General features: G+C 37.7%; 1 protein-coding gene, 1 long non-coding RNA gene and 1 pseudogene across 17 annotated transcripts in view; 1 reads left to right on the top strand and 2 right to left on the bottom strand.

Moving 5' to 3' along the window:
* Positions 1-25,850: 25,850 nt before the first annotated feature.
* Positions 25,851-123,018, bottom strand: UGT8 (UDP glycosyltransferase 8). Of its 8 annotated transcripts, none has more exons than XM_082389647.1 (10): positions 122,681-122,700; positions 98,012-98,040; positions 95,995-96,818; positions 41,919-42,061; positions 40,388-40,464; positions 37,620-37,839; positions 33,387-33,532; positions 30,382-30,467; positions 29,072-29,157; positions 25,851-26,335 (listed from the first exon to the last, which is right to left on the bottom strand). In XM_082389647.1, the coding sequence occupies exons 3-10, from the start codon at positions 96,814-96,816 to the stop codon at positions 26,122-26,124; spliced, it is 1,794 nt and encodes a 597-aa protein (XP_082245773.1). In that variant the 5' UTR covers positions 96,817-96,818; positions 98,012-98,040; positions 122,681-122,700; the 3' UTR covers positions 25,851-26,121. The 8 variants fall into 8 exon arrangements, with proteins under 8 accessions (XP_082245773.1, XP_082245774.1, XP_082245772.1 ...); XM_082389648.1 differs by lacking the exon at positions 122,681-122,700 and adding an exon at positions 121,955-122,420; XM_082389646.1 differs by lacking the exon at positions 122,681-122,700 and adding an exon at positions 122,763-122,898 and having other exon boundaries at positions 25,852-26,335.
* Positions 122,719-132,010, top strand: LOC309627601. Of its 8 annotated transcripts, XR_014243842.1 has the most exons (4): positions 123,189-123,352; positions 123,797-123,986; positions 126,625-130,903; positions 131,096-132,010. It is a non-coding gene; the product is annotated as an uncharacterized lncRNA (long non-coding RNA). The 8 variants fall into 8 exon arrangements; XR_014243838.1 differs by lacking the exon at positions 123,189-123,352 and adding an exon at positions 122,719-122,783 and having other exon boundaries at positions 123,800-123,986; positions 126,625-132,010; XR_014243839.1 differs by lacking the exon at positions 123,189-123,352 and adding an exon at positions 122,719-122,783 and having other exon boundaries at positions 126,625-132,010.
* A 9,599-nt stretch (positions 132,011-141,609) lies between these two features.
* The window catches only part of LOC309627576 (lysosome-associated membrane glycoprotein 1 pseudogene), a 15,863-nt pseudogene continuing 13,293 nt past the window's right edge, over positions 141,610-144,179 (bottom strand). Inside the window, exon 1 of the transcript in view lies at positions 141,610-144,179. This exon is cut by the window's right edge and continues 13,293 nt beyond it. The product of the transcript in view is annotated as a lysosome-associated membrane glycoprotein 1 pseudogene (transcript).

Here is a 144,179-nt window from a genome sequence, read left to right as displayed (position 1 = left end):
ATTTTGGACCTGTCACATCCAAGATGGGATTGTATAACACAATAAATTTGTACTGTTTTAAACTGCTAAGTCTGTGGTGATTTGCTACAGCAGGAGAAGGAAACTAATATGTACGCCAATGGCAACAATCCTTTAACCCCAGAAAAAAAGTCATACTTTGATCGTATTACATTTCCACTGCCTCCCACTTTCCTCTCACTTCACTTTATTCAGTCAATTCACCAGCCTAAAATCACTGGCCAATGATTTTAATCATCCCTCTCTCTTCCTTTGTGATATTCACTTAGCAAAACCCACACACTAGCTCTCTCTACCCACTCTAGACCTGCACTTCGATGACAGAACGTGGTGATGACAGCACACACAGATCACAACCACTTTAAACTTCATCATGTCTTCCAGCAGGTGGCTCCACTGCCCCGCTAAAATACTATAGTGCTCTAGCCCATTTGCTAAGCCGCTCTCCTGATAACTAGGCTATACGTATTTCTTTCCTCAAAACCTCACATCAATTCCGCCATTACTTTGGGTCAATGACCTTATTTCATTAAATGCAAGGAAACAATCTGAAGTTTACATCTGCATGCTTGCACCGTTCTATCTCCCCACCTTCCCGCATCTGTGCCTTATGATTTCTATTACTGTAACTGATGTGCTTGTGCTTTTAGCTAAAGTCAAACCTTTCACTTGTGTACTAAGTCTTGTCTCCTCTTATCTACTCAATCCAAAATTTCTCCTGTGTCTCTCAAGCTTCAATTTTCCCTCTCTACTGGACTATTTCACTCTATATATGAACATGCTGTTATTTCTCCTACCTTATAAATTGAATATATTCTCTTGGTTCTCCCAACCCTCTCCACAGCTGTCCCATTTTCTTCTTTTAGCTAAACTTCTCAAAAGAGTTGTCTACACTCATTGTCTCCACACCTCTCATGCCCTCTTGAACCCACTCCAGGTAGGTAGGTTTTTCCTCACACACTACAAAAGAACAGCTTTAGTTAAGTTGCCAATTACCCTGTATTCCAAAACCCAAAGGTAAATATCAGCCATCATTTTACTTGACCTATCAATAGCATTTGATCCTGTATATTACGTTGTCTTTCTCAAAATATTTTTTCACTTGCTTCCTAGGTCACCATCATTTCCTGGTTTTCCTCTTATCTCAGTGATGTTTCCTTCTTCATCTTCTTTGTTGTTTTCATAGCATATTTCCAATCTTTAAAGAGTGAAGTGTCTCAGAACTCACCCATTGGACCTCTCTCACTCACTTAGTGATCTCATTCAATCTCATGGCTCGAGATACTCTGCTGACAACTCCTAAATTGATATCTCTACTTATGAACTCACCCCTGAACCTCAGCCTGTTATATTCAAGACTTTCTACACAGCATCACCATTTGTATGTTTAACAGGCATTGCAAACAAAATGTCCCACTTGACTCTTCCTCTCTCTCTCTCTCTCTCTCTCTCTCTCTCTCTCACACACACACACACACACACACACACACACACACAACTTGCTCCTTTGGAACTCTTTACATCTCAGTTTTCAATAGTAACTCCACTTGCATATTTTCTCAGGTCAAAAACTTCAGATGACAATTTGAAACTTTCCTTTCCCTAATATCCATATTCTGTTGGTTCTACATTCAAAACATTTTCAGAACCTGACCATGTCCCCCTTACACCTACTGCAATATCCCTGCTCAGAGCTTGCTTACATATGGCAGTAACTTCCTAACTGGCTTCAACTCAGCCACCTTCAACTGGCTTCTCATCCCAGTTGATGAAAGTCAAAACCAAGTCTAGCCCATTTGAGCCTTTGTAGAAAACATTATAAACCATCCAGGATAACCAACACAATATTGAAGGAGAAGAATAAAGTTGGAGGACTGATGCTACCCGATTTCAAGACTTACTATAAAGCTGCAGTAATCGTGACAGTGTGGTATTGGTGAAAGAATGGATAAATAGATCAATAGAACATAATAGAGAGCCCAGAAATAGATCTTCATAAATATAGTCAACTGATCTTTGACAAAAGTGTAAAGGCAGTACATTGGAGCAAAGACAGACTCTTTAACAAATGGTGCTGGAAAAACTGGATATCCACATGTGAAAAGTTAATTTAGACACAGACTTTACATCCCTCAAAAAAATTAATTCAAAATAAATCATAGACCTAAATGTAAAACTCAAAACTATAAAACTCCTAGAAGATAACATAAAATAAAGCTTAGATGACCCTGGGTATGGTGATGACTTTTTAGATACGACACCAAAGACATGATTTATGAAAAAAATAATTGATAGGCTGGATTTTATTAAAATTAATAACTTCTACTCTGCAAAACACAATATCAAGAGAATAAGAAGACAAGACATGAACTGAGAGAAAATACTTGCAAAAGATTCATTTGATAAAAGATTATCCAAAATATACAAATAACTCTTCAAACAACAATGAGAAAGCAAAAAATTGGATTAAAAATGGGCCAAAGACCTTAATAGACATCTCACCAAAGAAGACATACAGATGGAAAATAAGCATATAAGCAAACACACAAATAAGCCTAAAATGTTCCATATTATATGTCATCAAGGAAATGCAAATTAAAACAATGAGATACCACTACACATGTATTGGAATGGCCAACATCTGGAACACTGACGACACCAAACACTGTCAAGGATGTGAAGCAACAGGAGCTCTCATGTATTGCTTCTGGAAATGCAAAGTGGTAGAGCTACTTTGGAAGACAGTTTTGTGGTTTCTTACAAAACTAAACGTACTCTTACCATATGATCCTGCAATTATACTCCTTGGTATTTACCCAAAGGAGTTGAAAATTTACGTTCATACAAAAATCTGCACACAGATGTTTATAGCAGCTTTGTTCATAATTACCAAAACTTGGAAGCTATCAAAATGTCCTCCATTATGTGACTGGATAAACTGTAGTACATCCAGATAATTGAATATTATTCACTGCTAAAAATAAATGAACTATCAAGCCACGAAAAGACAAGGAGGAAACTTAAGTGCATGTTACCAAGTGAAAGAAATCAATCCAAAAAGGCTACATACAGTATGATTCCAACTGTATGACATTCTGGAACAGGTAAAACTATGGAGTCAGTAGAAAGATCAGTGGTTGCCAGGAGTTTTGAGGAGGGATGAATAGGCAAAGCACGGAGATTTTTTAGGGAAGTGAAACTATGTATGACACTGTAGTGGTAGACACAGGTTATTATATAGTTCTCCAAACCCATAGAGTGTACAACACCAAAACTCAACCCCAACTATGGACTTTAGGTAACAGTGATGTGTCAATGTAGGTTCATACTTGGTAAAAAAAAAAAAAAGTGTCATCCTGGTGAGTGATGTTGATAATGGGGGATGTTATGGATGTACTGGCTGGGGAGGTGTGTGGGAAATTTCTGTGCCTTCCTCTCAATTTTGTTGTAAATCTAAAACTGCTCTTAAAAAAAGTAAATATACAGGGCTTCCCTGGTGGCGCAGTGGTTGAGAATCTGCCTGCCAATGCAGGGGACACGGGTTCGAGCCCTGGTCTGGGAAGATCCCACATGCCGCGGAGCAACTGGGCCCGTGAGCCACAACTACTGAGCCTGCGCGTCTAGAGCCTGTGCTCCGCAACACGAGGCCGCGATAGTGAGAGGCCCGCGCACCGCGATGAAGAGTGGCCCCCGCTTGCCGCAACTGGAGAAAGCCCTCGCACAGAAACGAAGACCCAACACAGCCATAAATAAATAAATTAAATAAAGGAGTTCCTTTAAAAAAAAAAAAAAAAGTAAATATACATATAATTCTCCCCCTTGCTCTAGTAAATAGAGTCCCCAAACAGGGCATCCAGCATAATCAAAGGCTTCCCCATCTACCCTATTTATAACTGTGACTCCTCTTCCCACTCCCACTTCACCAGAACTCCCTTTCTTCCTTCTTGACTTTATTTTTCTCCATTGCATATTATATTTCTCACTTGTTGATTTTGGTTATTTTCTCTCTCCCTGCTCTATAATGCAAGATCCATGAGGATAGATATGTTTGTCTGTCCTGTTTACTATTGGATCCTTAGTGCCTATAAAAGTGCCTGATATATAATAGGTGCTCCATTATTTCTCGAATTAATCATATTTTTGAATAAGAAAACCTAACATACTTGAAACATAATGAATGCGATCACTCAGAAAGAATGTTTAGAGTGAGAAAACATGGAGCAGAGGAAACGAGGAAGGACACTAAGAGGGAATGGTTGAAACATCTGACTTGATTTCAGCTCCCCAAACCCATAATAAGTCAATTGCTTCCTATGATAGAGTAAATCATACTGATGATTCTTGAAGTTGTCAAATTATTTCTAACAAGGACTGTGTGAGTGTGAGTGTGTGTGTGAGTGTGTGTGATGGGGAATTAGGAGAGGGGAAGAGATGACTAACAATTTTAGTCTTACCTTCAAAGATCAGAAATCTTTGGGAATTCACTCCAATTAATGGCTAGCTTGGAAAACCTCAGGCTAAAGTAAATTAGACAACCAATGCTCAGTTGTATTCTTGTTTATCTTTTCTCTGATTGCTGTCAGTCTCTCGCAAAATACAAAACCACAAGTGGTGGAAATAGCTCAAAATAGGTGTCAACAGCTCAAAAATCAAAGCAAACAGCACTCACATATGAAAATCAAAAAATAACACTTTGCCTTATCATTTTCTAATAGAAGATCTAAATTTTAAACTGCATTGATTTTACTAAAATTTTATTCCTTTGCATCAGTGTATCTTCCTGGTACTGAGTCTTTTCAGTTAGATTGTAATTCAGTCAATTACACAGAAAATATTAGAAACTTTTAAAAAAGTAACTTCTTTGCTTTCTATGCTCCTCTGTTTCTCACCTCATAGGACGTCTCCTCTCTATTTGAATGTGTTCACAAACTGCATATGTCCACTACACTGGAACTTCCTGAGATGAAAGACAAAATCACCCAGCTGCACCATTACATGCATAATTTATCAGACCAGTTTCTTTCTATGGAAACAGTTGTGAATTCTCTGTTCTATGATGTCAGTTCTCAGGTTCGTATTATTGTTCATTGTCATATTACTTGCTGAAATCAGTTCTAAAAGTATGATTCCTGATCCTGTGACACTGGATTCCAACTGCTAAAATACCAATTGCAATGAACAGCATGCTCTGACTGTCAACTCACACTAACAGGCTGCTCTAGCCAGGTCGCTTCCTCGCCCTTTCCATTTGCCTAACATTTGTCCTGTTCTACTAGCCAGCTTGTATGAAATTCATTGCTTCAAATGGCCAAATGATGTTTAGACTATATAGAAAGCAACTCTAAAAAATGGTGTTTTTCCATTTAAAGTTGCTTATTGGACAAACACTGTGAAAGACCTTTTGGGGACAAATGGCAAAGTTTGACAGTGAACTGGGGAGTGGATGGCATTTAGAAATTTTTATTTTCAGATGTGTTAATGTTATTGTAGGTGTTTGTGTGCTCTTATTTTTGTAAAGATGCACATTGGAGGTGGTTAGAGATGAAATGTAATGATGTATGTAATTTATTTCACAATAGCTCAGTGAATAAAAAATGGAATTATAAGGTAAAAAATAAAGCTATCAATTCCCAAAACATAATTGATGATCTTCATTAGCTCTCATATTGGCATGTATTCTTCCAGTTATAAAATAAGTATTACTACAACATAGTTATGGAATGCTTATTTGGTGCCAAGCACTCTAATAAGTATTTCATATGCATGATATCAATTAATTATCCAACAAATTGTTTGCTATGTAATAATATTTCCATTTTAAAAATGGGAGAGATTAAATAATGTTCCTACATTATATAGTTTTGTCAGTTATCCTCCAAGATGTATACACTCACACACGCACACACACACACACACACACACACATACACACACACATATACTATAACAAGAAGACACATACCTCCCCAAAGGCTTTCACTCAGATATGATCTTTGTTTCTTATATGTATCCCTCACTACTCCCAAAGTTTCTTAGACACACATCTCATTCAAAAGAGACTCCCTTTGGGTAGCCTCCTTTTTCAATCCACTTTATTTATCAGGCTGCACATAAAATCCCACTTGATAAAAGTATCCTGCTACTAAAAAATGTTTGAAAAATACATATCTAGATGAATGGATGGATAATACCATCTCCATGCAGTCCTTTATGACTATTGCTTATCTTAACCAAGCTTTTGAAAGCTATTGAAAGACAGGTCAAGATTATACTCCTGGAAAGGACCCTGAGTACAGTCGCTTTCACTGTGGGAGGTCAGTGCAGTGCTGTCTGCTTCAATAGGCAGGTGCGCTGGGAGTGGGATGACATCTTCTTATAAAAATTTTAAAAGGGCATGTACCTGACTAGGGCTGATCACCTCTGCTCCCAGGTGAGCCAGGTAATACCCACGGGTAAGACTAAGATGCTCATCAGACAGCAATTCTGGGTGTTTTCTTATACAGCAACAACTGGGCAAGCTAGCCTTCACAATTCCAAGCCATAGTGCATGCCTGAATAATTTTAGCTTGGAACATGTTTACAGGGTTCTACCCATTGCCCCTTAAACTATATGAAGATGCCCAATAAACCATGTAGAACACCTGATGAGCCTCTGTATATTAATTTGCAATGAATTGTAAATAAGCCAAACGTTTTCCCTATGTTAACTTTCACTTTAGAATATTTTATATGTAATTCTTTATTCTGCCAAGAAATAGATAGTTGGAGCTAGTTTCTATTGAGGCCACTATTAGATCCTGGTAATAAAATGAATTCATTTTCATACAAGAGAATGCTTATCATTCAATTGTCTGTAGCAGGGGACTATTCATCTAGAGACATAAAATATTTATAGAGTATGTTAAAATGGTGGGGGGAGGAAGAGTGACCAGAACACATCTGTTTCCTTCCTCTTGAAGGCATTATCTGATGCATCAATAGCCCATCCCTAGTGACTTGATTCTCTTAGTAGTATTACTACATAAATCTTTAGATGTTAACTAGTTGATGTTAATTAGTGCAGTATAATCCTTAATAATCTCTGTCTACAAATTTAAAGACAGAACACTTCAGTGAAAGCCAGTTTTAGTTTCCCATGGAAATTTTGGGCAACAAAGTGGTACAAAGTGTAACAGTGGTTAGTCCTGGAATAGCAGTGCCTAAATGCAGCTTACATTTCCTATGGAATATTGGTCTGAGTTATTTGTACTTGTATTAAGCAAGAAAATAGCCACATTTGCTATTGAAATCTTAATGGGTTCATAGTTTGGGTGAAATAAAGAGCTGCCTTTTATAAAATAGGATGGACCATGTTCAGATTTATACCAAATAGGAAAATAGTGACAAAAGGACCTACTGTGTAACACAGGGAACTCTACTCAATACTTTGTAATAACCTATATGGGGAAAAAATCTAAAAAAGAGTGGATATATGTATATGTATAACTGATTCACTTTACTGTACACCTGAAACTAACACAACATTATAAATCAACTATACTCCAATAATTTTTTTAAAGCAAAACATGAAAAATCTTTATACAGTCATAAAAGAACCAACTTCCCCACCCCCAATACACTATTTAGCCAGACTTTATCATTTCAGCTCAATTACTATACATGGCCCAATCACAGAGTAGCCAAGAATCTGGCAGTTGGGATTGGTATGTTATACTGAGAAAATTAAGTCACTCCTGTGTGAATTTGTATCTGAGCTTCAACAGCTTACTTACCAAGTTCATATATGAATGATATGTCTGCTTATCTATCTATCCTCCTTCCTGGATATATCCACCAGCATTGGTTCCCCCCACAGAAACACGTGTAACTAAGTTGCAAAGTAAACTTATGCATTTTTACGTTTAATCAGATTCTGAGTGATCACTTCCAATTTTCATCTTTCTCATTATCTCGCTAAGATGGTTAGAAAATTTTCCATTGTCTAATCTTTAGCAAGAGCAGATACTAAACCAGAAATTTCTAGTTTCCTGGGACATTGTACAGATAAAATAAATGTAGGTTATTTATCCTCTATGGTGAGGAAAGGAGAAGCTCTCCCTCAAACACCAAGAGAGTTTTCAGTGGTCTTCAAGTAGCAGCAAATCTCAAATACAACCTGAAAAGACTCTGTTCCTCTTAGCATTTTCTCTGTTCCACCCATCTTGCTCAATTCAAATTTGTGTACAGAGAGACCCAATATTCTGGGAGAAATGTGCTAATTAAAATTATGCTAAAAACCACCCATTATCAACTGTACCTCAAAGGAAAAAAAAATGTAAAGAAAAAAAACACCCAACCCCCTTCATCTGTTCCTATCTCAAATAATAGAGCATTGATATCTTTTATTTTTCTCAAAATAAAAGAAAAATACTCTTGCAAAGTGCCTAGAGCGTAGTAGGCATTCTATAAGTACATGTTGAATGGAATCATTGAATAAATGAATGAAAAAATGCTGTTAATTTGAATTTCCACATCATGTCCATCATGGTTCCCTTTTCAATTTTTTTTCAATGTGGCTCTTGAGCTCTCAGTCTAGGCTATTGAATTTATCTGAGTTGTGAATAAGAATCCATTCATTCCTGTTGGGAAGGATCCACATTGCTTTCTGCTGACAAGAATGCTACAGGCCTAAGGTTCTGATTTCCACTGACATCAGTGGTATTTTAGAAAGACTCATTTACACAGACTATGATTTAGTACACCAGCACTAATGGCTCGTTCACGTTTTTTAATTGTTAAAGCACATCTAATTATTTAATATTAGAAAATCAGCCAAACGTTGACTCAGCCCAACCATACCAAATTATGAGGGGAAAAGTCCACAGTAACTCGTTCCCTTTAGGATGAAAAACATATCTTTTATAGGTTTATTTTAACGTCACAAATATAATTATTTGTAAGCAAATGATAGATATTTACTTAGTGATGAGAGTCTGATGACCTAAGAAACAAGTATTTGCCTACAGCTAGTTTCCAATAATCAACCACAACAAAAAGAGATTACAACAGAAAACTTTTAACATATTTATACAACTATGTTGATAATTTCTGTTTTAGATGGACAATATAGAGATATGAATTTATGAGTTACAATTGAATGAATTCTTCAATGTGGACAATTTCTTAGAATAAGCAACCCCTTCCTATCTCTTCAAAGGAGATGAACAAGGTTTTATTTGTCTCTCCTTTGGACATCAGTATTTTACCGCTAAAATACCACTGGCACCTTACTGAAAAAAAATTAAGCCTTTATGGAGAAACTCAAGAATCAAGCAGCTTCAAGTAATTTTACCTGCAAACCAACTAATAATCTCACTGTTTTTGCCTGGTATACTGTCTTTGTGATGCTTCTTTTTAGCAGCTACAGAATCCTGTTGGTTCAAAAACGAATGCCTTTGAAACACGACTTGAAAATGTCACCACCACTTTGAACAACCTTCAAAAACGCTTAGAGGAGGTCAGTACTCTGTCGAGGTTGGTGCACAAGTGAGGATGATTAACTTTTTAAAAGGCTAATAATTCAATTTTAAAAGATACACAGTTACTCACCTTGAGTGCAAGAGCCTATTTGTTCATTTTGGAGGTGGTTGGCAGGAAGCTACACAATGATTTCTGAAACTGCAAATGGAGGTATATAGCATATCATAATATATTTATTAAGGACTAATGCAAACCACGTTGAGTTATAGGAAGGAAAGTGTATTCCCCAGTGCTTAGAATTTACTGAACATGAAGAACTCAAATGAGATTGTTTAGTGAGAAGGAGGAGGAATTTCCATACATACCTCCCCAAACAAATAAATCACCACTTATATCCTGGGAGTGTTTTCAAATAGACTGTGTTTAATGATACGAGTAGTATTAATAACTGAGTTTACATTCACATGTCTTTTCTGCTTTACTTTTCAAGTGTATACTTCAGACCAGGACTGCGAATATTTTATGCTTAGGATATAATACAGGATATCAAGTCAGTTATCCTTGAATTGTTCTTTTGGGTTTAAGACAGTGGCAGAGTTTCTTCACTGAACGGCTAGCTTGTATTCATCCATAAACAGCACAGAATAATTTCATACAATAGCATAAGAGCACCTTTGAAATCATCCCTATTCCAGCCCAGAAAAAAGGGTCAGTAGGCTAAATAGAAAAAAGGAGGCTTTCTTTCCCAGATTTGTCATCTGTTCATGCCATTTTGTTAAAACTTTTTCTTTGTTTCTGAGTCAGTGTCTTGTTGCTAATTGATCGAATGTTAAGTGATTCACAAATAGGCAGACATGGAGCTTTTCTTGGAAAAAATGCTGTATCAAAAGAATGAAGCTGTGTTTTCAGAAGTCCTCACATGACACATCTGAGATCAAACATATTTAGGAGACATTTGAACAAAATTGCATTGAAATGAGCAAAGGAACAAAATGTAAAAGATAGACATCTAGACTTGATGTCAGAAGATCCGAGTGCCAATTAGCTTATCAGCAGACATCATAGGAAAAATGATAAACATCATTTTGGAACAAATTTGGAACATTTTGAATCAATGAATATTCGTCAAGGTCAGTGATGGGCAAAGCATGTAACAGGATGAAACCTGAACAAAGAAGGAAAATAGACACCTTAAACAAGACACAGACATTGGCGCTGATAAAAACTTTTATGTGACAAAGAAAATGTGGCCAAATCAGAGTGAAGAAAGCATATAGTAATGAAGGCTGGAATTATTGTTTATCAACTGGGGAGAGAATCAGTTTAGGCAAATATCTCACATTAAACACTAAAGCTAATTTATATTGATTAAAAATTAAAATACTCAAAATGAAACAATGTACAACTAATAGAAATTAGAGCTAAATATCTTTCAACACTCTAGAGGGGACAGAGGTGACTTTGTAAGTCTGAAAACTCGTAAAGGAAAAGAGATTAGAGAAAAATTAAGCTGTTATCTACAAACATTAAAGGCAAATAATACAGTAGGAGATATTTTTTGCCAAAAAATATGAAAAGTTACAGGAAACCTGAAGAAAAAATTTAAATACTAACAGATAGACAAGAAACCATACACAAACATCTTTTTTAGTGAAGAAATGAAAATTAAAATCAAACGGAGACAAAAATTTTCACTCAGCAAACTAGCAAAAGAAGGAAAAACAAGTTTAACCCATAATAATGATGCGTTGTAGGAAAATAGGCACTAATGATACTGTAAACTGTTGAAGGTTTTTTTGAAAAGCAGTTTGACAATGCCTACCAAGAGCCATCAAATATTCCTATCCACTGATCAATTGAATTTCAGTTTCTGGGCTCTATTGTAATAAAAGAATGCAAATATATGGGAGTAACAAACTCAAAGATATTCCTGAAATCATTTTTCTTAATAGTAAACAATAGAAAGATATAAAACAGAAAATTATATTTATACACACATGCACACAATGATTAAGCCATGACGTATCTTCTGATGGACTATTATACAGGACAACAAATGTAAATATAATCCTTAGCAATGTGGAAAAATGCATATTCTTCAATGCCGGGCAAAAAAAGAAACAGAAAAATTATATATATATTACCATGATTACGCTGAAGAAAAAAGTTACAAATACTTTAATGAAGATAAAAAAGAATACTCTAAAACAAGGACATTCTCATTTGGAGGGTTATGCACGCTTTTGTTTTGCTTTGTCTGTATTTTTCCAATGTTGTTAGCTCTATGTCACTCAGCCTCTCACAGCGTCCATTTCTTTTTTTTTTTTTATGTATAATGGACATTTAACTTTGTATTAGTTTCAGGTATACAACATAATGATTCAATATCTGTGTATATTGCAAAATGAATATCAGGATAAGTCTGGTTAACATCCATCACCATGCATTACAGATTTTTTTTTTCTTGTGATGAGAACTTTTAAGATCGACTTTCTTAGCAACTTTAAAATAAGCAATACAGTATTATTAACTACAGTTACCATGCTGTACATTACATCCTCATGATTACTATTTTATAACTCAAAGTTTGTGACCCCCTTCACCCATTTTTGTCCCCACCCCCTACCCTCTTCTCTGGCAATCACCAGTCTGTTCTCTGTATCTACGAGCTAGTTTTGTTGTTGCTTTTAGATCCCACATATAAGTGAGAACATACACTGTCTTTTTCTGTCTAACTTATCTCACTTAGCATAATGCCCTCAAGGTCCATCCATGTTGTTACAATGGGAATATTTCATTCTTTTTATGGCTGAATAATATTTCATTGCATATATACACCACATCTTCTTTATCCATTCATTCATTCACCCATCAATGGACATTTAGATTATTTCCATGTCTTGGGTGTTGTAAATAGCGCTGCAATGAACATGAGGGTGCATATATCTTTTCGAACTATTGCTTATCAGCTTCCATTTCTTTACATTTAAAATCATGTTGTGGGAATCACATAACTTGGGCAGGGGTGGGTGTTTATTAGGGTCTCAATTAGAGTTGTGGGATCTGAATCCTAGAGCCAAAGATGCCAGGTGCAGCTTTAAAATCTGTAGATTTCTTGCAAGAAGACAAAAATTGCCCCCTTTTCTGGAACACACAAGAACCCAAGAATCATATGACACCAAATCAGAGGAAAATCAAATATTACAAAAGATACTCCAAAGCAAAGGTAATGGCTTTGGTTTCTTCAACCTTCATGTTTAGGACAGACAGCGTTAACAAGCCCCTCTCACAAGCCTGTAAAAGTCCTGATGCACCAGGTATAGACAACTTCTCCCACTCACCAAAACATCAGAACAAACTTGAGTGAGAATAGCATTATTGCAGAGTGACTTTGAATTGCCTCTATTGTTAGAAAAGTAAGCCATTACTTGTGACACACATAGCAACTGATCATACCCCCCAAAGTCTTTCAATTCTGTATTTTAGTAATGCTCTCATTTTTAGTTCTAGCAAGAAGACAGACTAAAATAGCTGGAGAATCTTTGTTTTAGAGGCATCTAGAAGTAGTGGATACAATATACCTTTTTAATGTGCATCTTAAATTTCCTGACAAAATTAAGGCCTCATTATTATAAAGGCCCATAGGATCTCACACCACTCCATTTAGTTCTAATGCTGTCGATGCTAATTCTCCCAGCTAGGCTGGCTGGCCACTCTGTGAAGACCTGGGTCCGCTGTTCTCCACTGTCTCCTTAAACACAATGCCCTTGGCATGTAGTAGGCATTCAGTAAATATTTTTTAATGAATTAATAAAACCAATAACTGGTCCTAAAATTTTGACCATGTATTTCAAATATTTCCTTGTTCATTTAGAGTATGATTAATGCATTGGAACTTATCTAGTGTAAAGAAAACACGTATTTCCCCTGAGAAACTCTAGTAGTTTAGATTATTATATACTGTCTCATTATCTCCCTTTCATTTCATGGGGCTAAATCAACATAGCAAAGTGCAGACTAAACATTTAATTTAATCAATATAGACACATTAATGTAGGTAAATGAGGCTATGAAAAATTGAGTTTGGACTTAAATGCCTAAAGTAATTAAATTAACTGGATAATTAATGAAAATTCCAGTTCCGCTTGTAATATGTAGACACAGCCTCCAGAAGAATAATTGTGAATTTTTTTCCTACTCTTTGATAGAATTTTGTTCCAAAGAGTAAATAAAGCATATGGATAGTCATATAAAAATCAAATGAGATTGGGATTCAGAGGGAGCTTGGAGTTTATCTAGTCCAATATGTTCATTCTAAAAATAAGGTTGAAGCTTAAAGACATTAACTAATTTGCCCCGATTTCTGTTAGTAGATACACATCTGAATACAGGCTCTGTCTCCAGCACTGTGTTTCTGCCACTGAAACGTGCTGACTCAAGCTCTAAGTTCATTTGTTAAAAATATAGATCATTTTGTACCTTATAGTCAAATAAATATCTAACAACACTTCATTGTTTGGCAAGTTATTTTGCTTAAATAACATATAAATTAGAAACCTAGGTCAACAAAATTTGCTGCCACCAATTATAAGGACATCTTTACCCCATCATCCTAAAAATATAATGGTTATAAAATATAATGAATAATTGCAGGTTATGGAAAACAGAAAATATATACACAGGTTCTGTCTGAATTCTCTTAGAATTCCACATTTCTGGAATTTGCTCAGTCAGAGTAAGTGAGTGTGGTACTTCTACTCAGAAGTGGAGCATATCTACATCAGGGAAACATAACTTCAGAAAAAAATATATTTATAATATAAGCTGGTGAACAAATTGTTTTAAATTTTATTCTCCACATAAATTTCTCACAATAAAATGTAAAAATCTTTAGTAAAAGTTGCTTTTTCTCTTTCATGATTTTCCCTTTGTTCTTAAGCAGTTTTATGATATTTTTTTCTAAAGAAAATAAGTTTACTAAATTTCTCCATTTTATTCCAATCTCCACATCTCAGCATCTCTGAAGATTGTATTCAATACTGACATCTTAGGTTAGAAAAAAGTGAATAGATAAATCTACATTTTACCACTAGATGTCACTAAAGGATTGTTTATCATAACACTACCTATCCAGCATTTAGCCATTGGATCCCCAGCTCCTGTCAGAAAAGTATTTGTTCTATTTCTCAACACAACCAGGAAACTAATTTTAGTAAAATGTTCTTCACTATATTTAATACCTCAACACTTAAATAATGTGTTTCTACATGCAACACAAAATAACTCAAGTACATATTAATAGAGAGGTCACTGTTTACCATTTTTTAATTTTGAATAGACCCAGCTGGCAGGCATTGCCAACTGGACAGTTGTTTTGTAGTGAATACTTATATATTAACATAGTCATAATAAATATATACAAATATACATATTCATGTATATTTTCTCTCCAGTTTTCTTTAGAAAATAAGCTTAAGTTGGCCTCTTTCACCCATGAGAGACCTCACTGATGTGGGGAATTATAAGACTATTTGTAATTTAAACTGTTCATATCATTATGAGCATTACTATGAGCCCCAGATGGAAATCTGACAATTAATTTTACATGTGTAATTGCCTTAAGTATTTGAATATATATTTTTCATTTATGGGGTTTATTTCCTCAAGAAATAATAATGGAATTGTTTGCTTCATAAGGTTTTATGGTAGAATTCCTTCACAAAGCAAGCTTCCATGCTACATGTGCAATTTTATTGGAAAAATCCAACCTAACCATCTCTTTTCTTTGTTTCAGGTGAGTAAGGTAAGATTTACCTGATGGGCAAACTTTTAAACCTAAATGGATCAAGAAGGAAAAATTGATAATAATATAATTTAAATAATGAATAAGTTATCTTAAATATGGTTTTTCTTTATAATATACTATCAGAAACCACCTTTGGGTATTAAATATTTTCCCTAGATGTGCTTTTTACAATAGCATCTCTTTTTTTTCCGGACATAATGCAATGTAATTGAAACTATTTTGATTGAGCATTTTTTAATCTTCCTTTAAACACTCACTAATTATAATTTGCTTTCTAGGACATGGATGGTGTTTTTTTTGCAGCTTTCCCAACTTAAAGACAATCTCTGTGTTATGGAGAATACATTGAATATCACCAGGATGGAATATTTAAATTTATATACATTACCAGCTCAACCCTTCCAAGAAAAAGAAAAGAAATTTTATACTACAGGACTCTCATATGTAATGTCTAGTTAAAATTATTATATTTCTGATATGTTGGTCATTGGTTATATTGATAATTTGCTTTAGTATGATATTGAGAAAAGGGTGGGCATAGTACAAGTTTAGTAACTCATTGTCTATCCTCAGACCTATTTCCTGGCACATATTTGGCATTCGGTATGTATTCATTGAAGGAATGAATAAACACATGAATGATACACGGCAATAATCGTGAGAAGAGAGACTTTGGATTTTTCCACACCAATCCCTGTTTCTGTAGATAATCCAAATGCCACATGTAATATTAATGGCAGCAACATACTGACAAAGCATTTTACATGGGAAATATTTTATTTGCGCAACTTACACTTGAAAAAAGGCAGAGATTATTACCAATAATGCATGAATGGAGAAAACTAGGAGATTGTCCAACTTGTCACAGCAGCCTGAGATAAATTAATTGAGAAATCGAGTCACTGTATTTAACAGACCTTTCTTTGAAACTTTAGTATGGGTATTCCATATTCTTTGCAACTCAACATTTGTGGTATTCAAGTCCATGCTGACCAGGGGTAGAGTTTGGAGGGGGTTGTTATGCTCTAAGGAATGTATTGTTTACTTATATTTAAGGAAAGGACATCTATAAGATACAGTGCTACCAACAGAGAGAATATATGGCCTGTCCTTGATTATTCCCACATTTTATTAGAAACATCCCCTCTTGAACCTGCACTTATTCAACACTATTTCCTTAACAAGTACCAGGTGCCAGGCATAGCTCTGCTCACTGAGGACTGAGCATTGGAGAAGATCCCTGCTCTTGTAGAGACTGCATTCTTATTGAGAGAAATAAACGTAAACAAGGAAGAAAGAAATGCATAAATAAGGTGATCTTAGATAATGATAAGTGCTATGAAGATATTAAGAAAGAGTGATTAGATAAGAAACCACCAGAGAAGGGTAGTTTAAATTGAGTGATCAGGAAAGTCCTCTCTGAGTAGAATGCATTTGGACAGAGGCCTGCATGAAAAGAAAGAGCATCAGATAAAGATCTGAAGGAGGGGCCTTCTAGGGGCGGAACAGCAGTGCAAAGCCCTTAGGGAAGACATGAGAAACACAGAAAGTCTAGTAAGGCTGAAGCTCACTGAGAAAGCGGAAAGTGTAGTATAGCTGGTTGAAAGCACAGGTCATGGTGAGAACAGTAGGATCGGGGGGCCACAGTAAGATGTTTAGGAAGCCAGAAGCTTTCAATAGGGTAGTGACACGGCAGGATAGATAGATAAAGAGGACTGTGGTTGTGGAGTAGAAACTAGATATTAGAAATCCAAGCATGGAAGATGAGAGACCTTTTAGGAGCCTTGTGCAATAAGCTGGAGGTCATCATGGCTGAGGCGGAGAGAAGTGAAAGGTTTCAGGAAAACTCCCAGTGGTAGAGCAACAGGACCTCACTGTTTGATTGGCGAATGAGAAAAATATAGCCATCGAGGTGTTTAAGTAACTGGACAAGTATTAGTACTGTATACAAAATGGGAAAATTGCAGGGGAAACTAAAAATTCTGTTTCTGACGTTTTAAATTCGAAGTGCTATCAGGCTGAAAAGTGAAGACGCCAAGTAGACAGTTAAGTTGGGAATTGTAGGGACAGGTAAGATCTGAAGATATACATTTTGGACATCAACATATGTATGATAATCAAAGGCATGATGTTCTGTGGGATCATATAGGGAGAGAGTTCTGATAGAGAAAAGGGCCCAGGACTCCAGTTCTGGGGAGCTCCCACATCTGGAGGTCTAACAGCAGAGGAGTAGCCAGAAATCAAACCTAGAAAGGGTCACTGAGATAGGAGGGGAAAGAGGATAGCACATCTTAGGAAACAATAGTAGCTTTCACTTATTGAGAAATACTGTATGCCAGGCACCATTCTAAATTCGGTTCCTGTATTAACTCATTTAACTTCCACAACAACCATGACACAGGTTAAACATAGTACTATGTTCTCCTTTATAGAAAATGAGATGGAGACAGAAAAATTAAGAAAATTAATTATTTCAAGGCAGAGGGAATTATGTCAAATATTCTGAGAGATTGAGTTTGAATAAGATAAAGACAAAAAGTGATCCTTGAGTCTGACGAGATGGAGGTCATTGGAGGTCTTGGAAAAAACAGTTTAATAGAATAATGAGGGAGGAAGTCCAGCAAAAGTGGGTTACATAAAGAATAGGGGGACCTTTTTGAGAAGTTTTGCATTGAAAGAGAAAGCAAAAAACAAATTAATTGGAGGGAAACACAGTATTAAGAATTTTTTTTAAAAGACAGGAGATGCCAAGAAATATTGTTATTCTGCTGGGGATATATATGGAGAGAAATCAATGCACAGGAAATATAATGGGTAACTGCAGTAGTAAAATCCTGAAAAATCAGACTGGGATCCAAACTGCAAGTAGAGAGAAACTGACTTCTGATGGGAACCGACACATGATGCGTTTTAACAATCACTAAGGCAAAAAGAATGCAGATACAGAGGCAGGGAAGACTGGTAGATTTGATGTACAGTACGTGAGGAAGTTCATGACTATTTCTATTTCCTAAAAGAAGTATGATGTAAAATCATCATCTGAACCTGAGGGAGAAGGGAGACTGTAGAAGGATTAATAAAAGAGAAAGTAAAAATAGCAAATCTACCAAGAAAGCATAGAGGGAAGGCTGGGCAGTGTTGCCAGCCCCGTTAAGATTGGGGTCGGGAGTATAATGAGGCTGACCAGCCCTGTGGTTTCTCCAGCAATATTCAGCTGTTCTGGAGCAGGTGTGGGGCTGGGAAATGAGTTTTCCCAGGTGAGTAAGTAGACGGGGTTGGTTTTTCCCAGGAGAGTTTGATGAAGATCCACATCTGGAAGTTAGTGCAGTGTAATATCCATCAATGCGCCTTTGCTGGACTAAAGTGAGAATTTCTGCTGTCTTCACTCCCTGCCTCCCTCTCTGAGTAGGAGAACTTCCACTTCGTTTGTAAGATGCTTTTGGAGCTATCACTCTCACGAAGTCCAGTGTTGAAGTAGTACCGTGTTTGAAAAATTGGGGATGTTAACTCATATCATGAGAATTTATATGGGTTCATATACATTCATTCACAAAGTGAATCTCAGCAAGTTGTCCTTTCCTATTCTCTAGGACCCGCAAAACCCCTGGGGATCTTCCATTCTTGCAGCAGAGTGAAGTCTTTCAAATCATGCCATCTGATGTTTTATCAATATACTTAGTCAAAATTTCTCTTTACAGTTCTCGAATGGGTAGATGTTGCTTGGTTTCTTGAACTACTTGGAGTCATTCTTTTTATGTCTGTCATTGTCACCATGGCTATTCGTTAAGAGAGTTGGTTGAAACTACATTTAAGAATACTAATTATACTAGAATTCTCAACCTGGGCACCTTCTACAACATCACACTTCGAAAAAAACCTCTTGCCGTCAAACTTACCGTTAGACAGTAGAGTCTTTGTGCGAAAGACAATGTCTTATTCAACCTGGTATCCACACACACATTACTGTGCCTAGCACAGAGTGGGAGCTCAATTAATGTGTCTTTGAAAAAACAAAGAAGTGGATTATCCTGCTGAGGAGTCTGAATAACACACACAGGAAAGCACGAAGCCAAGAGGGGAGAAGGAAATGAAACATTAACTTGTGAGAACACGTATAACTGAAAAGAGCATGGAATTAAACATTCTGTTCCAGATCACTTGGTGAGATGATTATAGCGTGATAATTTAGACCCACATTTTGTTTGCCTAGATATCCTACACCAAGTATGTGACTATTCAGTTTCCCACTTCTCTTAGACCAAGGTCACTGACTGTTTTTCTCTCTTTAAAAAGCTGTTCCAGAACCAGCATCACGAGATCCTAAAGATGTAGTAGATTCTGAAATATTGGAAGAGAAACCCAAGACAGTCATTTCATTCATAAAGAATCTTAACAGGTAAGTCTTACAATTTGATGTAAGGCTGAGTGCCCATGCATATCACCTGGAAAAGATTCAACAAGTAAGAAGTAGTTTGTCTCCAAATCACCTGCCTTATTTTTAGTAGTATCTATCTTATAAATATTAAATGTCCAAATTTTAATTATATGTACATATACTTTTTCTTTTGCCGAAACATTCAATATATTTTTGTATATTTAACTCTAAAATAACTCTAAGGCTAGGGATGACTGAAAAGTGTAATTTCTTCATTTTGTCCTGCATCACTACTCTATATAGTTTATTCTATAAAATGAAAGCAAAAATTATGTGAACTTAAATGATTAGTATCCAAGTTTTAGAAGCATAAAATGAAGTCACACTAAGACTACGAGTGAAACTTGTCCAAATATAAAAACTTTTGATTAATTTATATTATCTGGATATTCATGAGTAACCTAATATTAGTTCATAAAAAGATAACAAAGCCTTCCAACATGGGGGAAATAGTGATTAAAGAACTTAAGAAAATGACTGTAGGTTGCCTGCCTTTGACATGGCTAAAATTGTTATTATTTTAAGCTTTCCATTTGCATTAAAATATGTTTGCATGGGTTTATTTTTTAATAATATCTTTATTGAGATATAATATATATGCCACATATTATAACACATAATTATATATACAGTGTATAAAATCGTGGTAAATACAATATATTTGATTCATGTTTTCCACTAAACATGGAAAGCCAGTGTGTTTATACCTTAATTTGTAACATCTATAAGTTAATCAGGGCAACGAGGGAGAATGGTAACTACTACACAAACAGATAGTGTCAAAAAAAAAAAGTTTATCTTTAGAGAATCAAGAACAATGTGGACTCTTTTCTCTGCCAGTGGGTGAAGATAGTTAGGCTATAAAGTTAAGAAATGGGTACTGGAATAACAGGAAGCTAAGCCAGAGAGTGAGATACTGGCGTAGAATATTTCAGAAATGGAGAGTCTCCATGATAAAAAGCCCAGATTTGGCTGGAGGTGATGACTGAAGAGGAGGGAAGAAAAGGTCAGTGGCTTTGACAACACCAGGCAAATATGATACTCATTTGTCAGGTGGTCCACCCAATACTTGGAAAACCCTTAAAGGGCACTAATCCAACTTCCTTAAACAGAAACTTATATTGAGGCATAACCTTCAATAAATCTTGGCCAAGTAGCTGTCATCCTAATCATAAAGTAGTGACCCAAAATAGAACATTCTCTAGGAATGATTTTACTCACGTTCTTTAAAGCAAGTGTAAAATACAATCAGTGATACTTTTTGTTTGTTTGAAATTAATGATGATTTGCATACAGTGGTTTGTATTTTTTACTTTATTTTCAGAAGAAATCGTTGACATAATGTGGAGAGAGGGAAATTTTGATTCACTCTGGGTCAAAACCACTTGAACAAAACTTCTAGTGGGAGAAGCAGTCAAGGATGTAACTAAGGTTCTCTTCGAGTGGACATTTAAATTACTTTTCATGCACAGGCACGAAGCCAATCTCCATTTTCCCAGCCCAGCTACTCTTGTTCAGCCAGCTCTATTACCTTAAATACCCAGGTTTGGCAACATATCAGACAGCTAAATTCTATTTTTTTAATCTTTATATAAATGCATCCTGGACTTCATATGGAACCAAACATGATTCAAGACATCAATACCTAACCTTGGAGTTTCGAATCTATCAGAAGATTCTACCATTATCGGCCTCTATCGAAAGAAAACTTAAAGCTGCTTGCTTCCCCAGTCTCTTTTTCTTTCTCTCCAAAAATGAGTCAAGATCAAGGAAAAAAGGTTAATTTCCCCTCCTCCCTGAAAAGGAGTGTCACTTATTGCCAGCTGCAAGGCAAGAATAGGCCTGTTGAGCAAGAACAAGCTAATTGAACCCTAGTAAAAAGCATTAGAAGATACACGCACACGCTTCTTAAAATTTTCCTGAAACATTTCTTAACTTTATAGCCTAACTATCTTCACCCACTGGCAGAGAAAAGTGAATCTGAGAAGAGAGCTAACTATTGAATTAAGAGTCAGATGCCATGATTGCTTCATTTACCACACGCAGTTCCTTCAACAGTCCTGCAGTTGAGTTTGCCTATCCTTTCCTTCTGCACTTTCGGGAAGCTTTAGGAGCCACAGCTGATCTGATTCTGGGACCTGGGTTTGGTGTTTGGAATACACGCTTTTGTGACATGGAGATTAATAAAAATAGTAATAACTGCTAAAACAAAGCCCCAAACAAAATTCCAAAACACCAAGTGTTAATTGGATAATATGCATGGTAGATTTAAAAGCTCTAAAAATTGTAATATAGAACATTTAGTTATATTTCTTGTATATTGCTGTTGTTGCTATAGTAATTTCTCTTTCGCTGTCAAGGACAACATTAGCTCATAACTGCTGTACTCACATTTAACCCATGACTGCCTAGATAATCGTAATGCTTACTCTGTCACTGTCTTTCTCGAGCACTCTGTCAGTCAATATTCCTAGACATTTATTTTTCTTTACCATGTTAAGCAAAACATAAATTATAAACATAATTTATAAATTCATTTGTAAATGTAATTTCAGAATTTGGCTGAATCCTTTCATTACCAGAAAAGAACTCATTTTCCTTCAAACTAGCTAAGAAGTTGGACTTATTACAACTATTTTGCAGATTTCCTAAGTCAAGCACAAGTAAACTTAAGAGTGTTAGAATCCGGTCTTTTTCTACAATTTAGCAGGATAGAAGGGCCTTTACATTATGTCAAATAATGTGTAACACAAGAAGCTTGACACCAACAGTGGTGAAAACTGTGCCATAAGACCAGGTGTTTGGCACTCAGGCACAGACACAGGCTCGGGGGGGGGGGCAGTTACTGCCTAGCTAATGCAATGCAGGTTACATTTGAGAGTAATTAACTGAAGATCCAAAGGGAAGACAGTTGTCAGAAAATGTTTTTCCTTAGTATGGTGGCCATCCCGTCTTGAACACATACCGTCTTGTCAGAACAAACTACTTGCAGTTTCTGATTGTGCCGCCCTGCTCCGTAACCCACGATCCACCATAGGATCATGCCTTCCCAAAATTACCTCTACTCACTTCTCTGCCTGGTGAACTTCTCTTCATTCTTTATAATTCAACTAAAACAAGCCCCAGGTGGAACATTCCCTCATTCTTCTCTATGCCTCAACAGCAGATTGTCTATACCTAATTACAATATATATTCCACTGTTGACTGCAGCTGCTTACTTGCGGGTTTTGTCTCCAAGTCAGGGACTGTGGCTTCTTCATCCTTGTATTCCCAGTGGCACATACAGTGAGTGCCTGGCACTTTAGAAACACAGAAAACAATGTTTGATTGTGTTTTAATAAAGGCAGTACTGAGATCAGTGAGATGGAGAGGATAATAAGAATACTGACAAAGGAATGTTATTTAGTGGTGTTATAAATGAAGAAACAACCTTTGATTATGTGTAAATTAAATGTTATAGATGACATCCAACTTAGCATAGGAGACGTCGGTAGGTTCAGAATTGGTAGCAAAAAGAGTAGGCTACTTTTGATGTAACATTAAGAAGCGTTAGAAAAATAGGAGGGAGAAAGTGAATATAAGCAAATGATTCAAGGGCTTGGGATAAAAAGATCATTACAATGTAGTCAGATGGATATTTTTGGTAACAGTTTGGTAACAGTTTTAGTAGAGAATAAAGATCCAATAGATACATAAAAAACTGTAGTATACATGAAAAAGAATCATTTCATTAAAATGCTTAATGAATGCAGCAAATAGAAAGCAATAAAAACACTGAGTTTATGGTTCAACTATAAAAACACCTTGAGAACACAGATAACAGAAGGATAAGTATTAAAGTAAATGATCAGATAATTCAGAGTAGAATAAAGAGAAGTGATAAGCTGGTGTTAAAAGGAAGGTAAGGAACAATTGACTTGTTAAAGAAATGTACAGCAAAAGCCCAGGTGGGGAGTAAAAATGACCTAGGTATATCTGAAGAACAGAAGCACCAACCCAATGAGGACAAAGCACTGTTCTGATGGGTGGTAGATGTTTGAGTTGACACCAAAAATCAAGTCTTTCATTTCCATAGATCTTCAAATCTTTTTCTATGGTGCTGACAACGATACCAATGGATGTTTGACTTACAATGAAATAGTCTACTAGGAGAAGAGACACCAGAACAAGAGTTACTGGAGCTATTTGATGCTGATAACAATAAGATGTTCTCCTATGTTGAACTAATAAGAGCATTTGGACTGACTGGTAAAGGGCTTCAGGGGCTGGGACATGGGTGAAGGCCAGGGGACAGGTAGCCTTGAACAGCATTCTGTATTACAGCCCCAAACTAAGTAACCCACAACTTATAATTTTTAGTTTAAAATTAAATCCAAAAGCAAAGGTGATAAGAAAACCTCAAAAGTAACAAATAAACATGGCATCCCATGCCAAATGCAATGATAAATAGGGTAACAAATCAGTGTAACTGCATGAGTAGAGGGTTTATGTCTTCTGGAGGTTAAGGAAAGACATAGTAATGAGTGTTCCTCTGTACTTGCTTAAAGGATTTTAGGATGACACTCTTGTAAGACTGAAACTTTAAAGCTTGACTAGTAGAAAGCAATGAGGTAAAAACAAAACTAGAAGGCTACTTACTATTCATTGATAGAATAAAAAGTTAAAGAAATATAAGTGACATGAAATCATACAGAATCTAAAGCACCTTTTAAAATCATACTATTTCCCTCATCTGCTTCTTTTCTATTTAGTTTTCATAGACTCCATGGTGTAAGGAATTTGAAAACATTTACATTAAACAGCTAGGTGTAGTTTCTTAACCAGTGATGTGAAGAACAGCAGAAGGAAATATGGGTGGCTATGGAAAGGAAGTGTTCAATCAATTAAATGAGAAAATTCTGATGTGAAAAAAAAGGAGATGTTTTTAGGTCTAAATTTTTTGAAGACATTAGAGCTGACATCTGAAGCTGGGAGATTAATAGAACACACTTGGCCATAAAACAAAATTCCATGTAATCAAATGCTAAATTCAATCTATTTACTTTTAAAACTGGAGAATAATAAATTATTAAATTGCAGTCATTTCCCTCTCATTTGAGAAAATATACAATAGCCAGCAGAGAGTTGCTCTGAACCGTTCCGTCTTGGCATGGAAACACATGAGCTGACTCTACCTGCCCCTCCAGTGCTGTAGCTACATTCTCAGGGATCACATCTGCTGCACGGTGAAAACATCTATGACATAAGAGGACCCACATGGCTGTAGATGCCTGGATACTGCCAAGGTCTTGCATTTGCCAAATCCCATTGACTTCCCTGGGTCCTGTATTCAAGACTTTAAAGATCTTTGCTTGATTTTGTCCCGTCCCACCTTCATTTCGGTGAAGAAGAAAAAAAAAAAAAAAATGATGGGCTAGCATTCCAAAATACAAATTGCATGGTTGGAGGAACCATTCATCCAAAGCATCCATTCTGAGGTAGTCATGGATCTGAAACTTCCGCCTCCTTCCCAGGACATCCTTGCTTTGTTCCCCACACCTGTTTACTGCTACAGGGAAGATAAACATGCCGCCATCCTAGGCTAAGTTCTTGAATGGCTGCCACCTATCAGGCCTGGGCCTATCTCTGGCTCTACCTGACAGCTGGCTGCATTCCAGCATCTTCTTTTAATATCAGGGACGATGAGTGATGCTAAATAAATGAGAGTTAGAGAATCAGAGATAAAATGCATCCTGGTGCAGAAGATCCTTTTAGAAGCTCCAATAAAGAATATGAGGCAGGCTCCCACGGGAGAAAGGTCAGGTCTCTATTTGTACAGACCAGTTATATAAAAATTTTGATTGGGGCTTCCCTGGTGGCGCAGTGGTTGAGAATCTGCCTGCTAATGCAGGGGACACGGGTTCGCGCCCTGGTCTGGGAAGATCCCACATGCCACGGAGCAACTAGGCCCGTGAGCCACAACTACTGAGCCTGCGCGTCTGGAGCCTGTGCTCCGCAACAAAAAGAGGCCACAATAGTGAGTGGCCCCCACTTGCCGCAACAACAGGAAGCCCTAGCACAGAAACGAAGACCCAACATAGTAATCAATCAATCAATAAATAAATCTTTAAAAAAAAAAAAAAAATTTTGATTGACCAAGTGGGAGGTAAGAAGGGGTATACATGGCTTGACAGTTTAAAGATCCCTAAGCTACACCCCAAACCAGTTCACAGGGTCCCCCAGCCAGAGGTCTACACAGTGCCCTAGTCAGTGCAGCATTCTTCCCAAACCTATGAGGAAGCACCACCTGTGTATTCATTGTTTTTAAGGGAACTTCCATCCAAAATGACATTCAGCTAGTTCAGACAAAATATTTTTTTTGAATTTTATTTATTTTTTATACAGCAGGTTCTTATTAGTTATCTATTTTATACATATTAGTGTATACATGTCAATCCCAATCTCCCAGTTCATCCCACCACCACCACCACCCCCCGCTACCTTCCCCCCCTTGGTGTCCATACATTTGTTCTCTACATCTGTGACAGACAAAATATTTTTTAACACAGTTGAACATTTTCTCAATTTGGCCTTTGGTAATTTGGAATGCTTGAACTGGCAATTGGGTTTCCATACTCTGTTAAAAAACAAAGGCATCATTATATACATAAGCACAATCTATGCACCATAAACCTGGAAATGCTAGGGCAACTTATAAAACATCGAACAGTAGACAACCCAAGAGAGGAAACTGAAAGCTTGGAAGCAAGAAGATGGTAAGCAAGGAAGGGAAGAAGGCAGTTTATGCAATAAGTAGTATGAAATCTGGAACCGGAAGCCAACACACTCAACTCAAAAGTTAATTGCGGGGCTTCCCTGGTGGCGCAGTGGTTGAGAATCTGCCTGCCAATGCAGGGGACACGGGTTCGAGCCCTGGTCTGGGAAGATCCCACATGCCGCAGAGCAACTAGGCCCCTGAGCCACAATTACTGAGCCTGTGCGTCTGGAGCCTGTGCTCCGCAACAAGAGAGGCTGCGATAGTGAGAAGCCCGCGCACCGCGATGAAGAGTGGCCTCCACTTGCCACAACTAGAGAAAGCCCTCGCACAGAAACAAAGACCCAACACAGCCATAAAATAAATAAATAAATAAATAAATAATTAAAAAAAAAAAAAGTTAATTGCGCTTTCACAAACAGCAAAGCTGGCTTATCCATTCTCTTGGATCTGTGAAATAGATTCAGAGGTACATAAGTAAATTTCTTCCTGTTCTCATCTCCTTGAGACCCTAAATGAAAAATTGTGTGTCAGTTGAATTCACTGTAAGAGAAAATATTATTCATAACTAGGATCTAGTTTAAACTTCTAAATCTCAAAATATTTTTTACTCTAGAATAAATAAGAAGATGGAAGTTCCAGAAAGAAGACTATATATTCAGAGCAGTAGCTTGATTTTATTTTATAACAATTTCATCCTGTTTTCCACAATACTTTAGCAAGAAGTGTTACAGAGGTCCACCTGAATTAGATGCTAAAACTGGCTAGTTCTTTTGAATATCATTCAGTTTCAAAGAAGTTTTTGTCTTTTGAAACAAACTTTTAAGTTTGTAATACCACCATTATTTAAAAAATAGGTGAAGAATTTTTGGTTTGAGTTAATTTTTATAATCTAATTCTAAAGAATTGTTTAGTATAATTTAAATGTTAACTACACATATGCATACAGAGACTTAGTATTAACATTATATATTTATATAATGCATATATATATACACACATTTGTATTTGCTTTTTTTCTATTGGCCAAGGCTTTAACCAGTTGTTCACAGTGGCATATTTAAGCACCTAGAAGCACCTTCTTATTCATAAGGTGAACTTGTTATATACAGAGGGCAGAATCAGGATTGGAAGCAGAATTGACGATTTTTATATGTTAGCCTTGGGCTTTTCTAAATGCCTGATCTCTAACTACCAGTTCCTTCGATTTGAGAACAAAATGCCTAGACGTCACTCAGAAATATAACACCACACATCATCGTTAACTTGAAATTTAATGTTACATGCTATTTACCTAATATGTTTATACTCGAAGTTACCATTTTCTGCTAAAAGTAAGGAATACTCATGGACTTCAGCTACAGTTTCATGAGGGTAGCTAAAGCAGAATTAGCATATATATATAAAATTCTTCCTAACATATTAGTTTTTGACATTCTAATGCAGTGCTGTGCTAAGAGTAATAGATCCTTCAACAGCAAAATTATTTGTTTGCATCTAGGCTCTCAATAAGAAACTATTTTTTGTTACATTGTCTTTTACTTATTTCTGACCTGGATGGAAAATTGACCTTAATATTAGGACTAAGGACTTAGGGCTTAGTAGAAATTACCTTTTAAAAGTGTAGATGTTATATTAAATTCAAGCTAATTCTGCCTTTGTAATAAGAAACAATCGCTTACTGCATAAAATACGTTACTGAAAGAGTCAAAACTAACTGTAGATAGAAACTAACACAGCAATGAAATATTTTTAGTTATATAAAATTCAGTGAGGACTTCAGGTTTTATTATTTAATAAATGAAAATGATTTGTAATACCTGAGATACTTAATGTTGGTGTTAGACTTGAGTAGATTTACACTATAATTGTTTTATTTGAATAACAGTATAATTTTACACGTAGTTTTTCAATGTTTTGAAAAACAGTTTTTTTACAATAGATTTTTCAATGTGACCTTGGATTATATCAATATTTTGCTTTCTGGAAAAAATCTGCTGGTTTTATCACACTAACTAGGCATATTATCAGTAATCTTGTGGATTATATGAATTAATTCTTTCTTAAATTATGTCTTGTTTACCCAAAAGTAAAGAGTGCGAATTACATAATTATAGTGGGCCTTTTGGTTTCCATATCTTGAAAAATAAGACCATTCATGCCATTCCCCACCCTGGCCCCAAGTCAGAAACCCAAATACCCAAGTGATTAGGAACTTGTAACATTTTGCAGAATTTGTAGAAAAATGACAATATGTCATTTTGACATATGTCTTAATTGTATAGATTTCTAAGACACCACTAGCTAAAATTTGTTAGAAAAATGTTTTTGCTCTCTGCAAAAAATTTCACTGTCTCAGAAGTAAGAAGGATAAGAAGCTCTTTAATGGAATTCACATAATTCTTAAACTTTGTCATATAAGATTTAAAAGTTTTCTATTTCAAATTGTTTTTGATAATACCAATTGCAAATAAGCATTCTCTAATGTGATTTTATATTTATAAACCACCTGCATTACTTAGAAACAAGAATGAAAATAATTATACTTCCAATAATAAAACAGATCACTGTATTATCCCTTGAAGTCGTTTTTGTCACCTTATACTGGTTCTCTCATTTTTAAACCTTTTCAAAGCGGAGTCATTCCATTTTAGCAGCATTTTGGGATCTGGTGAATAGCTGAGCTATGAAGACAGAGGACAAGATATAACTGTGAGAGCCAAGTGCACCACTGACACCTAAAATACCACCAGGTGAATAGAAGCCTTAATAAATAGTTGAATAAATGAATGAAATGAATAAAACACATTTTCCTAAACAACTTTCAAAAACTGAGAGCACGATGATGTGAAAGAAGTTAGTCTATTCAGTATATCCATGTCTAATACCACAGATCTGAGGGCTCATCCTGTGCGGGCCATTATGCTAAATGCTTTAAACACACGCACGCACGCACACACACAGTGTATTAAACATTCAGTATAATGGCCAGCACAGTGTGTGCGTGTGTGTGTGTGTGTGTGTGTGTGTGTGTGGTGTGTATATGTATTCAAGATAAGCCCATGAGGTAACCATCATCATACAAATAAGAAATTCAAAAGTTAAAGATTAGTAAATGTTGGGGTAAGCCTTCAAAGTCAGGACCCTCAGACAATCAGAGCTTGAATTCAATACATGATTCAAAAAATAAATTCATGAGGATGTTCCTGATGAAGCAATTGACGGCATGGACATTGTGTTACAAGACAAGCCAGTAGTGAGTGTGGATTCTCTGGTGCACACAGAGAGGCTTCTTTGACATGTATTCTTGCCTCCCAAGTGTTCCCACAGTACCCTGCACATACATCTGCTATGGGCCCCAGCACTTTATAGTTACTTCTGTGTCCATGTCTCCCACTAGATCACAAGCTCCTTGAAGGAGAGACTGTCCTTATCATCTGTAAATTCCCCTAGTATCCAGCATACTGTCTGCAATGGGACAGGCATCCACTGAACGTCAAGTCACTTCCACTCCCCACCCCTCCATGGCAGTTCCTGAGTTCTTGCTTATAAATAAATATTCTCTCTTCAATTCACTACAGTTGTGTATTTCAAAGAAGGTTCTTACCGTTTATAAATAACAATGGTCCACGAAATGTTTCACAACAACAAACTGAACTTCTTTCATGTTAATTTCATCACAAGTTTTATGCCCCACAATGTCGAATTATCATGTCTAATCTACCTAATTACAAGGCAAAGCTGGGAGCACGGCACTGAGACAGGTCATCTGAGCATAAATATTCTTGTAGTTTTGGTGGAAACAGGAAACGGGTGGGAAAAAAACAGGATGCTACATCTTGTCTCAGCAGTGCCTCACCACTACTGGCTCCTAGAAGGGAAGGAGGGCGGGGCAGATAGCAGATCACCTGAATAGGTTTTTCGGAATTGGAGTCCGCTGAGGATCTAGTGTGGTGGATTCCAGCAGTTGGAGAGGGGTGTTGGGTATCACAATCTACGGGGAGAGGTGGTCAATAAGTTGTTGGATAGGTAAGGTTCAGAGGTGATTCATTAAGGACAGTACTCCCAAACCTAAGTTGATAAACACCACCGGAGACTTTGCCAGAAGATATCAATGTTGTATTTGGGAGTCTGAGAATGTCCCCAGATTGTTATACAAAGTGTCTACATCCTCAAGAGAGAATCGCTAGCTTTCTCCAACTTCAATCATAAACCACCGCTTTAACCCAAACATCACTCCCCTCCAATCCCGGACATTCAAATTCTGCCTCTACGTCTATGTGGAGGGATATTAAAAGTTATGGCTCTAGAGGAAAAACGATTGATGTCTTAATTCTCATTTGCATTTGATATGATGACCAGCGATAGAAATACTTGCAGAGGTTCTTTTTAAAAAAATAAATGAATAAATACCTTCTTGAAAACTTTACTTTATTAGAGAATCTAGCCCAAGCGTGGAAAATTTAAAATCACTCTATTTACCAAAACTGGCTAACAATAAGCTTACTAAAAAAACAAAAAACAAAAAAAACAACAATGATCAGTAAATGCCTACACTTAACATTCTTAATTATGGGACAATTTTAAGATCCATGTTGATGCACTTGTAAGGTAAATTCCTCTGTTTAATAATAATAAAAAAAATTCTCACATGTAACACTGTTTTCACACTCATATACACATATAAAGGTTGGGAGACCTGTCTCAGAAACATGTTTATAATGGATTTACATAATATTGTGAAATAAAATCTGAATAAAAATTTTATTCCAACAACATTTCTCTATTTTTAAATAATGTTTATTGTTTAAGTTTTTATCACAGTGGAGATTAATTTATGCTTAATCATCCAGTGAATGCCTACTGTCACCTTTATCCAATTCCAAAAAAGCAAAATCAACTCATTCATACACTCTAAGTCCTGTTGCCATCCCACCATTCATTGCCTGTGTCTTTTTTCCCTTTTAACGGCAATATTATAAGATTGTGAAAAGGTATAACTAATAGGCTTATATGTGTAATACCATTTCTTCAAGTATTCAGACAGCAATATATTTGCCTGCATTGTACATTAGAAAACTACTTGTGACATTATTTCTAAGTACAGGAGAGTGGCTCCTGGTGGGAGTGTGATGAAGTTGTATGTCATAGTGTACGATAAGGATTTAAGCATTCTAGAATTTTCACAACTCTTTCCATGTTAGCGAATGTCATTAGGTAAATGTTGTATTTTTCTACTCTCAGCTGTCAGACATAAGATTTCAAACTACAAATAAATAAAGCATACACTCAACATGTGTAGTGCAAATGCTAAGTAAACAGAATGGCAGGGAATAAACTCATAGTTGCCAGCAAGTGAATGGTTCAGTTGGGAGGTCCCGACTTTGTGATATCTGTGACTTGCACCCCTATCCTCAAATGAATACTATTCCTGTCCCATGTCAGCCACAGTGGATTGAAGTGGGGGTGAAGGCAGTGAGGAGGGGAGTGGGAACTCATTTTCACAAACAAGTAGTACAATTTCTCTGTCACTTCTGTATATCATGTAAAGTTTGACTTGGTAACCAGATCTCAAACCTCTCAGACAAAGCAGGTACCAATATGGAGAAAAGCAAATGTTCCAATGAAAAGAATTAAATGTTGGCACCTATGTAACAGACTGTGTGGCCCAGACAACAAAATAGGATGAAGGAGGTGGGTTTTTAAAGTTAAAACTTTGGAAACACCACACCTGAACATTCAAAAATTACATTACAGAAAAGCCATCAAACAGTTACAAAACATTCAAATAACAACCCTGTTTAAAGATGCCATATAAGCAGTTATCTTCAGTACTCTGAACAAAAGTCAGAGCTTTGTTGCTTTGTTTTAATTATACATTTAAAATACTGTTATTCATTAAAATGAAATAGAAAAAAACTATAAAATTCTCCCAGAGGCAAATTATTGGTAGGGAGAACATATAAGTAAAACGTGACAACCAATTTATACATTTACTTAATTGTATGTTTTTTCCCCCAGAAGTATCCACAGTCTGTAAGAAAAGTAAAACTAAAACAAAACAAAAAACCTAAAATGAATAAACAAAAAACCCCTAAAAGTACAAAAACCAGTGTCACCTATCTTTTCATTTTCTTCCTCTGCATTCAGTTTTGAGGGAAAAGTGTTCTTTCATTTTAGTGTTCTGAGCTCCCATATATTAAATTTTAGAAGAGAAACACTTGTATCCTAACCGGCTTTCTACTTCATTCTTGAATGTGTTGTACCATCAACAAATATAACAAGCAGCTGGCTGAAATAATCTTAATTAGGAAACATACACACACACACACACACATACATACACAAACAAATCTTTTTAAGAGAAAAGAAACCATTCCTTAACCGGGACACACATATATCAAGGCTTAAAACTAAAGTCTGACATGGTCACTTAACTGATTTGAATAATTAAGGCTTCTAAAAGGTTCAGTGCCAAAACTCTCTGCATCAGTATTCGAATAAAATACATTTTTGCATTTTAGGTTTGTGCTTTTTACAGCCATCTTAATTCCACAGAATTTCATTAGTAAGATCAGATAAGGGAGTGTTAGAATTGTTTACTGATGTTTTCCTTTTAGTAGTTGTTAGACTAAATTATAGCAATAAAAATTCAATGACTGAAGAGATTTGTTACTATCAGGTGGGCTGTTGGCTCATTTCACCTTCTTTTCATGTTTAATGTGGCCATTTCTTTTATACTTGCCATTGGGGATTCCATTATGGTAATGTCCATTAACTGTGCTATGCTTATTTCTAGACCACAAATTTTTGATTTTTCTGTAGATAAATTTTGTGACCCAGGACAAGAGGAAGTAAAACAAGGCAGCACCAAGCAAAAGCACAAAGGCAACATCCAGTAAAAAATACTGACAGAAAGAGATTTGATGGACAGCGGCACGTAGGTGATGGGCTCCATTGTGACGGAGAATGTAATCGATCCAATAGACAGTCCGATTGACAGGGTGACCCGGTTGATCCTTGTGGATTTCTGAAAGCTTCTGAGCCCTCTGACGGTAGCTATGAGGTGGAGGTAAGACACAGAATGATCATGTAGCTACAAGGCTCAGGATCATAACTCCTTAAAGTTAAAAATAGGGAAAATAATAAAAATAGCTATCCTGTATTAAGTACCTAGTATGTGCCAGGCACTGTGATAAGTGCTTTCAACACATTACCTTATACTAACACAGTAAAATAAGTTTTACACAGATAAGGAAAATGAAAATCAGAGAGACCAAGTGACCTAACCATGATTACAAATTTGAGATTCAAATTCAAGTTTTTCTGACTCCAAATCCCATGCTCCTTCTACACTAGACCATGCCTCTTATATACACGTAATCCTTCTCTTCATATGCTTTTAAATACTATTAATCAATGAGTCTCAACCAGGAAGAGGAGCGAATTTATTAGATTCTGAAACAGAGGGATGGCGGAAAAAAATGCAGAATTTTGTCCCAACACCTTTTCTTTTTAGCAGTGACATTTAATTTTGTTCTGATTTAAAACAGCACTAGGTGACAGAGTGAGATTATTATATTTAGTAAATAGATGAAAAGGAGTTGACAAACACTATGAAGCCATATGTGACATTATATGCAGTAGAGATACATATATGTATATGTATATACATACGTATAAAGAAAACACTCTTAAATGATTGATAAAAATCAGCTAAAGAGGATCATCACAAAAAGTGATCTAATATAATGTAAACATTTTAATTTAAAATATTTAACTGTACATTTATATGCCAATCTTTGGCACAAAGCCCCTTTGAGCATGGATCTCTGATTAGAGTTTGCATTGTTCAAACGTAAGAAATAATTTCCACATGGAAGGATTACAAAACACATCATGGAGGGTGTGGCCCTCGAGCTGTGCCTTATACAGGAACAAGTTTGGACATGTGAAAGCTTGCTAGGCCAAGAGAAGTGTGAACTAAGTAATAAAGGTGGGAGAGCAAGAGTATGCCCAGAACAAATTTATCTGGAAAGAGTATGTAGCACAGGGGTGTTTGGCTGGAAGTTAGATTGGAACGTGAGGCTCCTTTCGCGTGTATTCAGAATGACAAGATATGCAGCCCTGTTCTTAGAATCAAAGACCATTAAATCAGAGAGACTGGCTTTAAACCAGAGCTTTGGGGAGAGGATTAAAAAAAGGAAGAGACTGATGGTGGGAAGATCATCCAAAAGACTGCCCTCATGGCCATAATTTCCTGCCTCCCAGGGTCCATGATCTTTCTCCTAAGCCGTACTGTCTACCATGTGTTGAAAAGTTTGTGAAAAAACTATAGAACACTGTAAAATGTTGTTACCTATTGTTATTTTTAATTGTTTTCTTGTATTCTGAATACTTATATAAGTAAATTTTTTAAAAGAAAAAGCACATTTTCTAGCCTTACAACAAAATTACTGTTATATAATAAACCCAGTTGCTTTAAAAGTGTAAAACCTCACCCAAATATTAAGAGGCCATCCTTGTAATATTCCTTGTACTATTAAGAGGGCTTGCTTTGTAATCTATCATTATTTCTTATCAATGGCAAAAGGTAAATTAGAAACGTTTGATTACTCTGTTTTGTGAGAAAATTCTTACAGGATAAAAGGGCATCTTTAAAATACAGAAGTGAAACATGGTATCTTAGAAAATGAAATTCAACCTTCTATTTTAACATAGAAGAAGGAGGATGAAAAACAATCTTGGTCCTCAGGTACCTTAATGTCATGAGAATATGGCCCATTCTCTAGAGATGATTAAACAGACTGCATGTGACAAAGATCCTTCTGCAGGGAATCTGGCTTCATTGCCACCTATGAAATTCCAATAGGTTCACTGGTCCAGAACCAGTCCTTACCTGCCTCAGCTTACGTGAGTATGGAGTAAGGACTCATCACTCAGACCTTTACTTCTCCCCAAGAGCAGACTCATAAAGCTGTCTGCTCACTAACCAGCCCAATTTTCCAAGATTCTCCCTTTCAGAGGTAGCAAGTGGCATTGTCCTTTCAGCATAGTTTGCTTTACAACTCAAAATTTCTTCCAGTAGGAATATAAAGTTTGTGGGGAAAAAAAAGAACAGTGTGATTAAAATGGTCACTTAAGGCCACTTCTAAACTCTTTCGAATGTCTTGGATAAAATTACTTTTAATAAAACAAATTACCTTGTAAGGGGCTCATGTGACTTGCACATTTTATTTTACAAAAGGGGAAGTGTCTCCTATCAAAAGTAATAACCACGGGCTGGATATGTGTTAAGTTCATAAGGATTAACTACCCATCTTTCTCTACAACTTGCTTTAATAAAATCTCCAGATTCAAAAGAATTCCTTCCAAAGAACAAAAGCAATAGCTTTCATTAAATAAATCCAAACAACTAGTATGGGAAGAAGGAAGACATGGTTTAAGTTGAGTAAAAAAGAAAGAAGTAATACTTCTTTAGCACTATTGGTTTAAACTAGAATATCTTGGACACAATATTAGTGAATCAAATCAGCCTTTTCAATAATTATGGCATGTTAAATATGGAACATTATCATGTATTTGAAACAAATAAAGATAAATGCCTTAAGTTTACATATAATTACTTTTAGCAAAGAACATACTACCTGAATCATTGTCATTTTTACAATGAATAAAGACATCTTCCTACCCTGAATGTGCAAAAGGCTTTAGTTAAATATTTAAACTTTTCAAGGGTTATATGCAAATAACTATTTATCTTATATGGATACTTTGTGGAAGAATGTAAATTCATTCACTGAACAAAATAAAACCTATTTTGAAATCAAGCACACATGTATACTTGAAGATGGCATAGCTGGGATTTAATCGCAGTGTGACCTAAGACTATAGTCTGGTCTCTGATTTGGCCCCTTTTACACCTCACAGAACACAGCCAGACTGATTTTGTGTGGATAATCCAGACTTTTGCTTTTTCTGCATAACCGACCCAATCTCGGCAGCTCTGCCACTATCTCTCTGCAAACTCTCCTTGAGGGCTGCATTTTACAAATCTTCCTTTAAAAGCCTGTATGATACATATCATCTTCCCCAAGAACATCACATTTTGAAAAACACTAGACTTTTAAAAGAAAGGCTACAGAACACAGACGAAGGGATCTCATATTCAGGTACCTCAGATCAGCAAACATACTGATCCAAGTGCCAAGAGCTGCGACCAAGACACTGGATCCTCTAAGGGGTCAGCACATGAAGGCCGCCTCTAAGCCCACATAAGACAGCATGATGAACTGCAGTGCCTTTTACATAAAAGCTACATCGCTTTATATGAAAGAATTGTTCTTATTGTTGGTTGTTTCTTAGAATACGGCAGCGTTTCTCAGTCTAGTGTTATGCCATCTACCCTGGGTATAAACAGAAAAAGCTCACACTCTTCAGACATTAATGCCATTTGAAAGGCAAGATCAATGAAATGTCACATAAAAATGGGAAATATTGTTGCTTTGTTTTAAAACTACACAGGCCAACTCTCTACTCTTTCAGGCTCAGTTGTGAACTGGGTTAACTCAAGACACATCAAGAATTTAAGAAAAAAAATAAAATAAAGATTCTGACTAGTCATTCACCTGAGTAAAAAAATCTCGGCATTTCATTGACGCCCCGCACTAGGGAAACCCAGCACCAGGCAGTATCAAGAGCACCAGCTTTGGAATCAGACAGGCCTGGTTCAAATTCCTACTCTAATAGCTTTGTAACTATGGGCAAATTACGTAAGCTCTCTGAGTTTCAAGTGCCTCATCTCTATAATATGAATAAGGAGAACGGTGATGTATAGTTTTATGAGCATCAAAATGAGATAAAGGACACAAAAATGGACACACAGTAGGGACCCACCGGTTCCCATGGTAGTTTTTCCTTAGTTTGTCAAACCTTGGTAGAATATTATTCAAGGTCATACAAGGCTGGCCAAATGACTGCTATTTCTATTTTTCAAATGACAGAAACATGCACAAGGCATTATACCCAGGAATCTAAAGGATATTTCTATAATTGGTTTATTAACAACCTACTGGCAATAATCAGCTATTGACAATGTGCTGTGGTATATATATTTCATCTGCTTTAATATTAATTGAAACCTTACCTGGGATTATTGATAACCTTCACTAGGGCTTCATACAGCTCTCCTTCAGTAACTGTCTTCCATTCTAGCAGTATCCCCATACCTTTTGCCTGTACCCGGGTCATGGTATCATAATGGTCTCCAAAGAGTGGGATTCCCACTACTGGAACACCATGATACATAGTTTCAAAAATACTATTCAAACCACCATGGCTCAGGAAGGCTTTAATATTTGAATGCCCTAAAGAAGGATTAAAAAAAGAAAACAACTTAGAATATTGTGTATTATTCTAGGAAGAGATTTTCCAGAAATTTCTTAAAAGCTGATATTATAATAAACATGCATTTCAGATACAGGATTTTTAAAGGCACAGTTTCACAGATTCTTGCTCTATACCAATTACAATGCTTGTTATATACATAATTATCTGATTTATATATATCAGTTAAAAGCCATTTTTAAGCTAACATTTATAACTTTAAGAATTTTATCACAATATCTTCTCCCAAAACACAAATATCAACTGCATTCAAATGGCCAATAATTAACAGGATATCAATGAAAGCAAGAAATGACAAAAAGTACCAGGGGGCAACCACATTCTACTAAACACAGACACCCACTTTCTGGCTACTCAAGCATTTATCTATATTAAAGTCAAACACACTTTGCAAAAAAAACATATGTAAAAATGTGGGGCTGGATTCCAGATGTCCATGAAGAGTTTCTGTGCTTATCCAAAGAGGAACATTGTATGGTGCTTAGCATTTACAACATTCAAGTCATATCAGCATCTGTGCTACACAATCTTAGGGTCTGATTTTACATTTTAGGTATAAAAACACGTAGGGACAGACAGTTACAAAAGTTAGTTGTAAGAGATGGGACATCACATAATATCTAGCTGTCATGGAGATAAAAGAGATAATTCATCAAAATTAATGAGATATTTAAAAATCCAGATCTCCTTCTGAGCAGAAAGTTTTGCATAAAAAGTGTAAGACAAAGAAACACTGCACTCAGGATAGGTGCTATACGGCCAGAAAGGAATTATAGCTTGCAAAAACACAAACATTTAAAATAAACATACATCAAGTAAAAAAACGAACTGTGTGTGAACCTGGGTCTCAGTGGGGCTCCAGGACTCTCCCACCTCAACATCTAGCGGGCTGGTCACTCAGTGTCTCTTGCTCTGACCCACAAGCGGCTTCTCAACTCAGCCCAACTAAGGGATCGACCCTCGCAGTGGATTTCAAACTTTCTTTTCAGTAGTAGAACCGACCCTTTTTCTTTGAACAAAACTTTATTATCACCAAGCCCAGCAGTGAAAAATAATGCAGAGCTGGTGTATGGAGAGCAGGGGGGAGTGTCGTGAGAGGAGGGGAGGGGAGACACACTGATTTGGTTCCTGCTTCTCATCCTGGAGGAATATTCTGAGCATAGTTAGAAACCAACAGAGGACCCACAAAGGTCATGGCTAGAGTTAAAAAGGATGCTAATCTCAGAAAAGGCAGAGAGCTGAGATTCTGAGGAACCCAGAAGAGATGTGAACTTGAGGAGGGCCTCTGGGTGTAGCTACACCTCGCTGTAGAGCCTCGCAGGAAAAAAGCCATGAGACCAATTTAGATGCTCCCAGACAGCAGTGTCCCCTGCTGAACTGAGATGGCTGACGGTCAAGATATCTTATTTAAATTTAGTGCTTCCTTCCTACCTTCTATGGAATCTGAAGTCATAATAGTAAAGACATAAAAAAGAAAAAGAAAAAAAATACAAACATCAAAAAAGGTAAACTGTCTTATGATTTTTTTCTCAGTTTTACCATTTATAGAATAACATTTATAATAAACTAAACAAAAGGAATTATTTATATATATACTTACTGTTTTTCTTACTGTTTTTTAGTTACAAAATTCAATTTGCAGGTTTTTAGGGGGTCAATTTAGCTTCTAAAAGATATTCTTTAAAAGTCTATTTTTAAGAATATAACTTAAAGCTACTTTTACATAATCTGTTAGATTAGTATTATTGAACAAATGATGGTTGATATTGCCAAAATCAGTAACATTTTTATAATTTCCTTAATAAGTGTTATCTTAAAGGATAATATGGCCTTATATTTTCCTAGAGATTTAATGAATGAAACAATTTACATTTTACTATCTGTGCTTATTAAAGAGAATTAGATTTAGATTCAGATATCTTAAAAGATATGCATATAATTGGTATTTTAATTTTGAGTTGAGGATCAGAACCCCAAGAAATAAATAAATCAAAAGAAATAAAGTGTTCCAAAGTGCCCAGTGATTTAGGGTAAAATCTAGGCAGATAATCCAAGTAAAGTTAAAATAAACTGACTGTGTTTTTGGCTTCCTGCTTCTCTGTGGCTTCAAACAAATGAATAATTTCAAATTTCTCTGGGTTCTCGGATACATCTGTAGTAAAACTATGACATACATCTAAATTTTCACTGTTTTAATTTTACTACTTTTAGCTGATCGGCATAACTAGGTATAACTTTACTCACCACTAGCTTATATAGTATTAAGTATATTTTTCAGAAAATTAAAATTTGTGACTGGTCTAAAAATTTTAATTTATAGGCCTAAATGATTATACTTTAAAATTATTTGCCAATAACTAAAGGTTTGACTTGTTGGTCTGAAATCTAGGACTTAACGCACTAGATAACATAATGATTCTATCATACACCATACATGTATTGTATAAACTCACATTTACACAATTAAAATCTAAAAGCCAAGTAAGCACCCACATGTCACTGACTTACCAAGCAGGTCATTTTGTGGTAACCATTCTATGAGCTTGGTGTTGTTTCCCAGATTCTTTGGTTTGGTTCCAGAAAACCTGAAATTTACACCAGACTATGAATCTTCCAAAAAATCACACTTCACTCCTGGTATGAACTCTCTGGTTAAATTTTTGGATTTAAAATAAATGTTACATGATCTTTCATTGATATTCTTAAGAGGGAAGCCATGTTTTAGTAACAACAAAAATTTCAGTTTCTTTTTCACATTTTCACTGATTGAGGGGTAAATAAGAAACACTCTGATTATACTGAGATCTATTTTCCTTCAGCTCTCCTCACCTATCCACAGAGATGCGGAAAATAGCAACCAAATGACCCTATGCTAGAAAGTCATTTTCTACCAGCACCTAGAAGGTGAAACAGGAAGGACCAGCAAGGGCCACCACTGGGCAGTCAATAGCTCCCATCTGGACACCCAGAAACTGAGGGAAGGCTCGAGAATTGGAAGAAAGCAGGAAGTACTCTTCTCTAGCTGGGCCCCAAAGACAGTTCTGTGGGGCAAAGGACATAATTAGGCTGTTTCCTGCCTTGCTCTTTGAAAGATAAACCATAAAGTGCTTATCAACTGAGAGAATGGCAAGAGTTTGAAATGAGCAGATACAAACTCTTCCAAATAAAGTAGAAGGGGCACTTTCTCGGTTAAGCCTAACAGAAGAAATCCAATAGGGCTGGAATCCAAAGGGAGAGATCTTAAACCACTGCAATAAAATATGTATCCATTTCATAGCTTAGCCAGGAGAAGTAGGAGCTAATCCTCCCACAGGTGTTACAAAGGAAAAACCCCTATTAATCAGAGCCTACTTGTAATGGCTTGACACTGGGGCCGACCTTGATCACTGCTGTATCCCTAGAGCCCAATGGTGGGGACAGGTACTAAGTAAATACACACTAAATAAGTGTTCAGATCCAAGTTTAGACACTGGGTTAGAAACTCCAGAGACAGAAACATGTTGGCAGTGCCTCCCAAAAGAAGTGGGGTCTGTTTTGACTAGCATTAACTGGCAAGTTACTGTATTTTTATAGGCCTGGTCTCTTGGATAAAGGAAATTGAAAGCATTTATAGACAAAGTGGGAGCCCAAAAGGTTCCATGAAATATTTTACCTATTTAATCATTCATCCATCATTTTTTCCTCATTCCAACACTGACTTGAAGGAGTATATAGAAATGCATGCAATTACACATTTTTAAGTGACAATAAATAATAGAAGGATAAATGAAGGTAACATAAAAATGCACCCATCACAAAAATACATCATTGTGCATCAGATCTTCTTTTTATGCTATGGGCTAGATGTCTTTTTATCCATCACAGAGTATTATATAAGTTAATCCTTTGATTTCGATACACTAAGAAACAAAATGAAAAGTCAAAGGCATCCTGGTAATATTGCCAGGGAATCAATGGGCTGTGCTTACTCAGACCTGCGGGCCAAGTAAGAGGATATGGAAAATCAAGAGTGAAGAAACAATCTATATTATTACCTTACCTCCAAATCACTTTTTGGGGCAATCTCCCCAGAGCTCCTGCCAGTTTGTTAGCAATGTCTTCTGACAGATACTTGACACCAGCTCCGAAAGACACCAGGACAAAGCCATGTTGATTAGCACCATTTACCCACCTTTGGAGATCCTGCAAATCAAAATGTGGCAGTTAATTTTATGAAGGAGTAATACAGTTCATAACCAGTGTCATCACAGCCCAGTTTTTAAAAAGCCTTCAGACAATTTTCTTAAACAATTAAATAGTGAAGATAATATAATATCTTCCTTTAGATAACTGCTTTTTAAAAAAAAAATTTCACTGAACGATGTTAACTAAAATAAGGAGGGCAGATAGTTCATTTGGTTAAGATCAATAAACAACAACAAAAAATCAGTAATTAATGACCTAAGAACTCAGACAGAAGTAAAAAACAAAAAATTGAAACTCATGTTTAAAACATGGTCAGATAAATTTGTATGAGGACATAAGTGAAAGATTAGACACATGACAAAGACATTAACTACCACCCCCCCATACCCACCCAGGGAGACTTTTATTTTAGGAGTGGGCTGGTTTTATCTTGGTCTAAGTTTGATAATTTTCATTTCTGAAGAGCATACTGTATTAATGACTGAGAAAGAGAAGGAAGTAGCTAATAGTTCCAAACATCCATAGGCCTAACAAGTTTTACTATTTCTCTAATTATTTCTTCAACTCACACAGAATAGAAATCATGCATACTGTATAGTGAGGCATCCAGGGGTTCTGGAAATCTCTGAGCAGAAGCTTTCTCTCATTGAGTGGGAAAATGCTAAATTCTCAAACATGTCCATCTACAGCTAATAGATAAGGGGCCATGGCATATCTGATGTTAAATAGGGACAACTGTCAAATTTCAGGAATACTCATTTCATAGGAAGACACATTGACACATTTCTACCAGTATTATTGATTTAACTGAAGATGAAAGAAGTTCGTTTTAAGGGATGCCACCCTTGCTTGATTTTATTCTGTAGGCACCAGCTTGTTTTTATGGTAAGTTATCCCTTTGAATAAGTCTTTGTCAAAGACACGGAGCTTCAGTTTCCCATATAAAAATGAATAAAGCCACAGCACTCTGAAGAACACATAATTCCGTTGTAAGGAAAACAAACATGCTGTCTACTGGCAACACCTATGCCATAATATAGTCATGGAAACAGGACAAACCCACTGTGTATTCATAATGTGCAGAGCAAGCTGTCACTGCTATTATCTCGCAGACCCGGTAGGTCTCTCGTTCAGGATGAAGAAGTTACCAAGACGACTGTGTCGCCCGTGCTCTTTGCATTTCACACCACTGTCTGGCATAACCTGATTTGCAGCTGGGAGGTAAGAAGTACAGTAAGAAGTATCATCGCAATGGCATCACCACATAGCTCAATACTAAGTATTTATATGGAATGTTAGCCCTCTTTATGTCTTTATTTTCTTTGCTTTCTTTCCTTTTCTTTTCCTTTTCTCACTTAATGAGCTCTGTGTTAACTGGCTCTATCCCACTTATATTCTTAGCAGGGAAGAGAGGACCACATTTTATGCCTCAAATCAATTAGTGAATAGTGTCATTATATGACCAAGAGTGATGATGGAAAGGAGGTACATCCTTCCAGCTACTGAGTGAGTAAAATAGGCTATAATTATTCGGGAGGGAAGAAAACCTTATCAAAACACCTCATTTTCTAGGAAACTCTATTTGTTTATGAACATATAAAAGAAATCGAGAATATATCAACTGTGGATTAAAGCTTTTAACTTATATTCTACCACATTTACCAAGACTATCACGTGCTGAAAATTTAACAGCGTAACTTGTAGATTCAAAGTAGGAAACAAAACAAACCGATTTAGAATTTTCAATTTATATATAGTCTTAAGCCAGATATACTTAGAACAATAGAATAATCTGCACAGTAGAATAATCTGAATTCATATGGTGTTTTCTGCCTATGGTTTGTCTTCAAATAATTTATCACCTACTATCCAATTCTCTAAAGACAAAAATTTCAGGGTCAATGCCATTTACAAAATGTTTACATTCAGAAATACTAAGCGTTATGGGAATAACATTATTTAAATTTCGTTTCCCGAGGACTTAAAAGGTCTTTGAGTTTCAACTGACTCTTTGTATACATGTTTGTTCTTTGTTTTGCATGATACAAAATGAAATTCATAAACCTATTTTTCCAGCTTTTTTCCTACCATAGTCATTAGCCGTAACAAGAATATATTCAAGTATATAATCTTTATTTGTATGGAAGGGAATAGAGAAAATTTTATTCATTATGGTTCCCTCCAGGGAAAGTACTCAGCATTTTTAGAAGATAATACTGCACTTGGCTTAGAGGGGAGAGTGAGGCCCCGAGGTGATATCCCAACTGCTAGGTCCTGAGCTGGAGACGGAACAGGGGAGTGAGAGGTGGGAGTACAGAGAGTGAGGGGCAGGGCCACTGGGCCGCTTGGGGATGTAACCCCTCCCCGTGATCTGTGATCACCAATCTGCAGCCTCAATTCAGAAAATGTCTGGGGGGACTGATGTTTTATGGGAACATAGAAGGGGCTGGGTTTGGGGTTTGGCTGATACAGTGACCTTCTGGTAGCATGACTAGATGCACGAGCCAGAGGCCGAAGGGATCTAGAATTTGCTCAACTTGTGGTGAAGGCTTTGGAACCAGAACTTCACAAAAAGTGTGCTTAGGTCTCCAAAGGGCTGGAAGGCCAGGAGGCATCTCAACTCTAGATATACATACCGTATTTTCTGGAATTTAAGACCCCATCAGTTATAAAATATAAACTGATTTAATAACAACTCTTCATTAAACCCCCCCCTTCATAATACATGTAATTAATGTTAAAAAAAATTCCCAATTCTAGAAACTTACCACTGTTAAAAATATAGATACTTTAGAAACCCCCTGTCCTGGGGCAAATACCAACTTAAAAAATTGGACTGAAAAAAAAAACCCTCACAATATCAACAAAAATAATACATATTTAAGACTAGAGTAAACCTAAGGATGCACATAAAGAAAATAAGAAAATTTTACCGAAGGACAAAAAAGAAAATCTATTCAAATGGAGAGATGTAACATGGGCTGGGAAGGAAACATCAAAGTTATGAAGATGCTGATTTTTTATAAAATTAAGTTCAGTGCATCCTCAGCCTACATTCCGAAAGGATTGTTATGGAACCTGAAAAGCTGAGCCTAAAATTCATTTAGAAAAGAAAATGTACAAGAGAGGCCAAGAAATTTTTGAAAAAGAACAGAGAGAGTTTACCCTTCAAGATATTAAAATGTACTCTAGAATCTAGAACCATCACAATGCATGTCTTCATTATTAGGAGAAGGAAGATAGGAAGTCAGCGTTTTCATCAGCGGAGAAAGGAGGCCTCCAGCTACTGATTCAGAAAAAATAGTGAGTTAGATCCCTCCACTAACACAAATTACAGAAGGATTAAAAAGTTAAATTGAATTAAAATATATGAAGTACTTGAAGAAAACCCCCAAAGATAATTTTAGTGTATTGGGGTGGGGAAGGCCTTCCTGAGCCAGTCACAGACTCCAGAAGTCATAAAGAAAAGACTGACAGATCTGACTGTAGAACAACAAAAATCTTCTAGAGTATGAAAGACATTTTAAAAAGCAAAAGAATAATAAGTAGTTGCAGAAGTATTTGTAACACACAAAACAAAGAATTAATACCTAAAACAAAATAATGAGGAAAAAAAACCCTGCAAACAACACGAGAAAACACCTCTTTCACAGAAGGAGAGCAAATGGCATAAAACATGGAAAGATGCTTAGCCTCAGATGGATAATCAGAGAAACGTAAATTCAAATTGTTTTCATCTCTTGTTCTCTCGGTCGTCTGTATAGTACTCTGTTAGATGCTGTCAATATACTATTACTTAATTGATTTTAACTTAAGAATTGACTGTAGTATTTCCCTTTAAGTATTATTGCTTTATAATTTTCTGTCAACTATTTTGTTTTGCTAGAAGGATAAAATGCCTTTTCCTAAGTGGACTCTGGGTTTATTTTCCAATTATTTAGCAAACTTTTCCCACTTTAAGATTATCTTTTAAATAGCTCTACCTTTTTTTTTTAGTAATTTTACATAGTTTCATGTCTTTAATTTTTAACCTTTCCTCACCAGACTTTTTTTGGAGGAAAGAATGAGACTGCAATACATCTTTATTTTTAAGCAAACAGCCAGCCTTCTCAACACTACAGAGTATTTCATCTTGTCCTCATTTATTTGAAATGCCACCCTCTCAGTCAATTTCTAAATTCTATTCTTTTCCACTGATCTATCCATCCATTCCTGTGTCCTGTCAAAGGGTTTTACTTACTGCTATTTTATAATACATTTTAATATTTGCAGGGATAGATTTCTCAATACTTTTCATTTAAGGACTTTGTTTTTTAAACACATCAACTGCCACGTGTTAGCAGTACCACTTTTTCTTATGTATGTTATGGATATTTGTGCATATATGTACAGAATACACACCTCACATCATGTACCATACGAGTTTGGTAATTGCATTCAGTCCTTTATACTTAATTGGCCAGCACTGCACGCTCGCTGGTCCACTAGATGGCAGGGCAGGAACAGAGCATGGATGTCCGGGCTCTGCTGAGTTTCCCAGGCTCTCAGCCATCATCACAGACCCAAACCCAGAGCCTGTCTCTATGGTTTCTCCTGCTTATTGTCCAGGGGAAAAACTCTGCCATTTCCACAATGTAAGTAAAAGCAAAATCGTCACAGGAATAGAACAAATACTGAGCAGGAAAGCAGCAATAGTCATAGATGCCTCTCTCACTTTATGACCATGAATACTTCCATTTCTATGCAATTAAAGTAACCAATTTAGATACTTACCTATATATACTTTGCTATAATTTTATATACATAGCTTTTGAAAAGACAACCTTGCAATAATAATAATCATTTTATCTTCTTGTAGAGTTAAATAGGGAAGGCGTCTTATGCCCTTTGTGGAAAAAAGTAGCATAATAAGGAAATATGGCTAACATATTTATCATAATCAAATGCTATATACTAACATATTTGCTTTTTTTTTTTTTTTTTTTAACAATTGTGACCTGGTCCACATGATGTGTTTCCTGGTATGGCCAGATTCCTTTCCCTAGAGTAATTATACACCAAATGCCTTGACTTGGTTGTTGGAAGAATAAGGCAATGAAAAGTATATCATCTTCCCCCTCCCCACTTCCCTCCCTGGAGCGCCGTTCAGGATGAGTGGGTAATGTAACCTGGCCCTGTGAGACAGCAGATGGGGGTGGAACAGGAGCCAAGAGATATACCAGAGTCAGACTGGGGCAGCAAACGCCCCCAAAGTTTAAAACTTCCAATAACTTCAGGTAATATTTTGACATGGTCAATGTCGAGAAATGGAGGATAGTGAAAAAATATTCTAAGAAGGAGCAGAGAGCAGATTCTGAGACTTTTAGAGAAGACAGTCATTGGGTGACTCCTTTCTCCTTTGTTATACACTTAGCCTCCTATCCAAAAACAAAACTTCCTCTGAATTGTACAAATGTAAAACACATCCCAATTCCAGAAATGTAAAAGTAGGCTTTTAAAAGATCATCACTTCAAAGTCAGAAAGAGAAAAACAAATACAGTATGCTAACACATATATACGGAATCTAAGGGAAAAAAAAAAAAAAAAGGCCATGAAGAACCTAGTGGCAAGACGGGAATAAAGACACAGACCTACTAGAGAATGGACTTGAGGATATGGGGAGGGGGTGGGGTGAGATGTGACAGGGTAAGAGAGTGTCATGGACATATATACACTACCAAATGTAAAATAGATAGCTAGTGGGAAGCAGCCGCATAGCACAGGGGGATCAGCTCGGTGCTTTGTGACCACCTAGAGGGGTGGGATGGGGAGGGTGGGAGGGAGGGAGATGCAAGAGGGAAGAGAAATGGGAACATATTGTATATGTATAACTGATTCGCTTTGTTATAGAGCAGAAGCTAACACACTATTGTAGGGCAATTATACTTCAATAAAGATGTTTAAAAAAAAAAAAAAAAAAAAAAAAAGATCATCACTTCAGAATCAAGGAAAGAATATCTAATGAAAAGGTGGATGGTACAGGCCCACCTCTATCCAGTCTAGGCTTAATTTTGAGGACATCAGCATCTGGATAGACCCCTAAGGAAATCTTTAACAGCTCCGAGCCTGGGGACAGACTGGGCTGTGGAGGTTAGCACCAGATCTGTCCTGACGGCAGCCTATGACCCAAACCTACTCCTTTCTCCCCACAAAATAGAGCCTTGAGAGGGGGCCAGTGCAGTGGAGACACCAATAACACTGCATCCTTTGTCAGCCCCATCCACTCTGAGGCAAAGAATGCCTGGACTGTGAGAGAATCCTACACAGAGATGGTGACGGGAGAAGGGGGGTGGGTGCTGGGACCTCTGTTCTTGTTCCCAACACCAATATCAATGGGCCTCTTTTCCCATTTTAAAGGGCCTGATACAAAGAATGCTCCAATTTGGTCAGGTGGGCTGCACAGAACTGAAATATTCATTCTGCAAAATCTAGTAGATAAGAGAATAATGAACATTTTTGATATAAAATGTTTTAAAAACACCGCGGGACATCAAACGTGATCTTTGACGACTGCTAAGATAGTTAGCCAAGACTTAGTAAACAAACAATAATTAAAAATACCATTGAAACTATAAAAGTTACCATTCAAAACAAAAATGGACTAACCATTGTTTTTACTGAGTTAACTGGCAAAGAATTTGGTTTAAACCCCAATTCCACAGTTTGCTGTGCAATCTCCATCAAGTGCCTATTTTCTCTGAGGCCCAGTTTTCTCTTCTTAAAAAATGCTGATAATACTTCACAGGGACATTGTGAAGATTAAATGGGATCAAATATATAAAAGTGCTTTGAAACATAAAAATTATGGTGTTATTTTCCCAGGGCAGGAAGTCTGAGAAGCAACACACAGATGATGGACTGAAATGATAGCCACATTGAGAAAAGGAAAAAAATAAAGTTATTCTGCACCAAGACATTTTCTCTGAATTATACATACTCTCTTCGCCATGTTTTTGATTCTTCAGAATAAAGCCAGTTAAAACAAATACATAAATGAGAAAAAGTACAAAAAATGTTTTATATGCAGTATCAAATCTAGTTGTCAGTTTTTCAGAACAGTCAAGTAATTTCTAAGATTATCCAAAGGGGTTAAGCCACAACTAACCTGAAGAAGCAATACAGTGACCAATGTCAAGGAGATGGTTCTATTAAAAAAAAAAAAACTCAGAAGATGCCTTCATTAACACAGTGAACATTTTCAGGAGGATGTAATAAGTACCTAGAAGGGTGTATTCATTTCCACTGAGATTCTGCAGTATCTTTTTTCTTTCTCATAAGGCTTTTAATTGTTGCCAATACAGTTACAATTAAAAGAAGTAAGCAAAATTTGAAACCCTGATTTGACTTTGAAGACAGTTAAATTTTCAAGGTTCTTAAGACCTTCAAGAAACTGCACACAGTCAGGATGTCCCAAGGATATGATCATGGCAAGGTACCCAGGCACTATGGAAAGTAACCACTGGGTGTAAAAAGATGAAAATCTCACCAGGAAAAAAAAAAAAAAAATCAATGCAAAAAATGACAGCTAAATCTTTCTTATGTTACAAAAGGAAATGAAGAATCCAGAGGTTTGGGGAGGATGAGAGAGATTTGAGCATGATGATTTGTAACAGACAAGGAGGACAGGGGTATGAAAGGGAGGGATAAAGATGCAGAAAGAGTAGGTGTATGATGTCTTTGCACATGTGAGTGTAGTGTACAGATCTGTGATCCTGGAACATTCCAAAACAATCTTCTGTCAACTCTAAACATTCACATTCCTGCAGGGAAAAAAAAGGACCATGGCTAACAAATACTTGTTTATCAAATAGTGTCTCGGCAAGTGAGGAGTCCATTCATTAATTCAGCAAATACTACTGACTACGTGCTGTGTACCATACCTGGCATTCTTCTAGGCACTTGATACACCAAAGAATACATTTATCACCAAAAATTCCTGTCCCCGGAAAGTTTACATTCTCAATAACGTGGCTACAACCTAACTTTCTACCCTCACCTCCCATCAGGTTTCCACCCCTCATCTACTCTTTCTTCTTCAAATATAGCCTGCCCCTCGGTGCCTGGCATATCCTCCTCACCTCGTAGTTATTTATCAAAGTTCTCACAAAGGATACTAACTCTCTGTGAGATGTGCTCTCTCAGAGGACACACATCACATACCTTGTAGTGTGTGAGTTTAGGCACAAGATTTTCTCTTTTCCTGGGTTGTGAGACATCGTAGGTGCTCACTACTTATTTCTTTTCATAAATCAAGAAAGGCAGTAGTAATCTACATCCTTAAAAGATAAACAATAAATGCATTGCTTTATTTTTTCATTCAGTTCCTTAGATAAGTGACACCATCTCTTCCCTAGAATTTGAGCTAACGAAGAGAATGCTGGGCATTTTAAAATTCGAGTTTAACTACATGGCCTGCCTGGAGAAAATAAAGGTAGGTTCGTCAGCCGGTCCACCTGTCTGCCCTCTTTCCTTCCACGAAAGGCAAAGTGAAAGCTTCTTTGTGATAATCACAATATTATGCCAGAAAGACACGATGAGGGAGGCAAAATTCATGTCTAGTGTGAAGGCGGACAAGGGAAATGGCTGTAGCAGAGTGAGATGGGTGCAGGAGGAGACCGTCACAGGACAAGATGAGGAGACCGGGGGAGATAAGGTGAGGCTCTAAGGCTGAGAAGAGGAAGCAGTGGGTGCAGGTGCGTGTTTGTTAGAACCAAAGACAGTGAGGGGTTGGGAGAGGATGGGGCTAGCATGATTTTCAGGTTTCTGGCTTGGAATAATTCTGTAATTAACCAAGAGAAGAACCCTATAAGGAGAAGCAGGTCTGAAGGGGGGAAGAAGAAGAAGAGTTTATATTTGAACGTAATGAATTGAGATTTCTGTGTAATATCCAAGTGGAACTACTTAGAAAGCAGTGGGAAACAGAAAACTTGGGAGGGAAAATTGGGCTGCAGATACAGTTTTTTAGAGCTCTCAAATACATCAAGAGGAAACACATGAGTGTTATGGACAACCGGCGGCGACACAGTGGCCTCTTTAAGGAGAAGCGAGAAAAAGAGATTCTGGGTCTAGAATACCGAACAGAATAAATCAGTTACATTTCTGCTCAGAGCGCTAGCTAGAACGTGGTCCCCTAGTTCAGCAAGTAGGAGTGCAAGGGACCCATGGCACCCGCCTGCAGTTCTAGCCCAGGGAACCCCGCAAAGGGTCGAGTGGGCCCTATACTCAATCCAGTGCCTTCAGGGAGGATCCCAAAGCAGATCAAAACCACGAAATGACCATCAGTTACTCTGATTCCACAAAGAGTCCTACTTAATCTGATGGCTTTAATTCCGTGGAGTCCCCTGCTGGGCTCTCCAGACGCCCTTCAGGCTGAGAGAAGCTGAGCTTTTCTCTGGAGTCTCACTCACTGAATTCAGTGCTATTCAGGCAGAAAAGACAATGACTTCCTGACTAGCAAAGCTAGCACCTGGCCTAAAAGAAGGTGATATAAAACACAACAAGCAAGTTTGAGAAAGGGAGTCCATACCAGTTTTTATTTTTCTTAGAACTATTTTCCATTGAGAAATTCCTGTATAAGATATCTGTATAACTCCCTGTCCTATCACAAAATATAGCTTAGTAACATAAAGAAATGGACATGGTAGTTCACTGACAAGTACATCTTTGCTATATGTCTGAATTAAGATGCCTTTGATTAAAATTAAAGGCAAGAGAAGAGTGAAATAGCATATAGCAAAAAGAAACTGGAAAAAATTACCTAGAAGGTGAGTATTCATTATTGTGCAAGAGAAGGATGAAATCATTTTATTCCTTTTACAATCTAATTTGATTATAAATCCTAACTATTTGCTCTCCAAAGTATTAACAAACCTATAATTGCCTCACTGGGAAATACAAATAAAAAATTCTAGATAATCTATTAATTTTTATTTTTTAATTTAAACTTCCCTTCGTCAATTTCAGCATGTGATCAACACATTTAACAGCAAGTTATTAAAAAAACAAACAAACAAACAACTAGATACAGGGAATAAGTAGGCTATTTGGTAAAAACAACCTAGAAAGATATAAATTATTAATCATATGTGAAAATTACAGCAAAAGACATGGGAAGTATATGGTGTGGCAGACTGTATTTTCCCCGCAATAATTCAAGCACTAGTTCCAGTCTTGCACGTACTTTCAGAACCGTGCTGCTCCCTCTCACGATGGGGCTGTGTCCACACCCCTTGAACCTGGGAAGGCTTGTGACTTTCCTGATCAATTGATATAGTAGAAGTAATGTTATGTGACATTCAAGGCTAGGTCATAAAAAACGCTACAGATGCCAACTGCTTCTCTCTCTTGGAACATGCACCGTTGATGCCCAATCACCATACTATGAGCAAATCCAAACCACATGGAGAGGCCACAAGTAGGTGTTCTAACTAACAGCCAAAACCAAAGCCTCAGCCACCAGCCAATATCAACAGCCAAACATGTGACTGAATGATCCTACAGATGATTCCAGCTTCTAGTTCTCAAGTTGTCCAGCTAAGGCTGCAGACAATGGGAAACACTAGAAAGCCCTTCCCACTGAGTCCTGCCTGAATTCCTCATCTACAGATTCTGTGGGCCAAATAAATGGTTGTTTAAATGTCACTAAAGTTGTCCTTACAGCTCTAGTAACTGGGATATCTCAATACATCTGCATTTGGTTAGTTTCTCAAGAGTCACAGATGGACTCTAAAAACAGGGCTAAGAGATCCACATGAAGTCCCTAGCAGAGCATTTTGTTCTCAGAAAAGACTGGGAGAATAGGAAGTAACTGTCACTGAATACCTATTCTGTGACTTTCAACCCATCTAAATTACTTCTTCTAAGAAAATAAGATAATGAATAAAGGTGAGGCCCAATAATACAAAAGAACCTAATTCTGAGCCATGGACCTGTGGTCCTCATCAATACTTCAATAGAGAAAAATGTAATATTTACCTGGTATTTTTCCAAAATAATTCTTATAGCCACATTCCCTTTTGATGTGTACTGATATTAGCAACAGGGACTGAGTACAGTGCCCTTAATCAATCTGCAGTCATATTCATGTCATCAATAATTCAGCCACAGTTCAACTGTTGCTGGTCACTTGCTTTGCTCCAGGTAACAGGGGCCAGGAATACAAAAGAGCAAGACATGGTTCCCTGCCCAGAATGTCACTGTCCAGGTCAGACGCACAAGCTTCACTATCAGCATCGCATGAACACTGTCTTTGCCCCATTTCTTCCCTCCATGCTGGGGAAACGGAGACTCTAGGAATAAATAATTTCAGAATATGCATTTACATTAAATTTCTGTAAATTCATTCTTGATTTCAGAGTGGAATTTCCAATGGAAGAGTGTGGCAACAAGCAATGAAAACTTGTATGCTAACAGTTCCAAAACCAATTGGAAACACATTGATAGTTCAATTAAATAAAATGTCAAAAAAAATTTCCTTGGCAACGAAAGAATCCCTTCATAAATCAAAGAAAATCTCCCTTTTTCTGATATTATAATACTGATACTGGTGTTTCTAGATTCTAAACCTATAAGAGAAGAATAGTAAATGCAGAAACTGGCTAAAACTAGTCTAGTTCATATCACTTCCAGGGTAAATCATTCAATTAGGTCCTTGCAGGTCAATGACAGCATCAGAGTGCACCTGAGTCAGCTTCTCCCAAATGTCTAAAGAAATACATAAGAAGCTAGACAAATAGCAAAATATGCAATGAGACTGAATCCTAGGACCTAATGGATATTTCCATTAAGTCTTGTGTCTTTCCATGTTGAACGTGAGTGGTGCACATGGCTGTGAAGAAGGCAGGAGAAGTCTTTGGTTTCCTTTGGCTGTCAGCTTAGGGTAAGAGGCTATACAGACTAGAAAACTAGGAACTGACCCACCTCTTCCCCTCCATCTCACTCCCCCTTTAGATAATCTATTTTTACAACTCTTCAGGAAGTACGACTCCCCCTATGCAACAAAGCCAATGACCCAGAAGGGTCTGGGCAATGGCGCATTGATCCTGGGATGAGTAGGTGAGTCATCTCAGGGAAAGCATTTCTCCCCTGGGGCAGAAACATGCAGAGCACGGTAACAGTGCCAGCTAGACTGTGTAACCTTCCATGCACTACCCTACGTAAAGACAATTTACGAAACAAATCTCACTCTCTGCTTGGATAGAGAAAGGGAAGGTCAGAATAAGATGAAAATCCTAGCTGGGCCCCGCAAAGGCTATACCAATGGAGGAAAATCATCAAAAGGCTGTGTGGGTTGTTATGCCTCCCGGTCTCCCTCCAGGCATGAGGGAGGCATGCTCCCTCCAGAAGCACTCCCTCAGCATCTTCATACTCTCAAGTCAATTCTGTGGAACTACAACTTGGATTGATCTGTTCTTCTACTTCACCATTATCATGACTTCCTTCCATCAACACAATTAACCACTGTGCTCCTAGAGAAGCTTGCAGTAGAAGTCTATCTTTGAACAAGAAACCCCAAATTTCCTTTCTCACCGATCTGCTTTTTGTCCTAAATGCCTGGGCCCTCTCAAAAGTTTACTGCCCAACCTGAACCAGTGTATTTTAAAAGTCTTATTCAAGTACTCTCCACTCGGTGCTTGAGTACTCAATTTCTCTTAACTTTATCCATGAGAAAAATCTTAAAATTGTCATTGACAATGCAAGGTCAGTCTGTTTCTCACTTCTGACCCTGAACCACACCAGATCATTCCACATTCTCTTAGCCTATCCCATCCTGCCCTCACTGGTAACTGGGTTCTCTGTTTCCCCTGCATCATGGTACTCCTAGCTATCCAAATTCAACAGGCCCTTCAAGGTCAGAACAAACACCACCTACTACATCAATCTTTGCTCTTGCCAAGTTTAAGAATTTATTCTTTATTTCTCTTGATAGTACTTTACATCTCCATTATGGTACTGTCCACATTTGAACTTGTTATAAAATTATTTGCATACATATATCATCTCCTTTAGCAGACTATAAATTCCTTGAATACCAAAGCACCCAAAGTAGTGTATGGCCCATGACTCATCTACACTCAATAAATATTCATTGGATATATATCTATCCGATGGGTTACATTAAGTTTTCATTATTGTTTTGCTAAACCAAACCCATGCAAACATCCATCAACTTATAAACGGGTTTATTCTTAAGGTTCATTTGTAAATCTTTTTCTGAAATCTATGTGCATTTTCACAAAATGTTATTGTTATACATGGTAATTTAGGATAATTGAAGTTGACTTCAGTACTTCAAAGATATTATGGATAAATAATTAACTTAAAGGTCATGTGGGAGATGCCGTAAGAACCTAGCTGTGATGGATAACATTGTTCCAGTGGGAACTTTGGGACAACAAATTCACCTTCTCTGCTCCTATTCCTGGGCATCAGTGACTGATGGACTTGCTGCATCTGTTAAAAAAAAATCATCTCTCTGCATATCTTTAAATGTAAGCAACTTAAAGAGTTTATGAATCTGAAATATGTTTGTAAAAGAGGAGACATGAAGGAAACCCGTAACAGAGCATTACAGCAAGACAGCAGAAGTGATGTATATATGGAAAACCAGCCAGTATTTGTTTTTAATCTTGAAATTGTCTTAAATTTCACATAAAATTAAAAGATGTGAGACTTTTATCTTACAAAAGAGAAACATGGCTAAAGAAAAGGGCTTAAGTAATACTTCTCTTAGGAGTCTTCAAGTATTCTCAATTGAGGAAAAATGGAAAGAATAAAGACTTGCCAAATCTTTTTAAGTCAAATTGTTCACATATTTTCCTGATATATGTGATTTATTTCACTATGTGGCTCCAAAGGAAAATCTGTGTGATGATCATCCACTAGAATGAAAATAGGAAAAATGGGTAAACCAATTTTCCCTCTAAATTAACAGCTACAAGGAAGTTTGCTGGCAAAAATCTCAACTATCTCACCTAGTTCTGAAAATATGTCTGAGACTAGGCAAACTGAGAACAAAAGTACAGAAGAAATACTGCGAAGAACAGAGATCAGATGTTTCAAGGATCGATCAAGTAAAGAGTTTTTGACGAGAGGTGAGTTTGCACATCTACAGGAGAAAAAGCCTTTCTATGGAAAAGCAAGAAATGAACATGGTCAGTTAAACAGCACGGTGCCAGAGGGCTCAAAGGTTAAAAAAACAAACAAACCACCCCCCTACCCCAATTTTGTGAGTTCATCTTGGATTCCTGTTACCTGACAGTTGATTCTGACAAACTGAATAATCCTCAAAATAGATGAAAAACCAACAACCAAAAGTCAAAAACAACACCAAGAAAGAAATTATTTTCATGGAATTAGAAATCATAGTCACAATATCAGACTAAGTATTGCAAAAAAATGTAAGAATGTACATATATGAATTTAAAGTAAAAATGGACAAATTAGCTTTCATATATTTGTAAGTAGTAGCTGTACACAGATGGCTTCTAAGCATACAATCCTTAAAAAAATAGCTCAAACATAAGAGAAATGTGAATGTGGGAAAATTACCCCACAAGTGCTATTTGTAATACTGTAATCTGCTCCAGGAGGAGAACATGCAGATAAAGTGATAAGAAAAAGTATTCCAAGGCTGGTCAATTGCCAGTCATTTTGAAATAATGCAACTCAAAAGGCAACGAATGTGACCACACAGCTGGAATCACAGTAAAGAATTTAGCACCTGTGAAAAGAGGAACCAGTGATCCCTACACACAACAGGTCCTCAGGGCAAATGCAGAATCTCCAGCTCAGCTTGGGAAAAATCTCTGCATACCAATCCAGTGTGGTAAAAAAAAAAAAAAAACCCAAAACTCAAAACCCACTGGTCCAAAACACTGATGCTTTTAATTAACAGTTCATATACCATTTTAAGTCAGTGTTTACTGAATTTAAACAATCACATATAAATCTGTACTTCTCAAAGTGAGGAAACACCCAGGTGTAGGAGGGAATGCACACACCACAAAGCCATAAAATAAATACAACATCCTGGAATGTTAATTTTAATCTACAAATAATGTTAACATCCTTTTTTTTAAAATAATAAAACAAATGAAGGTATAAGATTGTAGGAGAGAGTGCTAGTTGCCTAGCAATATCTATTTTCTCTACTTCCTTAGTAACAATTCCCAGCTTTTAGCTAGGCATATTGCAGCCCAAGTAAAGAGGACATTTTCCAGCCCTAGCTGAAGCTGAGCATGAAAGGGTGAGCAGCCAATGTTCTGGACAATGAGATGTAAGAGGAAGTAATTGGGCCTAGCAATGGCTGGAACACAGCAGCCATCTTGGCTATGAGGACCAGAGCTGCACTCCAGGATGGCAGAACAGAGAGCTGGGTCCCTGTTGACGTCTCAAAGTTGCCATACCACCCTGAACTGCCAACCTTAGAAATTACTTTCTGTGACACAAAAATACACTTCCATCGTGCACGACTATTTATTTGTTTTCTGTTTTTTGTGTTAAAACATAATTCCTAAGTAATGCAATTATGAAGAAGAATGCAAAATAGGAGACTTCAAATAAATGTCCATGTTTATGGCTGACTGCATACGGTTTTCCCAGTATCACCCAGGTGAACAAATTCATTACTCTGTGGTGTAGGTTTAAGAAGTACTGCATTGCAAATTATTAATAAGAATGCTAATTTCTGGATCATTTGGGTTGCTTTAAAGCTAGAATACTCTACCCATACTATATCATCAATCTCTAGTACCCTGGTGACTAGGAGTTGCACCTGAAAATCCAACCTTATGCCAGCATCACAAAGTCTGAAGAGCTAAAACTCATGATAGTCCTACTAATTTATTTTACAATTGAAGAAACTGAAGAAAGACATAAACTGAAACCAGGAAATCAGAAGTGGAGCTAGAACTGAGTTCCAGTCCTAAGTTCTAGTGCCCTCTATTATAAAATGGTGGGACGGCCATATAGTCTACGAGACAATTCAGACTATTTTAAATTCCTCAGAAGAATAATGTTATGTAAATTGAAGATATTAATCCAAGTAATCCACAAAGAATTTTTTTTACTTGATCAATGAAAAGATACTATGTTGCATTATATCCACCAAGACTACATTTTACCTTCCCCTTTGCAGTGCACTGGAAGGTAGTGAAAAACAGTGATATTCATGAAAAACAAACTTAACTAATTTTGCTACTGGTGAACACTGTGTGTCTTATTTTCTCTTTTATTTTCTTTCCTTTAGTTTTTTTTTTTTTTTTTTGCTTTAGTGCATATGTATTAATCCACCTGAAGCAAAGCCAATGGAGTTTTTAAAAATGTGCCAACTGCTTCTTCTTCATAAATGTATTTTTATTTAATTATGATACATGACAAAATTGGACTAAAAGTACACCTGTGTCAAATCTCATTCTTGTGTCATAATGGAAAGATTTTTTTAAAAAGGCCTTTCTCCAAAACCATTACATACAGCCTAAATAGTACCCTGGATTTGATTTGACTGAAAAAATATAAAGAATACAAAATAGGTTATCTGTGTGTCTGAAGACACATGTAAGTGATGTTACTGAGCATACGTGTTCATGACACAGTCTTCCTTCCTCAGCACAGGTAAGAAGTGCATACTCTTCATATGCTTCTGAATGTTCGTAAAGCACATAAACGTCACCACATACTGATCTGCTGAGAGTGAGCTCAGTATGCTGGAATGACATTCCATCTTACCTAATGAAGATAAGTAAAGGGAATCAAACCAAGAAATGTTCTGTTCTATATGCCCAGGTACTGAATAGGCAAAGGACTTTGGAAGAAAAGCTAAATTCATTACACTTTAGATTCTTCATGGTAGAAAACTTCCCTAGTTGGCAAACAAATGACACTGAATTGACATAACATAACTATAATAATAAGCAAGAATACTATGCTATACATGAGCTGGGATATCTGCTTGTGTTCACAGGTCTTCCACAGTTTTGTCCTGTAATAAGCATGAGGATGAGATGAAATGGTGCCTGTAAATCACTCAACGCCATGCCTCTTCATGGTAAGCCCACACCAAAGGACATCCACCAGTATTATTTTCAAGGACCCTTGGTAGTGAAATTCTTAATGCTTATTCCCATTCAAGGAATTCTACAATGGCTTTCCTAACAATTTTGACCAATTCTTAGACTTGTTCATTTAATTGCTCATTAAATTTTTTTCTTCTATAAATACAGTCTGAATTCCTTCCACAAAGCATCCTTATTTACTTTCAGTTCTTGACGATGGTTAGGAAGTCTGTATCTCTGAGCCTTGTATGTAGTAGGTGTTTTATGAATATTTAATTATAGTAGAAGCTGACGTGACTTTAATGAGCTAAGAGCACGTTAGCAATATTAATATGTAAAGACCCAAATAAATAACTAGCGATGTGATGAGCCCCAGTAAAGGGGCACATCAAATTGTTAATGGAAGAGGCAAGCACACTGCTTTCAGCTATAGAGGGACCAGGCAGAGAAGCATGTTCACCACTGCATACTCAGTACCCAGTAGAGTATCTTGCAGATACTTAACACTCAGTAAGCTTTAACTGAACAAAGGAAAGCAGGAGATATGGGATTTAAATAGGCATAAAGCAAGGATAGGACATCTTAGGCAGGAAAAGATTTAAAAATGCATAGACCACAAATTATAAGTTGCATTAACTCGTTCTTTTGGTGCACATTTATGAAACGCCTATAATATTCCAACTCCAAGGACACCAAAATGATGAAACAAGATGCCTACCTCAGCACGCTCGTAGCCTAGTGAGGGAAAGATGAGTAAATAAATCCTTGCAATTCAATATGATGTGCTAACACAGACTATGGAATTCTGATAAAAGTATCTAAGGGTTCAGGAAGTCTTTCAAGTGAAGTGATGTTAAAAATGGGGACCAGATCAGTTGTGAGTGAATTGTGAGAAATAAAATTAGAAAGGTAAGCAGGTAGTCCTGACTGCAAGTATCAGGTTTTTGAACTTAATCATTTATGTATGGGAACCACACAGAATTTATCAAGAGAGAAATACCAGTGCTGTACTGTTTGAAGATTAATTAGTCATTGTTTTTAGGGTAGATTAGGTTCAGGGAAGAAGGACACTGTGACTGAAGGGTGAAGTCTGGGAAAAAGGTGAGCAGCCTTTGTAATTGTCACACATGAGGTCATTACAATTTGCAAAAAATGGGAATGGAAAAATAAAATGGAACAGAAAGGGACAGAAAACATATCCAAGGAAGAACCACCAGTATTTGCTGAAACCAGAAAGAAAGATGCATTGAAGTAGTTTAAGAAATATGTTATTTCATTTTTGATGTGTCATGGCTTTCAAGAGCTTTCAATAGAATATTAAAAAGGAATGCATGTGGTTGGTTGGCTATTGTGCAAGATTTAGAGTTTGGTGTATATTTCTAATACAACATCTGGTTGAAAACCAAACAAAAAAAAGAAACAAAAAAAAAAAAGAATGCCTAAGTTAGCCAAAGTGATTCCCTTTCTATAACTCCGTAGGTACTATACTTAAAGTCTTTGTTTCCATCTAAGCAACTAACATAAAAGTTACAAGTGTGTTCATGCATCCAACAGAGATCCACTGAGGACCTACTGTGTATATGCCAAATACCGAGCTCAGCACTGTCAGAAGGAAATAAATTTGAATGATTTATCTGTGAAATAGTACCTTACTCTACAATAATGGCAGGAAGAAGCTATTTAAAAGTCAAGTAATACTAACCTCACTCAGGAATAGGTGATAACGTTTATTCTAAGCCCCACAAGGGCCTTTTTATCAGTACCGAATGGAATACCACAAAACACATAACTACTTCTACATGTTATTTTATGGCTCAGGACTTTTTTTGCCCCCAAGGATTTTCCCAACTAATTGTCTCAACTGTAGTTAGGTGTCATGCACCTTACTTAGGTGCTTTATCATTCACCAATACTGTGTAACTATTAAAATTTAAACTTAACGGTTATAGTATTTCTTTCCATCCTTCTGAACATAAGTGCCTAATGGCCTAGAAGCTGCTTTCAATGCCACTGCCATCATCTTGCATCCAGAATTGGTTTCATAACTTAATGTTTAAACAAAAAAGTCAGAGAGAATGTGACTGTGCATCTTAAGTACTGGGTCCTGCCATTTCACAGTTTTTACCTTGGACCTTAAGCCACAATTTTACAAACTAAAACACCATTAAAATAACAAGAACAAAAAGCAAGCTTGTTTTTCTTTTAGGCACCCCCGCAAAATGATTTCCCATTTTGGAGAAAAACAATCTTTTAAAGGGTCAGCTGTTTCTAATTTTGTTCTGATTAAAGTGTGATACATATCAGAGATCACATCTTATCTCAGAGGGCCACCGGTAATATACACAAAAGAAAACACCATATTCTGCATTAAAAAGAGTTTCTTGGACTTCCCTGGTGGCGCAGTGGTTAAGAATCCGCCTGCCAATGCAGGGGGCACGGGTTTGATCCCCGGTCCGGGAAGATCCCACATGCCATGGAGCAACCAAGCCCATGCACCACAACTACTGAGCCTGCGCTCTAGAGCCCGTGTGCCACAACTACTGAAGCCCGTGCGCCACAACTACTGAAGCCCACGTGCCTAGAGCCTGTGCTCCACAACAAGAGAAGCCACCACAATGAGAAACCCACGCACCACAATGAAGAATAGCCCCCGCTCGCCACAACTAGAGAAAGCCCGCGCGCAGCAACAACAACCCAATGCAGCCAAAAATAAATAAACTTAAAAAAAAATTTTTAAGAAAAGGAATTTCTCTAAATGCAAGAGGAAAATAGTGTCTTTAGACAATTCCACCCTATTAATTTTTCTATAAGTTATCTTTTTACGGGACTTTAAAACAACATATTTTTTTAAAAATAAATACATTTTTCTCTTATACCAACAGAAAGTCAAACAGCAAACTTAAATCCTGTTGCTTACAAACTAAAGCAGATGAGAGAGAAAAAAGAAATAAAATGATGTTTTATTTACTGAATTGTTGAGTGCTAGTTTATTCAGCTGTCCATACTGGGTGATTCATTACAGCTGCTCATTCAAGTGAAAATGGAGAAGTGAATTCAGGAAGCAAAATATTCATAGCCCAATAAGTTGGTAAAAAGAACAGGTTTAGCTAAAGAATCTCATATTGAAAAGTATACATCAATAAAATTTGAACTAAAATATTATAACAGTATGTTTTTCTTGCTTTAAGCTAATTGCTATTGATTATTGCATGCCTAGTATATGCTGGGCATGGCATGAAATAATGTGCTTTACTTACTCTACTATCCTATTTAAACTGCAAAATACCACTATAAGGTAGCTAGTTTCCCCTTAATACAGATGAAAAACCTGCAGGCTCAAAGTGCCAGTATTTCAAAGATATAAATGGCTTAAAAAAGTTCCACCAAGGTTAATGTAAGTTGGAAAAGCTCATGATCTTTCTGCCAGCCATTAGTGCATCTGACCTCACAATTCTGTTAAATACCTGGGGGTCAAGTTACCAAGTTTAACAAGAGAAGGCTGTTACTCAGCTTGATGGTAGCACTAACTCCCCTATACTCCCTTACAAAACATAATGAGCCGATTTCCTCCTCTTATTGATGTTTATTTCTTTCCCTTTAATAGAAATTTCCACATGCTTAAAAACTATTAAATTTCATCTTGTAACATTTCAAATTCACTTTTTAAACTATCCTTCATGTTGTAATATGCACAGATGGATGGAAAAATAATGACTACCAATTTTTCCTTTTTCTGTCAAATTGCAAATGAAGATGAGAAGACTAATTCAGGCAATGGAGAAATCTAGATCTTGTCATTTCTTCAAACTTAATTGCATCTAGTTTAGGTTCTAAAAATCTAATAAAATCCCAGCCATGCCAGGCTGGTTTAACATTCAAAAATAAATTAATCTATCACATCAACAGGCTAAAACAGCAAAAAATCACATGATCATATCAATATATACAGTAAAAGCATCTGACAAAATCTAACACCCATTCATGATAAGAACTGCTAGTAAATTAGAAATAGAGAAGTACCTTCTCAACTGGATAAAGAATATCTACAAAAAACTGTAGAGCTAACACCATACTTAAATGAAATAAACCAGAAGCTTTCCAACTAAGATCAGGAACAAAGGAAGGATGTCCCCTCTCACCACTCCTTTTTGACACTGTATGGGGATGCAATACATTAAGATAAGAAAAGGAAATAAAAATTATATCGATTGGGAAGGAAGAAATAAAACTGTCTTTGTTCACAGATGACATGATGATTAGAAAGGCCAAAAGAATCTCCTGGAACTAATAAGTGACTATATCAAGGTTTCAGGATACAAGGTTAATATACAAAAGTCAATCACTTTCCCATACACATACCAGCAATGAACAAATGGAATTTGAAATTAAACAATATTATTTAAATTAGCATCTCCAAAAATGAAATGTTTTGGTATAAATTTAACAAAATATGTACGAAGTCTATATGAGAAAAAGTATACAACTCTGATGAATGAAATCAAAGAACTAAATAAATAGAAGATATTGCATGTTCACAGACAGGAAGACTCAATATTGTCAAGATGTTAGCTCTTCCCAACTTAATCTATAGATTCAATGCAATTCCATCAAAATTCCAGCAAGTTATCTTGTGGATATCAACTGATTCTAAAGTTTATATAAAGAGGTAAAAGACCCAGAATAGCCAACATAATATTAAGAAGAGGAACAAAATTGGAAACCTGATGCTTCCCAACTTCAAGACTTACTTTACAGCTATAGTAATCAAGACAGTATGGCATTATCAAAAGAATAGACTAATAGGTCAATGTGACAGAACAGACAACCCAGAAATAGACACACAAACTGCTCTTTGACAAAGCAGCAAAGGCATACAATGGAGCAAAGATAGTCTCTTCAACAAATGGTGCTGGAGCAGCTGGATATCCACATGCAAAAAAAAAATGAATCTAGACACAGACCTCACACCATTCACAAAAATTAATTCAAAATGGATCACAAATGTAAATGTAAAAGACAAAAATATAAAACCCCTAGAAAATTACATAGGAGAAAACCTAGATGACCTTGGGTGTATCAATGACTGTTTAGATAAAACGATAAAGGTATGATCCATGAAAGAAAGAACTGATAAGCTGGACTTCATTAAAATTAATATCTTACTGCTCTATAAAAAATAATTTCAAGAGAATGAGAAGACAAGCTGCAAACTAAGAGAAAATGCAAAAGACACATCTGATAAAGGACTGTTATCCAAAATATACAAAGAACTCTTAAAACTCAATAATAAAATGAACCACCTGATTTTAAAATGGGACAAAGACCTGAACAGATACCTCACTAAAGAAGATATATAGATGGCAAAGAAGCATATGAAAAGATGCTCCACATTCTATATTGTCAAGGAAACACAAATTAAAACAATGAGATACCACCACACACCTATCAGAATGGCCAAAATCCAGACACTTGACAATACCAAGTACTGACGAGGATGTGGAACAATAGGAACTCTCATTCATTGCTGGTGAGAATGCAAATATAATACAGCCACTTTGGAAGACAGTTTGGCAGTTTCTTACAAAACTAAAAATATTCTTACTATCTGATCCAGCAATTACTCTTGGTATTTACTCAAAAGAGTCGAAAACTTATAACCATACAAAAATCTGCATATAAGTATTTATAGCTTAATCATAATTCCCAAACTTGGAAGCAGCCAAGTTGTCCTTCAGTAGGTAAGTGGATAAACAAACTGTGGTCCATCCAGACAATGGAACATTATTCAGTACTAAAAAGAAACGAGCTGTCAAGCCATGAAAAGACATAAAGGAACCTTAAATGCATATTCTCAAGTGAAAGAAGCCAATCTGAAAAGGCTACATACTACATGATTCCAACTATATGCCATTCTGGAAAAGGCAAAATTATAGAGACAGTAAAAAAAAAATCAGTGGTGGCTAGGAGTTGGTGTGGGGGGATGAAAAGGTGGAGTGCACAGAACTTTCGGGCAGTGAAACTATACTGTATGACACTATAACGATGAATACACGTCGCTATACATTTGTCAAAACCCACAGAATGTGCAACACCAAGAGTAAACCCTAATGTAGACTATGAACTTTGTGGGGTTATGATGTAATGATGTGACACAAGGTTCATCAATTGTTATAAACGTACTACTCTGGCGGGGGGTGTTGATAATGGGAGAGCAAGGGTATATGGGAAATCTCAATTTTGCTGTGAACCTAAAACTGCTCTTAAAAATTAAGTCTTTGAAAAATTTAATAATTTTTTTTCTCCATCCTCCTCTCTCATTTTCCTATCAATTTACTTCAATGGTTAATTTCTCATTTAATGAATCAGTAAATATTGTCAAAACACTCGGGGTCTTAATCTCGTAACACCAGTCATATAAATGTATATGAATAAAGCTGTAGCTAACATCCACTGAGGTTTACAGACATCAAATATTCTTTTTTTCTTTTCTTCTTTTTAATTAACATTATGAAAAATTTCCAGACCAAATATTTTACGTAAGACATAGCTTTCTCATCACTCATATGAATTGGAATCTATGACTGGGTCATTGAGAACAGTCACCAGACAAAAATTTAATATGATCCAAAGTCAAGTACTGCTTTGTTTATAGTAATGGAAACAAAATGAGGTTGAGCAAAGAGGGACAGATTTCTTACTTGGTTGGAAGAAAAGGAAGGAATAAACTAAAAATGATGCTGTATTTTAAAGTAACATTATTACCTATGAAGACAACAATGCCACCAACAGTAGGGCTTTTGTGATCCCTTTTTTAGCAACTGATTATTAGTTGACAAAGATTCACTGCAAATTTTTAGTTCAAACTTCATCCTTAGACCTCCTAAAGGCTATTAATTTAGTTTTTAAATTTAGATTTTGCCTGTCATGTTTGAACACAGTGACAGTCAAAAGTTTACCAGAATTTATCCACAGAAATTACTCTAAGATTAACAATAATGATTAAAGTGCCAGAAAAATTAGGGCTTCACTTTTAAGGTGAGACTATCCTGTCTTTTTGGTGGTATTTTCTAGGCTACATCTTCAAATTAAATATAATCCAGCAATATATGGCTCTAGGACATTATATATATATATATATATATTTTTTTTTTTTTTATTTTAACACTATGTTTTTAAACACTTTCTTATTTATTTTAGATGGCAGTGAGCAGCTACTGGAGTCAACAGCTATAAATGCATTCATCCTAAAGAATATTATAGATGTAGGAACCTAAGGAACGTTTCTCTTCTAAGGAAAATTCTTAAAAACTTTTCTAATGTTTCTATACATGAAAATGATCCATCTATGAGATCAAAACAGGGAAAACCAAAGTGCAGTAAGTGCCACACGAAAGTAAAGTCAACAATGAATCCAATAAAACATCTGTCATCTCTGTTCCAGTTCAGTGCTTACCTGTGATCCCCTTTGCCTCCTATCAGCTCTATTTCTGGGAGACAACGTTAGGCAACCAAGGAAAAATAAGTCTACATGTGCCAGGCACTTACAACTTATCACGTTTATTTTTACAATGGAATTATTTTTCTTATTTCATGGATTAAAAAAGTTGAGGTTCAGAGAAATTAAATAACTTGCCCAATAACCTAAGACTAGTAACAGGGAAACCATGATTAAAACATAGTGCCTGGCCTTAAAGCCTGAGTCCATTCTAGTAGCAGGAGGCCTCCTTCCATCAGTTCCAACAAAGACGGTTTCCAAATGGAATGGTACTTGGATCTTATGGGAAAAGTCAAGGGACAATAAAAGAAAAAAAGGCAAAGCAAACACATGGTAAAGATTACAGGGCAAAGATTCTTCATTCCGTATTAACAGGAGGCTGCCTTTCCTGGCACCACTTTCTGAGTGCATAATCCCAATCCTACTCTTTGCCTTAACTGTGTGCCTAGGCATAATGGGGATATGAAAATCCTTATTCAGCAAGAGAGCTGGGACATCAGAATGTCCATAAGGTCAGGTTTGGGGATGGCAGCCTCTTCCAGTTCCTTTAATGGAGGGCATGGTTCATATACTACTTGGCCATGGCATTTAGAATAACGTCTAACCCTCAATAAATATTTGTTGACAGAACTGATGAACGAATGATATAAGTGAATGGAGTCTATAAAGAAGGTGACAGAGAGCTAGAGATTGCTGTCCTTTACTTCCACTCGGGGTTTTCTTTCACAAGTGGAACCAGCATGGAAATCCCAATGGGCTATAAAACTGACAGACTACATGTAAGACCCTTTGGAGGTTTAGGGCCTATGACGTTTTACTCTGAATCCTCAGCATCTAACGGACTGTCCTGCACAAGGCAGGAGCTCAACAAATACTGCTCCATCAGTGAGGGAGTGAATAAACAAAGGCTATAGGTATGAAGGAACTGGGCATTTTCTTTTATAAGGATGAATAATGTCCTCAGCTGAGACCCCCATCAGAGTAGGAAAGTCTATGAGCCTTAGAGATCCTCAGTGAGCTTGGGATGGAAGCTCAGGAAGACCTTCTGCAGTAAGAGAAGTCTAAAAATGACGCTGGACTTAAGCATGGATGTGCTGGTGACAGCCAACCTGTTAAACTTAGTGAAATTGAAAAATGACAAACAAGCAGCTAGTGGGAAGGAGTAACTTTGCAATAAGTAGAGAACATTCAGCATGAATCAAAGGTCAGAATGACCTAAAGGGGGCTTCCCTGGTGGCGCAGTGGTTGAGAATCTGCCTGCCAATGCAGGGGACATGGGTTCAAGCCCTGGTCTGGGAGGATCCCACGTGCCACGGAGCGGCTGGGCCCGTGAGCCACAGTTGCTGAGCCTGCGCGTCTGGAGCCTGTGCTCCGCAACAAGAGAGGCCACAACAGTGAGAGGCCCGTGCACCGCGATGAAGAGTGGCCCCCGCTCGCCACAACTAGAGAAAGCCCTCGCACAGAAATGAAGACCCAACACAGCCATAAATAAATAAATAAATACATAAAAATTAAAAAAAAAAAAAAAGACCTAAAATGTCAGCCACAGTGGTGGCAGAAGGAGGTCCTTGCTCCTGTCAAAGGAGATGAGTTTTAAAATGTGCCTCACACATGGTGACCTTCAATAAATTATTATGGAAAGAATGGCAAGAGAAGGAAAAGAGTGACAGAAGGAAGGAGGGAGGGAGGGAAGGAGAAATGAATGCCCCCAAATCTGCTCAGCCTGACGTTTTCCTTATTACTCCTTTGAAGGAGCTTTAGTTCTGCGTTCCCCAGAGGGTCTTATTATAAGGCAGTGGTCTTATCCTGCAAGCATTTCATAGCACAGATCCAGAACCCAGGGATAGAAAACCTGCAGTGGACTATCCTTGGGACTCCCAGGTAAAAAGCTCCTAATGGACACTATTTGTTATTCCTAGGTTCTAATGCCACATTCTTTAGGTACCTATGTTTTCCTTCATAGCATTTCCAAGTATTTCTTAATGTGATTAGAAGTTTAATATCTGTCTCTTCCACCACACTTAAGTTTTCTTTTATTCCCAGGAGCTAACACAGTCTCTGGATTTAAGAAAGTGCTTCATGTATATTTGTTAAATAAATGAATAAACAACTTAAAAATTTTTAAGTGTTATTTTATGGTCTGATCTTAAAGATAAAAGGATTTTTTGGTGTTTTTAAGTGAATAAAGCAAGTACTGCATGCTATTCCGTCTTTATCATATATATATATATATATATATATATATATATATAGTTTATGTAAGAATTGATTTCAAGAAATGTGGCTGAGTTTTAAAGTATACAATATTATTCTGGTAGAAGAGATAGATGAGGTTACATATTTAGCTTGTAATTCTAAAGGTTAGTTTAGCCCAAGCTCTTCATTTTGCAAATGAATACATTGGGCCTATCTTGATGAAGTAGTTCTGGATCCCTTAACCTAAGTACAAATACAAGCTATCTGAATGAAGCCTGTTGTGAATTTGCATCTTTCTGGGTACTTTAGTTTACATGATAGCTAGAGCCTATTATTGATGGATGGACTTACAAAGGTGCTATGCACACTTCATTCTTTGATTATGCAGAGAATATATAACATATGAACTTAATTTTGTTTTTGTGTCACTGTAACAGAGTGATGTCCTTAGCGTCTGTAACACTAAATGGCCCAAGAGGGTTACGTTCTTTGAGTTACTTATATTCTTCTTCTAGTTGTTTCGGAAGGGGTCTCCTTTTTCTGCCAGATTATTCGATTGTTATTTTTCACTATTTTCAGCATGTCAACATGAAAAATTTTTTTGCTTTTTTAATCTTCCATAGTCTTAGAAATAAAATAATCCAGCTGTTTTACAGGTATATAATTAGAGTGAATTAACTCTGGGGGAAGAAGGTCTAAGGGTATCTACTGTGAGTCAAGTGTATGAATTTTAGTTCCCGGACATTTTGGCAGACATTTTGGCTTCCCAAATGTCTTTTTGATTTAGATTTTAGCTCTTGGTTTTCATCCAGATAAGCAAAACTGCCAGAAAAAGCCTGTTTGTTATTGAAGTTAGTGGGGGACATGGCACTAAAACTCAGATCTTTGGTTCTCCACTAAATGTTCTCTTAAAAATGCAGCTCATCTTAATATATATCTTTTAAAATCCATAATGTATAGTTCCCATAAAATGGCTCAATAATCCTTTACTTTTATATAATGCTCTGTAATTTATAGATACAAATACCATTTCAACAGATCTTCAATGAACATTTTTGACATAGACAAAAATATTATTATCCCCCTCCTTTTACAAATAACTGCAAGTGGAAAGCTCAGGTGACAAAGCTAGTAAGTGGCAGTCATGGGACACTTCAGTCTCTCGAATTCCAGAACTCTTCAGCTACTTACAAGGACATAGGTTTAATAATATGAATTAGTGGAGCAGAGCTAGTCTACAAAGGCTAAAAACAAACAACAGAAAAAACTAAGAAGTATGTATTTGTTGAATTTCAGACAATCATAATAACTTCAGTACTTCCCCGAATGCATCCTTCTAAACCAGGAAATGTTTTCAACAAAATCTGTGCCATTTAAACATTTTCGATGCATTTAAATATTTTCTGCACATCTTTGCTTCTCAACATAGTATTTGTCTGGCTTATTTAATCTGTGAAATCTACAAGAGTGTTAAGCACCCATTGTATTAGCACCACATCAGGCCCCGTAACGCTCCTATTACCACTTAACTCACGAGGACTGTGAGATCCAGTGCCGTAAAGAGCTAAAATGGCTGCATTCCCAGAATAAGTTAGAACTTTTAAGAGTATAATCACCCACGTGAGTGGGTAAAACACCCAGCAAGTGCCCCTCATTCTCTGGAACCATTATCTTTCCCTTTTCCTAACCAGACTAGTTATGCTGCTGGTATTGATTCATCTGACTTGATGTCTTACTGACACGAGACCTCCGATTTCAGTATAAAATATTCACTACTCCTAGAAAGGTAATACGTTAAATTGCTATCAGCCATTAACACAGCACTGAATAAACTTCTTAGTTCTCATCTACACTACAGCTAACTAATTGCATCTAAGTTTTGGAAACAAGGTGTTTTTTAATAAAAAGAAAAGGAGAAGGGGATTGATTTGGGAACATTGGGCAGCCTGAGACACAGTAAGGCTGACTAAAGGGGCTACAGCGGGGTTCAAATCAGAGGTAAAACACAGCAGAGGAGAGGAGAGCAGTAGAAAGTCGGTGTGTGTTTAGTGGGGGGTGGCTGTCAGGTTGGGGGGTGTTACTGAAAGGGAACAGAATAAGGAAAGCGAAGAATAGAAAGAGAAGTCGAAAAGCCACATGTAAACTTGACAGTTCTGACTAAAGCTGGCCACATTTTAGAGGGATTATAGATTTCTGTGAAAGGATGATATTGATAAAGTATTCCCAGCGGGTTAAAACATTTTGCTAAAGATTGCCTACTTTCCATACTCGGCACAAAAGCTTATTAATGAAACCACTACTGCGTAAAGATTATTTATTTATGTTTCTCAAACAAAAATGGCATTGTCTCGACTCCACTGGGTATGCTTTGTCCAGTTTGATGTTCTAATTAGCAATTCTTAGCATGATTAAATGCTAAATACACAGCTGTGTGAGGCTTCAGCTGGTAGTAACCAGTAGTGCCTAATACTGACTTTTTAAAGAGAAAAACAAAAGTACTCAAATACTGGATATAAAATTTTTGAGGCCCTATTCAGCTGAAAGAAGTAAAGTTATCAATATAAGCACTGATTATGTACAATGTGTGCATAAAGCTAATAGCTATGTACTATTTTTCATCTCTCGAAAAGTTATTTGGACTAGGAACAAAAGTAGCCTAAGCTAAGTAGCTGGTTTAGTTTAACTCACATAAATAACATATTATATATGATTGCCATTAAATCATCAGTTTTAAAAAGACTTAATTACTAAGCAAGTCTAGAGGGATAACCTATAAATATTCAAACATTATTATAGGAAACCTATATACTTTTTTGAATAAAACGAATTTTTCTACGTTCAACTGAAAATAAGTTGTACATAATAAACTAGTAGATAAATAACTCCACTTTTTATCTTTACCTAACTTTAGTCCTTATAACATCTACCTATCTAAATAGTTTAAAACAATGGAGACTTTTCTATCTTCATAATAGAAAAGTGATCCAAATTACACGTCAGCATAAATTTCTACCCTTTCAATCTGTAAAGATCCAGTAAATAAACCTCGTTTGAAGTTTTATTTATGAAGCAAGTTACTTAAAACTCTATTGAAATAAGTTGTAAAGAGAAAAAAAACACCTTATTTGGTAAAGGCATTGTTAACAGAAAACAGGTTTCTGTTTCGTACCTCTGATGACGGACAGTTCTCAATCTTACACGTATTTCTATTTATAACTAACCCAAGTTTTCATGCATCTAAGCTTTGGCAACATAGTGGGCAAATTCCTTCCTTTTTTTTACTGCTCTCCATGATATTCAACTAAGTATGAACTCTACCAAAATGAAATCAAATTTGCAAAGGCTTTAAGCATTTTCCTATCATTTCAATTTTTGCCTTTGAGAAGGATATTTTACAAAATCTGTTCACAAATTTTCATAAAAAACTAAAAGATATAATCTTTAAGGTGAGAAGAAACCACATTATGTGTATGACTTGATGTGTTTTAAAATTCTCTTTAAGATTACACTTCAGGAAAATATCCTTCAATAAAAGTGGTAATTCAATTATATTCCCTGAAAAAAATGCATTTTGTGTATTGTGCAAAATAAAACCAAACGATGATTTGAATTTTAATCAGCTTTTTAAAAAGCAAAAATTATTTCTCTTAATACTATTTCTAATTATTCTTTATGATTTACCAGACAATCAAAGCTTCACCATATGTAAACTGCAAAATCAATCCTCTTTCATACCTATCCCTTGTCCACTCTCTGCAAGCCTCCACTTCCATGAACTAGGACTTAAAACACACCTACAGAGAGGTCTGCTTGACTTTGATTCTGTCAACATTAATTGCACCAAAAGTAAAAATGTTTTAATTTAAGAATGTAAGTCTGGGGCTTCCCTGGTGGCGCAGCGGTTGAGAGTCTGCCTGCCGATGCAGGGGACACGGGTTCGAGCCCTGGTCTGGGAAGATCCCACATGCCGCGGAGCAACTAGGCCCGTGAGCCACAACTACTGAGCCTGCGCGCCTGGAGCCTGTGCTCCGCAACAAGAGAGGCCGCGATAGTGAGAGGCCCGCGCACCGCGATGAAGAGTGGCCCCCGCTTGCCACAACTAGAAGAAAGCCCTCGCACAGAAACGAAGACCCAACACAGCCATAAATAAATAAATAAATAAATAAATAAAGGCGCAGTTATAAAAAAAAAAAAAAAAAAAGAATGTAAGTCTGGATTTTAATGTATGTATGGTGCTCAAAATGTTCAATTTCACACCATCACTGAAGTGGAAAAACCTTTAAAAACCAGTTCAATCCCCATCCACTCACCCACCCACGGCTTAGTGATAAAGAAACAGGAGCCCACAAAGAGAAATCGATCTCTCCAGGACCTAGCCAGAGACTTTGAATACGCAGCTGACCCCTGAACAACTTGGGGGATAGGGGTGCCAACCCTCCCCGTGGTCAATAAGCCCAGTATAATTTACAGTCGGCCCCCTGTATCTACGGTTCCTCCGTATCAGCGCATAAGTGGACCCATGCAGTTCAAACCCCGGTTGTTCAAGGGTCAACTGTACATATTCGTCCGGTTCCCAGTGGGTGCTCTTTCAACGTTACCAATGGACTGATGCAGCAGATGCAAGCCTGATTATTAAAGGGGAGCATGAATTTAAAGTCTTTTGTTGCTATTATCTACTTAGCAACAATTAAAGTTGTCCAGTGACATACGACCACATGTAAATGTCCCCAACTAACACATGGAAACATCTGATTTGGTGGCAATGATAACTGATGGACCTTCCCTTCCTGAAACACCCACTCCTTGGATTCTAAAACACCACTTGATTTCTCAGAGTTCTTGGAGGCTCCTCTGAGTTTACCCAGCTGCTACATGATAGAGTGTCAGGGGCTCAAACCTAAGTCCTCCTCTTTCTCTACACTTCTCCGTAAGTAATTTCATTTATTCCCACCACTTTAGTACTGTCTTCTGGAAGATCACCCCCACCTTTGAATACCCAGCCCTGGCCTTTCCTATCAACTACATGCTCACATGTTCAAAGGTCAGCTGAACATCTGCACTTAAGACATCCACAGGTTTCTCAAATTCAGTATGTCCCGACCTGAACAATGCATTTTCCCTCAAAAATCTGTTCATCCCCCACTCTTTCCCATCCAGGAAATGACACCTACTGGTTATTTAAGCAAGAAATCTGCCTGTTTTCGAAGTATCCCCACTCCCCAAATTCGACCCCGGTTAATTCTTCCTCCCAGTATACTTGGAATCATTCCTCTGCTCACCACCTCCACATCCATCAACCCACCTCTTTCCTGAGCTACAGCAACATGCACTCTTTTGGTCCTCCTGTCTTCTCTCTTCCTCTCCTATAATACTTTCTCCACAAAGCATCCAGAGGGAGTCTTTCTAGACACAAATCCAATCACATTTAAACTCATTTAGTGAAATCCAAGCCCCTTTTAGTGGCAGGATCTTTGCTCACCTCTCCAAACCCAGCTGAGCCACTGCCCTAGCCTCACGCCTTCAGTTCTTCAGCCTCACTGATTTTTCTGGGGTCTTCAAAGTGCAAGTGCCTTCCACCCTGAGGACGGGTGTGTCCTTTGCCTGGAAAGCTTCCCTCCCCTTGGCTCCACCTTCTCCTAAGGCCCTACCCCGTCTCCTTGTTCTCTGTCATTGCACCCTGTTGGTTTCCTTCCCAGCACTTCAGCATCGAAATTATACATCTTATTAATCTGTCTACATCTTTACTAGTCATTTCTCCCATTAGACTATAAGCAGCACAAAGAAACTAACTTGCACTTATCATTACTAGCCCGGTGCCAGGCACATACTAGGAACTCAATAAACATGCACTGAATATATAACTAAATAGCTATCTATCCTTTTTATGAGTGGCCATCCCTTTGTGTTTTGCAAAACCTTTTCCCTTCCACACGCAGGGAAAAGTTCTCAAAGGACTTTGCAGTGAAAAAGAAAACATCAAGCTGGTTTAGCTGTTCCTCACACCGGGCTGACAGTGGTAGGCAGGGAATTTAGTTATTAGCCTCAAGGTTTTAATAATATTTATCAAGCCATTTGAGCTGCTTTTCACTGATAAAAACTCTGGCAATTTACAATGTAAAAACAATTTTATCCCACTTTTGCAAAATAAATTGGGCAAATGCATCAGCTTTTACAACTTGAAATTATATTAATTCAAAATGTATGTATGAGGGCCTATACTTCGCAAAGTGCTGCAATACTAGGTGTGAAAGTGGGTGGGATATAAAAGATGACTGAGCCAAGAGCACTGCTGTCAAAGAGTTTCTTGCATTACTCTTTCTGAAAGGTCTTCAGTTTTTCAGAGCCTAGTGACTTTCTTAAAGATCTACGCAGATGAAATCTTTTCAGTTACTATCAAAAGGACTTTTCTCGAGATCTAATTGAGCATAAAACAATTCAATGCAACAGACAATTATTAAGTAGTTGCTATATTCAAAGATGTATAAAATGAGGTCAGCTTACTTTGACAGGTTTATTTTTACTATATCATATATCTAGGGGAAAAGAAGAGAAGTAAATCGAGGAGAAATAAATAATATCATGAACATGGCATTAAGTTTTCCCTTCTTGCATTTGAACACCAATTTTCCCAAAGGCCACCCTGACAAAAAGCCACCCATGTGAAATAATCTAAGTATTAACTTTAACAGGCACTCTTCTCAGAAGCAAACTTTTTTAGGAAAAAAGAAGACATGCCTCTCTCTCACAGCACTTTCTAGAATGAATGCTCTGTTAAGAGACTAATTAACTGACTACATTTATACTGATAGAATCAGAATTCTTAAATCTCCTATTAAAAGTGATTCCTACAACAGCAATAAATGTTGCTTTACACAAATATACCTTGATAGAAAGCCAAAAGAAAATGGTGGAGGTATGTATATCCCACTCTGGTCCATTCAGTGCCCATCTAGCAGCACAACTGCTTTTAATTGTACAGAAGGTCTCTTGGGCTGCAATTGCTTCGTGATCAGGGTTTAAGGAACAGGCCTTCCACCACAAATACTCAGAGTTCTGGTCTGCATACTTTTATCATTTTTATTTTGGTGTCAATTTCTATTACTGAGTACAGGCATTGTGAGTGTCCTGCCACCCTCTACACTGTGTGAGGAGGAATTTTCTATACTCCATGATTTCAGATGGAATTAGAATACATTCTGCATTAAGAAGTACCTGATTAACAAGGACGTAGAAGAACTAAAGAGAAACCAAGCAACGATGAAAAACACAATAAATGAAATTAAAAATACTCTAGATGGGATCAATAGCAGAATAACTGAGGCAGAAGAACGGATAAGTGACGTGGAAGATAAAATGGTGGAAATAACTACTGCAGAGCAGGATAAAGAAAAAAGAATGAAAAGAACTGAGGACAGTCTCAGAGACCTCTGGGACAACATTAAATGCACCAACATTCGAATTATAGGGGTCCCAGAAGAAGAAGAGAAAAAGAAAGGGACTGAGAAAATATTTGAAGAGATTATAGTTGAAAACTTCCCTAATATGGGAAAGGAAATAGTTAATCAAGTCCTGGAAGCACAGAGAGTCCCATACAGGATAAACCCAAGGAGAAACACGCCAAGACACATATTAATCAAACTGTCAAAAATTAAATATAAAGAAAACATATTAAAAGCAGCAAGGGAAAAACAACAAATAACACACAAGGGAATCCCCATAAGGTTAACAGCTGATCTTTCAGCAGAAACTCTGCAAGCCAGAAGGGAGTGGCAGGATATACTTAAAGTGATGAAGGAGAAAAACCTACAACCAAGATTACTCTACCCAGCAAGGATCTCATTCAGATTTGATGGAGAAATTAAAACCTTTACAGACAAGCAAAAGCTGAGAGAGTTCAGCACCACCAAACCAGCTTTACCACAAATGCTAAAGGAACTTCTATAGGCAAGAAACACAAGAGAAGGAAAACACCTACAATAACAAACACAAAACATTTAAGAAAATGGGAATAGGAACATACATATCGATAATTACCTTAAATGTAAATGGATTAAATGCTCCCACCAAAAGACACAGAATGGCTGAATGGATACAAAAACAAGACCTATATATATGCTGTCTACAAGATACCCACGTCAGACCTAGAGACACATACAGACTGAAAGTGAGGGGATGGAAAAAGATATTCCATGCAAATGGAAATCAAAAGAAAGCTGGAGTAGCAATTCTCGTATCAGAAAAAATAGACTTTAAAATAAAGACTATTACAAGAGACAAAGAAGGACACTATATAATGATCAAGGGATCGATCCAAGAGGAAGGTATAACAATTGTAAATATTTATGCACCCAACATAGGAGCACCTCAATACATAAGGCAAATACTAACAGCCATAAAAGGGGAAATCGACAGCAACACAATCATAGTAGGGGACTTTAACACCCCACTTTCACCAATGGACAGATCAACCAAAATGAAAATAAATAAGGAAACACAAGCTTTAAATGATACATTAAACAAGATGGACTTAATTGATATTTATAGGACATTCCACCCAAAAACAACAGAATACACATTTTTCTCAAGTGCTCATGGAACATTCTCCAGGATAGATCATATCTTGGGTCACAAATCAAGCCTTGGTAAATTTAAGAAAATTGAAATCGTATCAAGTATCTTTTCCGACCACAAAGCTACGAGACTAGATATCAATTACAGGAAAAGATCTGTAAAAAATACAAACACATGGAGGCTACACAATACACTACTTAATAACGAAGTGATCACTGAAGAAATCAAAGGGGAAATCAAAAAATACCTAGAAACAAATGACAATGGAGACACGACAACCCAAAACCTATGGGACGCAGCAAAAGCAGTGCTAAGAGGGAAGTTTATAGCAATACAAGCCTACCTCAAGAAACAGGAAACATCTCGAATAAACAACCTAACCTTACACCTGAAGCAATTAGAGAAAGAAGAACAAAAAAACCCCAAAGCTAGCAGAAGGAAAGAAATCATAAAGATCAGATCAGAAATAAATGAAAAAGAAATGAAGGAAACAATAGCAAAAAATCAATGAAACTAAAAGCTGGTTCTTTGAGAAGATAAACAAAATTGATAAACCATTAGCCAGACTCATCAAGAGAAAAAGGGAGAAAACTCAAATCTGTAGAATTAGAAATGAAGAAGGAGAAGTAACCACTGACACTGCAGAAATACAAACGATCATGAGAGATTACTACAAGCAACTCTATGCCAATAAAATTGACAACCTGGAAGACATGGACAGATTCTTAGAAATGCACAACCTGCTGAGACTGAACCAGGAAGAAATAGAAAATATGAACAGACCAATCACAAGCACTGAAATTGAAACCGTGATTAAAAATCTTCCAACAAACAAAAGCCCAGGACCAGATGGCTTCACAGGCGAATTCTATCAAACATTTAGAGAAGAGCTAACACCTATCCTTCTCAAACTCTTCCAAAATATTGCAGAGGGAGGAACACTCCCAAATTCATTCTACGAGGCCACCATCACCCTGATACCAAAACCAGACAAAGATTTCACAAAGAAAGAAAACTACAGGCCAATATCACTGATGAACATGGATGCAAAAATCCTCAACAAAATACTAGCAAACAGAATCCAACAGCACATTAAAAGGATCATACACCATGATCAAGTGGGGTTTATCCCAGGAATGCAAGGATTCTTCAATATACGCAAATCAATCAACGTGATACACCATATTAACAAATTGAAGGAGAAAAACCATATGATCTTCTCAATAGATGCAGAGAAAGCTTTCGACAAAATTCAACACCCATTTATGATAAAAGCCCTGCAAAAAGTAGGCATAGAGGGAACTTTCCTCAACATAATAAAGGCCATATATGACAAATCCACAGCCAACATTGTCCTCAATGGTGAAAAACTGAAACCATTTCCACTAAGATCAGGAACAAGACAAGGTTGCCCACTCTCACCACTATTATTCAACATAGTTTTGGAAGTGTTAGCCACAGCAATCAAAGAAGAAAAAGAAATAAAAGGAATCCAAATCGGAAAAGAAGAAGTAAAGCTGTCACTGTTTGCAGATGACATGATACTATACATAGAGAGTCCTAAATATGTTGCAAGAAAACAACAGGAGCTAATCAATGAATTTGGTAAAGTAGCAAGATAAAAAATTAATGCACAGAAATCTCTCGCATTTCTATACACTAATGACGAAAATTCTGAAAGTGAAATTAAGAAAACACTCCCGTTTACCATTGCAACAAAAAGAATAAAATATCTAGGAATAAACCTACCTAAGGAGACAAAAGACCTGTATGCAGAAAATTATAAGACACTGATGAAAGAAATTAAAGATGATACAAATAGATGGAGAGATATACCATGTTCCTGGATTGGAAGAATCAACATTGTGAAAATGACTCTACTACCCAAAGCAATCTACAGATTCAATGCAATCCCTATCAAACTACCACTGGCATTTTTCACAGAACTAGAACAAAGAATTTCACAATTTGTATGGAAACACAAAAGACCCCGAATAGCCAAAGCAATCTTGAGAACGAAAAATGTAGCTGGAGGAATCAGGCTCCCTGACTTCAGACTATATTACAAAGCTACAGTAATCAAGACAGTTTGGTGCTGGCACAAAAACAGAAACATAGATCAATGGAACAGGATAGAAAGCCCAGAGATAAACCCACGCACATATGGTCACCTTATCTTTGATAAAGGAGGCAAGCATATACAGTGGAGAAAAGACAGCCTCTTCAATAAGTGGTGCTGGGAAAATTGGACAGATACACGTAAAAGTATGAAATTAGAACACTCCCTGACACCATACACAAAAATAAACTCAAAATGGATTAAAGACCTAAGTGTAAGGCCAGACACTATCAAACTCTTAGAGGAAAACATAGGCAGAATACTCTATGACATAAAATGCAGCAAGATTCTTTTTGACCCAGCTCCTAGAGAAATGGAAATAAAAACACAAATAAACAAATGGGACCTAATGAAACTTAAAAGCTTTTGCACAGCAAAGGAAACCATAAACAAGACCAAAAGACAACCCTCAGAATGGGAGAAAATATTTGCAAATGAAGCAACTGACAAAGGATTAATCTCCAAGATTTACAAGCAGCTCATGCAGCTCAATAACAAAAAAACAAACAACCCAATCCAAAAATGGGCAGAAGACCTAAATAGACATTTCTCCAAAGAAGATATACAGATTGCCAACAGACACATGAAAGAATGCTCAACATCCTTAATCATTAGAGAAATGCAAATCAAAACTACAATGAGATATCACCTCACACCAGTCAGAATGGCCATCATCAAAAAATCTAGAAACAATAAATGCTGGATAGGGTGTGGAGGAAAGGGAACCCTCTTTCACTGCTGGTGGGAATGTAAATTGATACAGCCACTATGGAGAACAGTATGGAGGTTCCTTAAAAAACTACAAATAGAACTACCATAGGACCCAGCAATCCCACTACTGGGCATATACCCTGAGAAAACCATAGTTCAAAAAGAGTCATGTACGAAAATGTTCATTGCAGCTCTATTTACAATAGCCAGGACATGGAAGCAACCTAAGTGTCCATCATCGGATGAATGGATAAAGAAGATGTGGCACATATATACAATGGAATATTACTCAGCCATAAAAAGAAATGAAATGGAGGTATTTGTAATGAGGTGGATGGAGTTAGAGTCTGTCATACAGAGTGAAGTAAGTCAGAAAGAGAAAAACAAATACAGTATGCTAACACATATATATGGAATCTAAGGAAAAAAAAAAAAAGGCCATGAAGAACCTAGTGGCAAGACGGGAATAAAGACACAGACCTACTAGAGAATGGACTTGAGGATATGGGGAGGGGGAGGGGTGAGATGTGACAGGGTGAGAGAGTGTCATGGACATATATACACTACCAAATGTAAAATAGATAGCTAGTGGGAAGCAGCCGCATAGCACAGGGAGATCAGCTCGGTGCTTTGTGACCACGTAGAGGGGTGGGATGGGGAGGGTGGGAGGGAGGGAGATGCAAGAGGGAAGAGATATGGGAACATATGTATATGTATGATTGATTCACTTTGTTGTAAAGCAGAAACTAGCACACCACTGTAAAGCAATTATACTTCAATAAAGATGTTTAAAAAAAAAAAATACTGCTGCAATGAAAAAAAAAAAAAAAAAAGAAGTACCTGAGGGCTTCCCTGGTGGCGCAGTGGTTGAGAATCTGCCTGCCAATGCAGGGGGCACGGGTTCGAGCCCTGGTCTGGGAAGATCCCACGTGCCGCGGAGCGGCTGGGCCCGTGAGTCACAATTGCTGAGCCTGCGCGTCTGGAGCCTATGCTCCGCAACAAGGGGGGCCATGATAGTGAGAGGCCTGCGCACCGTGATGAAGAGTGGCCTCCACTTGCCACAGCTAGAGAGGGCCCTCGCACAGAGGCGAAGACCCAACACAGGCACAAATAAATAAATAAATACTTTAAAAAAAAAAAAAAAAGTACCTGAAAAATTCCATCCCACTACTTCAATGCCTATTTCTCTCTGGCTATCTGTCCTGTTTTCTTCCTACAAAAATACCCCTTACAAAGCAACTCTCAGCTCCAGGACAATACTGGGTTTATCAGGCAGGGGCCAGTGTTTGCCTTACGTGCATGCTCAGGGTTTGTTAACTTGCAAGAGAGATGCCTTCAAAGTAAAAACATAAAAGTGGTTGTCGCAGCGTAAAAATACACTTGACCCTTGAACAACATGGGTCTGAACTACATGGATCCACTTACACATGGATTTTTTTCAATAGTAAGTACTACAGTACTACACGATCCATGGTTGCTTGAATCCGCGAATGAGGAACTGCAAATAAAGAGGAACTGTGTATACAGAGACAACTGTAAATTACACAGGGATTTTTGAGAGGAAGGAGGGTCAATGTCCCTAACCCCTGTGTTGTTCAAGGGTCAACTGTATTTTCTGAGTAAGCAAGCTAATGTAAAGACTGGACACTAAAAAACAAACCCTTTCTCATTCTGTTATATTTATAATATTGATATGTTATAAATACAAAGAAATGTTAATGGGTAGTGAGCATTTATAAAATGCTACATAAAGTAAATGACATTCTGCTTGCTACTAGATTTCAGATATAAGATTGTATATAAGAACAAAAACAATTTCAGCATATAACTTCTTAGGATTTTAGAAATAGGCATTTCTGTAATATGACTTTAAAATCATAGCCTGTTTTGATCCAGTACTGTATATTAACCTGAGATAAAATATTTTTAGAATGTTGTAAAAAAAAAAAACAGTGATAGCTTCATCTTCTCCAGAAGGATAGTCCCCCAAATTTGGCAATACCTAAATCTTGCCACTTCTTCCGCATACTTAAGGTCCTGTGTGCGTCTTCCCTTCATGAGCAAAAAGATTGGAAGATTAAAAAATAAAAACCATAATAACAAATGTTAAAGTCCCTAGAGGATCGACCGTCAAGATGGTGGAAGAGTAAGATGTGGCGATCACCTTCCTCTCCACAAATACATAAAAAATATGTCTACGTGTGGAACAACTCCTACAGAACACTTACTGAACGCTGGCAGAGGACCTCAGACTTCCCAAAAGGCAAGAAACTCACCACGTACCTGGTCATGTGGCTGACAGGGTCTTGGTGCTCCAGCCAGGTGTCAGGCCTGAGCCTCTGAGGTGGGAGAGCCAAGTTGAGGACACTGGTCCACCAGAGACCTCCCTGCTCCACATATTTTCAATCGGCGAGAGCTCTCCCAGAGATCTCCATCTCAACGCTAAGACCCAGCTCCACTCAACGACCAGCAAGCTCCAGTGCTGGACAACCTGTGCCAAACAACTAGGAAGTTAGGAACACAACCCCACTCATTAGCAGAGAGGTTGCCTAATAAGTTCACAGACACACCAAAACACACCACCAGACACAGTCCTGCCCATCAGAAAGACAAGATCCAGCCTCATCCACCAGAACAGAGGCACCAGTCCCCTCCACCAGGAAGCCTACACAACCTACTGAACCAACCTTACCCACTGGGGGCAGACACCAAAAACAATGGGAACTACGAACCTGCAGCCTGCGAAAAGGAGACATCAAACACAGTCAGTTAAGGAAAATGAGAAGACAGAGATACGCAGCAGATGAAGGAGCAAAGTAAAAACCCACCAGACCAAACAAATGAAGAGGTAATAGGCAGTCTACCTGAAAAAGAATTCAGAGTAATGATAGTAAAGATGATCCAAAATCTGGGAAATAGAATGAAGAAAATACAAGAAATGTTTAACAAGGCCCTAGAAGAACTAAAGAGAAAACAAACAATGATGAACAACACAATAAATGAAATTAAAAATTCTATAGAAGGAATCAATAGCAGAATAACTGAGGCAAAAGAACAGATAAGTGACCTGGAAGATAAAATAGTGGAAATAATTACCGCAGAGCAAAATAAAGAAAAAAGAATTGAGGACAGTCTCAGAGACCTGTGGGACAACATTAAATGCACCAACATTCAAATTATAGGGGTCCCAGAAGAAGAAGAGAAAAAGAAAGGGACTGAGAAAATATTTGAAGAGATTATAGTTGAAAAATTCCCTAATATGGGAAAGGAAATAGTCAATCAAGTCCAGGAACCGCAGAGAGGCCCATATAAGATAAATCCAAGGAGAAACACGCCAAGACACGGATTAACCAAACTATCAAAAATTAAATACAAAGAAACAAATATTAAAAGCAGCAACGGGAAAGCAACAAATAACATACAAGGGAATCCCCATAAGGTTAACAGCTCATCTTTCAGCAGAAACTCTGCAAGCCAGAAGGGAGTGGCAGGACATATTTTAAGTGATGAAAGGGAAAAACCTACAACCAAGGTTACTCTATCCAGCAATGATCTCATTCAGATTCAACAGAGAAATTAAAACCTTTACAGACAAGCAAAAGTTAAGAAAATTCAGCACCACCAAACCAGCTTCACAACAAATGCTAAAGGAACTTCTCTAGGCAGGAAACACAAGAGAAGGAAAAGACCTACAATAACAAACCCAAAACAATTAAGAAAATGGTAATGGGAACATACATATTGGTAATTACCTTAAATGTAAATGGATTAAATGCTCCAACCAAAGGACACAGACCGGCTGAATGGATACAAAAATAAGACCTGTATATATGCTGTCTACAAGAGACCCACTTCAGACCTAGGGACACATACAGACTGAAAGTGAGGGGATGGAAAAAGACAGTCCATGCAATGGAAATCAAGAGAAAGCTGGAGTAGCAATTCTCATACCAGACAAAATAGACTTTAAAATACAGACTGTTACAAGACACAAAGAAGGACACTACGTAATGATCAAGGGATCAATCCAAGAAGAAGATATAACAATTGTAAACATTTATGCACCCACATTGGAGCACCTCAATACATAAGGCAAATGCTAACAGCCATAAAAGAGGAAATCGACAGTAACACAATCATGGTAGGGGACTTTAACACCCCACTTTCACCAATGGACAGATCATCCAAAATGAAAATAAATAAGGAAACACAAGCTTTAAATGATACATTAAATAAGATGGACTTAATTGATATTTATAGGACATGCCATCCAAAAACTACAGAATACACTTTCTTTTCAAGTGCTCATGGAACACTGTCCAGGATAGTTCATATTTTGGGTCACAAATCAAGCCTCGGTAAATTTAATAAAATTGAAATTGCATCAAGCATCTTTTGCAACCACAACGCTATGAGATTAGAAATAAACTACAGGGGAAGAAAACACATGGAGGCTAAACAATACACTACTAAATAACCAAGAGATCACTGAAGAAATCAAAGAGGAAATAAAAAATACCCAGAAACATATGACAATGAAAACACGATGATCCAAAACCTATGGGATGCAGCAAAAGCAGCTCTAAGAGGGAAGTTTATAGCAATACAATCCTACCTCAAGAAACAAGAAACATCTCAAATAAACAACCTAACCTCACACCTAAAGCAATTAGAGAAAGAAGAACAAAAAAACCCCAAAGTCAGCAGAAGGAAAGAAATCATAAAGATCAGATCAGAAATAAATGAAAAAGAAATGAAGAAAAGATAGCAAAGATCAATAAAATTAAAAGCTGGTTCTTTGAGAAGATAAACAAAATTGATAAACCATTAGCCAGACTCATCACGAAAAAAAGGGAGAAGACTCAAATCAATAGAATTAGAAATGAAAAAGGAGAAGTAACAACTGACACTGCAGAAATACAAAGGATCATGAGAGATTACTACAAGCAACTATATGCCAATAAAATGGACAACCAGGAAGAAATGGACAAATTCTTAGAAAAGCACAACCTTCCAAGACTGAACCAGGAAGAAACAAAGTATAAACAGACGAATCACAAGCACTGAAATTGAAACTGTGATTAAAAATCTTCCAACAGGGCTTTCCTGGTGGCTCAGTGGTTGAGAATCTGCCTGCCAATTCAGGGAACACGGGTTTGAGCCCTGGTCTGGGAGGGTCCCACATGCCGCGAAGCAACTAGGCCCGTGAGCCACAACTACTGAGCCTGCGCGTCTGGAGCCTGTGCCCCGCAACAAGAGAGGCGCGACGGTGAAAGGCCCGCGCACCGCGATGAAGAGTGGTCCCCGCTTGCCACGGCTGGAGAAAGCCCTCGCACAGAAACGAAGACCCAACACAGCCAAAAATAAATTAAAATAATAATAATAATAATTGCCCAATTCTAAAACAAAAAAATGCATCAAAAAAAAAAAAAATCTTCCAACAAACAAAAGCCCAGGACCAGATGGCTTCACAGACGAATTCTATCAAACATTTAGAGAAAAGCTGACACTTATCCTTCTCAAACTCTTCCAAAATATAGTAGAGGGAGGAACACTCCCAAACTCATTCTACTAGGCCACCACCATCCTGATTCCAAAACCAGACAAAGATGCCACAAAGAAAGAAAACTACAGGCCATTATCACTGATAAAAATACATGCAAATATCCTCAACAAAATACTAGCAAACAGAATCCAACAGCACATTAAAAGGATCATACACCATGGTCAAGTGGGGTTTATCCCAGGAATGCAAGGATTCTTCAATATACGCAAATCAATCAACGTGATAAACCATATTAACAAATTGAGGAGAAAAACCATATGATCATCTCAATACATGCAAAAAAAGCTTTTGACAAAATTCAACACCCATTTATGATAAAAACCCTCCAGAAAGTAGGCACAGAGGGAACTTACCTCAACATAATAAAGGCCATATATGACAAACCCACAGCCAACATTGTTCTCAATGGTGAAAAACTAAAACCATTTCCTCTAAGATCAGGAACAAGACAAGGTTATCCACTCTCACCAGTATTATTCAACATAGTTTTGGAAGTTTTAGCCACATCAGAGAAGAAAAAGAAATAAAAGGAATCCAAATCAGAAAAGAAGTAAAGCTGTTACTGTTTGCAGATGACATGATACTATACATAGAGAACCCTGAAGATGCTACCAGAAAACTACTAGAGCTAATCAATGAATTTGGTAAAGTAGTAGGATACAAAATTAATACACAGAAATCTCTTGCATTCCTATACACTAATGATGAAAAATCTGAAAGAGAAATTAAGGAAACACTCCCATTTGCCACTGCAACAAAAAGAATAAAATACATAGGAATAAACCTACCTAAGGAGGCAAAAGACCTGTATGCAGAAAAGTATAAGACACTGATAAAAGAAATTAAAGATGATACAAACAGATGGAGAGATATACCATGTCCTTGGAATGGAAGAATCAATATTGTGAAAATGACTGTACTACCCAAAGCAATCTACAGATTCAATGCAATCCCTATCAAACTATCACTCGCATTTTTCACAGAACTAGAACAAAATATTTCACAATTTGTATGGAAACACAAAAGACCCCCAATAGCCAAAGCAACCTTGAGAAAGAAAAACAGAGCTGGAGGAATCAGGCTCCCCGACTTCAGACTATACTACAAAGCTACAGTAATGAAGACAGTATGGTACTGGCACAAAATCAGAAATATAGATCAATGGAACAGGATAGAAAGCCCAGAGATAAACCCACACACATATGGTCACCTTATCTTTTATAAAGGAGGCAAGAATATACAGTGGAGAAAAGACAGCCTCTTCAATAAGCGGTGCTGGGAAAATTGGACAGCTACATGTAAAAGAATGAAATTAGAACACTCCTTAACACCATACGCAAAAATAAACTCAAAATGGATTAAAGACCTAAATGTAAGGCCAGACACTATCAAACTCTTAGAGGAAAACATAGGCAGAACACTCTATGACATAAATCACAGCAAGATCCTTTTTGACCCACCTCCTAGAGAAATGGAAATAAAAACAAAAATAAACAAATAGGACCTAATGAAACTTAAAAGCTTTTGCACAGCAGAGGAAACCATAAACAAGACGAAAAGACAACCCTCAGAATGGGAGAACATATTTGCAAACGAAGCAACTGACAAAGGATTAATCCCCAAAACTTACAAGCAGCTCATGCAGATCAATATCAAGAAAACAAACAACCCAATCCAAAAATGGGCAGAAGACCTAAACAGACATTTCTCCAAAGAAGATATACGGATTGCCAACAAACACATGAAAGGATGCTCAACATCACTAATCATTAGAGAAATGCAAATCAAAACTACAATGAGGTATCAGCTCACACCGGTCAGAATGCCATCATCAAAAAATCTACGAACAATAAATGCTGGAGAGGGTGTGGAGAAAAGGGAACCCTCTTTCACTGCTGGTGGGAATGTAAATTGATACAGCCACTATGGAGAACAGTATGGAGGTTCCTTAAAAAACTAAAAATAGAATTACCATATGATCCAGCAATCCCACTACTGGGCACATACCCTGAGAAAACCATAATTCAAAAAGAGTCATGTACCACAATGTTCATTGCAGCACTATTTACAATAGCCAGGACATGGAAGCAACCTAAGTGTCCATCAACAGATGAATGGATAAAGAAGATGTGGCACATATATACAATGGAATACTACTCAGCCATAAAAAGGAACGAAGTTGAGTTATTTTTAGGGAGGTGGATGGACCTAGAGTCTGTCATACAGAGTGAAGTAAGTCAGAAAGAGGAAAACAAATACCGTATGCTAACACATATATATGGAATCTAAAAAAAAAATTTAAAAATCGTTCTGAAGAACCTAGGGCAGGACAGGAATAAAGATGCAGACGTAGAGAATGTACTTGACACAGGGAGGGGGAAGGGTAAACTGGGACGAAGTGAGAGAGTGCCATGGAAATATATACACTACCAAATGTAAAACAGATAGCTAGTGGGAAGCAGCCGCATAGCACAGGGAGATCAGCTCAGTGCTCTGTGACCATCTAGAGGGGTGGGATAGGGAGGGTGGGAGGGAGACGTAAGAGGGAGGGGATATGGGGATACATGTATACGTATAGCTGATTCACTTTGTTATACAGCAGCAACTAACACAACAATGTAAAGCAATTATACTCCAATAAAGATGTTAAAAAAAAAAACAAAAAACAGTGATAGAGATAAAGGAAAATAGGGAGAAAAGTTAAAGGACTTTAGTACTGAAGACCTTACCTATTATTAACATGGTTGCACATGGATATTCTATATAGATCTGCTTCCTAAAGCAAGGGAAATCTTGATGTGTACATACATTTATGGTGGTACAATTTATACTGAAAATAATTTTCTAGAAGGAAAAAATCTATAATGATCAGGAAAAAAATGACTCTCATACAAAATATATTACATAATGTAATTAAAATGTACAGTTCACACTTACTGTCTGAATCTAAATGAGTGGTTCCCAAAGTGTGGTTAGTCCTTAAACAGCAGCATCAACATCACCCAGGAACTTGTTACAGATTAGTAGGCCCATCCCAGATCTCCTAACTGGCCCTACAATCCATGTTTTAACAAGAATGTGATGAGATTCTGATCTAAACAATACTGCGGAGAGTAAAGGAGTTACAGTATACAAAAGCTACAACTTGGGCAGGCTATAGAGATATAGGAAGAAGTAAGGATAAACACAGGTTGATTGCAGTCTGCACTCTAGATCTTAGAAGAAAATCTCAAACTTTTTTTTTTTTTGAGGGTTATGGGTTATCTAATCTAATAATCTAATTCAGCAGGGCCTGAGCGTGGAGGAGAATCTGGGTAGAATCTCTGTCTAGAAGGCAGGTATTTATTTGTCTGGAGCTTCCCCAAAGGTCCCTCAGGAATGAGAAGCCCAGAAGGAGAAGGAACAAGCCTGGAGGCAGCAGAAGAGGGGCTGGAATCCCTGCTCCTCCATTTAAAGGATTGAAAAACCACAGATAGGATCACTGAACCTGAAGAAGCCAGCATTCGCAAGTACCAGAGGGCTACTTCCTTAATTCTCCTGCCCTTACAACACATCCCTGTCAGCTTCTGCTCGTTTCTTAAGACACTCAGATGGTCTAAGGGGCACCTATCTCACTTGTCATTTTCATTCTACTTCAGTGAGAAAGACAATGAAAGAAAGGGAAATAAACATCCCCGAGATGGAAGTAGAAGTACCAAGTGCCAACCCCTAAAATGAGTAGAGGTGACGCCATAGACACTTCCTCCACGTACTCCCTACGCCTCTGAAACCATTCTTCTATCTGCCAGGTGGACGACAGCAAGTGACAGTGATTCAGTAACTATAGCGCATCTTAAATAACGAGTTATCACAACAATAATAAGAGCAACAACTACCACCACTAGTTATTGCCATTGCGCTCATTTATGGAAACCCTCCGAGGTAAGCACTGTTGTCCTCGTTTTAATGAGGCTCACTCCCTCCCTTGTCCAAAAGAGTCTTATGAAGGCCAGGACTAAAAGCCAGGATCATTTGGCTGAAAAGGCCCATGTTTTTCCACTTTGCTACTTTGCCGCAGCCCCTGGAAAGTTGGTATAAAAAATTCCGTAAACAAACTATGAAATAGGTAGCTTGTCTACAGTGCCACTGCTTCTTCAGAAGGTCACGCTCACTCCATCCTGTCAAAATCTGCACTCAGGAATAGATCTGACAAACTCATTGACAGTAGCAATTTTAATTTCAAAACTAGAACTGTTTGGCTTGGAATGAGACTATTTGTGAAGAATATCATTCTAAAAACTGGTGCCAACAGCAATTTAATTATGAGAACTATCATTTGTAAAAAATGACCAGTTAAAAAATATTTCCCTTGACATCGCCAGCATTTGAATTAATATCTAAATGAACAATTCTGCAGGGCATCTTAAAGCTTAAATACTTAACAGCAGAGGGAGGAAGGTGTTTAAAAATCATGTCAGACTCTGCAATTTCAATTATATTCGGGTCTCCTAATGTATCAGGAAACCCTTGTAAGCCTATGATGCTTACAGAAGCAATTGATAAGCTATTTAAAACTACAGTGCTTCTTAGAAAATTACCACATCAGTGAACTAAACAGTAACTTATTGATGTTTGCAACAGTGCCTGATTTACTTCTTGGATAGATTCACTTAGCCAGGTAATCTGGTTTCTTACTACAAAATAAAGACAAAAATATATGATCAACCTACAAAACCTTTGCAAGAAATATCTGCAACAACATTTTACATTACTGAGTTCCCATAGGGAATCTATTATTTGTGCCCAACTATCATGTTGTGGTGAATATTTAAGCTAAGAATCAGTAATTGGAATTAAATCATTCATCTCTTCCAAATATTAGAGTTCTCAATTTTCTGATCCCTGCACAGCTACCAATATAGCACAGTAGTACTGCATGGATGAAGACATCCTAAAAAATTCTTTGTGAGTGATGGTATCCAAAATAAGGAACTTACTATAAAAGACATATATTTTGATTAAATGATACTTATTTAAAAGGGGACATTTTAATCAATATGATACAATGGTTATAATTTTATCTCTAGCTTTATATTTCAAGAGATAACTTATATGCAACATACTATTAAAATGGCCTTAATTTTCCACATCTGCTGTGCAACCCTGGATCAATCTGTTAGCCCCAAGGACTCTGGTCCCATAACTCAGCTTAGACATCCATTCACTCTTGGGGAGGTCAGCTTTCCATTTCCATATGTAATAATAAGTAATGGCTTCTAGGTGACTCAATGAAAACTAAATAAAAAAGCCACTGTCTTGCTTCTTGGATTTATTCTTCTTCTCATAACCTGATCTGCTCACAAGGGGGTTAATCTAATGAATCCATTGCACAATATCTCTTTTTCCCCCCAAACCTTTCTCTGTGAGGGAGTTCAGGCAAACTACAAAATGACAAAACAGTGACTATCTCATGACACTGTCGTTGGTCTCTTGCTCTTTCTTATCTGTTTATCTCTTATCTGTATCTTTCCCCAGGACTGTGTTTACCTAAATTAAGAATGTCTCTACAAATGGTGAAACGAAAATGCCTTTCATACCCCTAGCCTGGCCATAAAGCACCTCTGAGGTCCACCAAATGAGTGCCATACCACCCCAAATCATCTTTAACACAGCAACAGCTGGCCTGACTTGCACTACTAGCCCTGTTCACATGTATATTTGGAACACAGTAGAGCCCATTTAGCTCACCAGTTGGGTAATGTATGATGATCTCCTTTTCTCAATATCAGTATCATTAAGTGGCTATTCTAATTCATTAAAATAACTTAACCTGGAATGTTTGGTTACTTAATGGCTGCAATGGCATCTGGACATAATTTGGAATAAACAAATAATGGTTATAATATTAACGACACTGTTGTACTAGTTCAATCACCTATTTTTTGGCAACTATTTCTCTTTGATGCAATTCATTTAATTTTAAACATTCATTGAGTGGCTACCATTTTCCAGGCACTCAGGGTACAGAGGTTACCCACCTTGTTGCCCACCCTTTATGGCATCCACACCCTAGTTAGGGAGAAAGCCATGTGAAAAACCAATAATTAAGGTACAATCCATTAGGTGCAATTACAGTTCAGGGCTATCGAAGCTGAAAAGGGGCTGAGGTCAACTGCTTGGCAGGGCTAGACCACTTCCCACCAATGGTAAATCATCTAAAAATTATCACCTGAAACATGTGAATTTTAATCATCAAAAGACTCCCTAAGTAAATGTACTATTCTTTGGTAGTATTATTGTTATTACCCCTTAATCAAACCACTAAAAGCTACAGTCACCCCCTATAAGATGTTATTATTTCATTCACATTTAATATTTGAAGGACCTAATCAAATAGGGATCTATTTACAGACCTCCTTCCTGACCTAAGAAAAGCTTTTTATTTTTTTAATTTGTTTCCATATTCTCTACCACCCTGTAAAGATAGAGATAAGCCACTATATGGATATAATCCAAACTAAACCTCTTCCCCTTAAGGACATTTTAAGGCCTCCTACTGTAGGCAGCCCAGTAGTAAATAGTATGATAAGTTAGGTGCATGCATTTAGAAATGATTCTATTATCAAGGCAGACAATTTCTTCACTCTACACCAATGCAACATTTTGTAATCAAAAGCATTTGGATTCTGCCTGATTTCTATCATTAAATCTCTAAAGCACAAGGAAGAGTCCAAATGGTGTAATGTGACTCTTATATTAAGTCCTCACAATCTTTGAGACAGCAAATCAAGATTAGCAAAATTGTCTCTGCATAGTTTTGTATACACTATAAATGTGTAAATGAGTAAAATGAGTGACAAGAGATGCAGGCATCTTGACAAAATATCTAACTAATAGCAAAACAATCCACTTGGCTTTGTTTAATAGCAAAACAATTCACTTGGCTGTGCCACAAACTCTGGCCTGGACAAAACACTCAAATTCTTTTAATCTCCTATGTGACAAACGAATTTTTATATTTTGAGGAGGAAAAATAGAGCTGAACTAGATGCTCTCTAGAGTTTCTTTGGGCTCAAACATTATGAAAGCTCCTGGAAAATGTCTTTTAGACATTTTCTCTATCTTTTCATCCCAGGTTGTGAAATGAAATCCCACTGTCAAATCATTTCCAGACATCTGGAAAATTTAATCCATTGCCAGTGTAAGATACCAAGGCAGTTAACAATTAAGCTGTTATTAGTGAATCATGTGTTCTAGGAGGCCACTTGCTGGGCTCTATTATTTTAGTGTCACAACCATGACCTGTAAGTAATACAGGCACTTGAGAAACTCATTAACTTTTAGAAACCTGAGGTACAGTTTACTGTATCAGACAAATCTACTAGAGAAATCGCAATAGGAACACACGTGTTCCTACACATATAAAGCCTCATTAGTGTGAGGAATATATGAAAGGAAAAGACACATCATTCTTCAAAATACTCCCTATTGAAGAACTTTGTAAATGGCACACTGAAGTGAAAAAGGCCCTTCACACTTATAACCTAACAGATTTTCCATGATAATAATATACTTATCTGGTCCACATACATAACACATGCACATGCCAGATGTGTATGTATCTGAGTGTGACACCTAACTGTCACAGCTAAAGCAATAATTGTAAATAAAGAGCACATTTTCAAAAGAATCATTACAAAAAGCCCAAAGAGGAAAAAAGAACAGGAAAGCCCACAAAGTAGGTCAAGCCAGTGTCAAACTAGAAATCATGGCAAATCAGAGAACATTTTGGCTAATAACCTTATATGAGGCTCCAAAAACCACACAAAAGATGCTTTTAAAGTAAAACAAGGTACAGTAGCCCCCCCCCCCTTATCCACAGAGTATACGTTCCAAGACCTCCAGTGAGTGCTTGAAATCTTGAATAGTACTGAACCCTATACATACCATGTTCTTTCCTATACATCCATACCTATGATGAAGTTTAACTTATAAATTAGGCACAGTAGATTAACAATAACTAATATAAAAGAGATCATAATATACTGTAATAGAAATTATGTGAATGTGGTTTCTCTCTCTCTCAATATCTTATTGTGCTCTACTCACCCTTCTTGTGAGGACACGAGATGATAAAATGCCTGCGTGATCAGATGAAGTGAGGTGAATGACGTAGGCACTGTGACACAGAGTTAGGCTACTGCTGACCTTCTGATGACACATCAGAAGGAGGATCATCTGCTCCAAGCGATGCTGGATCATGGAGCCAGGACGATGGCAATGATGTCAGGAGCAGACCATGTGCAGGGCTGGGGATTCTGGGCAGGACAGAGCTACACTATGTGAGATTTCATCAAGCTTCGCTACTCCAACTGATGTGCAATTTAAAACTTATGAATTGCTTATTTATGGAATTTTAATATTTTCAGACCGTGGGTGACCGAGGATGACTGAAGCTGCAGATAAGGAGGGACTACCATAGTGAAACTAACAGGCATAAGGACCTAAGCTATTTGACTAAGCGTACAATAGTATTCTGTACTTATACAGTTCAAGCTGCTGCAACTCAAGAAAAATGTACAGGGATGGAAGGAAAAAAAAAAGGCAATCAGAAGATTCCTTATCATTGGTTCCTTCTTCAACCTGAAGAAGGGAGATAGCATTCGACCAAAAACCCAAAGGAGCAAGCAGAAGGGCAGTACCCTGGTTGGGAAAAGATGAAGATCTGAGGGAGTATGGTTGATCTGCCTGACATTACGAATGACTCAGTTAAAGTACAGACAGACTTGCTTCCAGGTCTCTTGGAAGCTGCTTCTGAAGTTTGATTTTAGTTACCTTTAGGAAAGGGATAATACATCACACAGTGACTCTGGCAGAGACTATCTGGGATTCAAAGTGGGCTTAAGTAAATTCACAAATGGCTGAGACATGCTGAGACGAACCCCTATCCTTCACAGCTGGTGTCAGAGAGAAGGCCTGAGCTCACTCTCACGCGTCTACCAGCGGCATCTAGGGTTTATGGGCCAAAGATCTGGCAAGTTCTATTTCTTCATGTTGCGTGAACTATATCAAAGTATTATTTATTAAATATGCTTCTAATGGAGGTGTTAAAGAAGTGTACAGGCTGTATATTCCAATCACCTTATTTCCCCATGAGAAAATTCTGCCTAGTGATTGTGCTTACCTGATACCTATAGGAGAAAAACTAGATTTACTCTTCATCAAGGCCCTGGCAGATTTTTTCTTAAATGTAGTGACCAGAGTTAGGGATGAACAATTTAACAGTTGTTGTGAGTGGCTACTTTAAGAATTTTAAGAGTAGAAATGGTTGCAATAGCAAAAATCATAGAACAGGCCCTACACTTCTGGTAAATGCCATTAGATGTTGAGATTAAATCCAGAGTCAACCTGAGGTTAGAAAACCCCCTACAACAACCGATACGCAATATGGCTCCTGTCAGTTTGAGATACCTCATTAAAAAACAAACTAGGATGGAGAACAGAACACAAGGGTGTGTGCTGACAGCTCAGCCAGCAAAAAGAATTCAGGTTTGACTCAGAGCAGAAGGGTTTTGTTAAAACATAATTAATTCCATCTTTGAAATGGAATCACGATGGGGCATGATTTCTTTAAACAGTTACATTTGCTTACTAACTTAAAATTAGTTAGCTTCCTAGGCTAATGGAAGTTACTACCTCATTTTCAATGCTGGATATAAACTTTCTAGTGGTCAGGACGGCTGAAAGAAGAACCACTATTCATGTCATCCTACTTATTTGAATTCACGGGACCTAACCGAGATGCAGGCAACTGTGTCTGTGCTTTCTGGGGGAGATCAGAAGGATCTCTGTGTTTAATTAAAAGCAAAATCACTTACACTCATTAAAACGAACTATCTAACTACATTCTCTGTTATAGTACAGTTATAACTTAACCAAAACTCTACTTTCCAGTCTACTGACCATATGGCAGAGTGGCCTCTTGGGATTACCGAAATGCTCCTCTGACATAGGAACGCGTTCCAGGGGAGTGAGGCACCCACAGATAAAGGGACCTTGGTAGGCTCTGTGTCTTAACCACTTTTTAGAATAGCATTTGTTACCCGACAATGCCCAACTCTTATCTCTTCTAAAACTCAAAGCTGAAAAATTGACATTTATATTTAGAAAAGATTCCCAAGGAGCTCAGCAAACCTTACTTCTGGTAGTGGGCTGGCCGGTTTGGTGAGGATCCCTCCTACATAGACAACATTAGGCAGAGTGGGTCTCGGAAACTCCAGTGCTACGTCTGTACACAGCATCCACAGGCTGGACCCGTGGACCAAGTCATACATGGACTTCTCCGGCAGCAGGTTGTACTTCTGCATTATCCTTTCGTATTTGGGAAGAACCAGAAAGCTGACCCCTAATCTGGAAATGAGGTAAACGCCGGTGTTTTTCATCCTTTGCAGCAGGTTCATGTGGTCTGTGAGGAGTGAGTTAAACTCCGGGACGTAAGCTAATGGGGCAGGAGCACCCACTTCAGCAGGATACCAAAGGCCAGTTGAAAATACAGCATATTTAACCCCTAAAAGATGAGCTATCAGAAATCCACACATGTCATTGGGGTCCACCAGCAGCAGGTCAAACTTTTCCTTTTTTAGACCCTGAATCAGGGCACGGTTGCCAACCATCATATCACAGTTCTTGGTATAGTGATCCAGTATGTCAAACAGTTCGATTGCTGTCAATCTCCCAGAGAAAATATTCCGCATTTTGGACTGCAGGAAAGCATCCGAGGTGGTACTGTTAAAGATCCCTGGGTAGCGCTGGAGGCTGTAATGATTAGATGGCGTGATGTCTCTGCCTTCAGAGAGGAGGAACACTGTGTGGTGCCCACTCTCGTGCAAGGCAGAGGCTAGTGTCTTGAAAATGTACATATGGCTTTCGAACATAATTGGCGGCACGATGATGATTTTGGCGGCCTTCGCTATCCCAACAGCACTCCACAGGAGCATGAAATACAGAGTGTAAGACTTCATAGCTGAAATGACAACCAGAAAACTACTGAAAACAGAATGCAACCCTTACCATTCAAAACAACCATAAAGACACTTTTTCAAAGTATCTGCTGATCCAGTACTTTGCCTAAGGATCGCTTTTAAAAATTATCCCAATGTTTGTTCTAGTTGCCTCTTTATTTTTGAAAGGTATTTTTTAAAGTATAGAATTGACAGCAAAACTGGCATAAACTGAAATATATTTAAAATGTATCAGTTTTGGAACACACAATTGCATCAATAATGGAGAAATAATTTTTTTTAAATTTGAAATGAAACCTGTAAGATTGAATGACAGAAGATCTCTCTTCTTTGAATAATAGCTATGAGGTATCTATGAAACATCTATTTATCTTTTAACTGAACATCACTGTTAATCCCAGGAAAAAGAGCCAAGACTTTTTATTTCCAGGTATATCAGCATGTATGTCTCTTTTTAAATCATTTTATCACAGCAGTAACATTCCCAGTTATGACTAAAGCACACCAAAGAAAGATTATGTTTTAGAAAACAACTATTTCAAGTAGTAATTCTATAGAAAATACGTTTTTCCACAGGAAAAGATGACCTTGAATGTGACTTTCTCCTTTATCTAAATACCCTTAAGTATCCTGGCAGACTCTGTTTATGTAATTTATATCAATTTGCTGATTCATTTCAGGGCATTATCTACAAGAGAAACTTTTAATAGAAAAGTTCAAGAAATTTAACTGGATCTCACTAAATGTTTGTGAAAGAAGTGACTGATGAATGACTATGTCCTTGACTACACTTCCTGTGTTGTACCTGTAACTCAGGTGCAAAGGGCAAGTCAGATGATGGCTGTATCCTTGATGGCTAATGCTTCTTCTATTCTTTTGTGTTAATAGAGTATATACAATAGATAGATTCATCCTCTATCATTTTTTAGAAATAATACCTATGGGGGCCATAGAGTGTGCAAACTCCCCCTACCTATCCAAAATAAGTTTTACTTAGACTCTAAATTAGCCTCCAAATAGGGAAAGATCTGAACAATAGTTACCCAAGAGAACTGGACACTTTTATTTCAAGGAACAACTCAAAATAGATTTATATGCAATCACCAAATCAATATCTATTTTTACTCATTATCATATATTAATCATCCTACTTGTACAAATTCCCACCACGTAAATGCAGTTTAAACAACTATACCTTCTCAACATTCAAACACTGCAAGCAACCTAAAAAAAAAAAAAAGAAGAAATCAATAGCAGGCAATGATAGATTCTTCCAATACCAAGATTAAACTATAAATATTTCCAGGTGCTTTTTCCCTCTCTCATTACAAGGAAAATTTCAAACCATTTCTAAATGATACTACATCATTAAGAGTAAACAGAAGTAATATGCTTTATAAACATATAAAAGTCTATGCTAAATGTTGCTTGAATTAATGTGAGGGCTTTAAAAAAATAAATTTGGAGAAAACACTGTTTACGTAGCAATAAAGTAAGTTTATTCTATAATTACAAGGTCACTGAAGGAAGAAAATTAAGTAGCCAATCTTGGAGAAAACTTTCCAGGTCTTTATTCTCCTGTGTTGTCTCTCCAATGTGTCTCCCTAGCGTAGCCTCCTTCCCATGCCAAGGAGGAAAAATTAGGAATTTAAGTAGACATGTTATTAATTTTAGGAGTGAGATTTATGTAGAAACAGCTATTACAGCAGAACTGTCCACTGCTGTGATTAATAGTGCCTGTTACTACATGCATGTCCAAGAAGACATGCAGGATGATGGACCAATGGTAGGCAACTGCTCTGCTGACTGTGTTTTGCATTTAGCTGAGCAGACTCAGTTCCTTCAACTGCAGTTAAAACTATTACTTTATCATAAATCACTAAGAAAGAAAACAAAAAATAATAGTAGGGAAACAAATCCTTTTACCATGTTTCTTATTTTTTTCCTTTTATTTTATTTTAGTAACTACTGCAAAGTAAAAAGAAATCGCACAAAATGACGATTTAATGCACAACTGCTTACATTCTAGAACAGCACTATCTAATAGAACGATCTGTGATGATGAAAATGTTCTATCTCCTTACTGTCCAATATGGTAGCCTCTAGGGAGCAGCTAAAATGTGATTAGTGTGACTGAGGAACTGATTTTAAATTACTACTACTGGCTACTGTACCAAAATAAGGTTAGAAAAAGTACATAGATTCTGTACATAAAAATTCTAAAAGTAACTATTCAGAAATACCAATATTCATGTGATAAAATATCTTCTAAAAATAATGTCTACTAGGCCTGCATATGTCTTCATGAAAAAAGACTGATCACCAACAAAGAAGCATCATTTGCACAAGCGTGTTATTCGCTGTTCAAATACAAAGTTCATTATGAAGGATTACAACAGCACTTTAATCTCAGAACTATCACTTTCATGGATAACAGAATGACTAACGCAACTACCAACAAAACGGTGAGATTCTTGCTAGTCCAGAAGTATCAGAATGTGTCTACTGATAAGCTGGACTTCATTAATATTAAAATTTCTCCTCTGAGAAAGATAAGGTCAAGAGAATGAGAAGATAAGCAATAGACTGGGAGAAATATTTGCAAAAGACATATTTGAAGAAAGGATTGTTATCCAAGATACGTAAGGAAGGGACTCTTAAAACTCAACAATAAGAAAACAAGCAACCTGATTTAAAAAGGGGCCAAAGGGGGGGCTTCCCTGGTGGCGCAGTGGTTGAGAGTCTGCCTGCCAATGCAGGGGACACGGGTTCGAGCCCTGGTCTGGGAAGATCCCACATGCCGTGGAGCGACTGGGCCCGTGAGCCACAATTGCTGAGCCTGCGTGTCTGGAGCCTGTGCTCCGCAACAAGAGAGGCCACGATAGTGAGAGGGCCGCGCACCGCGATGAAGAGTGGCCCCCGCTTGCCGCAATTAGAGAAAGCCCTCGCACAGAAACAAAGACCCAACGCAGCCATAAATAAATTAAATAAATAAATAAATAAAAAGGGGCCAAAGATCTTAATAGACACCTCACCAAAGAAAATACAGATGGCAAATAAACATAAGAGAAGATGTTCCATATCATATGTCATTAGGAAAATGCAAATTAAAACAATAATGAGAAACCACTACATATCTATTAAAACGGCCAAAATCCACTGACAACACCAAATACTGGAGAGGATGTGGAGCCACAGGAACTTTCATACATTGCTGGTGGGGATGCAAAACAGTCTTTGGAAGACAAATTGGCGGTTTCTTACAAAACTAAACATACTCTTACCATATGATCCAGCAATTGTGCTCCTTGGTATTTACACAAAGGAGATGAAAACAGATGTCTGCACAAAAACCTACACAGGAATGTTTATAACAGCTTTATTTACAATTGCCAAAACTTGGGAGTAACCAAGTACACCACCTTAGGTAAAGTGAATAAATAAACTGTGGTTCCCCTATATAATGGAATATTACTCAGCACTAAAAAAGAAATAAGCTATGAAGCCATGAAAAGGCAGGGAGGAAATTAAAATGTATATTTATTAAATGAAAGAAGCCAATCTGAAAAGGCTACATACTGTATGATTCCAATTACATAACCTTCTGGCAAAGGCAAATCTCTATGGAGATTTAGGCAATCTCTAAAGAGATTGGTGGTTGCCAAGGGTTGCAAGGGAGGGAGGGATGAACATGTGAAGCACAGAGGATTTTTAGGGCAGTGAAATCGTTCTGTAAGATGTTACAATGGTGGATACATGTCATTATACATTTACCCAAACCCACAGACTATACAACACCAAGAATGAACCCTGTAAAGTATGGACTTTGGGAGATAACGATGTGCCAACATTCATTGATCAAAACAAATGTACCTGTGGTGCAAGATGTTGATAGCGGAGGGAGGTGTGCATGTGCAGGGGGAGAGAGGATATGGAAACTCTATGCATTTTCTGCTCAATTTTGCTGTGAACTTAGAACTGCTCTAAAAAGTAAAGTTTACTAGTTTAAGAAAAAATTTTAAAGCAACCTAAAAAAAATAATGAAAAGAAAATAAACTAGATGATAAAAAAAAGGATGTGGATGTATTAAACGCACTATAAACAAAAGTAAATGATAAATGATATCCTAGAAAAACAGCCTGCAATATACATAATAGACATTTAACTTCTATAAGTATTTTCATGAAGCCATTATTTAGGGCAGGAGAAGACTGTTACTAATTGCAAACATTTAGAGGTATGTTAGATTCCCAACAATTGGAGACTGGTTAAATAAATTGTCGTTCATGCATACAATGCAGCCCCGAAACAACCCTGTAAAAGAACATTTAATGGCACGGAAAGATGTTCAAGATTAGGTTACTAAACATGCTTATAGCATGTAGCACTCTGTAAAAGATATATATGTATATATACATAGGAATGCTAAACACCAAAGGGCAGTGGTTTTTTCTGGATAGTATGAATTATAAGGGATTTTAATTTAACTTTTTCTACATTGGACACATGTTACTCTTCTCTTAATAAAAATAATGGGAAGTATTTTTTAAAAATAATATGTGATGAAAAAAGATCTCATTCACAATGACAATAAAGTACATAAAATACCTTTAAAATTAATTTAAAAGGATATGTATATTTTGGGTATACTAAGTATGGCAAGCCTTTCCCTGAAGATATACATGCAAATAATACTAAGTGTATAGAAAAACTATATTATTTTAATGGAATACGATATTCTAAAAAAGCCAATCCTTCCCATATTATAAATAGACTGAATAAATTCCTCTCAAAATTCCACTGGATGGCTTTGTTTTGTTTGGAATTTGACCAAACTATAGCCATGTTTCTTGGTTAGAACAGGCAAGAAGAGAGAATACACTTTTGAAAAAGAAACAATAATGACTTGGGACAGAAAGGTAAATATTAAAATACATTTTGTAATTAAAACACTCTATGTATATGTGTGGTGCATATATACAATGGAATACTAGTCAGCCATAAAAAAGAATGAAATAATGCCATTTGCAGAAACACGGATGCAACTAGAGATCATCACACTAAGTGAAGTAAATCAAAAAGAGAAAGACAAATACCATATGATATCACTTATACGTGGAATCTAAAATATGACACAAATGAACCTATTTACAAAACAGAAACAAATTCACAGACATAGAGAACAGACTTGCAGTTGCCAAGGAGGAGGGGGAGTGGGAGAGCGATGGAGTGGGAGGTTGGAGTTAGCAGATGTAAGCTATTATATATGGAATGCATAAACAACAAGGTCCTACTGTATAGCGCAGAGAACTATATTCAATATTCTGAGATAAACCATAATGGAAAAGAATATGAAAAAGGATGTGCATATATATAGAAAGAGAGAGAGAGAAAACTAAATCACTTTGCTGTACAGCAGAAATTAACACATTGTAAATCAACTATACTTCAATAAAAAAATAAAATAAAATAAAAACACTACGGAACTAGCCCCAGAATCCTAACTCAAATCAATGGATCAGAGTAGGTAGCCTGTAAGAATTTCTTGAATATGAACATAATATGAGATGAAGGAAGTACCACAAGTAAACGAAGAAAGAACAACTCACTCAATATGAAGTGTTAAAAACTGGCTTTATATTTGCAAAACAAAATCACTAAATTTTTTACCTTAGAGTTTCCCCAAAGTAAATCAGACAGAATAACGTCAAAAATTTTTTTTCTAATAAAGCCGTTAAGAGTGTTGAGCTTTAAATGATCTCTGGAAAGAGAAAGATAATTCTGAGCATAAAGCAAAGGAAAAAAATCACTATTATTTGATTCTATTACATAATCATTAAATATTTTTAGAATGTTTAAAACATCTGGTGCAGAGGTTTCCAGCCCGAGAGGGCTGACTGAACCCAAGTGTTTCTACTCCTTTCCTCCCAAAGCTCCTTTGGAATTATAGTAAAGAATATAAAAGGGAATAAATACCTAATATCTCTGAGAATTGACATGAGGAGGTGAGGTATGGGCAAAACTACAGTCATCAGTGGAATGGAGTTGTGACACTGTTTGTGTCAAAAATTGACAAATAGCTTATTGAGAGAAAAGAATGCAGGAAGTCATGGCCCAGGCACACAGAGGGAAAGCCTGCAGCAGGGATGAAAACTGCTTCCAGAATGGCTGAGAGCTTGAGAGGACACTGGAAGAGCAAGAAATGAAGGGGAGGCGCTCTCTAAAGAGGAACTGAACCAGTTCCCCACCCATCACATCTCCCCTTCACTCCCGCAGAGGCAAAGCAGGGAATGTTGCATTTGCCCCCAAAAGTAAAAATGAAGACCAGTTCTCTAGAAAAAGTGGATAACCTGCCTAAAGAGCAGTGAGAACTGATAACTCGGGCTAAAACCCTCCTAATGTTGGCGTATGGGAGGTGGCAGACGGCTCCTCGCCCATGCGCCCTACAGGTGGCACTGGGCACGCCACCCCTCCACACGCAGTCTGAACTCAACCTCCCAGTTAGTCCAAGGAGCTTAAAACTTGCTGAATGGTTGAACAAATGAACAAACGAGATTTCTTCTTTCATGAAATCAGCAAGGATGTCATTTTTAATGATAAGGCTCAGTCCTTGCAAAGGGATAGCACAGTCTTACGCAGTTGGTGAAAATGTAAATCGGCACGAGTGTTCTGAAAAACAACTGGCACATTATTTTACATTTATGAAACTATCCCGAATCAGAATTACCAACAAGTATGTACGAAGACATTCCCTGCATTCACTTCCGACAGCAAACAGGCAGAAACTACTAAGAATCCAGCAGTAAAGGATTGATCAAAGTATGGTATATCTTACAATGGAAAACCACAGAACCATCAAAAACCATGATTTGCAAAACAGTTTTGAGAAAATGCCTATAGCATAATATATATATATAACATAATAAGAAAGCAAGAAAACAAAATTTTACATGCATATACTCGATATATGCATACATAAAATGATTATAATGACAACAAAGTAAATATCAAACTGTTATCAAGAGTAAATTTGGATTGTCAGATTGAGTGATATTGTTTTATTTTCCTATTTATATATTTCCAGATTTCTGAAGTTTTCTACCAAAAATATATAATATTTATGACACATTCCTTCAACTTACATGCCCCTTGATCATGCCTTACACTCACTCTCCCTTTGGAGTCGAGTGTCGTAAAACATCAGTCTCTGTTTGCTGGGCCCTACTTACTCTCCAGATGATTACAGCCTGCCATTGGCTGCCCCACAACTCTGCCTGCACACTCATTGCCAAGGGCATTAAATACCTCCTAACTTTCACACAAATGCCCTTTTTTTCCCGGCACTTATCTGATTGGACTTCTCTCCCATCCTAAATACTACTGATCCCCTACCTGCTCCAAATTCTCTCTTGGCTTCTGAGATGCTACGGCTACTTGACGGTACCTCACTGCCAGAATACTGAAGAAAATCCACAATGCAAAGACTCTAAACAAATTTCATTTTGCACATCGGTCTGCCCTTCCTTCTTTACATAAAACTTATTCCTAGGCCTGCATTCAAGACAAGAAACAATGCCAAGTTTAATAAGTGTGCCCACCCCTCACTATATGGAAGCCATTCAACATTTAAGAGTGAATTAACTGGGGCAAAACAACACGGATGTCGGGGTGTACCTAAATGTTGCATGTGCAAAACACTTATTTGCAAAAGTGATCCCTCCAAGGCCCCCCAAAATGGTTGCAAACTCTTAAGAGCACCAGAAAAAAAATCAGATTAGCTATATATTGTTCCTGCTCCTAAGCAACAATGGTTCACATACGCTAACATTTAACACAGGAACACCGCAGCACACCACTGAGATTTTTAAAGATGACAGATAGACTTCATGAATCCATATTGCTCCCATTTTCGCAAACACCAGAGCCTAACACCATACTAGACCTCTGGCAACCTTACTATTTCCATCTCCTTATTTTTTTAAAAAAAGTGGGGGCATCACCTTTGGCCACCATTTGAAAGAATCATTTCTCTGGTTTTTTCTATTTGAAGTTGGATCGTTAATAACTCTGAACTGAGCACACATGAGGATGAACTATATAGGAAGAAAAAATGACAAGCACATAAACCAAAGGAAAGAACTTAGGTTTTGACAGCCTACCATCCCAGCAGCTCAGCGATTCACAGTCTATCACTTTAAACAAGAATTAATCAAAGTGTTTTCGCATTAAAGGAAAAACAAAACAAGAGCTAATGGGAAATTTAAGATCATGTCGGTACGTGGTGAATTGGGCTATTTAGAAAAATGAAGTGAGTGACAGTCCTCAAAGCGGATTACGTAGTCTAGCAAGCTGAACAGCTGAATTTCTTTGTGCTTTTAAGTTTCCTTGGCATTTAGTATTATGTGGACTGCCATAAGAGAAAATATATCAGTCACAACTGCCACCACAGGTTGACCTTGGTAGTATACTAAATATTGTTGAGTAATTTCATCTCTCTTCAAAGCACCTTCTACAAGTAAAGCCTTGGAAAAATGCCATCTAGTAAAATTAAAATAAATCCAGCAAAGTAAAAACTAATTGGGCATCATTACTAGTGCTTTTAAATAAATGTAAATTTTATTTTAAAAATCTATTTTTCTCTGGCACAATTTAAGCTCCGAAAGGGTAGAAACTGTAGTAAAAGTTGACAACTGTTTTATTCCCATTGCCTAACGACATAGTGCTCAATAAAGATTTACTGAATGAACGACTGCGACTGTGATTCTGAACCAGGATATGTAGTTGGACCACAGGCACCTCCACTAATGGCCTCGTTTTTGTCCTTTAATTTTAAATGAACGAACTTATAATTATATCTATTGCCTTACTTCTGAATAAAATTCTAAATCAAAAGCTTTGGTTGGCTTGAGGCACTGGAGTTAGTTACACATCTCAATCATGGAGAAAATTTCTGGGGTAATGGATACTGCAGTTGGAGAAAGTTATCAAGTTAAAGCACAGATTCATTACAGCTTTTTAAGTCTAGGGGTCTTTTTTCATCTTATTTGTTAACTTCCTACACATTCACAGCAATGTTGTGAATGGCCAAGAAAATTACCACTTATTAAATAACAATTAGAATATGAAAGGAAACTGGAATTTGTTGGATGCCATGTATGGGCATATAAGAGAGAGCTGTGGCATATATTTTCCTTCTCTTTTCGAGTAATGGAATCCTCTACTTTAGCTTGGCTCATAGCCAAAAAGACTAACGACGACATTTCCCAACCTCTCTAGGGGTTAGTTTTAGCCACAGTGAGTAAGTTCTAGTAAATGGGCATGGGATGGAAGCATAGTGATAGGTGCAATTCTAATTTATACACTTCGAGATTTCACTTTTCACCTTCCTGCTGGCTGGAATGAGGACGTGGTAATGATTAACATCCTGGACCACGGGACAGAAGTACAAACCAGGAAAGGTGTAACAACAAAGACACCTGACACTGTGGAACCAGAATATCAGCTCTGCCTGTTTCTGCCCATTGTAACCATCATCTGCGAGACAACTCAACTACCTTCTTAGAGTCATTGTTATTTTGACACTGTTTCCAGCACTAGGGTGACCAACCATCCTAGAACTGACGGCATTTCCAGGATGTAGAGTTTCAGCACTAAAACTGGGAACATCTTGGGCAAACCAGAAGGAGCTGGTCACCCCATAGCTTGAAATCTATATCCTAACAGAAAACTATCAATAAACAGCAGCCTGTAAAAAGAGCTGTATTATGTACCTTCCCTGCATCACAGGCTTTATGAGTATTATCTCGTTTTATACTGAGATAAAGGCAAAAATAGTTGTTCCCATTTACAGATGAGGAGAATATGATTGAGAGTAAGACTGAGATAAGAAATTATCTAGTATATTGCAGAGCTTCATATCCATTTTTAATCCACTTTCATCCCACCACGCGAAGAGAGGAAGAAAACAAAGCTGAAAAAACATATTGTAACTGTGGTCAAACTGGGGGAAAACTCAGCTTTATTGCTATAGAGTTGTTAAATGGCCCAGGTTTAAACATTCATCTTTCATATGTAAACAATATCTTGTGTTCTGAAGTTAATTATGACCATCTATTTGCAATTAAACTATGAAAGCAAGGAGTCCCCTAAAATCACACTGTGAAGTGGGAACACCTTGACTTGGGGTGGGTGATGGGGAGAGATAATTCAGGAAGTTAAGGCCACCTGCTGTTGGTTAATGATTCCCACCGGAAAAAAGGGGTGATCTGGCAGTAGCCTGGCATCTTTAATTAATCAAGAGGGCAATCTGGGTAAAAACCCTACATTCGGTTGGCTGTTGGCAGTTAATAAAGAGAGAGAACAGATTTTAAAAATCTGCCACTTTATCAAATTAATGGTTTTGATTCATTCAGAAAAATTAAAGACATTTATTTGTTTGGAAGTGCACAGCTTAACTAGAGAAATGCAAACTACTGAAGGAAATAAACCATTAGCAATACCGTTCAAAAAATTCATTTCTGCACTTGGTCCTCTGATGAGTGCCAAGGGGTACAGGAAAAGCCTCCTTTTGAAGGAGAAGTTGTAAGGAATGTTTTTGTTGTCATTTATTGTTGCTGTTGCTGTTGTAACACTCCAGGCTAGCTGCACTTACCACTTGTCTACACTGCCAGCATTTGCAGTTACCTCTTTCCAGACATCTATAGTACGGGTGGTGAAGCTGTAATGAGAAACTCGATGCTATTCGCTTAACAGTGATAGCTGGCCCAGGCCCACTTGGGATCCTTCTCTGAAATCATCAAGTGGGAAGGTAAGATAAAAAGCAAGAAAATAAGAGAGAAAAGAAAAATAGGATCATATGGATACCAATAGACATTGCACTCAGTACCTAGTAAATTATATGTATCCAATTAATGCTCAATGATGGTGATTAAATTTAACTATATTAAGCACAAATTTAATCGCCTAATGAAACGATTCTGAAATGTTCACATCCAAAAGAAACACCCATGGTGCTAACTAAAAATGCAGATTCCAGGGTCTTTTCAACACACAGGCTATTATGAAGTCTGGGGAGAAATCCCCAAATCTGCAATTGTAAGAAGCAGCTGGAGATTTTGATGCAATTCAACCACCAGATTGAGAGACAAGGATCTCATACTTAATCCTTATGTGCAATAAGAGAAATACAAGTGATGCAGTGGACGTGTGGATCTGAAATTTAAAGACCTGATAAAGCTCAACTGTCCTGGGGATTCAGAAAATGACAATGCCCAACCACAGATCCTGAGGAACCCAGAATAAACAAATAAACACTCCCCAAATATTTTTAAATGTCCTGTGACAAAGTGCCTGCAGTCTCTCAGGAGCGTGTGAATACAGTTTTAGTAATTTATAAAGACATGCGGTACCTTTCAATTTGCATTCAGTTTAATATCACATATTCTACTTTCCCATTATGACTAAATTATACAAATTATAAGATAATTTGAAATATTAGTGTATTAGTAAAGTATTAGCAATGTCCCTTTGGATAGATAATTTAAATAAATGTCAACGTGTATTTAAAATTTTGGTGTTTTGGATATGTGTCATATTTAGGTAACCTAAGATTGTCTTTTCAGGTAGCTCACATTTCAAGTTGTTTATATTATGATAATAAAATCATTTTAAGTGACCCTATCATGAAGTCCCTATAATTAAAGGAAAAAAATAAATATATATATGGCATGCATCTATGGATGCCCAAATCCACAGCCTTTGTAATTTAGGCCAAGTTATTTAATTTCTCTGCACCTAATTTGCTTCACCTGCCAGGTGAAGATATTAAATTAGATGGTCTGGAACATCGCTTACAGTTCTAAAGCTTACTGAAAAATGGGATTAAGAATAAGTTTAATGAGACTGATATGATTTGGTTCACAAAAGTAGTTAAGACCAGATCAATGGATGCTGAGGAAAAAAATGAAGAAAAATGAAATTCACCCTGATTTTAAACTTTATGTTCTAGAGGATCTTTACTGTGAAGACAAATTTCATAGGGATACTTGTAAAATGCAATTCTGATTCAGTATGTCTGGTATGGGGCCCCAAATGATTTCTTTCTGACGAGCTCTCTGGTGACATGAGATGCTGTAGGTGTGCACACCGCACTGTGAGTAAGCAAAGATTTAGAGGCAAGTCGAGAGGCAGAACGAAGAGTAATAAAACGTGATCAATAATGAGGTCAACCAGTCAACAATACCAATAACCTACTGGAAAACAAATTATTTTTCAATCACACATAAACAAAAGACAATTTGCTTAAAATAATGAAAGGACCTAATGGACTTAATATGCAATTTTTTTAAGGAACTGATATTTGGTAGGTGAGCCAATCTTCCAACACACAGCTACACTCCAGTGGCTCTCAAGTCTGACTGCTCATTATAATCATCTGGGGAGCCTGTGAAAACTAGAGACGCCTGAAAACCTGCCGCTCCCAACCTAGATCAATTAAATCAGAATTTCTGGAGGTGAGGCCTACCTAGGTCTTAAAGAGTTTTTTGTTTTCTTTTTTGATGCTCCCAAGGGATTATGATATTGAGAACCAGTGAGCTGCACTTTCACAAAGTCATAGCAAAATACACAAAAGTAAACTAATCCAACCCACTTTTTGTTGTTGTCTTTTAATAAACTGAGGAGCTTGTGTGTGTGTGTGTGTGTGTGTGTTGGCAAAACTAAGAATACCTGAATAACCCTAAACAACCAATTAGTAAATAAAATACAGTATCATGAATTTAGGTAATAAAAACTAACCAGGAGGGCTTCCCTGGTGGCGCGGTGGTTGGGAGTCTGCCTGCCAATGCAGGGGATATGGGTTCGGGCCCTGGTCTGGGAGGATCCCACGTGCCGCGGAGCAGCTGGCCCCGTGAGCCGCAACTACTGAGCCTGTGCGTCTGGAGCCTGTGCTCTGCAATGGGGGGGGGCCGCAATGGTGAGAGGCCCGCGCACCGCGGTGGAGGGTGGACCCCACTTGCCGCGACTGGAGAGGGCCCTTGCATAGAGGCGAAGACCCAACACAGCCAAAAATGAATAAATAATTAATTAATTTAAAAAAAAAAAAAAACTAACCAGGAAAAGTGTTAACCAGGAAAACATTTTGAAATCTACACTAGATTTTTCTTTTGTCCCTAGAATGATAAGAAATTTTTTCATCACATGAGAAAATTGGAACTGATTATATTTAGTATCATAGATCAGTGGTTCTCAAACTTTAGCATGCAGCAGAATCACCTGAAGAGTTTGTTATAACAGACTTTTAGGCCTGTCCTCAGTTTCGGATTCTGTAGATCTGGGAGGGGCCCAAGGATCTGCACATCTAACAAATTCCCAGGTGATGTTGATGCTGCTGTTCCAGGGACCATTTTGAGAATCACTGATAGAGAAAAAAGTCTGCAGTTTTAAAAACCGCGATTTTATAGATATCCATATCCATATCCACAGATACAGTGTGGATTTCTTTTTCTGCACCTCCTCAAGACCAGCCTGGTACCAGTTATCTCCAGGCTTCTGCATCATGTGATCAACATTCAGCAAACAATAAGGAAATTCTTTGTTTTGGTTCTGATCTCATCCTTAAACAAATGAGACAAGTTTCATAAATCGTACAACTGAGTTTGTATGAGGCTTTAGGTTCTCATAGGTATATGCTTTCTTAAGAAAACTGATGTTTGATTAATGTTTTAAAATGTTTCATTAGGACTTTTTATAACTCTTTCATTGGGATTTAATTAGCAGAATACCACAATGAACGTGGAGGAAATGCAGATCAAATTATCTTCTCCCACAATGGGACAAAATCACCTGTGCGGGAAACAGCTTTTCAATACACCATTTCTTAGAGAACCTTCAGGCTTCAAAAATGTACTAGGATCACAAAAGATCATGGGATTGTTTCTCTTATTATTAATAATATCCTTTCTTTAATATCACTAGTTTAAGCGAATTTTTAACATTATCTACATTAACATTATTTAAGAGTCACAAAATAAATCCCCATGTGATATCTTAAACATGTTTTGCGACCAAAAATGTCTGGCCAAATATAACCAAAAAACAAACTTAAAATAATTCTGGATATATCCCTATTCAATTCCTTGCAAGTTCTGTAGAGTGAACAAATAGCAAACTTCCCCACTGCTGTCTCATAAAGCGCTAGTCAAATCACAAAGAGAAGGTTGTTATGGAGTATTAGATAAAACAGCAACCTTACATTGTTCTCCAGAAGAGGAAGATTTTGGTAGGCAGAGAATGCATTTCTCTGATACTCCCTTACAAACAAGTAAAAATGTAGTTTTGTGGCTTCTAAGCATCTAGGTTTAGACTTGATAGTCAACACAACAAAGCAAGTCTAAAGAAGTCTTTTTGTATATCATTGCCATTGTTAATAGTCTTGCAAACATAATATTAATATGCTTAAATATTGGTACTTAATATATTTGTTATGAAATGATGCCAACTATATTTTAAAATATGTATTTTCATATTTTATGAAATAAATCAGAGTCCCAATTTAAAAACTAAAGATAACTGTGTCCAAACCCTCTCGTTTGTAGAGAAAGGGACAAGGTCTCCCGCGGGTGGTTGCCAAGCATCACTCGGCTAGTCCGTAGTTACTCATTGGCAGAGTCGGAACTAGCACTCAGGTTTCCTGGGTCCTAATCCAGTGTCTCTTATCTATACCACATAAAGACTCTCCAAGGTTGCCACTGCCACATGTCAGATAACAGGCTTTTTCTTGAATTCTGGGATCCACAAAGCAAATCAGCAGTCTTTGAAAAGCCTTACTAATGACCTTCTTACACTTTTATACATAAAAACCTTTCAATATTACACTAGATTTGAAAAATCACCGTATATTTTGGCTCTAGGGCAGAGGAGTTCTATGATATAATAGGCCGCTTGTGAACGAATGGTTGGATTAATTCTTTCATTTTTTATTTTTTTGGCTGTGTTGGGTCTTTGTTGCTGCACACGGGCTTTCTCTAGTTGTGGTGAGCGGGGGCTACTCTTTGTTGCAGTGCGCGGGCTTCTCATTGTGGCGGCTTCTCTTGTTGCGGAGCATGTGCTCTAGGCCCGCAGGCTTCAGTAGTTGTGGCACGTGGGCTCAGTAGTTGTGGCTTGCGGGCTCTAGAGCGCAGGCTCAGTAGTTGTGGCACACGGGCTTAGTTGCTCCGCGGCATGTGGGATCTTCCCGGACCAGGGATCCAACCCGTGTCCCCTGCATTGGCAGGTGGGTTCTTAATCGCTGCACCACCAGGGAAGTCCCTGGATTAATTCTTATGTTACAGATGCTCACTAGACAAACCTCCAGGAATTCAACATGTCTGGTTCAAAGTGTCTCCCCTTCCATGCCTTGTGAGCAGAGTAGGAATAAGAGTAGGACTGCATTTATGTAGTATCAAAATGATAAGCTAAATTACTTTTACTGGTAAAAATAATGATGAGAAAGCATAAAGCAGTTGGGCTCGTATAGAGGCTGGACAACTACTATACAGGCTGATTTGAATAAAATGACCAGATCCTACTCTAGTGATGGGCAGACTCTACCACCCTCCCCCAGCCCCCCAAACACACCTCTACCCACATCCTTACTGACAATTTGGAAGCCAGTCACTGGGATTTCTCTTCTGAACTCCCCACCAAAGGCAAGGACATTACCTCCAGAGAGGCAGACAAATGAAAGAGTGAGACAGCAAAAAGAGGGAGCAGGACAGCCAGAGGACCTTGTTTCTGCATATTTAGCATTGTTTAGAAATGTGAACAAAAAGTATACTCTAAAGCATATGCTGGTTATAATAACAGTCACCTCTCAATGCTCTCAAGAATTATTTTAAACTGGCAAATAAGAGTCAGGCATCACTTCTTATTAATAATAGTCTTATCTAACCCATTAATTTCCTTTTTTTGAAGAGATTTCTTAAAATCTATTCTTATTCCTATTCCTACTCCTACTGCCCTGCCCAGAAGAGATGGAAGAGGAGACATTCTAAACCAGAGAACTTTGGTAAGAGGGAAAAGAACTCGGCCTGTGCTTTTGGTTAATCGATATAAAAGGTCTTATCTGGGGGGTGGGGGGAGAAGGGAGCATTTAAATGCTTCTGAAGTCAGAGCTTCCTAATATGTGTAATCATTCTCTTTTCCAACTACTATTCCTTGACATCAGACATATTTATATTCAAATATAAATACAAATTAAAAACTAAATAATTATCTCTGTCATTATTTCCTCTTATTAGCCTTTCCTAGAATTAGCTGTGAATATACTTCCATCCATTAGAAGCCCCAGGTAAATTTTAAAAGAAAAATCTACTAAACCATTATAAATCTTATAATGAAGAGTTCAAAGAACTATATATAACCTTTCTACAGACCAACTGTTTTCTTCTGTTGTAACTAAATGATACAGCAGTCTATACAGAACATTTCATTTAAAAACAAAGGAAGGGAACATTTCAAGTTTGAATATGTGGTTTTGAAAAAAAACAAAAAGAAAAAAGCATCAATATACATACAGCATTTTAGAGAATTTACCTCCTTGCCTGCTTTATGAGTCACTGAAGGTATCATTCAATTACATTTAAATATCTTACCTCTGATTAATATGTTTGTCCAAGGCCTTATAGGGAAACTAAGAGTGAAAGTCCACACTCTAACTGCGCATACTCTTCTTAGAGGGAGAATTAACGTAACTAAGTGTTCAAATATCATGGACAAATGTAGACATGAAAGTCAAGGAAAAGCAAAAGAAACTGGGAAGCAACAGTCTGAGGTGCGACAAGTATAGAGACCATGAAGGATGAGAATGTGAAAGCACAGACGAAAAAAAAGTAGAACAGTTCAGGTGTGGGGTATCCTAAAGCAAATGCCTAAAGAGAGAAATGAACCCAATAAATGGAACCATGCTGGGCATAGGAGGAAGTAAACAAGGGTGATCAAAAGGCAGCCGGACGATAGACAGTCCTGAAAGCCAGGATTCCCATGGGAAAATGAATAGCCAGGAGCCTGGGTTCGAACATCAAATCCCCTGCCGACTGTCCTGGTGATTTCAGAGCTCTGCACCCCCAGGTCATGGTTTGTAAGATGTGACTACCTACCGGACAACGCTCAGGGGCAGAATGAGGATATAAAATGACAGAATGTATGAGTCAGCAATTTGCAAAAAAGCTGTATGAATGTAACATTTTACTGTTGTTCAAAGGAACTGAGAATTTCCCACATAAAGGTAGTGTCTGAGATGGTAACTACATTTTCCCACCAACATCCTTAGTAAACCTCAGCCCTGAGCCAGTAGACTGTTCCTTCTTTGGGATATTGAGGATCACAGCTATTGGTTTTAATTAAATTCATGCTCAGATCAATACTATGGTTTCCTGCTATGATGCTCCAGGTTCACACAAAGCCCACATACGCCACTGAGACACCTGTCCTTTTCCTCTTGTTTTCTTCTTCCCCTCCACTACTGTCTTTCCTTGCCCACTCTCCATCTTGCTCTAATTCCCTGTTTCTTATTTATTTCTCCTTCCAGTTTCCCTTACTCTCACTTTAGCTCCATTAAGATATATTCTCACAAATGTCCCCGAAGTATTTTCAAAACCAGGAAAAAATAGAGTCAGTGATTAGCATTAATATTCCTTAAAATAGTTTCACCCTTGACCTTATCCACAAATTTCACTGCCCCCCCGCCCTCCCCCCGCCCTTCTAAGTAGACAGATAAACCTGTCTGACTAGTTTTCCTCTAAGCCCCGCTCTCCTGATTGGCTGACGAGTACATGTGAACCACAGGTACAGCAGCACACATGCAAAGGCTATGTAAAGCACATGGCCTTCCTCAGAAGGAGAAGCCACAGCCAAGGGGCTGCAGGGCCTGTGTCATCCGCCCAGTCTCAGGGCAGCTCTCTCAAAGCAGGAAGGCAACACCACTGGATGGCTTATTCCATTGCTAGTTAAAAAAAAAAAAAAAAAATTCTTCCTGTCAATAATGCCTTCTCTTCTGAATAAGGGATAGTAAGGTGGGGATGAGGTCTAGAATCAGATTAAGCCTGTATGTTACACGCTTAAGATGGTGGATGTGACTATATTTACAATGTGGTACAGAGGTGTCCCCAAGTTTTGTTGTTGTTGTTGCTGTGTGTGTTTGCTTAAGTCCATTAGGAAAGTCTGAATTTGCAAAACAGATTAACCAAAATGGGATTCCTTTTATAGAGAGGTGGACTTTGAGATTGCTTTAAATAAGCAAAGTCTCTGGGTACCTTTAAAATAGGATATGCTTTGAAATCATTGCCCATATATTTTGGACTGTCGACTATTTCAAACCTATGGAAAAGTATAAAGATTAATATAGAAAACATCTGTATACCCGTCACCTGTATTTTAAGAGCTAAAATTTTGCCTAATTTTCAAGTGCTTTGAAAATTTTAAATTCTATAAATATGATTCAATTTATAAAAACTGAATTTTATACTACTTTTCAGGAACATATTATAAAAAACTACAGCATATTCGTACACTTGATTCTACTTTTTAAAAAGTTTTTAAATCCATGGGAACATTTTGTTTACACTAAAATATACCACTTGAAGGAAAATCAGCCCCATGGTTATTATTAAAGCAAGTTATAGCCAATGTAATAGCTAAAAAAGTATAACTCTTGAAAATGTGTCAAGTATTAAATTTCTTTGAAATAGAATTGAAAAGTGCAAAATAATTTTACACATGTTTGTATTCATAATATTCCCAAATCAAGCAAATATTTACCAAATCAGTTACAATGTAAATTTATTTAGTGGATTGGAATCCCTAAAGGTTCATTTCTGTTCTCTAAATCAAGTCAAGGGAAATTACACCTCCAATATAGTGACTGTTTCCATTATTAATAATTCAGACAAATAGCACAAAGCTATTAGCAAAATACACAGTATCTCTGAAATGTTCCTAACTACACACTCTTTCTATCTAATCCAAATGTTTTAATACTTACATAAATTTCCAGCCAGAGTAGGAACTGACCTAGGCTGTCCTACATACCCTGCCATTCACAAATCCAAAGGTTCTGTTTTTGTGTGGGCTCTGCACTCCTAAATGCTGACCTCACGTCTAAGTTAATTTCAATGTGGCACTTGTCATCTCTGTAAGGGAGTCCTGAGCAGGACAGTATAGAGTCCAGAACTGAGTTGGTGAATATGTAACATGGAACTGTCAGAAGTCCTAAACTGAAAATCACCCGTACAGACCACTATGTTTTGCAACAGTGGGACCATACACTGTGAGAGGGTTAGCATAACAGACTGAAACTCAACTCCAAAATAGAGAGGTCCTGATAACAAAAAATGTAGCTAGAGAATTTCAGGGAAAGAACGTCATCAAAGATTAAAAACCACATACATAATGGACTTCAGTTCACCTTAAAAATACTGAACATCTAATTTCATTTTACTCAGAAAACATTTATTGGGTGTCCTAAAAACTACGTACTATGCTACATGTTATATAAACAAATGAGGGACTTCCCTGGCGGTCCAGTGGTTAAGGCTCCACACTTCCACTGCAGGAGGCATGGGTTTGGTCCCTGGTCAGGGAACTAAGATCCTGCATGCTGCACTGTGCAGCCAAAAAAAAAAAAAATATATATATATATATATATACATATATATAAACAAATGGTAAGTAGTGAGTATTGATAAGCATGTATTGAAACAGACTTACTAATTTGAACTAAAAAGGAATAGATATTTATAACCAATTAATCACCAATATGCCTAAAAACCAACTAGTAAACATTATGCACCATGTTCAATTGTTGATTGGTTCCCAAACCAATTCACATATATAAGTTATTTTTCAAAATACCCATTAATTACAGGGTAAAAAAATATATACATATTAAAATAGAAATCTAATTTTAGATGTTTATCTCTAATATAAAGCATTACTTCATCCAACTAGAGAAAATCCTAAGGAAAAAAGTAGATTTTATTTTATTTTATTTTACTTTTTTATTTTTGTGTGCGTTGGGTCTTCGTTGCTGCGCGTGGGCTTTTCTCTAGTTGCGGGGGGCTACTCTTCATTGTGGTGCGCGGGCTTCTCATTGCAGTGGCTTCTCTCGTTGCAGAGCACGGGCCCTAGGCGCATGGGCTTCAGTAGTTGCAGCACGTGGGCTCAGTAGTTGTGGCTCGCGGGCTCTAGAGTGAAGGCTCAGTAGTTGTGGAGCACGGGCTTAGTTGCTCCGTGGCATGTGGGATCTTCCCAGACCAGGGCTCGAACCCGTGTCCCCTGCATTGGCAGGTGGATTCTTAACCACTGCGCCACCAGGGAAGCCCCAAAAGTAGATATTTTAAAATATTACTATGGTCAGCTCAATTTTTTAAGAAATCTACAAATCAGTCCTTCCCCTATTACACAGATTAATACTTGATTTCCATGGTGTTGACTTTTAAGACCCCATGGAAATGCCTTCCATGCCTTAGACATGGAAATGCCTTCTGAATTAAACATTAAATTACACTGTGCTCAGTTTTAATATCACCTATCTTGTTTTTGTTTTCAGAGTCTTTTAAAATGAATAATCTTTGTCCTTATTAGATTATCTAAGAAACTAGAACTCACTTAAACTCACTTAAATACCAAGAAACCTTAAATAAGACGTTAAAAATGTCTATGATTTGATTACCAGATGCTTTTAAAAAGCAACAAGATGCTGTGGACCCTCCAGGCTGGTGGAAGCATGGCTTGTCCTGAGGAAGCTAACATCTCCCCAGAGCTCTTGGGCCAACCCCGCCCCCTAGCCAAGGAACATGTGCTAATGGCTCTCTCTTTTCCCTTTAAAATTTTCAAGTGCCCCTATTGTATTGGCTTCCTCCTCAAAGGCTATAAATATGATCAAGTTTCCATCTGAAACATATCTTTTAATCACCCTCCCTAAACCCTGAGAGTGAGTACTGCTGAAAGCAGTAGTCTCTACAGACCTATCACCAAACCCAAGTTCTGTTTTCCATAAACACTGCTAGCACTTATTGAACAGAAACCAGATAACTTCCAGTCACTGAGCTTGATAGACTTTATCTCATTTGATCCTCACAGTGGCCCTGGGAGGTCACACTTTGATCTTCATTATGTAAATGAGGAAAGAGAACTAAATTCTGAGTTCAAGGTCACATACTAGTCAGGTGCAGAACCAGGACTGTCTGATACCCCTCACTTTAGTACTTAGCCCCTCATTTCTTGAAATTCTTTCCTCCTTCAGCTACTAAAAGTTACTCTCCCCTAATTTTCCTCCCGACTTTCACTCTGTACCTTTTCCTTCTTTACTGCTCCCTATATCTCTAACCAACAATTTGATTTTAGAATCTCCCCAGGCCTCTTTTTTCATCTTACTCTCTGAACCTACCCTAGAAGATCTACTGACTTCCTTTTTTTTTTTTTTTTTTGCAACCACCTATATGTTGAAAATGGCTAAAGCAGTCAGTCTATCCACCCATCCGTTAATCTATCCATTTATCTACCTACCTATCTAGCCCAGACCTCTCTGCTCAGAAGTTCTGTGCAATGATCCATCGGACACTCATCTCCAGCTGGATTTTCTATAAGCACTTCATATTCTACATGTCCAAAGCTGAACTCTATCATCCTTGGTCCTCAAATCGGCTTCTCCTTTAAAGTCCCTATCTCATCCTCCCATACCACCCACCATCTAACCGGTCACCTAATCTGAGAGATTCTACCACCTTAACATCTGTGTGACCAAAGTCTCTTCTTCATCTCACTGCTACCACTTTGATGTAAGTTCCTCAACTTCTCTTAGCAAGATCACCCCAATACCTTCTAACCTGTTATTCCTGTCTCACACCTCAGATCCATCCTTCTAGACTGCTGGGAGAGCTGTGTTTTCCCCACTCCTTTGTTTAAAACAACCTTGAAGAGAAAATGGTCCACACGCCGTAGGATGGCAAACAGTCCTCCATGATCTTGCCCTTGTCTACACTGACTCCTCTATTGTCACCTTCTCTATGAAGCCTCTTTAGTCTCTGTCCCCATGTAGAACTGGCCACTTCCAAATGCCTGTTCAGGGCACTCTGCATTTCTCTATCAAAGCACTCAAGAACATATAGCACTGGGCTTCCCTGGTGGCACAGTGGTTGAGAATCTGCCTGCCAATGCAGGGGACACGGGTTCGAGCCCTGGTCTGGGAAGACCCCACATGCCGCGGAGCAACTGGGCCCGTGAGCCACAACTACTGAGCCTGCGCGTCTGGAGCCTGTGCTCCGCAACAAGAGAGGCCACGATAATGACAGGCCCGCGCACCGCGATGAAGAGCGGTCCCCACTTGTCGCAACTAGAGAAAGCCCTCGCACAGAAACGAAGACCCAACACAGCCATAATTAAATAAATAAATAAATAAATAAAAATTAAAAAAAAAAAAAAGAACATATAGCACTATTTTGTACTTATTGAAACCAACTTGTTTTCTATCTATCTAATCCTCTTAAACCCAGAGTCTTCCCATGGTCTTATGTGTCTGCATATCCCCAGTGTACAGGACCATAGTGCCCAATGCATAGTATGTTTTTAATAAGTATTTGCTGAAAAAAAGAAGGATGTTTGTGAAATGCTTTAGATTAGGAAGATATGATTATCACCGTTTTCAACACTAAATTAAACAACTTTATTCAAACTCATTTGATTATGCAACCCCATATGTGGGTATGCAAAGTAATACTGAAATGATTCACCTAGCTTCAAGTATCGGCACCAGGCTTATCAAATCACACTTCTTATTCCTAGCTTCCAGAGTAGAGAAATAGTGCCAATATTACATACAGCTAGTCAATTTCAACGGCAGAAAGCAGGATGTAAAATATCATCGTACACGTATTCCTGAACAAAGACAATCTGGGCCTACCATAAGAAAAGTAAACTTTTTTTAAAGCCTGCTTTAATTTCTCGGAAAAGCAAAGATCTTCCAGAAGACTGAATGTCTGAAATCAAGACACCCTTCTAAAGATCTCATATACAAAATTTTCTATTAAAAAAACACATTAAAACCATTTATATAGAAGTTACCCTTCTAGGAACCTCAGCCATTGAGCTCACTATCTAGCCCAGAAACAAAGGATGAGAACAGCAAGTACCTGTCACAAATTACACAGGCTTTATACTCGAGCAACAGCCCACATCATTTCAGAAAAAAAAAAAAAGAAAAGAAAAAGACAACACATAATAGAGCAGCAGGGCCCGCTCACAGCCTGACAGCAGCAGAAAGTGATAGCTGATAACAGAAAGAGGACCCAGAAAAACCATAAAAAAAAAAGAATAGTACTTCTGTCCCCAATCTAGTATTTCAACCAGGCAGGCTGAGGCCATTTACTATAAACAAAAACAGCTCTATACACCTCAAGGAATAGCACTATTCAATTCTTTATGAATTCATGTTCATAAAGACAGTCCAACAAAAAAAATTAACTTACATCCTAGGGAGCAAGTAAGAGTGTAATATTTAGAAATTACTTGTTTTAATAGCTAACTTTTTAAAGTGTCAGTAATTAATGGTGTGAGGGGTCAGCTATTTTGAAAATGTGCTTATGTAAATAAGTAATAACCCAGATAGTGTCAAATAAATGACATATTATGACATACTGCAAAAACAATCAAAAGTTCTTACTCTCCTGGTGTACTTTGGAAATCTAATGTGAATTAAACAGCATCAAGTCAATACTATCTTGTAAATAAGCACATAAATAACTTTGAAAAGGAGTCTGACAATTGAGAGTGTGGTTATTTTCTTCCTTTGTCATCAATATTTACATGGTAATTAAGCTGATAGTTATTCATAAGGTACCATGAAATGTTTTAAGTAATTTAAATCAAATGTGAACTGTCAAACTCTTTACCCACAAGAAAGATTTTACAAAAAATAAATTTTTTTACAAATATTTTTACTCCATTGGTTTACTTATTCTAATATGCGCACCAGGCATTAGTACAACAAGCATAAAGCTCTGGAAATTTTAGACTTAAAAAGAGTTTGAATCTCTACAATAGTATTATCAAGAGAAAGTCACAAGTACAGTTTTTACTCAGTTATGCCCGAGCTACTAATATACTATCAAGCTATTACTAAATATCACGGAAGTGTGCTTCATTGTAGCTTTTAAACACTGCTATAGCACTAAATCACACAACACAAGATGTCAACCTTACCTTGTGGGTGACAGGCAAATCAAATAGCACTTGAGTGTTTCCCTCTAGAATTATCTAGAATAGTTGCCGAACAGAAACAGTCCAAAAGCAATTATCTCAAACTGCCTGGAGATAGTTTCCATAAGAGAAAACTAGTCCACAGTTTCTCTCTGAGACAGAAAAAATAGTCTGGTTTATGATCTAATTCAATTAACGCAAAGTTCAGATTCCCTCACTATACAATATTGATGTGCATGGCTCTTCCATTAATTTAAAACTCTCCAGGGAATAAAATGTGATTACTCCTAACACTATTAACATACCAATTAAAAAGCACTTCCTAGCCTTCCTTCAAGTGGCATTTTTTTCTGGGAGTAAGTGGAAATAAAGCACACCAATTACACCAATTCCGAGCGGAGACTTTTTTTTTTTGAACATGAAATTATCATAAATAGAAACAACAGCACACTTGACATCTAGCCAAACTACCACACCTTCATTAATCTTAAAAAACTCATTGTACGAGATGACAGCCCAAGGGAAACCGAAGGTTTTTAGAGTAGTGTTTTTCCTATCGTTTCTGGGTGGAACCCACTTGAAATAAAAGGCTGCCTCTACTGCTAAAACTGGTTCATAATGCAGGTGACTCGAATGCTACCCACTCCTCCCCCTTGTGATACGCCCTCTCCCCCGTGAGAATGACTAGTTAACACAATCTAGCCTTCCGAGTTAGAGTACTTTCAGAAGTTCTCTCACTTTCTCTCCTCCTCACCGCCCCCTCAACCCCTTGGGGTTGCTTTTCGGCGATGGGAACCAGAGGTAGAGGTACAGAGGTGGTACATTCCCTAAGGAAGTGCTGCAGAGTGGCACGTTCCCCGTACTCAACTTCATAAACCCTCCATTAAACCAGCGAATTTACACATACAGATTGAGTAACCCCCTCGCCACGCATGACTGTCCTTTCGCCCTGTCGCACTCCGATGCAGTTTGCCTCGTACAACTCCAAACCACGCATCCCAGGCCCCTCGACGCTCCTCCGGCCCGTGGAAGGCGCCCTACTTCCTGCAGCGCGTCCTTCTCTCGCCTCCTAATCCGCACACGCTTCTCTAAAGCAAGGGCACGTCATATGGTTCCCGTATCCGCGCGGAGACCCTGCCACCACTGTCCATTCCCGGGGGTCGCACAGGCTTGCCGGCACTGAAAGGTCCCTGTGTCTGTGCGTGTGCGTGTGTAGCCCCAAGACACGCGCTACCCCCAATACACCCAGGTCTAGTTCCCCCTCAGGAGAGAACGAAGTAGAGGAGAGTTGCGAGTTTCCCAAGCACCTCCCGGGCCCCCATCCCTGGCTGGCGGCGGGGGCTCCGCGGTGCCCATAGCTCCAGGGTCAAGTGCAAGGTCCTTGGCCAGATCCACGCCGGGTGATCCCCTCTCAGCCTACACGCACGAAACGCGAGAGGACCCTCAAACGGGCGCCATACGGCAGGGAAAGGAGCACGGGCGCGAGCAGGGTAGCAAGGAAAGATCTCCTTTACACCCCTCCGCCCCACAGCCTACCCACCCCCAACGCCTAACCCCCTCAGTCCAACCCCATCCGCACTTTCTGCTCCCTACCCCCCCACCCCTAGGTCGCAGCCATCCGCCCGGCACTCACCTCCGGGAGCAAACAACGCCCCTCTCCTCTTGCCGCCCCGCCCCCCTCCCGCCCTCTGGAGCGGCGTGGTCCCTCCGCTTACCTCCGCTCCTAGCTGCCGCGCGTGAGTTTGAGTGTGTCTCCGCCGCGAAATTGTATCCGGGGACAGAAGGGACCCGTTTGTGTGTTGGATCAGGTGTCGCCGCCTTCGGTGGCTTGGGGTCGTGAGGAAGGCTGCAGAGTTAGTGTGTTAGCTTAGGACTGGCTCTCCGGACTCACAATTGATGGCAAAGCTTTAACCGTGTCCTCCCTCAGGTCCGCGGCGCGCCTGCTCTTCCGCGGCTCTCGGCGGGCGGCCGCGCCCCCCGGCCACGCCCCGCCACGCCCCGCCACGCCCCGCCTCGCGCGCGGCTAGCTGAGCTGGAGCGCGCCCCTCTCCTCCCGCGCCTGGCTCAGCGGGGCACGACGAGGTCAGCCACGCGCTCAGTCTCGCATCAGACGCCTGGGGCTACGAGCGCCTCCAGCTCCTTCGGCTGGGGCATGGATGCGGGCGCGCCTTCGTGCCACGCGCTCGCGGGCTGAGCGAGGGCTTAGAGTCCTGGGACTGGGATGCTCGCGGGCGGAGCGGCGGGCGGCGGACAGGCTGCGACGCTCGCGAGCCCTCCGTCGCTCGAGCTCGGAACCCTGGAACCGGCACGTGGCCCCGCCCCCTGTTCCCCCAGCGAGGCGTGCGCTGTGTCCTCTCCGGCACCTCCCGTCTGGTCCCCGTGCCCGCCTTTTTTCATCACGCCAGCGCCGCGCGAGTCTGCGTGGTGTGGTGGTCGTGCGCCTTCCTTCCCTTCCCAGCCTCCTACTCTGCCTCAGACCTCCCGAATCCATTAAAAAGTCAAACTTGGGCTAGGAGGTGGAGGAAATACGCGAAGGAAAGCGGGGGAGGGGCACTTAGGTGATCAAGCCACCTGCCTCGTGAATCGGAAAGCGTTCGAAAACACGAGTTTGGGGATCCCGGAGAAAAGAAATTGGGTTGCTGCGCTCGGTAACATCCCTCCTCTCAGGCTTGTGCTGAAAGGGCCATTTATGCTTTGCTTGGTTGAGTCTGTGGCGACTTTATCCTGACTAATCTGTGTTTGCCAACAGCAGATCCTCGCCAAGTTGGCGTCCCAGCCAGGAAGCACCTTTGCGTACCCAGGCCTGCTGGAGCGGCCCTTCCTGTGGCGCCTCAGACCCGAGAGCCCAAGCGTCTTTAAGAGTCTGACCCTAGGGTGCGAGCTTCCTGGGAACCAGGAAAATCTAACAGTGTTGTTGGCTTTTCCTTTGAGCATGATTGGTAATGTATTCGATAAATATATATACGACATAACTTTCAGAAAAGCAAAAATCATGTCGGGTGTAAGCTCCAGAAGCTAAGATGCCGCCACTGCACGTGAACGTTATACGTTTAAACACTGGAATTGGGAAAAATGCCAAGTCAGGCCATCCTTTTCTTGCTCCAAACCGAATTTCAAAAATAGATTGGGACTTTGTGCCCTTAGAAAAGGAAACGGAAATTATGTTTTATTGTATATCGTATTACTTAATGTTAAGTGGGGGAAAAATCTAACATACACTGTATTTCTCATTTTACTTATGACTCTATATTTAATAAGTGCAGGGTCCGAAGTCCATATACTAAAGAATGTTCACCGATAGACTTCCAAATGTGGATTTCAGAAAAGAATGTGCTTACTTTCTTTGCAGATCAGAAATTTGAAATATTGTGAAAAGCACAGGGGATATTTTTTCAGCCTTCGTACCTAATCCAAGGAGATTACTGTCCTCTATTTTTTATTTAATTTCATTAGAAAAACCTAAAATGTGAACATAGGTAACAATCTAACATAAGAGAATTTAAGCATTTACTTTGAAAGCTCTGTTCTCTCAAGTGTCAAGCTTCAAACACTTGTTCAAGCAGTTGCAAGCTGTTTGTTGCATAATGCACTTGTAAATTCATGGTCAAAAAATTACTAGAAATTAAGTGAAAACGTTAACTTTTATTGTGTGAAAAATTTTTTTAAATCTGTGTCACATTTCTTTGCTTATAAAGTCATGTAAACTGACCACTGTGTAAGATTTTGGCAGACTTTTGGGAAGAAAATGCATTGCTCTATTATGTGTGGATACGTCCATGTCTGTTGTTTCTTTGGTTTCTCTGTTGCCTCCCACATTCTTTATATAATGATTATCGAATTTCTCACAGCTCTGCACACAAAGGACATCCCATAATTTAAAACAAGTTAAGTCAGTCATTGTATAAATAGTTGAATTGCATTTTGGGAGCTTGAAAGTATAAAGAAAATTGGTGAGTGTCTCTCTCTTTTTTAAAAAATCTACCAGCACTTAGCACTTCATATTATTGACTGAATGGCTGGATAAAGTAAATAATGAAAGCATTTGCTCCTTCTCTTGAAGGTAGAGTGCGTATTTTTCATATTTAATCCATCTTCCAAGCTCCCATCCAGATTCACACAAAATTCTGCCTATCAGCTTCAGTTTATAGAATGTTGAATTGAACAGCATATCTGTAGTAAGGAAGTTCTAGCCAATGTGAAATGTGATATTAAAATTCCCTCATTATTTCGGTAGACCAAGTGTATCAGTATACTGATAAGTTTTAAATTTTTAATTTTAATTTAAAAAATTAAATTTAAAAATTTTTAATTTTTAAAAAATGCTTTTGGTTCTTTAGTCATTTGGGCCAGTATGATTTTATTGGGAGATAAACAATAACTTATGAGAAATACTAGCTTAGCCTGGTGATTATTAACCATGAACTCTGGGACTTCAACCAGTTATAAATGGTACAGTTTTATATCATTTGCCTTGTAATATAGACCATATAGTATAGAATACAGCAGAATGGATTAAAGTTTAATCATGGGGAGAAATATGGGTGGCTGTACATTCCAAAACCCCTTTGCTAATAGTCCCAAATATCTGAATATATTGCAGTGGGGTACCTTATGACTGGAAACATCACTGACTTCACAAACTAGGCCTTTGAGCTCTGCTTAGTTCCCAAGAAATGTGATTATCTACTTTGGAGCTCTGAGGAGCATAGAGAGTCTAAATGCACACAAAAACTCTTTAGGCCTAATTTGATGCTGCTCTCCATAATAATAATAATGATTATTATGGCTCCTACTTGAGTTTTCAAAGTGTAATTCCTGGCACAATGCTAAGTTAATGAGTGATCTCATTGAATCTTCATAAAAATCCTGGAGGTAGGTACTATTATTTTTTCCTGTTGAAGACAGAGTAGCAGAAGTTTGGGGAGTCAAACTGGAAAGTGGCAAAACTGGGAACTGAATTGAATTCTGAGTCAAAGATCATGCCCTGAGCCACTATGTCTATTCAGACTAGATCGCATAGTGGAGTTCAAGTCTTGGTCAGAGAGAATGTTGAAGTACATAAATCCAACCTGACTATTTGGGGAACCCTTGGAATTCAAAAAGCACATAAACCCAGTCTGCCCGGCTGTGTCTCTTCTTTTACCCCAGAACAGCTGCTAAATAGGCAAGTCACAGTACAAAGGTACCTAGTGATGAGAGGGGCTTAATTTTCTGTGTATCCAGTTTTAAATTGTTGCCATTATTTTGTTTAATTCCTGTTTCCTATAGACTCTGACTTACTGTAAGAACACTAAACCTGAGGACAAACAGAATGAAGATCATACACAAAGTCCATAAGATAAAAATAGGCAGATTATCACATCTTCACCTTCTCCTTTTGGCTCTTTCCTTTTTCCTTTTCCATCATCTCTTATTTTCTTGCAAACATCAGCTTCTTGCTTTCAGTTTCAACTATACACTCTACTTAGTGCCATATCCCATTTTTTTAATACGTGCAAATATTTTCATTTTTATAAGTTTTAATAGATGCAGTTTTTTTCATTTTTCATCTTAATTCTGTTTTATTATGCATTATAGGTTTCTTTAGAAAATGTTGATCTATGGATCAAATTGTAACAGAAGGATTGGAGAAACAAAGAGGGATTTCTAGAATTGTGGAAGTGATGGATAACTACTCGATTCTCATCAAAAGATATATTTTTTGAATTGTCTAAAGGAAAACCTGATATAAAGGGCAAGCCAAAAAAAAAAAAAAAAACTTGTACGTTTAATAATTTTGCTTACATGATTATAGACATCACTAGCTTAGACATCACCAGCTTATTCTGTATGTTCTTCTGAAGCAGTATTTCTTTTCATGATTAGAAAATGTCATCAATAAAACTTTGCTCTCTAATCTAGTACCCAGTAAGTTAAATCTTTTAAAATAATTTCTGAAACTTCATGATGAACCCTGTTCAGAGTTAGTTGTGGGAAACTATGGAGATAGAATATCTGTCTTAAGGCCTTTGGCCTTTCAGAACTGGAAAGTTTGCTATCCTGGATTCTTAGGTAGCCCTATATTGAGTCTCTGTCGGTGATACCAGCCAAGATTTTACAAGAGAACAGGTGGTACTATGTGACATCATACATAGCTAAGCCTGGGTCCGCAACAGCTTCCTTTCCCACCCATTTTGCAGGTGTTACAAAGTACAGCCTTTCTATGTTCAGCCTGTGGTGCCTCCTGGGAATAAAGAGCTGCATAATATATTACAATTATAGCATCATAATTTATTTGACCTAAATACCCTGCAAACTCAAGGCAATACCAACTAATTCTAATGTTCCAGCACTAGGTGAATGAGGTTATGTTTACCATATCTGCTTTATACTTTCATAGATACCCATCTTCATCCATATTTTTTTTATTAATCACCCTTGTACAGTGGCTCTCAGATCCACTGAACATGATTCTAAAATATCATAACTTTATGACCTAGATTATGTCCCCCTGGTACCATGGTCTGTGTGCTTCCCTAAGTAAACGTTAATTTATCTGCCTAGTCAACTTGCATTTATTGGGAAAGTTAAAGAAGAACCCCAGAATCCACAAAGTGTTTTAGAATTATACACTCTGCCTTTTAACATAAAGAACTAATTGTATTATTTTCAGAAAAGAAAGAAAGGACTTGCCCTGGCAGATTGGTATTAGCAATATGTTGTGACTCTTATTTAATATGGTTATCTTAAAATCATGGTGCTTAAATAGTCACTTTCTCAGGTCAGGCTTTAACTCCCAGATGAAACTATTAAGTATATTTTTGTTCATAAGTGTCAGGCCTAAGCCTGACCCTCCCAAGGTCTGCAAAGAAAGTAGGTTTCTGTATCAATGAAAAACAATAAACACTAAGGACTTTGACCCTAGTGTTGAGATCATTATGTTACCTGAGTGTATTTAATTTTATGGTTGGAATCCTGTTCTGAGTATCTCTTTTCTTGCCTTGTTTTTCATTCACTGCCTCCCTTACTTTTGTGTAATAAAGAACTATGGTGTAATAAACTGTCTGATGGAATAGCCCATACACAGGGCAAGCCAAGTAGGAAAAACCCTTGTCAGTAACAGCACTATTTCTATAGTGTGAGGACATGAAGATTGAGTGGGTCTTTCCAGGGTATAATTAGAAGCTGTAAAGCAGGTATAGACTACTTTTAAAATTGTTTTTTAAAATGTGATGGCTAATTTTTAAATGCCCCAGTTATATTGACCAATTCCCTATCCTTTCACACCAAAAATAATCCTGTCTACCAATCCATCTTCCCCAAACCATTTGGATAAATACTTCTTTACCATTAAAACATACCCAAAAAATTTTTTTAAAAAATATAAAAAAAACAAAACATACCCAGGGTTTCAGAAACTTGTTCTAACCCTGATAAGGTAGAAATTTTTTGATGGAGTAAGATGGCTTCATATGTTTATGCTTTTACAAAACCTTTCTGTTTCAAACACAAATTTATGCCTGATAAAATATAAAAGGCTAAAACACACCAATTAGATAGACATAGAGGAAGTGAGGAACAAGGTAAACATCTTCCTGAGCTAGTAGTAGAACAGAAATGCAAAGCAGGAGGCCAAGCTGGGGCCAAGGTTTGTGTCTTCTGGGACTGGACATCGATGCATCGATGGTGGTTTGGGGACTAAAGGTGCTTGTAGCAGACAGACCCCAGGGTAACCCCATGATTCTCACCTCCTGACATCATGCTCTCTATAATTCCCTCCCTTTGTGTGTGGGTGGGACCTTGACTTGCTTCTGGCCACTAGAATATGGCCTTTATGTAGTTAAGGCCCCAAATCTGGTAATGTAGAATTAAAAGGTAGATTATTCTGTGTGGGTAGGACTTTAAGGGTATCAGGTGAAAGCCCTTAAAAGAAGTAGAGGGTCGTTCTTGAGAGGAGAGACTCTCCTTGCAGGCTTGAGGAAATAAGCGGCCATGTGGGGGAAGTCCTCATGGCAAAGAACTGAGAGCAGCTTCTAGGCCCTAAGAGTGGCTTCCAAGCAACAGCCAGCAAGAAGTTGGGGTCCTGAGTCATACAGCTGCAGGGGAGTGAATTCTGCAAACAACTGAATGAGCTTTAAGGTATATTCTTCCCCAGTCAAAAGGCAACCTGGCCAACACCTGGCGTGTAGCCTTGAGAATCCCTGGTTATAAGACCCAGGTAACCGATGTTCATATTCCTGACCCATGACTGTGAGTTAACAAATGTGTCTTGTTTCAGTCTGCTGGGTTTGTGGTAATGTGTGATATAGCAATAGATAACTAATTCAGTACTCCATACAGGAAGAGGAACTAAGGGCTGGACCAGAACTCCCACAAATGTGAATGGAGTCTGAATAAAAAGGCTAGAAACCTAGCTACATAGAAAACAGTGGTTATAGGGGGTGTGAGGACCGAAAACTAGGAATCAAATCAAGTTGCTAGCTGACTCTAGTTGCATGGACCTTTGGTGTCTTCAATATCTCCCCAGAGCAGGAGACTTGAAATGCTGTTATAAAACTTGGTTCTAGATGGGTGGCTCAGGAGTGCCAGGTGAAGGCAATCACAGGCACCTGAAAACTCTTAGATGAGAAAGGCGAGACCAGGAGAAAAAAGTTGTCCCTCTCCAGTCAGGATAAAATATATACTAAAATCCAAAGACAAACGAAGAACTCTAAGGTTAAAAAAAGGCAAACAAAAACCTCAGTGCTCCAAGCATGAATTCTTTGTAAATTATGTTAATTTATGGAATCATTTGACAACGACTTTAAAATACACTTAATAAAGAAATAGCATCTATTAAAAACCAAAATTAAAAATTCATTCTGAATTTATAAGGCAAAAACATCTCAAGAAAAGTTTGGACATGCAAAAGGAAATAGAAATCTTAAAAATTCATTGTAAGGAATAAATTCTATACATCTGTGAAGAGAAATTAGTAGATCTGAAGATTGTTCTGAGAAATTCACTCAGGATGGAGGAGAGAAAAACATATACGTGCGCACCAACATTCAGAGACCTAGAGAATGCATTAACTCAATTATACATGTAACTGGAGTTTCAGAAGAAAAGAAAGGATGAAATATCAAAAGAAATTTTGATAGCTAAGAATTTTCCAGAACTGAAGAAAGATTAGATTCTCAGATCTTAATCCTTAACTGGTGTCTGGTTGTTACTAGACAGAGCAAATAGCACCCACCAGAAGTAATGATTGAACCCTGAGGAGACTGAAAAATTTTAAATTCTCAGGCCCCATCCTAGATCCACAAAATTATAAATACAGAAATGTATATTTTAAAAAAATCTCCAGTATTCTTCTTCAGAGCTTATAACCCCAGTCTAATCATGAAAAAAGCATCAGGTAACCTCCAATAGAGGGACATTCTACAAAATACTTGGTATTTCTCAAAAGCGTAAAGGTCTTGGAAAAATAAAGTCTAAGAAACTACTACAGCAGAGAGGAGCCAACGGAGACATAATGACTAAATGTAATGTATGCTGGATGGGGTCCTGAAACAGAAAAAGGACATTAGATAAAAAATAAGAAAATCTGAATAAAGCGTGGACTTTAGTCAATAATCATGTATTAGTATTGGTTCATTATTTGTAACAAATGTACCATATTAATATGAGATGTTAATATTATGGAGAAATGGATGTGCGGTGTATGAAACCTTGATGTACTATTTTAGCAAGTTTTTTGTAAGTCTAAAATTATTCAAAAATTTTAAAAATCATTAAAAATAAAAGCTCCCAATTTTATTTTGATCAGCCAGATTTCAGAATAATCAATTGTTTTACCCTTTTATGTTATAGGTGAGAAAACTGAGGCAATTTGATGGTAAGCATTTGTGTAGTTCTAATAATTTTTCGAGATAATAGAAGTGTTAAAATTATGATTGTTGTAAATTATGATTACAAGTTTATTTGCAATATCTTAGAATTAACCCTGATTTTGGATTCTGTAGTTATAACTGAAAAATAGCCATATAATAATTGTAGCTAATTACAACAAATGCTTATCTTTTTTTAGGAATGTTGGCACTCAAGAAAATTATTTTAAAGTCCATTAGAAAGAGTGGACATAGGAGAATATCCATTTGTGAAAACTAATAACCTGTAAGTGTATTGCATAGAGTTGTGCTGATGTTCAATCTAATCATATGTATAAAGCTGTATTTATGTCCTAGAACATACAAAACATGAAAAAATTTTCAATTTCAAAAATGCACCATAAATAATATTCAACTTTAAACAACTCATTCAATAAATATATATTAAGCATCTACTACTGTAATATAATTAAAATTATATTTAAAATTTTAAAAGCATAGCCTTGACCCAGTTTGGAGGTCCTGGCTAGAGTCTGGTCAGTTTTCGTTCCTGAGCAGCTGATTAAGGACACATTATGCCCACTTCTGTTATCAGGCTCCCACATTCCCTGGTCACTATGCACCAGGCCTACTCTCCCCAGGGTAACAACTAGGGACAGGTCCTATGCCCCAGAGCCTTCAGAATTATTCAAATTAAACAAATGCTTATTTTTAAAACCATTAAAATGGTAATGAAAAATGGAGTGGATTGCAGAATCAGCTCCCATTAATAGTATTAAAGTTTGTTCCTGAAATATTTTTCCTGCACCATGCTAGCATTCATGCAGTGTACATGAAGTTAATGAGAAGCATGCATTCTTAAAAGAATAAGAAATTCTTTCTTGCTTTCTTTCTTTTCTCTTTTAGTCCCCTCCCCTTAAGTATTTCCTTAAAGCATTCCACCTTTCTTCACACGCACTTTCTGGTCGTTTCATAGAAGAGAGGGATTCTGTTAATAAAGGCATAAGACCATTAACTAACTCTTGCAAAGGAAACCATTAGTGTCTGTAATATCACACAAGATCATTAAGACATAGACAGGAGACATTTGTTAGCCTTGGTTTTCATTAATTAATAAAAATACCTGAAAATCCTTTAATGCTTCATTATTGAGTTTCAAATGATCCCTTCAAAGCTTGGGTGAAGTGGCAATAAGAGCTGTGTTAATTTATAGGATCTGTAAATAACCGTAAATAGCAGAGAAAATCACTAACTCACAATGCCTAATCGAGTAACATAAATTAATGAAACAGATTGTTTAAACAAAAATACCAGAACTTAGACATCCAAATAAATCATTTCCTACCAAGCCCTTACCTTGGGAAACTGTGTACCCGTCTACAGTAGCCATTAGTCAAGGAAAGCTAGAACTAATCTTGAAAAGTTGCCATCACGGCCTGTGGCACAATTCTCAGGAGCATTTTCAATAATGAGAAATCTTTGTCTTTTGTGAATGAATTTGCTTGTTGGAAATAAATGCTATTCTGAGCCAAGCAAACCTGGTGAACTGGATCAAGTCAAGATGGTAAGGTCATATTTTGGTAAAAAAAAAAATAACATGACTACTAAGAAACATCTTATGTAAAGGGAAAATCAAAATGAAGTTGGCATTGCTAGGAGAGTTCTCTTAAAATGGAGTCGGGAGGCCACTGAGAAAGGGTGACTTATACACATCTCAGAATCTGACTTTTGACCACTTATTTTCCTAATGAAGGCAACCAGAACATCTGCCAGAAACTCGAGATACTTTCAGACCCTTATCCTAAAATTACTCATGATTCCTTAAGGAGAAATATTTCCTGACTCGTGTCAGAGTCGATCACAGTTCTTGCCAGACAACCTTAATCGTGTGGCTTTTGTCTGTATAAGACCCTGACCTTTTCTCTTCTCCTGAACACTCTTTCAATTTTACCCAAATCTGTGTTTCTCACATCGCAATACTTAAGACCCCACATAAAGCTCTTTTGTTCTTTGCAGCCTCGATACTGATTACTGTTTGACACTTACATGTTTAATGTGGCTTGTTTACCTGCTCTAAAAACAGTTCCAAATGGGAAATTTCAAATCTACTTTGAGAAATAGAAACAGAGTTGAAGGGCATCCCAAAGCACAGCTGAAGGACAACTGTGTTTTTAGGCAGATACATTTGAAAGTATTTTTAAAATCAGTTTGTATATGTATAGCCACTTTCAAATCAAATCAATTTTTAATAATATTAGCCTCAAACCGATGAGTCAATATAATTTTTTTGGAAAATGTGTCTTTGAAGCGAGATTTGCAATTATTAAATACATTTGTCCTGCTTAGAACATAATAGGCAGTTGATAAATGCTATTGGATACTTGAGTTTCAGTCAATTTAAATGAATAATAGGTTGAAGAACACTTGCTTGGAAATGGTAGTTTTTTTAATTGTGATTTTATGATTATTATCTGGTAGTAAACGTAGTCTTACTATTGACACAGAGTATTTAGAAAGTGAGCTTACAGAAGAATAGCCTACTTAACTGTATCATAATAGAACCTATATTTGTCATTCTGCCTACTACTTTCATATTTAAAGATACATTCCTGTGAGAGAAGCTTCGTAATATAGAATAAGTGCCTAGGTTTTTAGAAGCAATACAGATTACATAGATCAGGATTGCAAATCTGACCGTGGATTTGGCCTGTAATAGAGATCTCAACCATTAAAACATTACAAAATAAGTGACTAAGGTAGTTGACACAGCCCTAATGGTTTGAAGGCTTTGCTCTCCCCTGTAGATGTCTTAAGCACTAAGATAAGCAATTAGACCACTAAGTCATTTAGAACTTTAGGTATCGAATTATGTCTTACCAGTACTTTATGGAAATTACCCGGAAGTAGCAGTAACTAGTTTATCTAACAAGATGACTGGGCTTAATTTTAACTACACCTGTGAAAAGGGAAATTTAGTCCACAAAGAAAGGTATATATTAGTATAGGCGAGTGTGCCCTCTAGATGCAGAGCTACCCCTATCTTTAACTTAGTACACTGTAAAAACAGACAAATATAGAATAGTGAAAGATGGTCAGGTTTTTTGAAAGTGTAACTGACATGGTATCTTGGTGTACTGTGCTTGTATTAATTTGATGAATATTTATTCTTAGTGCAAAAATGCTTCATAACAGATTTTGTTCACCTTTAACCTGTTGCATTTCCCTACTTTGTTCTCCCAAAAGAGTTAACTTTCCAATGTATATAGGATATTATATATTATATACATAATATATATAATATAAATATATAAAACATATCACTCTGGATGTCTCAAAATGATGTATTTTTATTACAAGGACCCCCAGTTCATTCATGCCTTTCTTCAAATTGCTTCCCTTAATACAATATAAATGTATGAAGAGCTGGAAACCATACTAAACTGTATATTCCTGAGGAACTGTCCCTTACTCCTGCATTTCCCAAAAAGGATGTTTGGCACGTGCTTATTATTTATTGATTTAATGTGGAAGGGGAGCAAAGTATCCTCTCTTGGCCATCTCTCTATTTGTGTGACTTTGGAAAAATAACTTTCCCTTTCTGAGTCTTTTTTCCTCATTTGATTACTGAACAATTTATGGTTATTCTGTGTATCCTATGATTAGTCCCACTTTGCATGTGTGTACTGTCTCTACAGAAATTAAGGCATCAAGAATCTCTGTGTTTTCCAATTATTCTCCCCCAAGCTAGTTTCTGCTCAAAACATATATACACACATATGTAGACACATTTCTATTTCATCATGTTTTCCCTCTTGATAGAGAACATTATAAAAATAGTCTGTTGACTTCTTAAGGTTTAAGAGTACACAAAATGTAAAGGATTATCATTATTTCTCATTTGTATATGGATGCAACTCTTCTTTTTAATGCTAATTTCATGCAATGTATTTTCCCCAGAGAACACCAGACAGCTTTGAAATCATTGTCTCACTAATCATTTGTAGAATTCTTGGAGGTAGGCTGGTGATAAATATCACATGTATTTTATAAAGAAATAATGGCCTAACGCAAGGTATGACTTATGAGCTCAGAGAATAAGAGATCATTAAAGGCAGATCTGCAATTAAACTAAGACATCTAGGTTTTCTGGCCAATGATATTGTACAACAAATAATGTCATATATGAAAACTGAATACAAAAAATTATCTTGTATAGTCAAGTTGTTATTTCAACTATAAAAAGAAGTCAGGAACATCTAGAGTCATTTCACACTGAAACAATAACTCCACCAAGATGTTCGCAGCAATAATTCTTTGATCTCTATAACACATGGATGTACAATCAAAACCAGGGACCAAGAGGGAAAAAAATGTGATGCAACAGCCTTAGAAGCATAAGCCCACTACTGTTGTGTGTAGGAGTTCAGAGCTATTCATATATATATATATATATAAAATAGAATTCTGAAATTATGTATATATGATATATAAACTGGATTACTATTAAATGCATTAATAGAACACAATTCACTTCCTTCCCCACTTTGTAATCTCTGTTCTAAAATGTCAGGGTGCTCAGCTGATAACCCCTGTGTATGATGGATACCAATCTCACCAGACAGACCCTGAGCCATAACAGTACAAAACTATAGACCTGTACTTTCCAACAAATATATATTGAGCTTTATCTACTCAGCACTCCACTGAATTCTCTAGAAGGATTGAAAAAATTATATGACATTGTCTTAAGCCTTTCAAGAAATAGGATTAAACATTCTCACTGTACAATCTGAAGATCTTAATATGTTCCTTGAATGCTAGCTTTTCCATTGTCACTAGTGGTGCAAAACCTTTTGCTTATAAATTCTTTATTTTTAATTTTATAAAGTATGTGGAGTGCTTCTGTTCTCTGCAAACTTTGCCTGGCTAGGCTACTCAGGTCTCAAGCTTCTCTTCCTTGGAAAATATCCTATGAGCCGTTGTTGAGGTTGGTTGCCCATCTCTGTTATACCCTATACTTTCCCTATCCTGGCCTTTATACTGCTTTATTGTAATTGTTCAGTTGTCTGTATCCTCTGCTAAACTGTAAATTCTACAGTGACAGGGACATAGCACATAATGGGAAGATTATGAATTAATGAATGACTGTAGTTATACCTTCAGAATCTTATTGCTTGAAATATGCATATTAATTTTCAGGAAGGTTACTATAAATCCAAGCCTTCCCAGGTACTAAAGACTCATAAGTTGAAAACCACTGATCTGTTATGTAAGTCAGAAGTTTTTACTCAAAATATATCAAGGTACTATCTTGCTATATAATGCAAATAAAATTTATAATAGCTCACATTTGTCACACACTCATCTGTGCCTGTATGATAAGGAGTTTACCTCATTATTGAATTTACTTCTCACAACAACTCCAAGATGTTAACACTCTTCCTATTTTATACCTAGGGCAAATTAATTTTATCAAGTATAAGTAACCAAAGATCACATACCTATTAAGTGATGAGGTCAGGAACTAAATTAGGGCAACCTACCAGTCTCCTCTTATCTACCATGCAACACTTATCACTATGCTTCTCGCATCAGTTATTAACTTATCTCTCGACCTTTCTCCCCTGTGATTTGTGATTCTCAGGCTGAGAAGCCATGTTTCTGCTTCTCCAGCTGTGTCTATGTTAGTCTCTGCCAAGAGGGGGTGTGTGAGGGTGACTGGAAGGGGGGAGGAGGAGGGGGAGGAGGGGCAGGAGGGGGAGGAGGAGGGGGAGGAGGGAGAGGAGGAAGAAGGCGTATGCTCTTTCCTGTTTCATGTGGGATTCCTCTAGGCTTCTTGTCTGCATGTGTGTGCTATGGGTATTAGCCCTGAAGGTTTCTCACTCCAACAGAAGTCCTTTCTCTAGCTGCATGAAAATCCAGTTTGCAATTGTGCAACTCTTGCAGAACCAGCTTCATTAAGCTCTTCTCCTTAGAGGTCCGGGTCCCATGCCCTGTGGTTCCAAATTTCAATAACTTCGTCTCTTTTTCCCCTAGTATTAAGAGATGAGGGCTGCTTCCAGCACTTGCAACCTCTGAGAAATCTGGACTTCTACTTCATTTAACTTAAATAACAACTTACACTGAAATAACAGTCAAGCTACTGGTGTTCTCTGTCCTGACTGGACCTTGACCCATACAAAGTCATATGTACAGCTATTAAATGATAGTCAGGAACTAGAATTGGGCCAGTCTACCAGCCACTGCTCTTATCTCATGTGAAATACTATTATTACTATGCTAACCTATATGAAATTTCATTGTCATCAATTTCTAAATAATAATACCAGCAAAGAAATAAATTAACAAAAACAAATTAAGTATAAAACTTAGAAATTGTCAAATTTAAATCATGCAACCCTATGGACTTCTTTAAATAATCTTTTCACTTCTCATATAGGCCATATATATATAGATATGAAAACATGCACCTCAGATTGGGACTTGAACCCACATGCCGGGACTCGAAGCCGGCCAACACCCACAGTCTTCCAACTGAGATCACACACCTGGTTTGGGGACTTAATGAAGCTCAGGTTCTTGACGTCTCATTGCAGACAGAATTTAGTGAGAGACAAAAGTGATAGGAAAGAGGTGGATTTACTTAGAAACACACTCCACAGACGTAGAGTGTGGGCCATCTCAGAAGGTGAGAAAAGGCCCCAGGATATGGGGTTGTCAGTTTTTATAGGGGTGGGTAATTTCATAGGCTAATGAGTGGGAGGAGTATTCCAGCTATTTCTGGAAGGGGTGGGGATTTCCAGAAAATTGGGCCACCGCCCCCTTTCTGATCCTTATGGTCGGTCTTGGAACTGTCATGGCGCCTGTGGGTGTGTCATTTAGCTTGCTGACGTGAGTGTATACTGAGGCTCAAGGTCTAGTGGAAAAAGTCGACTTGTCTGCTATCTTGGATCTATTTGGCTCTAATCAGTTTATGTCATGTCCTCGGGCTATGTCATTCTTTCAAAGGTTATGCCCTGCCTCCTCCCCTCCTGTTTCAGATATATATTTTGCTAGCTTGAGAACCAGCTATACCTGTAGATATATAAACATAGGTCTCTACATAGATAGAAAGCTATATTAAAAAGCTAATATTAATTACATAGCTAATATAAAGCTAAAAATACCAACTAGTCCAACTCCTAATTTGGGCTTTGAGATGTTTGCTGAGGGAGTTAAGAATCATCACTTTTCACATCTAAAATAGATAATTAGAATGTCTGTACTTCCTATCCAGAATAAATGCCATAAGGAAATCTGTGAGTTTACTTTGTATTTCCAAGTTTAAACTTACTAGATTGTCACTGCTGCTGCTGTTATTGTTTTCCACACCATTCTAGTTATAAGTTTAAGTGAAATTTTTTTATAAACTTGTCTTATTTGGAGAATTTTCAACACGTGATATATATGGCCTTCATTTGACCTTCAAATAATCAAATATTTTAATCACGTATATGCTAGGTAGAGCGCCAAGGGCTAGTTACACAATGGCAAACAAGACAGAATATGCAGTTCCTGCACTGCCCCACATTCTAGCAGGGTAGACATGTATTTTATAAAAAGTATTTAACTTTAGGTCACTTATTTCTGAGGGGTTTTTTTGGGGGGGGCTGGGCATCTTTGGTGAACATAAGAAAATACCTCAATATACAACTGGATGATAATAATCAAAATTTTAAGATTTTTTTTCTAGAAAATGAATTTATTATCTCAAGTCTGTGCTACACAGAAACCTCGCAAGAACAAGGAGCTACAAAGTGACTGTGTATTGACAACCCTACTTTCCCTAATTTTAGGCCACGTTCTCACTTAAATGTCTACACAGAGTTAAGTATGTTTGTGGAGTAACAAGGTGTGATTTCATTGACTTGTGAGTCATATTTACCTTTCATATGTACAATGCTCACAGTCGACACGCCAAACACTTTCAAAAGCTTTCTCTAGTATTACCACAGAGGGGCTTAGTTTGCCTCTATGAAAGGTGCCCTGACTGGAGGAAATGAGAGCAGGATATTAGTATCTGCCTCTTGTGCTCGCACCATTCTTTGTCTTCTCTTGCTCTCGTAGTCTGTAACTTTTGCCGTACCCAGGTACCACCCAGGAGGCTTAGAAATACAAATTTCTGAATTGTTAGAAATGCAAATTTTTGAACTCCACCTTCAGAGATTCCCACTCAAAAGGTCTAAGGTGTGGCTAACTGCATTTTCAAGAACAACTGCCAGTTGGGAAGCTCTGATGTAACAGAATCATTGCTTAGAATATTAATTAGGTGCACCAGAGTGAGAGTGAACCAAAGACAGGTGTGATATGGGGTCAGGATCTGGAACATAACGTCAATTAAACCCCACATGGGTTCTGAAAACATCTTGGGAAGAGGATCATCGTCATTCAAGATGATCATCTGAAGTTCTACAAACCTGCCTGATGATTAGGGAACTTTGGGGAACTTCGTGAAGCAGATCATTCCTGGCTTTGTCTCCTGGGACAGTTGTTCCCAACTTCTCATGCTCTGTAGAATCACCTGGGGAACATTTAAAAATCCAGATATCCAGGCCACATGATAAAATCTCTAGGGCTTGGCCTGGGTGTGAGTATTTTTTTGTACTTATTTTTGAAATATAATTGACATATAACATTATATTAGTTTCAGGTGTACAATGTAATGATTCGATATTTGTAAATACTGTGACATGATCACCACGATAGGTCTAGTTAACAACCATCACCATGCATGGTTAACAAATGATGTTCTTCTTGTGAGGAGAACTTGTAAGATCTACTCTCTCAGCAGCTTTCAAACATACAATAGAGTACTAGTAACTATAGTCACCATGCTCTACGTTACATTCCCATGACTTATTTTATAACTGGAAGTTTGTACCTTTTGACCTGCTTCACCCATTTCACCTCACCCCCTACCCTCGCCTCTGACCTCAGGCAACCACCAATCTGTTCTTTATATCTATGAGCTCTTTTGTGTTTGTTTGTCATTTAGATTCCACATAAAAGTGAGATCATATGGCATTTGCCTTTCTCTGTCTGACTTATTTCAAAGGCATGAGTATTTTTTAAAGCTCCCCAGTGATTTCAATGTGCAGCCAAGGTTGGAGTGATTAGAGAATGATCTCAGAAATCAAGGGTCAAAATACTGACCAAGAATCAGTATTTTTAGCAATAGCTTACAGGTGATTCTTATGAACACAAAGTTTGGAAGTTATTAAATTTGATACACAAAGATATATTTCAAGTTATTTAAAGAAATAACTATGCACATTTGACTAACTTCAAAATATATAGTTTGTAATATAGATAATATAAAGTTTCTCTTATTTGGGATTGATGATTCTGACATTTCCTGGGTCAAAATGCCTACTTTTAGTTGTCACTGACAACTGCATTAAATACACACACACACACACACACACACACACACACACACACTGTAGCATTTTTACCCTTATATTGTGAAATAAGGACTAAACACACAGATGACAAGTTATTATCTTAATAAGATTTGCTTTTTGACTAACGTGATGAAATATTACTTCCCTGAAAGATGATTTTTTTTTTTAGGGTGTGGTGTTAAAATTGCCTTTCCTGATTTAAACTTAACATTCATTTCCACAAAGCCCTTTAAAAGTCAAAGTGGAACAACCTGTTCCCAAGAAGAAAAGATTCCACCCACCTTCCAAAAACTTAAACTGGAGCACAATGTATGTCCCACTGAGTACAGCAGAACAGAGGTTATGTCTTAAACTGTACCCAAGAGGGCAGAAGGTTACTTATTAAAATACCTCAATGATATTCTACAACTCAGACATCAGGGTAGCACTGTGGCTTGAGTCCATGAATCTTTTTCTTTTTTAATAAATTTATTTATTTTATTTTATTTATTTATTTTTGGTTGTGTTGGGTCTTCGTTGCTGCGCGCGGGCTATCTCTAGTTGTGGCGAGCCGGGGCTACCCTTCGTTGTGGTGCGCGGGCTTCTCATTGTGGTGGCTTCTCTTTTTGCGGAGCATGGGCTCTAGGCACACGGGCTTCAGTAGTTGTGGCTCGCGGGCTCTAGAGCGCAGGCTCAGTAGTTGTGGTGCACAGGCTTAGTTGCTCTGCAGCATGTGGGATCTTCCTGGACCAGGGCTCGAACCCGTGTCCCCTGCATTGGCAGGCGGATTCTTAACCACTGCACCACCAGGGACATCCCGTGAAATCCTGACTGTGATTTCCTCCATCATGTTCTGCAACTATCTCACAGAATCATAAGACCTCAAATCTGAACTAGACAACAGAGACCTCTGGTCTAGTCCAACTGCCATGTTTGAAAGAAAAGGAAAATGATGAACAAAGAAATGAAATAATTTGCCTCCAGTCAACACCAGGAGTTAATGCCTGGTTTCCATGCCTCCTGAATTGAAGTCCAGGACTCTTAACCGCCCCCCACATTGTCTGTTTCCTAACTCACTCACCTTTAGACCAGCACTCTAAACTCTAGTAATTTAGGGGGGATCTAACACTCCTTCTCCTTCACCTCTGAGGAGTAAAAAAACAAACACTAGTCTGCTAGGAGGATGGAGCTTTGGCTGTGATTCAGAAGGCTTTAAAAGCCTTTGTGTTGTGCCCTTTCAATAGGTTTTCTATCTTTCCATTCCCTTGAGTCTTTTTTTTTTTTTTTTTTTATTCCCTTGAGTCTTTTAGGGGTAAGAGCAAGGCCTGAGTCAGGAAGATAAATACATGAGCAATTTATTAAGCTGTGTTCTAGTCTTTAAGGAGATTTCACTTTCTTTTGACCCTTGTTTCCTTATTTCTGCTCATCTTACTTCTACTGTAGCCTCTGTGATGTTAAGATCTCATGAACAGGGTATGTGTTCCTGGAAATGGCCTGTTTTTCATTTAGGCCAGAATTTCTCCAACTGGTATGTATTCTTTGGCATCCTAGAATTCTCTATGAGAAATTAAAATTAATTTGAGTGCATTCTGTAGCTTTTGGAAGACAACCTTTTATCCTAGTGCCCACGTTTCTGTTGTGTTCATCATCAAATGAAGCCCAAATAACAGCACAGAATGCTATAGGAAGGAAAGTTTTGCAGTACAGTAAGTCCCCTACATACAAATGAGTTCTGTTCCACGAGCACGTTCATAAGTCCAATTTGTTCATAAGTACAACAAAGTTAGTCTAGGTACCCAACTAACATAATTGACTATATAGTACTGTACTGTAATAGGTTTATAATATTTTTCACACAAATAATACATAAAAAACAAACACAAGAAATAAAGAAAACATGTTTAATCTTACAGTACAGTACCTTGAAAAATACAGTAGTACAGTACAACAGCTGGCATACAGGGGCTGGCACTGAGTGAACAGGCAAGAAGAGTTCCTGACTGGAGGAGGGAGAGGAGGTGGGAGATGGTAGAGCTGAAGGATTGTCAGCAGTAGGAGACGGAGGGCAAGCTGCAATTTCACTCACACCTGACATTGATGGCACAGGTTCTGGTTCCTTGCTGGATTCATTTCTATCCACCCTCTTGAAAAAATGATCCAGTGATGTCTGGGTAGTAGCTCTTTTTTCTCATCATAGATGACAAGGTAGCACTGGATTGCATCCTGAACGGCTGCTGCAAGCTTCGTGTACGGTTCTACCTTCAGGTCCTGTGCCTCAAAACTAACAGTGTCTCCTCAAATAAAGAAAATCCCCTTGTCATTTCCTGCGTCATGAATCTCTTCACTTCTTCAGTTATTTCTTCTTCCTCTTGTCTCTCTTCGTCCTTTCTCTGGGCCTCCAATTCCATCAGGTCTTCATTCGTCAGCTCCTCGTGTTGCACAGCAAGGAGTTCAATGAAGTCATCCTCTTGTAGATCTAGCTTCAGCTTCTCGCTGAGGGTCACTACGTTGCTGAAGACCTCTTTGGACTCCTCATCCACCTTCTCAAATCCATGAAAATCGTGAACAAACTGCGGGCAAAAGTTCTTCCAAACCCTATTCATGGTGATGGCCGTAACTTCACGTCAAGCAAAGTCAATGTTTTTTATGGCCTTGTAGATGTTATAGTGCTTCCAAAATTGTCACAAGGTTGTTCCAGATGCGTCACTCACCTTTACTGCCTGATGAAAAGGGTGACATAAATAATATTTCTTGAAAATCACTATAACTCCCTGGTCCATAGGTTGGATGAGCGACATTAGTATTCAGTGGCAGATGCAGTACTTTGACGTTGGGATGAAAGTTGTCCATGAATGGAGGGTGGCCCAGAGCATTCTCAAGCAGCAAAAGAATGTTGAATGGGACATCCTTCTCTAAGCAGTATTTCTCTACCTCAGGGATAAAGTGGTGGAAAAACCAGTCCTGGAAAATGGCCTGTGTAACCCAGGCTTTGGGGGTTACTCTTCCACACAACAGGAAGAGAGCCCTTGGTTATGTTTTTAAGGGCTCTTGGGTTCTCTTGATGATAAACTAAGAGAGGCTTCAGCTTCATATCGCTGGAAGCATTGCCACAAAACAACAGAGTTAGCCTATCATTTGTTGCTTTATAGCCTGGCATCAACTTTTCCTCCTTACTGATATAACTTCAGTCTGGCATCCTCTTCCAGTACAATCCATCTCATCCACATTAAAACCCTGCTAGGGTAAATATGCACCTGCATCAATAATTTCTCAATGCATTTCAGGAAATTCCCGGGCAGCTACCTTATTTGCACTCACTGCCTCACCACTTACTTTTACGTTGTGAAGATTGGCTCTAGCCTTGATCTGATGAAACCAGCCATGGCTGGCATTAAAAGATGCACCCTCTGATTCTTCACCGTGTTTCTACTTCAAGTCTTCATAAAGGCTTTTACCTTTCGCTTGAATCAGCATTAAGTTGAGCGGAACTTGACGCTGATGCTTATCTTGCATCCACACACTGAGAATTTTCTCCATCTCCTTCATCACTTTTCCATGCTTCTTCAGTTTTATTGTCGACATCATTGGCACAGCAGAGTTCACATGTTCCATGATCTTGTCCTTGTTCTTTAGAACTATGCCAATGGTTGAATGATTCATGTTATAAGAACGAGTGACATCTATCTCTTTTTCACCTCGTTCTACCCTATCAATTATCTTCACTTTTGTTTCCGTTGTTGTTGCTTGGCACTTCTTAGCAGTACCAAATACATCATTGTTGCTTTTATGCTTGCTTCCGGACATCCTGGGCTCGAAATAAAGATACTGTACTACTGTACTCTATGCAGTACTGTACAGTAAA

The sequence above is a fragment of the Balaenoptera borealis genome, assembly GCF_965194805.1.
Source record: "Balaenoptera borealis genome assembly, chromosome: 4".
NCBI classification, from domain to species: domain Eukaryota; kingdom Metazoa; phylum Chordata; class Mammalia; order Artiodactyla; family Balaenopteridae; genus Balaenoptera; species Balaenoptera borealis.
This window is presented reverse-complemented; position numbering and strand designations above follow the sequence as displayed.

Bases quoted from the DNA above. Each gene is read 5' to 3' on its own strand.
- UGT8 (XM_082389646.1), bottom strand. From the start codon at position 96,816: ATGAAGTCTTACACTCTGTATTTCATGCTCCTGTGGAGTGCTGTTGGG. The intron at 30,468-33,386 runs GTCAGTATTTTT...CTCTCCCCGTAG, and splicing joins TGTCCATCAAATCTCTTTCT to ATTGTGATACCCAACACCCC. The intron at 29,158-30,381 runs GTGATCTGCTAT...CTGTCTTCATAG, and splicing joins ATTCCGAAAAACCTATTCAG to CTCAGCTATTCACCAGATCC.